At 41.5% G+C, this 120674-nt stretch overlaps 1 protein-coding gene across 2 annotated transcripts; it reads right to left on the bottom strand.

The window, feature by feature from the left end:
• Window positions 1-5793: 5793 nt before the first annotated feature.
• On the bottom strand, window positions 5794-114201 carry FHIP1A (FHF complex subunit HOOK interacting protein 1A). 2 transcript variants are annotated; one of them, XM_084856259.1, is made up of 13 exons: window positions 113780-114201; window positions 76172-76243; window positions 68847-69057; window positions 66312-66938; window positions 55065-55223; window positions 50343-50429; window positions 32134-32301; window positions 26497-26576; window positions 23173-23360; window positions 18772-19821; window positions 14708-14886; window positions 13947-14085; window positions 5794-8208 (listed from the first exon to the last, which is right to left on the bottom strand). In XM_084856259.1, exons 3-13 carry the CDS (start codon window positions 68949-68951, stop codon window positions 7958-7960), a joined length of 3033 nt encoding a protein of 1010 aa, XP_084712385.1. In that variant the 5' UTR covers window positions 68952-69057; window positions 76172-76243; window positions 113780-114201; the 3' UTR covers window positions 5794-7957. The 2 variants fall into 2 exon arrangements, with proteins under 2 accessions (XP_084712385.1, XP_084712386.1); XM_084856260.1 differs by lacking the exon at window positions 113780-114201 and adding an exon at window positions 82453-82569.
• Between the last annotated feature and the right edge of the window lie 6473 nt (window positions 114202-120674).

Genomic DNA, 120674 nt, shown 5'->3' with positions numbered 1-120674 from the left:
GTTATGGCAAACCACCTATGGGCTGAAAGATACGAGCAATCAGAAAGTATCCAACAAATGTAGCATTGTCAAAATTAAGAGAGAAGCCATTACAGATGCTGCCAACTGAAGAAGACTTTAGTTTCTTTTATTTTAAGGAATAACAAATATAAGAAATTAAGCAACATGTTCATTCTATAGAAAACCAAACCATCACTGTAGGCATTTTGTATCATTTCCAACGATATGCGGGTTTCTACATTTTTGCCTAACCTAGCAAACATGTACAGAAGTAGCAGTCTGTGTTTGATAGGTGATGCAGATGCACATCTGGATGTGTATTTCCATCCTGGGCATTATGCTCATGTGAGGCCCTAATAAACTGGCTGGATGCACATTCCCACTGGCTGTAGGTAAGCAGAACTGAATTGGGGTATTTTATAGTGTTTAATGAGTAATTCATAATAGCAGTTACTGCACATCTAACTCCATTGTCTATCGTACATGCCAAACATGACAGTGAATAAGCCAAGCATCCAACCATACTACAGGCTTGTTTGACAAATGTTAATGCTTGAATGATCATTTTGAATACAACTCTACACAGCCAAAGCACCTATTCCTAGTTAAAACAGCTTAAGCTGAATTACTGGGGTTGAAAATTAAAGTTGACGTTACTATCAGCTCCTCTGACAAATTCAACCAGAAAGATTTCTGGGCTGTCAAAATCTGTTCTCAAAGGACAGTAAAAGCAACTAGGTTTAAAAGTGCTAAGGACAAAAAATCAAAAAACCCCACCCCACTTTGGACAAATGCTGCACAAGAAATAAGGAACTGCTCACTATCGAGGCTTTGTGAAAAGAAAGTGCTTGCTTGGGGACAAAGCTTGCTTGGAAGGCTATTTTACAAGTGCCAAGGAGTCCTTGTATAAGAGAAAAGCTGGGGTCCTGGTTTTCAATTGTGTTCCTCACTCCTTTAAAGGTTATTGACCTCATGTGGATCATCTGTGCTTAACTGACTTTAACACCATGGTGAATACAGTGTCAATGCCAAGGGTGCTGGAAGCAACCACTTGTTGCAGTTGCTTAAATCGATTCAATGTGTGGTTGTGAACCTACCGTAAGCATTAGGGATGTGTATGCTATGTCTGGTTGGGTCCAGCAGGAGTAGGCTTTTGTCACGGCTCATCAAATTCTTTGCAATTGCAGGGCAATGCTAATCATTCTTGGAAATATCCTTAATCAGTGATGGGGGGGGTTTCTAGGGGAAAGTTGGCTCAACACTATATTTAACAATGGTAGAACTTATCCTTTTCAAATAAAACATGCAGCTAGCTTACCAGGAAAGGAGACATTAAATACAGGTCTATAACTGGCTAGGTTATTCTTAGTTATAGACCCAGTATTCTATCTCCCCTTTTTAGGAAAGCATTTTGTGCAATAGCTGAATAAATTCCAGTCATGCTTGGATGAAGCATCCTTATGCAACCTTTTTCCAGCAGGTTCAGCCCTGGCTATCTGACTGAGATGGCAGTAATGGATGCATCTGCTTCTGGAATTAACAAAAACTGCTGATTGTGCTGGACCTCTTAGCAGATCTGACGTCATAGATTATTTAATTAACCTTGAACAAATAGCCAGGGGCACTCCAGTAGCTTAAATCTTTTCTCTCTCACTTTATTCAGTAGGTGGCCTGTGGGAAGACTACCTCAGCACCATAGAACTGACCTGTACTGTTCCGGAAGTCTCTTAGTGTCCTTGCCATTTAACATCTATATGAAGCTTTTCGGAGAGCTCTGTGAGAATTTCTGGGGTGTGTCATCAAACTAAACAATACCCAGCTATATGTTTCATTAATTAGGTGCCCACAAGCTGCTGTACTAGGCTGCAATCCTATGCCCGTTTTCCTGGGAGTAACGCCTAGTCTGGACCCAGTGGCTAGAAACTGATAAACAAACTGGCTGAGACCAGGCAAGACGGAGATGATGCTCCAAGGAGAATTTTCTTTCATCCTCTCAACTCCCCCCTCCTCCCCTGCAAACTGTTGGAAAATCTAACCTTATACCAGCAAACAGTACAATGCTCCCTTGCCATAAAGTGCATGGAGAATGTTGTGGAGCCAATTTCACTCAGATTTCTCTACATAACACCACTGGGTTTGGCACAGGTGTGTGGGGAGATGCCACTTTCTTACACAAGCAGCTTTCTGGATCCTACTTTTGGCATCTGTCCTACATAAGCTGCTTTTGGGTTTAGGAAAAGCAGTGTGCTAATGTCTTAAAAGTTCTCAGAATGGATGAATTAATTGAATTTAGATATCATATTTAAGTCTTTTTACGTTAAAAAGTATTGTACACATTATTGTAAGTTTGAAGATGCTATGCAAAGTAATAGCCCAGGGCAGTCTTTTTGATTTAGAAACCACCATTCTACAACTGCATTCAAGATAGTGTACAGATAATTCTCTGTTTAGTACTTAGCTTCTGTTAAAATAGACCTTATGGATATTGTGGGTGGTAGTCTGGCTGTAGCCTAATGCCTACTGAATGCTGTGGTGAAAGCAGATGTGCTTTTAATGGAGGTTAATGGCAAACCAATGATTGATTCCATTTAAAGCCATTTATTCTCAGGGTGATCACACCACGCTGTGGCAATGAGTTCCATAAATTAATTTGGAATATGGGAAGTGGTATTTCCTTGTGTTGACTTATCTCACAGAGTTGTCATGAAGAAGAATGACACAAAAGCTGTAAAGCACAGTATAGCTAGATAGATATATTGAAATTTATGGCACAGCAGAAGCTGGCCCATACTACACCCCACACTAGTCATGTTGCAAATGCAGGATGCACATTACAGACTTAAGATCCTATAGAAAAAAAGAATAAGATGGCTGTGATCCAAGCTTCCTAATACAAGCAGCATAAGGAAGAAATATTGAACTATATATAGAGGGACTCTTTATATACTTCCCGTTGCACAACAGATTGTGCATGGTTATATTACCTTGCAAAAAGGGCTTCCTGGATCCAAAAAACCTGGCTTTCGCATAGGCACTCCACTGACCTCAGCATAAAACTAACTATTTCCACACAAATGAGTTAAGAATTGCCTGCACTCATCAATAAAAGCCCTACTTGGACTGGTACAGTAACATCTCATGTTGATTCCCCAGATAAATTGGAAATAAAGTTAATAAGTAAAATTTGTTTATTTATTACATTTCTATACTGCCAAATAGCCGAATCTCTTTGGGTGGTTCACAGGGTTTTGGCAGCTACTGGTTATCAACGGATTCTGGGCACACAATTTCACCCTGAAAAGGAATTGTGCAAAGCTCACAAAAGTGAGCTCATGGTATGGATCCTAATTCTGCTGAGAAAACGTAATTTCACTTACCAAGGAGTTACTTGCAAAATATCTACTTTCTTTGTCATAATAGCCAAACATCACTTTCTCACCATAGCAGGGGAAAATTCAGCCTTTAGCAAATGACCAGCGTAATAATCAAGGCAGTTTTCCTGGCTTGATGCAGTTTTTAACACCTTATAAGCTTACATTTTCAAACTGTATTCTATAAGAAACAGTATTTTTTCGATGTTTTTAAACAGTCACTTGTCACACAGCCCCAACCAATCAGGCAAGAACCTATTCATTCCATCAGATGCATCAAATGGACTGTGGAGTTCTTGGATATTAGACATGGGCCCATGGAAATATGCTAAGTCACACAAAAAGTAAAGAAACACAGGCCTGAATGCAAAGACCCCACATGCACGTCCTAACTATAGAAGAACTATAAAAGAACCAGCCACTTGACGTCAGTGGATGCACATCAGCCTCCATACATCCAAACCTAGCTGGTTGGTACTCAACCAGTAAAATGCTTTATCTGAGCTGACTTTGTTAGGGAACGTTGTTAGCTATTACTGTGGAAGCAGTATTTCAGGACTAGCTTGCTTTTTAAATGCCTTTTTGGGCTGGTACCCATCACTGAATTATCCCAAATAGCTTACTTATGCAAAGCAATCCAAAGCCACATTAACCAAGATGCAATTTTCACTTTCCCTGAGATGGCATTTATATAGGAATAATTACAACACTACAGCTTGAATTAGTGCTATAATCATGGCTTGGCTAATTACAGCAGAGCACTGCAGCACTTGATTCCAGGGGAGTTTTCGCAGGGTTTGGGTGCTTTTGACATGTGAAATACAAGCCAGAATAGCAAAGTCTTCTTGTATTTTGCACTCACATGGGTAAAGAACAGTCTGCTTGCCGGCATTTTGTGGCTGTCATTTTTACTTTTTAATGAACATAATTCTGTGGTTTTCTGCTGCTAACACTCTAAAAGGCCCAGAAAGGACTTCCTTTTAACTCTCTAATTCATATTGTTAATGATTAAATAGACAGACAGACATGGATGGATGATAGACAGACCTTCCTCTCCGCTCTCAGTGAGACTCTTAACTTTGCAAATGTTAATAGTGGTCTACATAAGAGGCACAACATAACAGCTCTAGTGACTGCAGCCTGGTAAATTGCTTATTAAATCACGCTGCCCTCAAACATGAACTATGGCCACAATTCAAAATAATATAGTAGAATTATCATGTCATAATTGAACTTCACAAATACTAGCCAGATCTTGCTTTCCGCCTTGGAATTTTAATGCTTCTGAAAAAGGCCAGTGTTTCAACCCCTGAGACTGAAACTCTGTTTTCTTGGGAAATGGCCACTGCAAGTGTATGAGCAGTGCAAGCAGCCCTGTGACTTACTTCTTTTAAAAAGATGCAATTAACATACATTTCACTCATGGGAAATGGCCTTACAAGGGAAGCTGCTTTAAGTGCCTTATAGTAGAAAAGGCAAGATATGCATCTGAAGTATACAAATGAATTAAAGGATGCAGAGCTCCTCCGTCTTGAAGTGAATGGGGAAATTCCATACCTGGCTTATCATGAACGAACTTGCTTGCTGGCACACACAGCCCATTTGCTCTTTCCCACTAATGTGAGCACTACACAACCAGCAAAGATTGTTTAGTGTGTTGTCCAAACAGGGGGCTCATGGCTCTCTTGACAAGCCAGAATCACAAGCCAGAGTTTGCCCTTGGTTTACAGTTCCTGGCTTGTCAAGAGAGCCACAAGCCAGGAGTCCCCCTCTGGACAACATGCTAAACAAACCCTTCCTGGTTTGTTTAGCAATCAGACTAGCAGAGAGGAACAAAGCAAGAACAAACAGGCTGTGTGCATAAACAGGCAGTTTGTTCAAAATAAGCCAGGATTCTCCAGAATTCACAGCTTATCTTTCTGCGTGAACACCATCGCTGGCTGGCAGCAACTCTCCAGGGTTTCAAACAGAGGTCTTTCCACGCCTATCTGAGGAACGCAGAGACTGAACCTGGGAGCTTTTGCATTCAAAGCCTGTGCTCTACCACTGAGCTACAGTCCTTCCCTGCTTGATATAGGACTGCCCAAACTGATGCCTGCACTTCACTGATAAGTGGGGAGCTGATCTGTCCTTCTCCAATCAAGGCTAACACAAAAGCTGGATTGAGTCAGTGTTGACACATCCCCTTTAACTGCCTGTGCCTGTTTAGGGATCACACAAAGAACTGCCAGAAGGACTACATAGTAAGAGGACCCCTGTTCTGACACAGTGCTCCAGTCTATTTTTCTGCACTACAGAATGAACACCTAAGCCTTGAAGTAAGCCTAAAAATTGCGAGTTGTTTTTTTGTGGTCACTCCCTGTCAACAAGAAGCAGGTAAAACATAAAGTGACTACATAATCAATAACATGGCTGCTTGGTTGGTTTTTAAAAGTCAGATCTTTTTTTAAAATATAATAACATTTACAGCATAAGAATTCTATTACATAGAACTGATTTCCAGTCATTCACGTACTCTGTGGTTAACACACACCACAGGTACAAAGTCCACATTTTAAAGAAAACCCTCACCTACATTAACTTTCAACAAGAACGGGACAACACAGTGGCTGCTGAGCGCAAGTTTTGAAATCCACTGCAGTTAATGAACACAAATTGTACAATCTGTCAAAGGATCCCTTCCCGTGGAATAGATAACAGGGCTAGAATTATGAGGTAACTGGATTTATTTACTAGCGGTGCAATCCTATGCAAGTTTAGACAGAAAAAAGGCCTACAATTCCCAACATGCCCCAGCCAGCTGTGCACCCTAAAAAAACTGAGCTATTGTATTATGATATCAACAAGCATATAAAACAGGCCCAAGAACTGGATTGTCAAGCCCTTGCCTGGAGAAGATGTCTACAACTCTCAATGCTTGGCTGAACTGAGGGACGGTGGTCCCCTTCCCCTTTGCTTTCTATGGTCTGCAATATTCTAATTCTTTTCACTGCAGAGGAGACCTGACAAAAGAGACCAGCTGGGGCAAACCAGTGAAGTGATGAAGAGGGGAAACAGGAGTTCCACTCTTGCCATAATTGTGCTTCTAAAGGAATGATCCACATTTTGCAGCAGGCATGTGGCAATCCGCCCAAGAGTGGTTTCCAAAAGTCTCATCTGTTCAGATGCCATGTTCTGTCAAGGAAGATACAACCTCTCCATACTACAATTAGTACCTCAATATGGAGTTTATCAACATGAGCAAAACTAACTGCTTCCAAGTTTCCATTGGTTTTAGAGTTGTTTCCCATTCTGACCTATTGTAAAAGAAAATGAAGGCTCTGAAGTACTCAGCCACTGATTATACAAAGCCAACTTCAGCACTGGAGGAACAATTACTCTTACTAGCAACAGCTGAAAAGCAGCTGTAATGCACCAATTCATCATGTTTGGACCTGTTCTAATGAGTCTCATTACTCACAAAAGAAAATGTTCTTAAGAAATTGGATACCAACTGCAACAGGTTCCAGAGTATATATCCCAGGTAACACCCTCCTCTCTACTACTAGTGAGCAATACATTTCTGCCATTCCTCAAAAGTGCAATATTAGGACAAGTCAACATACATCATAAATAAATAGCCAGTGTTTACAAGTACCATGAAGCTTTTCTTAAACCAAAATAACATTTTAACAAAAAAATATAGCTTAGAAAGGCGGGCTATTCTTTTCCATTTGAAAAAAATATTACTTATAAAATAGATGGTAATAACTTCCAAGGAAATTAAAGCATTTAACACTACTAAAACATTTACCTGAATAGTTCTCTTCAGTTTGTCAGTAAACGTATACAAACATGTTCTAGAAAAAAAGTTACAGCTTGCATAGAAACATTTTGTCATGTGCAAATCTTACTAAAATAAGGCTTGGGTGTTTAGATAGCGATCTAGTATTTTCAAAGAATGCTGAGATATGGCAGGGAAAATCTCCCCACAGTCTGCACTCTACGTCCATTTACTCATTTCATCTAAACTTCAAAGGAGCCAACAGCTGAGCGTCAGACTTGTCCACAACATAAGGCAATATGGTATGTATTCAGCGCAGCACCTGCTTTCATCAAGTCACAAGCTTATATATGTTGAATCCATTTGGATTCACAACTCCAGCAATTGGTAAAGCAGAATTTAGGCAAAGGTTTACTAACTCCCCCTTCAGTAGATACCTAAAAAATAATTTACATAAAAGGCGTATTGGATTTGTCACGTTGGGCGCAATCCTATGCATGACAGAAAAAAGTCCTACAACTCCCAAGATTCCCCAGCCATCTTGTAGTTGTTCACACAATTGTGCCTTTTTAACCCAAAGTGTCTACTGCGCAGTTTAAAGATGACAACTGAGGTAAGTAAAACCAAGGGTAAGAACTAGATAAAATAAGCAGTTTCACTAATACATCAAGTTTGTATGTTGCACAGTTGGAAATAAGGCCCAACATAAAGATGTAACAATTTCCCCTGAATCAAGTATTACCAGGAATATAAAGCATTCTTTTCCATTATAAGTAGCTCTGTCTTCAAAACAAAAGTGAAAATGTCTTTAAAAGTCTTAAAATTAATAATAATCCTCAAAATCACCAAATACTTTGTAACACAGAATGGAATGTTCCTGTGCAAGAGCTGCAAGCTCCTTGAGAAACTCTGGGAAGAGGGCAGCTGCAAGAACAGCGTTCCGGATGTGCAGAGGAACACTGGGAAGAGCGGTTCCTTTCTTTGCCTTACTTCCTAAGAAAGGCTGCAGGATGGCTTGGGAAGCTTCTGAAAGGTTCCTGCCTTTCCCCGCAACATTGTTGTGCTGTGCATAGTCTGAAACCCGAAAGAGAAAAATGATCAGTTTTGTGCTGAATTACACATGAACTTCGACAATTATACGAAGGTGAAAAGTACACAGAACTCCTGGGGCTACAATATTCCACTTACGTTGTACAGATTTAGTCTCTCCAGCATGCTATGGCACAGAAGCGGCTAGAATCATGATCAAGAGTCATTTCTACAGCACACTGAAGTGTGCAAAGTGTTTTAAGATTCTCACAACCACCTTAGGAAGGGTAGGTCATGCATATTCTCATTTTACCAACAGAAAACTACGGCTGAAAGTGGTTTAACTTGCCCGAGGCTACCAAGTGAATGCCTGGCTGAACGGTGATCTAAACTGAAGTCTCAGGGGTCTAGCACCTCACACCACTGGCTTTACAACTATAGGCAATGTGAAAGTGTAAACAGTGTTCACGCATGCTAATCCTCCAGTTGAGATACTAGTGCCATATAGCACCACCTTCTCCAACCTGGTGCCCTCCTGATGTTTTGGGCTGCAACTCGCATCAGTTCCAGTCAGCTTGGCCAATGGTCGGGAATGCTGGGAGTTGTAGTTCAAAACATCAGGTGAGCACCAGGCTGGTATAGGTAAAAACCTTTCCAGTCTCCTCTCCAATAGTTATGTCTGCATATACATCTGTTGTTCTACATGCTATTTATCCTAAATTAATTATCATAAATAAAGCTCAACATAAATCTTTCAGGATGTAAGAAGAAATGTGTTCCTAATTTTTTTATAATTTACTTATAAAATACATTTTCCTTACAGCTTTAAGGAAAAGAAAGCATTAATTTTACTGGTAAATTTGAATCTAAGCATCCCATGGTGACCTTATGCACAAATAGTTCAAATAGTCTTGTATCTACCCATTACCACGGGCCATTTCTACCTTATATTCCCTAATTGACATAACGATATGTGTTGATGGACAACTGGCCTCAGGCATTGCAATTTGATTGCTGGCATAGTGAGCCTGTCTGAGAGTCAAAGCTGCAGCTATCCAGGAATTTGTTTATTCTATAAGCATTAGTCAAGAGACCTTAAAAGCTGCTACAACATGGGGGGGGGGGGCAGCATGGAGAAAGTGTCTGTGCAGCCTCTACTTCAGGGTCATCAAAAAGTACTCAATATGGAGAATCTTGGCAAATGATCAAGCCTAAAAAATGTGTGGGGGAGTAGGGAGGAAAGTCTGATGGAGAACTAAAACATATTTTAAAAGGGAAAAAAAACTTCATGAATATTCACTGAATATTAGGAGTCATTTACACAGTATGCATAAGTATTTTGGAGATCGATTAAGCAGGGTAAAGAATATGATAGCAAAGATTTCATGGGAGGCCCTTGGGAGACACATAAAATAGTGCCAGGATCCAAAGAGGCATAAAACTAATTCCATTACCTCAAGGGCCCATTAGGCTTGTTTTCCCTCTAACAGCACTGCTCCACAACCCAGGAAAACTGCTTTTGAAAATGAGGCACGTTTCAAAAGCATGATATGACATGCAAGTCGGCAGTTCAAAGTAATACCCACAGGGCTACCACAAGCCACTGGCATGAACCTGAGCAACTCATTGGATCCCAGCCTTTATATGTCGGCTGCAAACTCAAACTCCATTGGACAATTACCATGCCTCACAACAGGAAGGTTTTCTGGAGTACAGTTTTCTGAATGAGCTTCCCAATTCCTATGAGCTCCAGTAAACATCTTAGTTACTGCATATACCCTTGATAGGCTAATAACCATTAAGAAGCATACAGTGGTTTCGCAGGCTCCCTAATATTAGAAGATGTCAGTATGTCAATTAGGAATGGAGAAATATTAAGATGAACCTCCAGGGCGGGGGGGGGGAAGGTGTCCATTGCTTCTCACAACACTACTGAAAAGCATCAAATAAAATCAAGCAAGGGGTTTACTCTGAAAAATAATAAATAGAGTGACTTCTTCACACATTCCACAGCTAAGCAATTAGTCATAATGGTTACTGTTCTTCTAAGATTCTGCATATTCCCCATCACTTCTGAACATAGCTTCTAATGAAAACTCATATCCACAACAGCTATACACAAACAGTCCTCCGACTGAGTAATTCTAGGAAGATGAGAACAAGGGCTTCTTGGTGTAGGAACTGAATTCTAAAATGAGAATACATACTGACTGCAATTCCAGAAAAGCATGTGCTGTGTTTTTCCAGAAGATTCTTTCTCAGCACGGGCCCTCACACAACATCCAAGTGACCTCTTAGCCCTTTTCCAGAAGATCCAGTAAACAGAGGTATATTGCACTTCCATTTAGCCATGGCTGCTGAAAAACCTACCACTGCATGAATTTGTCTAAAAGCTGTCTACCACTGCATCTTGCAGTGGTAATTACATGTTGTGTGAAACAGTACTTCCATTTGTACTATTACAAACCTTACCTTATAACAAAACCGACATCCATAATGGGGGGGGCGGGGAGATCATCTTTATTCAATTCCTCCACACCTTTCATAAGGTTATGAAGCTGTATTTGTTTTCCTTCTTTGTTATCTTTCTTCTAAACTAAAAATCCAGCTCAGAGCTATCCTTAATGGACCTCTTTAGAGTTCACTTGGGATTTCACCATCCTGAATAATTTGAGATCAGCAGCACAGTGGCACCTTTAAGGGCTGGACTCTGGAGCAGGGGTCTGCCCCCTGCAGCTCAGCTGACTGAGCAGGAGGGCCTCCAAACATACCAAGGACATAGGTTAGCCATGTCTCTGCCTACTGGCTGTGGAGCGCCAAATGTAGCTATGAGAGGGGAAGGGTGGAGGAGTCACATTTCTCTGTCCCCCTTTCAGATAGAAAGAACAAACATCTGCACACACAGATCTGGGACTGCTGTCGCCACCAATCAACCAAGTAGTTGGGTCAAGAGAGGATGGAAGCTTTTACCTCCCTCCTCTTCCTCCCCTCACACTGGCAAATGTCCATAATTCTCTCCTCACACAACTTCTAAACTCATTGCCTCTCCAAGCTTTTTCTGCCCATGTAGGCATTATGAGCTTGACCAGTTGCCGCTTACTCGGTCTTCTGGTGCTGCCATACATAGTCCATAGTCCTCCTCCTCCCTCTCAGCTCCAATGGCTGGAAAAGAGAAAGGTGCACAAATTCTGCACTAGTCCCCCAGACTTCTCCTGCTTTAATTAATTGTTCTACTGTTTGTTGTTCCGCACTTTGCTGCCGGAAGTTCCAAAGGAGCTCCCTTAGTGGCAAGGCTTGCTATGTGAGCATGGGGCATGCATTTGTTTGAGTAGAACAGCCTTCCTCAACCTGGCGACCTCCAGATGTTTTGGGCTATAACTCCAATAATCCCTGCCCAAACTGGCTGGGGCTGATGGGAGTTGCAGTCCAAAACATTTGGAGGTGATGAGTACTCAAATTAGTGAGTACTCATGTACCAAGGCTGTAGTAGTACATGCGGGAAAATGGGGGAAGAAGCGAAAGCTCATTTGTGAGCTTCTGCCGAGGACAGGATGGGGTGTTGCTGCTGCTATTGCTCCCCCTTCCTCCTCAGGGTCAACAGTGCTGCAGCTGCACCATTGCCCCCATATTTTCAATCACCTTGTGGCTCCTTTACTTGGCTCCACAGATAAAAAGAATCACTCCCCCGCCCCTTTTACACTTGAAGCTTGGTTTAGGATGGTGAAACCCTTACAGGCATAGGAATAGGTAAACTCTGCTACTACTAATGCCAAAGCTACTATTTAAGAGGTGCTCGTAACAGTCCATAACCACATGCCACACAGCAGCACGCACAACAGAAATGGAAGCTCTAGCCGAGGAAAGAATCATACATTCCCAGCAACAAAAACAGGCTTCGAAAGTGCTTGGAAAATCAGATATCCCTGCTGCAGCAGCACTGCCTTGATAGGTGACATCCACATTCTAATACAACATATTAATTGTAATAACGGAGTGACAATAATAACGGTGTGACAAGCTCCCTAAAATATGAAGTTTAAAAATCAGTGTTGAGATTTGGCAGAAGAGCTGTTTAAGGTAACTGGCTACTAGTGCACATGGATACGTCCTTTGAGTTTCTTAGTACACAGTTATTGTGCAAAAATCTCCCAAACATTTTTTTTTTTTTAAGTTATGGACATTTAAATCGCTGCCTGAGGATTCTATGCAGGCAACTGTTGAGAGTGAGTCGCAGAACATGAAGCTGCTCATGTGCTTCCTTAAATCACAGCCATTATGTTTTAGGACCCTACTCATGTCTTAGTAGCTGCAGTAAAAGTTGACTCTGGTCAACGCATAAGAACTGGCGGCGATGTATTCAAAAAGCAGCTGCAGTAGGAGAAGCTGTTCCATAGGAAAGGGTCCAACATCTCTTCCCTTCGCCCTGAGGGGATTATGGCTGAGCTTATTTTTAACATAGTCCACTCCACTTGAGAGGACGTATTCATGAGATGTTGGGCGTGCTCCTCACTCGTGACAATGCATGAACTGCAGAGCCTTTTCCTGCTATGAATGTTTCCTAAACGAATGTTTGCAACCACTCTCTCCGTCACATGGTCAGGCTAAAAATAAAGCAAGACAGGCACATATATTCTGCCAGTCCTGAAGAGAAGAAAAAGAGGGTTACTCCTTTAGGAGTTGGAAATTATAGTTAAAAGAAACCATGTCCTTATGGAGACCTTTTATGGAGGAAGGGTCTATCATTTGATCTAAAAGCCGATAAGTCGTAAAACTTATTGGGTCGACTTAAGCAAGTTACTATTTCAACCTACTCTACCTCAGAGGGTTGCTGTAAGGATAACACAGGAACACAGGAAGCTGCTTTATTATACTGAGTCAGACCATGGATCTATCTAGCCCAGTTATTGTCGACACAGACTGGCAGCAATGGCTCTCCAGGATTTCAGGCAGGAGTTTTTCCAGCCCTGCCTGGAGATGGCGAGGATTGAACCTCAGACCTTCTGCATGCAAAGAGGGTGCTCTACCACTGAACCACGGCCCCTCCCTGTATGCTGTCCATAGCTTCTTGGAGGAATAGTAGGATATAAGGGAGGGGAGGAAACATACCTACTGGTACAGCACATACTCTGCATGCAGAAGATCCAAGGTTCAATCCCTGGCACCTTCAGTTAAAAGGATCAGCTAGCAGGTGATGACAAATACCACTTCCTCAGATCCTGAGCTAGAAATCCAAATAATCTGACAATGTATAGGACAGTTTATGTTCCTACAAATGTAATATGATACTTAATTTTACCCTTACAAACAAGAAGGTAAAAAGGTTGTGAGAAAGTTGCTTCACCCTGTTTCTTCAGGACAGCAGCTACAGCCTATAGGGCTTTAGCTGGAGCACACTCTCATCATTGGAGAACTCTGCAAAGAGCCTTGATATGATACCGTATCCCTTCCATAAGATGTCAGAAGATAGCCTAGGCTTCCAAGGGTCCTTCTCATCTGCCTTTCAGGTCCAATGGGGATGAACCCCACACACAGCTAAATGACCAGGTGCCAACTATCCCACAAAATAAAGATTTTCTATCCTTCTGTATCTAAAAAGAAGGGGGCTGGTGGGATTTTTACAATATATTTAATCCCAATAATTTTAAGCCTAGCATATTATTAAATCAATTCAGAGCATGCTTGGGTAGTAGCGTAAACATAGTTTCCTCTTCATTTCTTCAAATCTTGTTAAAACAGGAAATATTAGTAAGACATATTGTTGTATGTTCTTATTACGAACTTGCCTTTGGTCAACGACTCTAGAGGAATATCCAACATGTCCACTCGTAAAAGCAAGTACTGTTGGGCTTGCATGAGAAGACCAGGGAAATCCTTTTCGATGGAAGCAAACTGCTCAATTTTGTTTTTCACAGATGCCAGCACCTGCCAAAACAATAGCAGCATAAATCTTCATATTGTCATTTCCGTTATGTACTGAATTATCTGTGTACTGTGTCTCTTGTGCTCAAAATCGCATTAAGGACTGTTACGGTGCCAAGCTCTGCACAGCAACATTATTAATGTAGCAACTTTAAGGCACCGTTCCGCAGCACCTAAACAAAAAGTTCAAGGCAAAATGTTTGCAAATCTCCTATTTAAAAAGCAGGGACCTATAAAACTGCCACACTCTAATGAGGCTTAATTATAAACAACAGAGACACACGGGGAGATCTTCAGTTTTCTCAGAATAACCCTGGAAATACTGCAGAGTGAGGCCCTAAGGAGTTAATCCTAAAATAGGCAAGGAAAGAAAATGGAAAACACCGAACAAAAGATAAAACAAATTGCATTTGCTTGCATTCATTTTTTATTGCTCTTGCCTCTCTCTTGGGTCTAAATTGAGATTGCAAGCTCCTTGGGACAAAGATGCTTTTTTCTTTTGCTTATGTTACTTTGCAGAGTGCCATGTACACTGATGGCTCTATATTAACAATAAATACAGAGAATGTAAAGAATAATCAACAACATACTATATTTATGTGAACATGACACAATAATGACATACCTGATACAATGACCGCACACTAGGCTGAAATACCATATTGGTATTGAGCAGAAAGGAACGGAGAAGGGGCTGTGGGTAACTGGCCAGATGAGTGATGATACCAATGAGCAACAAATTCACATGCAGGGAGTTTTCCAACATGTTTTCCAGTTTTGATAACACCACACTGATAAACGGTCCTGCAGATTTTAAAAAACAAACACATGATTAATTGTTAAAACAACATTGGACTGGAGAAAGGAAAGGCACAGTAATGTCAGGAGAACAAGCATCGAGCAGCATAGTTTTCAGCCCTATGGTCTTTTTGTGCTCAAGATGGGAGTGGCGAAAAGGGACCGAGGGGCTCTGTGTTTGTGCATCACATGTTAAGCACACCCTGCACTTTATCAAGTTGACTTAGTGCTAATTAGCTGGGGGACATGACTAGCAGGGCAGACTGGAGTCTAGGAAGAGATTCCCCCCCCCCCCGCATCAAATTGACTCAGAAATAAGCTAAGCTCTTCCCCCCCAACCCCCCATTAAATTTCCTGCCTTAAAATCCTAAACTCCTCCCTCCCACCCAGTTACCTACTCATCCCCCTTCTCCCCCACCTATTCCCCACCAAATCTCGCATCCCACCCCACTTATCAGGCTGGAGTGGCAGTGGCACCATGTCTTAAGCAAGCCACTGGAAGAAATCCCCCCACCCCTTCCCTGACACATGCCAGCAGTTGCCTCTGGGAAATATAGTTTCCAAGGGGCTAAATTAAATCAAGTAGCCCTTTGGAAAACTACATTTCCCAGGGGCTACTTTGCCTATCCTGGCATGCTTCGGAGAAGGAAAAGGGGCAGCTCCCCCTAAAGCTTGCCATGGCTTACTACTGCCTCCTGACCTGCTGCCACTCCAACCCAGTCAGTGCAGAGGGAGGGAAGGAAAGTGGAGGGGGCATGAAGGAAATCCTCTTCTGACTCAGATTAAAATTTGAGCTCGAGAAGAATTTGGGGGTAATGGTTGCCTGGGACCTGGGCTTTCAACTTCTTCATAGATAGCAATGTGCTTTTGTCCTGGTTGGTTGGTGCAAATGATTTTGCTACATTGACTTGTTCATATTATCCCAACTAGCACTCATCTATACTTTGCAGGACAAACTGTTACAAGCTCCCTGCTATAGACACAGCAGGGAATTCTGACTCATGTATCTGCTCAGCATAGTGATCCTGTGAGGGACTACACAAATCAAGACGGTGTAGCTCCATACATAGAGGTTTCAATCCCATCTTGAGGACAAAACTGCCACTAACACAGATATTATCCACTGGCACGCCTGTGCCCATGTTTTTGCTCATATTAGGAGGAAGGCAGTGAAAGTCTTGGAGGCATTTACAGTCTCTTCTCCTGAATGTATTGGCCAATGATGTGGTATAGAAGAGCTCGTAATGGCAAGCAGGGCACAGCTGAATATCGTTGCTTCGCTTGCTGTGCTTAGGATGCTGCTTCAGCATAATCTACGGATCAGGTTGCTCAGGCTTCCCACATAGTATGTAAAATCCAGAGTCAATTGAGGCCTGTTAACCTTTGCTCAAAAAAAAAGTGTCGTACAGATGGGGTTATTAAAAACACACCACTGGTTGTTTAACACGGCCAGGTTGCTCTATGCACAGTGCCATGAATTAAGAACCAGTTCAGCCTAATAAGATTGCTTGCACCCTTTTCTAGACTATAGTCAAGTTCTCCCAGGTTATCTTCCAGTTTTTTAAGAAGCTCCCATAAAACAACCTTCCTTATTACCTTCCTTTTCAGACAAATGTGATTGTGGTCTTTATTGCTAATGGGATCCAAGAGCAATAACTGTCTAAGAGACTAAGAAAATAGCATAAGCATGGATATTGAATGTTAAACTATTCTGGAAATGGATACACAGTTGTAGATGGAAAGGGGCTCTTGCTGTACAGACGAGTTGCTTCTGAAGACCTAAACATAATACATATAAATGGCCCTGTCACCACTAAGCTAGCTTCAAGCACCTTGTTAGATGAAGAATCTCAGGTGACAAGTAGAGGTTTACAAGCTTCGCAAGAGGAGTAGCACAGACTAATTAGATCAAAATTAATGATGTTATACAAAACTCACCATGCAGGCACAGACATAAAACTAATTGGGGTCCTATTCATAATAAAAGTTTTATTTGCCACATTACATTCCCATTACTGAAATGCTGATTGTGTCCTTGTTGGTGGATGAATGGGTTGGGGCTTGTATTGCATACATTATTAGAAGAAACGGATGCTATTTCTCTCACAAAGTATCAGTGTCACATACAAAGATCTGTTTATGTCCACATTGCCTTCTGGGAAAAAAAAGTATCTGTTCATTCCCTTGACAAGGAAACTTTGTTTCAGTGCTATAATCATATGGAAAAGGAATAATGAATCCCTACACTGTGATTGTGTTCCAAGCCATAAAACTGGCAACTAGGCAATACTGGTAACCAGATAACTTATTTATTAGCTATATTTCATATGACAATGAATCTCCAAATGCTACAAAAAAGCCAGGATGGGTGGAAAACAGGGAATTAAAGAGCCTCCAGTGTAAAACTTTGTTCAGATTACTGCCAAACCCAGAGTCTTTCAAAAGACTTAACATGCCAACAGAGCCTTAAAGGTAGTAAAAACAAAATCCCAGAAGAAGAACCTTGATGTCCAGTAAGTACAACAAATAATCCCTTCCATACTACTGCTACAACTAAGTGAGAAGGAAGACGCCACTGAATGAGCTGAAGTGCATTAATATTGCAGTCATTTGAAACATCACGTTTTCTTAATTTGGCTATAGCCACAAGATCTGTCTGGGTTTTGGCTTACCAAAGCCATCATCAATTGCTATCGTTCAAAAATCACAAAGGTATTTTAGTAAGAGAAATCCAATTATTGATGAAGCTTAATAAAATAATTTAAGCTAATTATTTTGTGTGCTGGTCAGGCAACCAGTGGAAGGGAAACTGTTTCTAGACCAGATTAATACATCTGATAGCAATATGCTCATTCAACTGTATTACCCAGTTTAAATGATGGATGGAGCTATGTGACACGTTGCCATATTTCGCATGCTCTTCTCCCCCCACCGTATTATCTGGATAATTCCTCTCATGATTATATTTTCTGGATCCTTTTAGGAACAGATAAATGTTGATGTAATATAATTTCAAATGAATGAGTAATACAAAATGGACATTTGCTTCAGATTTGTTTTTTGGTCATATTTGGCATTTCCAACTCATCTACCACCATTATTAAAACTATTGTTTGTTTTCTGGTTTTTCTAAGAGTATGAATCTTCATATCATAGGATACCAGGGAACATTAAGGATAACCTGTGTTCCAAGACACATAAAAGCTACACAAGTAGCTGTAAAAGCTATAAAAGCTACACAAGTAACACAGTCACTATTACCAAGCCAAAATTCAGTGTGTCTTGCTACACAACTGCTCTATAAGCCTATGGGTAAGTATGACACTGGAACCAAACTGAAGGAAACACAACACAGCACTGCTACAGACACTTCATATCTGGGGAGCAGGATGCCTCAATGTGCGCTTAAAATGGGGCAGATGCAAATAATGGCAACAGAGCTGCCATCTAGTGCTCAAAAGTGAGAAGCAAAAGTGGGTAAGATAGGACACTGCAACTTCTATTTTACAGCGAATACACAGGGGTTGGTTGGTTTTTTTGCCTCACTATAAATAAGATCAATTGCCAAATCTCTTTTTTCTAGCAACTGCTATTTCGTAGCACTTGGTCTAATAGTTCTATTACCCCTTTTCTTAAAATATATAGAAGCATCCCCTAGAACGATGTTCCTATTTCAGATTTTCTGTACAGGAAATATAAATCCCAAGCTATTGAAGTGGTCAAGTAAAATCTGAAATCCAAGCCAAGAACACAGCCACAAAAGTAACCATTCCACAAAGTGTTATTCAATGTCAATATAGTAAAGAGGTTCTTTCTTATTCATATGCCTCTTTCCTCTAGCCAGAAATTTATTATTTATTTAAAAGAGTTGGGCTAATTAGAAAATCCCACCTGTAAAGGGGATACTCTGAATCCTTGCAGGATTGCTGGGCCATACATCTTTTGGTCCAAAGGGTGAAGGCATACTTTCTGCTGATGGAGTATCAGCCGAAAAATTTTCAAAGTCCTCTTCCTCTTCCACTGGAGAGATTGCATCAGGAATAAGCAATTTTAGTTCTACGAAACCTGTAGAGTTAGAATCCAATTCTTTAATGATGTTATCACACTGCGAAATAAAATCTTCACTCTCTGGGCTCAGCAACCTCATGTTAGCATTGTGATCCACTTCTGGGCAAGCCAACTCCAGTTCCAAATCATGCTGTGGGGTTGATTCAATAGCAGCCTCATGGATTTCGGCTGTTGTGTGTTGAGTCAAGTTTGAATTTTCCCCGTTGTGCTCCTCTAAATCTGAATCTAATTGTGAACTTTTAAGGGGACCATTGGTAGGGAGAACCTTTGGATTATCTGCATTTTGAGATTGTGACATTAAAGCTTTCTCCTTTAGGCTGTCTGCTTCCTGCACATCCTTTTGGGCACATAACCTGTAAACCATAACATCATCCTGAAAGTCCGATTCCTCTATATAGGACCCTTTGATCAACATGATTGCATTTTTCTTCATTTCCTGAATGTGCTTTGGTGGTCCTGCAGGAGGCTGCGTGTCTACACTCTTTAAATCATCATGCTGGGGAGAGCCCATATCAGATCCAGGAGAAATCCCAGTATCATAGCTATCATCCCACTCCAGATCCAGCTGCATCTTTTCCCCCAGTGAAGTAATCTGAGAGGAACTACAGTTACTAGGGGTTCTGTACTGGAGTCGGAAAATGGGCTGGTCTAAGTTTTTACCATCTTCCTCAGCCAGTGTTTGGATAAAGGTACATGGATCAGGTTTTTCACCATCATATGGAGCAGACCAAACCTGGCAATCTTTCATGCAGTGGAGTATGAGAGTTTGAGCATCCCAAAGGTATTGTAGGTAACTAATATCAACAGTTTTCCCATATTCCACAATACACGTGGATTCTGCAATACCACTGCTTGAGGACTCTTCAAGGGAATCTGAAATGGAGAGGAAGAACAGTCAAAGTTAGGGTCTTCAAGAGTAATACAAACACATATTCAAAGACCATATGAGTATGCTTAATAGCTTGCTTAGGAGGTTATCACAGATGTGTATCACATTCATATATAGTGCCATTCAATAGACGATATATTTGTGTAGATATAGTTGACCACTTGAATTAGGCAAAAGAAGGAAGATTAGTCTCCGTAAGCTAGATATCCCCTATTTGCGAATGTAGATATTGTTTGGTCCGACCAGCTTTATTCTGTTGAGAAATCTGACATTTATTTCCACCTGTTGCTTCTTTTTACTTATTTATACTGGCAAACATTTACATCTTTTTTATTTTTCATATCACTTCCTAAAGAACATTTGCTTTTCTATCAACTAGTCCAAGGATTATCAAGATCCTAGGGGTAACAATTTGCAATGACGTAAAACAAGTGATTTGTGTTGCTGTTGAAAAAAACCCAAAACCCATATCCTGTCTCTGGCCAGGGGGGCAAGGGGGGCCTCTTCCTCCCATTTATTCTGACAACAGTCTCTGATGCAAAGATATATTGGTATCTGTAGCTCCTATAAGCTAGGATATTCCATATGGTGCAGTATAGAGGGAAGAGATCCCTACCAATGCACTGCCCAGGTTTTGCGCTTCTCCACTGGTCCAGAAAGAAGATCAATCTACCAAGCCCTTAAAAAACAAGATCAGTTTACCATAGTTGGCTGAATGAATTCTGTTCCATACTACTACTGAATGAATTCCTACTTCAGTTCCTTTTCCTATTGTAAGTTTAAGAAAATGCGCTTGAAGTTCTTGATCCTACTGAAGTTTAGTGACTCAAGGAGGCTCACCTTTTCTGGCTATCAAATAGACAACGCTGAGCAACAAAATGGCCAACTGACTGAAACGTATGTTTGTTTTATAGAAATAGACAAAACCTAACACAGAAATCTGGGGAAAGCCTGAATTTGGCAAAACTTCATGTGCTTCTCTCTACTACAGAATGTCCTTTATTTTTATGGATGTCTCTGTAGTGTGTTACTGCAATAGTTTACCTTGAACAAGAAAATGAATGAAATGTTTTTCACCATAAAAGGTGAATTTTTTCATTAGTATTGCAGTGCTTTCTCCATCTGACTGAATTGTCAGCCATAAACACAGAAACAATGAGGAGTTAAAGATCATGTCATTGGTCACTAGGAAGGCAATTTCCACAAAATTTCCAATAAATTTGTTCAGCTGACCTATGACCAAGATGTCCTGAGATATTTATGATGCCCTTATAGAAAAATACAAAAGTTTTGGGCAATTGGCTCAAGTTTTATTAGTTTGCATGGATGACATTTCTTTCCATAGGCTGCACTTTTGATGAGTCTGAACTTATTTAGATTTCATTTCCTCTTTATTTGGATTTCATTTCGTACTTATTTTCCCAGGCATCTAGACATTACTTATGGCACAAATGTTGTGGGCTGCCTTTGTGGTGTGCATTCTAGGCAGCGGGGGCAGGGGGAGATATTTTTGTGGATGTCCACTTTTCATATTGAATTGTTTTTAGATTATGTTTTATGGGGTTTGTATTATTGTGCTGATTATGTTTTATATTGATTTTGGTTCTTAATGTTACATTCATTATGGATTTCTGCATCTGTATAAGTCACTTGGAGACTTCTTTTTGCAGTGGGAAGCAAAGTATAAATCTAATAAATAATAAAACCATAATAATACCATCATAACAACTCCTGAGAGGGAGATCAGAGTGAGAGAGAAGCATTTGCCTAAAGGTATCTAGAGAAGTGTATGGCAGAGTATGGATCTGAACTTGGGTTTTCCATATGAAACCCACTGGTGATGCAGTGGGCCACTTGTAACTGCCTCCATCTCTCTTCCTCTACTCTCTCAGTTCAGAAATAAGAGCTTTCACTTTTTCTGCTTGCAAATGGCTCCCATGTTCATACACACCCGTGTCTATTCTTGGAGCAAATCTTTTCAATTACTACCAACTTTCCTGTGGGAAAGATCCCAGAAGAGAGAGGAAGGCAGGCAGGCAAAAATCACCTCAGACCCCTGCTCCAGCAGAATTATCCCCTCCACAGGGCCATGATTACCAACTGCCCTTTGAGACAGATTAATAATATGGTTTTGTAATGGTTTTTACTAATGCACTGTTGTTTTACTTGTAAGCTGCTTGGTAGAATTTTATCCTGATAGGCTGAATAAATACTTGTAATCAGTCACACTACTTGTAAGGAGATCTACATCTAATGAACATTACATAAATTTATGAAAGACCCAAAAGAAATATGGACTAGTTAGCATTCTGTTAATTAGAACAGTCCATAAGGGAAAAAGAGGTACTATCTACCGATAATATGAATTTACTAAATAGAAATCAGTCTCATGACCTTCATATGACTGGGTAACTGTTTTCTTGAACACAGGGAGCCAAGCAGATATATCTAGGCATTAGCAATATGTAAAATAATATACCATTACTATTTCATGTGTAAGCTCCCTGCACAAGCACTATGTACTGGATCAAAATGTGCCTTTCCACTTTTGGAAGGAGTCTTTCTTTTACAAAAGTGCTATTTTGCACCATGCACTAGAGTGAAATTAAATTAAAAGATTATTTTCTGCTTGCATCAGAAATTGCACAAGCCTGTTATATAGTCAGAAGCACTGAAACTTACACATAATCTATTATTGTACTGTGAAAAGTCTTGTACAAGCGAAAACTCTCTGAAAAGTGAACTGTAAGAAGTCTTGTACAAGTCTTGTGCAAACATTTACAGAACTGTGCCCACAGTCATTTTCCTTCTACACCTGGGTCTTTGGATCCAAGTGAATATAAATTCTAGGTTCTATGCAGTACCTAATAGTCCCTTAGCATTCTGCACACATCAAATAGTGGTAACAGTACTTAGCACAGTAATCCAAATGTTGTACAAAAGTAAATTGGTTTTCACGAAACCTCATGAGTTTGATGAAAGACAATACAGGCTGAGGAGAGTCCAAGACCTAGAAATCCTGGACCTGCTCAATGTCATCATCTCTCGGGTCAGTTTCTCATCTCTATAAGAATTATTAGTGGTTTATGTTACAGAGCTGATACTACCGTGGTAAGCAAGTGTTTTCACCTACCTCTGTAGGTGCTTTCATTCTACTTCTAGATAGAATATTAATCTAGCTAAACATTACATATGAGAGAGAGAAATTAAGAAACTTTATCATAATCATAAGCTCCAGACTTTGACTGTACCGTGCCTGAATACACAATGGAGAAGAAAAAGAGGAAAACCTTAACACAAAGCTTGTCCTTTCAGAAAAAAGGTGAAATATTTACCTGCTCCGTGTATGTTCTTTCTCCACAGGATATAATCTTTTTCTTGCCTTCCAAAAGTCAGAGTAATCCCACTAGAGCAGCAGACTGGAGTCAAGGCAAGCAGTCTAGCAGCAGAAACAGAATACCAGTCCCGTTCCCTCACAGCCCATCTTTGGCTGAACATGATGTGATTACAGGGTATCAAGTACCTAGAACAACAGAGCCTTTCATTAACAAATTACAATCACACCTTTAAAAAAGAGAGGAGGGGGGAGAGAGAAAGGTGTTCTCTAGCACAGAAGTGAAAAGAAAGTAGATTGAGATCTGTTGGTAGATTTGCAACTTCTGACTCTCAAGTGTTTAACATCAGCACAACAAAAGGTTTTTCTCCCCTTCTAAATTAGGCTGCTGAGATGGAAGAAAGCTTGGGGGAACTGTGTGTGTGTGTGTGCGCGCACGCACACACGTATGCAAGAGGGGAGTGGTGGAACTGAAAACAAATCCCTGGGTTGACTGTGTGCTCAGAGGTACCCTTGTTCCTTAATTCTAAGAGTATGCCATTGTCACCACCACCACTATTTTGCACCTGGCTCTCGCTGGTGGGCATCAGGTTCTAGTAAAAAACAAAGCCGATCCTATAAGCCGAGAGCATTCCTGTGCTTGCTTCACTTGGTTCCTTAAGATAAAGCACATAGATGAGGTAAATATTCACAATATGGCTGAGTTGTTGAGGACTGACTTGCTGAAGAACTACAGCGTCTGCAGGATATGGAAAATATGGCAGGACAGAACTACAGAAGACTGGGCTTTCTTTGGGAGAGGGTGTAGAAAGGCAATGGGAGTTTCTAGAGATAGTAGCAGTCAGTCAAGTGAACAGATAATTAAAAGGAAGAAGCAGTGGCAAATAGAAACCAGTAGACAATATTGTGATAAAGATACAAAATGTACAAATAAATTAGAACTGAAACCATTACTGCCATCTTTACTGGAAAAACCCAACATTGACAAAAACAAAATGGCTGTGGCATTTTGTGCCAAAGAATGACAGAACATTATCTGAACCTTGCTGAAAACTGAAAAAGCAGAACAGAAAAGCAAAATGTATATTTAGTTTATGCAATTGTATTATAATGTTTTAAATTATATTATTTTATTTGTTTTGGAAATTTGGAGCACTTTCAATCCATATTTTACATATTTATTTTAATTATATTTATACAAGTCAGATCTTTTTTTTAAAAAAAACTTTTTTACCTACAAACAGTGAGACTTTTGGGGTTTAAAATGGTTTTTGTCTAAAGCCTTAGGCATGTTAATTCTGAGCATTTTACACCATCTAACAACTATGCATTTGAGTTGGCTATATTTCCGGTTCTTATTATCTGGTGTCTACAATGTGGTGCCTGTAGGCACCAATGGGTGTTAGAACAGAAAGCTGCAGGTTCAAAAGAGCAATTTTGTGTTTTGGAGTTCAGGCCCCATCTCTGTCTCATACTTATGTTCTTGGGCAAGTTACTTTTCTTTTAGTCTCATCAGTTTGCCTTCTGGGAAACAGGTGTTTTGTGCCTGGCCAGAACCTAGCCCATTAGGCCTCCACAATCACCCCGCCAAAGCCCTGCGTGAGGTCTATCCCCTTCCCTGAAGCCCACCCCATGAGGAAGTTGAGGGACAAAGGAAGGTAGCCCTGTCAGGAGGTATCATCTCAAGGTGCCTGAAGCAACTTAAAGCAGCAGTGCCCAAAGGATTTCCTTGGGTCTTGCCTTTCCTGAGGAGTAGAGCTCCAGGGAAGGGAACAGGTCTTGCCCAGGGCCCACTCTTTCAGGAGCCACCACCTCAAGGCACCTGGAGCACCTTGAGGCAAGGGCTCCTAACAGAGAAGCTCCACCACAGCTCAGATGTTTCCTAAGCAGCAGGGAAGAAGCAAGATCACAAGGAAGAGAGGTTTAAACCTCCTTTCTCCATTACCTCTCCCCATGGCTGCTCAGGAAACAGCGAAGCGGATATATGGAGCTAGCAAAACAGAGCACTCTGTCTCTACATTGCCAGCCTGTACAGAAGCCAATCCGGCTGTTTCCTGAGCAGTTGGGGTGGGGGTGGGGAGATCCCAAGGGGAAATTTAATCACCACAATCTTTTCCCTTCCCCGCTACTCTGAAAGCAAATCAGCAGCAGTGAAGAGAAGTGAATGTGCGCGCACATGTCTCTGAGCAAGAGAACGAACATGTGTGTATGAAAGGATGTGTGTGTGTAGGGGGGGGAGGAGAGAGAGAGAGGTGGTGGCCCTAACCACTTTCAAATCTGTCCCTGCCCACCCATGGCATGCTCTCCCCACCCAAAGGTTAATCAGGAAAGAATGCAGCCCTCCACCTAAAAAAGGTTCCCTCCTGCCTGTCTACAGTAACTAGCAGCAGCTCTCCAGAGTTTCAGGCAAGTTCTTTCCTCTACCCACCAGGATATGCTATCAAACCCGAAACCTTCTGCATGCAAAACATGTGCTCTGCTACTTAAGTTACAGCCCTCCACCTAGATCACCAAATTACATAAAAGACTGAGTGACTGTTCTGAACGCTGCTAATTCAGCTTTGTAAATTACCAGCCTCCCTCATTTAAAAGACAAGTAAAGCTTGTTAATGAATTAAAAAAATAACTGATAGAGATGTATCATAAGAAACAATGCTTAAGACTAATGCTCAACGACACAATGTTCAACTCAGCTATTTTTTTAAGTCACAATGAGGGTAGCCTATACCAGTAACAAAGGTATAACTGGTCAGTAGTTGGAAAATGTATGAGTAAAGAAGTAGAACGTGTTTTAAGCCATAGGCTTGAAAACAGTTTTATCACTATAGTTTAGCTATCACAATGATATATTGGGGGAGGGGGTGGCATTCATCAAACCTTTAAACCATGGAACATGTAGTTGAGAGTCAAGAAATATATTCCTAGCTTCCCTTTCCAACTTTTCAGAAATGACACATTACTCTGTATGCAGAAGAGCCTCTGTTAATTTAGTCTTAATGAATGCAAATTCCTTCACCAAGTCTGCTAAATTGGTGAGAAGCCTACTTTCATCCTAAGAGGCTTGTGATTTTTAAAAACATTCCTCTTTCTTTCTTTTTTCATTTTGCTTTCTTTCATGTCACTAGACATCTAAGATTGACATCAAGTTCCCAGATGTGTGCACATAGTAAAATAGACATGCGTGTGATCTTCACCCGTGGCATTGCACACAGAGAGTTTTTGTTCCCCCTGTTCTGTGTAGAGAAGACATGTATGCAGCAGGCATATGATACTAATCATCAATGAGGAGTTTGCACTGCAGAATCGAGAGAAAGATTTTTTTTACCTTAAAACTAGTTGTAACATCACATCTTCACAATGCAAGCTGATAAGTGTTCTGAACAATGCCAAGGACACCACACAGAGCTGGGAAATGATAAGGACAGTCAGAATCTGTAACTTTCCATCCTTTCCTGAGGTACAAAATCATTTTACATTACAGAGTAGCACACAGCCTGAATTCTGGTATTTTTGAGAGAGATCAGATGCACCTAATTTGGTTAGAATGCCTAAAGTTAAGCATAAAGACAGATATAAATAGATACATGCTGGCATCTATACAGAAATGTTTTTAAAGAGCAAGAGAAAGAAAAAGATTTCCAATTAGTCAAATGCAATTGTTTTAAAAGGGAACTGAAATGTAATTAGCCCCAAACATTCAAATATTTATATAAGAATTATTTTTTTTTCTTATTTAGATAGATTTATTATTCAGCCATATACAAATCAAATTCTATAGAAATGGTATTCTACTACGTGTCTGGGACACACCCATCCAACTGAAGGCATCTGAAGGAAATGGCTCAGTTTCTGACAAATTCAGAGAAACCTCCAGTCTAGTACCATGACATTTTTTACAGTGATTAAATATAGCTCCTTAAAAATGGGATAGGAATAGTGTTTCTATGCCTTTTGAGGGAGAGGCACATTCCACTTCCTGAACATTTCCTGAAGAAACTTAAGACTAGTTCGGTTACACAAATTGAATAGTACCTGCAATTTACAATACAATAGAGATGAAATATTGAGAAGATCTATTGTGAAACCCATTTTGTTTTGCTGAAGGGGGAGTTTGGCTCATGTTGAAATACCTTTGCTACGGACTTAGAGACTACTAATCCACCTAAGAACACAAATGGTGCATTGCTTGTCTGACAATGTAAAGAAGTCAGTGTCACTCTACACATGAAAAGCTTGGAGTAGGGATGTTATTTGCATCCCACCTGCATTCAAAGGTGGTACGTTCACATGGATGGTTTTCATGGCTCAATTTAAATACTCCCACTCAAATCTTGTTGTATTGGGGCTTCCCTAACACAAAAGAGAACAGCTCAAGCTTCCCTACTTGCAACAGTTTCTTTCTAATTAGCTGGTCAAAGAAACATCGACCTCCGATCGCTAAGCACTGTAGTGACAAAGGGGTTCCCTCTTCCTGGCAGTTACAGGATATCCTCAAGATGTTTCCCCCTTCTATTCCCATTCCTGCTTACTAGAACCATAAGTCACTCTTGATTAAAAAGTTACATATTCTACTTGAAGAAGCGAAGGTCAGTTAGCGCTGTGGACAATGCAGCAGTCAAAGCTACATACAAATCCACCCCTCAAAGAAGTGGTGAGAGAGAAAAGCTTGTGGCACTTACAGAAGGCCCACCTTATTGGCTTGGAACACAAGGTGACATTAAATGAAAATTCATCCTGTAAGGCAACCTTCCCCACCTAGTGGGGTGTCCCCTAGATGTTTTGAATTTCAATTCCCTTCAACCCCAGCCAGCATGGCCAGTGGTCAGGAACCCTAGGCATTGCAGTCTACAATATATGGAGGGCCCCAGGTTGGATAATGTGGTGTATGATGTTTATTTTATTTTTACCCCATATTTCTACCAAAAATTGGCACTCAAAGTTAATTAACAGGACACTAGGTGGGATTCTGTGAAGGGAGGTCTTAAGTTTGCTTGTGCATTCTATATTGTAACGGTTCTTGTTCTAGTGCTGCCATCAGTTGAAGTTGTGGAAAATACACTGATCAAAATTATGAACTTATAGAGGAATGGTAAATTGGGGGGGGCATTTATTTTAACAAAGGGCAGGTATGAAATGAGAAAGAGGGAAAGGCGGATTTTAATTTGTTCATGAGACAAAAGGAAAAGTATTTTATACACATGTTCAAGCGGGTAAGAGTGCTTGTACATTTAATCCTAGCAATTATTACAAAATCGTTCCATAATAATAATGCATGGGGATTTTATACTATGCTAACATGCTGGAAGTTGCAGCGCTGGTTTCTATACTTGGCTAAGTTACACAGCAAAGAATTCATTTAGCATCACTGATGCATTCTGGTGGAGCTCCTGAGCTCCTTCACAATACCTGCCCCTCTGTCAATGGAACAAATAATTATGGTTCAGCAGAGACCTCATTGGCAAGCTGCTACTTACTGAAGCTGTTTGGGAGTTTTCGCAGTTAATATCTTTTGGAGCCGGCATCACAGCGGAAAGTATGCATGCCGCATGCACGCCCTACTTGAAAATGTTTATTTGGCCCAAGATGTCAGCCTTAAGACACTAATTTAATGCACAAACTGATCGTCTGGCGCTTCTGCCCATATGGTACTCTGCAGTTGTCATATGCAGGAGTGTCTCCTGCATCCTTTTATAGGAAATAAGTGCCAGCCAAAGAGGGGCTCAGGAGGGCAGCTGACTGAATGCAGACTGAAGCAGGTGTTCTCGTTTCAGCATGTGATTAACCTGCTTGCAAATGGAAACTGCTATTATATTAACTATTTCTGTGACATAATTAACTTGCATCATTCTTTGCAGAAGGGGTCCTTGACAGCCCATTCAAGACCAAAGAAATACTTTAATGCTGTTCAAGTGGATAGCATTATCACTCCTAACATCATATAGGTCAATGTCATTATACCAAAGCAAGACTGTTCATGCTGCAAAGAGGACCACTTCGTTCCATTTCTCTAAACTGAGACACAGTGAAAAGATGAAATCTTGCTTGGGAACATGCTAGTAATATCCTTTTTTGAGGAGGGGGGCGTTACTTGGCAAGTCTGCAGTTAAATTTCAATCTGTCAAAAATATGGTGTCATTAGCATTTTTATAGAACTCCCCTTCTATGCCACTTCTGTTGTTGATTACTTAACACACACATAACAACAACAACACAGTTAAGTGGAAAGAAAAACACTTCAAACTCCAATTCAGTTTTATGCTGCTGCAGGGTTGACTTTACTGCTGACTCGTCGGTTTTATTGTTGTTTACATTAATGGTTTTATTGTTTTAATTGTTTATACAATTAAATTTTATTGTATTTCTATGGCTGTTTTAATGCAGTGAGCCCAACTTGAGAACTCAATTTAGACAAAAGAATAGGATATAAAATTAAAATAAATAAATGAATAAAATAAACACAAATTGAGTATCTGAAAAGCTACACAAATGGGCACTGCCATCACTACAATCAAACACCATAAAAATACTAGTATCAGTTTCCTGATCTATTTGGACAATGTTATGTTTAGACGGCTGAGACTTTGGAATTCTAAACATCTCAACATTTATTAATTGTAAATAAGTTTCTAGTCCTCATGGTTGCAGAATATAGTAACATGATTTGACTGAATGCATTAAACAAGGATGCACTCACAAAGCAAGAGGCAGCCTGCTCCAAAACCAGAATCTTGGACTAAGGAAAGCTGTGACAGGGAAAATTTGAAGTAAACTGTAGAATGTATGTTGTCAAGCTTCAGATGGGAAACAGCTTTCTATATGTGCATAGACAAGGTAAAAATGGACAGGATGGCAGACTCAGACTGGAAGTTCAAATGGTTTCACTGGGTGATCTTAGGTACATTTCTATCTCTGTTATCCTAAGATGCTCACTATAAAATTGGAATTAAGAGTGACCTTTTGGGATTACTGAAGGATCGGGGATGGGGATGCGGGGAGAAGAGCTTATAAATTTATTTAGGGATATACCAGGAAAAAAATGCTGTTTTATAAATAACATTTGTTTTCATTATTAAAGACCTCATTTGTTTCATTATTCATTCATTACCTTCTTTTCACATTTGTTACTCTTCATATTTAGTTCATTAGCATTCATACAAGTCATATTCATAATGTGACACACATTTGTTTTCATGAACAGGACTTTTTTCTTTCTTTCAAAACCCTTCTTTTTTGCCACTTTTTTTGTTTGTGGTAGCAGCAGAAGCAAAAGTTCTCTTGTCACCTGGCAACCACCATTTCATTTCTTGAGATGCCTTGAAAATTGTTTTATTCTGGGGCATTCAAGGGAGGTGGGGTGGGGAATCCCAGATTGCCTCAGAATGATGCAACATCTGGATCATCTGGGGAAATAAAATGGTGGCTTCCATAAGGCAGCCACCTAGAGGACTTTGTCAGCTATCAGACAAGGTAAGCCGCACCACCCCCAAATGAGTAAGGAAGAAATCATGAAAATGGCCTCTATCCATATCTATTCGTTACTGGCGGCATAGTCGCCTTTCATAACAAATGAAAATTGAATCGATCAAGGCCCATCCAATTAAATTTTTCATTTGTTTCAAAAAGAATGCATACCACGAGTATTCATAGACCTAGTGAATGGTCTGGAAACAACTGCTTTCAACTGGTCACTGAAACTAAGATTTTGCGGGGTGGCACTGATTAATGTCTGAATGGAAGACTACTGGGAATCCTACTTCAGCCATTCTGAGTTCTAAAAGAAAGCGTAAGATCGAAGTGTAATTAAGAAATAAACAGAAATTCAAATTCTCCTGACAGAAGAGTGCCGTAGGCCTATGCTGGTACTACTGGAGGTTGTTTATTTGTAAGCAACAAGGTGAGTGCCTAGTTACAGGGCTGGTTCAATGGCAGCCTGAGCATACAGACCTGGTTCAGACAACATGATCGCCACCATGGCTTAATTTACCTGCAGGGACTGTCACATTGTGCCGGGCACCTCCAGGTGGCATTTTTGCATGGTGCTCATGGGTATCCAGCTTGCTGTGGCTTGTCGTGTCAGGAGAACCCAGCTGGAAAGAGTTGTTTGAGGGTTAGACAACCCTCAAATAACCCTAAAAGAAGCCATGAGCTATCTGAGGGTTGTCTAACCCTCAAACAACCCCTGCCACCTGCATTTGTATGACATGACAAGACTGTGGGTTGTCATCTCATGTGAACCAGGTCATAGTGTCCAAGGAGAAAAGGGACCTCTAGATTGTCAGATGTGCACGCAGCTTCTGGGACATTGTTGCAGTCAGTCCAGGATTGCAGATATTTGACAGTCATTAGGGAAGACACTAAAAGAGCCCTAAGACAGCAGATGATAGCAACAGAAAATGTAAGCCACTCGATTTCTTTGAAGGCTACCTGAAATATGTCCAACATGTTCTGCGGGAGCCTTTCAACATTTATAGCAAAATCACTCCCTGTGGGACGAATGGCACTTTGGCCCCTCCACTACCATAACCAGCTCCTTTAGTGGCCATTCCAACTGGTCATTGCAACTGTTGTGTAATGTTATATAAGAGATGATACTTGAATTTCCTTATTTTCCTCTTTCATCTTTTCCTTTAGTACTGAGTCTATTAAATTGTAAGCTTAAAGACAGGGACTTGTGTTTAGACACTAATGGTGCAATTCTATGCCTGTTTAGACAGCCAGCATTGCTGGCTGCGGCATTCTGGGAATTTTAGGCCTCTTTCTGTCTAAACATACATAGGACTGTGCCTTAAACGTTTTATACATTTTAGGCACTTTATGATTGCACCCCAAAAGCATATAAAAAGCAAGCTCACTCAAGAGACATAATAGATACATATTCAAATGAAAAAAAATATGAACACACTTGTCTAAAACAATTCCACATACTAAAAGATGACCAATATTTCTGTTAGTCTCATCTCACCCGAAATGGAGTGTTTATGCGACTTGTGAGGGTGTCCAGGATGTGAACACTCTCATGGCGATGCAGCAGGATGAACCGAAGGAAGATTTTGAGTAAAGCTGGCTCTGAAACACTCCGTAAGAAGAGATCTAAGTATGCAGTTGTAGTCATTACTTCCTCCACAGTCACCTGAAAATGATCACAGACCATATCAATCTTGCTCTGATTATACCGGCTACACAGCCTCCACAGTGATGCTACAATAGGGTGCGTATATAACAAGCACAATTTATTTTTTTAAAGTTCTGGCTAGACCCACTTAAAAACAAACAACTGTGTGCTGGTTTGAGTATTTTGATTAGCTGGGAAGAGAAGGATGCAAATAACTAACCCATTCCCTAAACAATTCCAGTACATGGTTCTGTGTTGAAGCTGCTATTCATTAAACACCAAAGGCCCGCTATTTGGTATTCAGAGAAGGTATCCACAGCAGATAGGGGATTTATAAGTATCCTCCTGCTACATTGTATTTTCCCTTTACCTTTCCTGCCTCTACACTGTCACACATTTCTCAACAATTGGACCAAATTCTCGTGGACACATTTGTCAAGAGTGGGTTAACAGAGTAGGAGCCATAAGGGCCGCTGGGGTAGTCACGTATGCAGAAGCCACCTGGAGGTTGATTGTTTTTAGCTGGTTCTCAGCCTGCAGCTCATGGTCATGATTTGGCCGGCTAATTGGGAAAATGATAACAGCCGTGCTTGGTGGGAAGCGGCAACCTTGTTGAAGGGTGGAGTGGGGTGTCCCAGGCCTGGGTTTGGATTGGGTGCCTAGCATCTGCCTTGGGTTGCTAGGGATGGGCAATAGAGAAGGGGTGGGTGTCTCTTCTTGGCCCTGATGGTACTAGGGTGTGCTGCTGGTTGATGGCTATCCTAGGAGGCCCATACTTTAGAATGTATAGGATGGACTAGCTAGTTTTATTGTTTTGCTCTTGGGAGTGTGCACCTTGGTGTTTGGCGTTTCTGGTTTTGCTTAGAGTCTTGTACCTTGCTTGTAATTTCCTTTACAACCTACCCAATCGCTCCCTATTCCTTCCTCTTTGTTCCATTCCCCTAATAAACGTTTACCCAACTTCTAGTTGGTGTGATGTGTCCTGAATAACTTCAGTGCTAAATACAATGCCTGTTGGCCTGGGAGGGAGCTACTGGGTTAATCTGGGGGAAATTGAGGCCAAGTTTGGCCTGGTCTACCTTGCAGGGTTGTTGCAGTAAATACCGGCAATCCTTCACAACACTGATTCCAGTTCAGGATGAATGTAAGTAAGGAATAAATAAATAAATAAATAAATAAATAAATGACCCATGTAGAATACCGAATTCCTGTGCTATGGAAGGCAAAGTTCCATAAGTACAACTTACCATAAGAAAGCTCGGGCTTTGCTTGCAGAACTCCCTCATTGGATTGTGGGACTATATTGGCCTTGTAGGCCCCTTCCAACCCTACTATTCTATGATTGTGCAACCAGGTTACTAGGTCAAGAGGTAACTACAGCTGTCAACTCTAGCTAGCTGCAGGCCTACCTATAGGAAGTGGCTAACATTGCTGAAAAAGCGTATCGGCAGAACTGGCTTGTAGACAACAAGGGTCCCAAAAGTAAAACAAATGTGTCCAGAGGCAGATGCCACTAGAAAGGAATATATGCACTAGGACTAAATTTCCAATTACACATCAGCCTCACCCAGTGGATATTTGCATTTATAATCAGAAGTAGTGACTTTTACTTTGCTAATGCAGTCTTTTAAAGCACATTTATCAGTAGATGGCTGATATTCTGGAACCAACCTTTGTGACATGCGCCAAGAGTGCAAAGTCAGCATTTTCAAAAAATAGTTACATGTGAGTTTAATAAGCTTGAAAGTACAGATACAAATGCAGATGGTTCTGCCTATATGAGAAGGAGCATTAACCATCTTTTGTTTACTATCCTTCACTAAATAAACAAGAAGAGGTATTTAATTTCTTTTCTTAAGAAAAAGATTTCAAGCTGTCACTTAAAAGCTAAGAGAATTTGGAAAGTACTCCAATAGGTGGCATTTGCATAAAATGCTGTAAATTATTTTTAAAATCTCTTGAGTCTTTCCATGCAGCACATTAGCTGCATATGAGAGAATATCTCATCACTTTTTTTATTAAGCATTTTAAAAATTGTAATCAAAAGCATACATCTTTCTTGGCTAGTAACATAATATTCTTCAACTAAATGAAATGGCGTCTTAATACTTTATACTTCTGTTCATATCTACATATCAAATGACAGCTAAGTACAACCCTACAGCATTCATACATTGCAAAAATGCCATATAAAGCCCTGCGGCATTCTTAGGAGTCAGCTACCACAACTGCAACATGATTTTTTAAAATTCATTTATTTACAACATATATATACCAATCCAAATCTCAGATTCCAGAGTGGTGAACAATAAAAGATAAAAAGATAAAAGAATAAAACATATTAAAATTATTATTTAAAAAAACAGAATACCAATAAAAACCGTGGCTGGTTAGTCAAGGAAGGCCTTCTGAAATAAAGATGTTTTCAGGAGGTGCTGAAAACAACACAGTGTTGGCACCTGCCTGACCTCCCGATGCATGGAGTTCCATAGAAAGGGGGGCACCACACTGAAGGCTCTTCTCCAGATGGACTTAGGAGAATTGGGCCATAGGGCCATGTGGAACCAGCAAGAACGTGCCATCTGACGACCTCAGTGACTGGGCTGTTTGATAAGGGAGAACGCGCTCTCTCAGCTAACCTGGTCCCAAGTTGTTTAGGACTTCATACACTAGTACCACAACCTTAAACCTGGCCTGGTAGCAAATAGGCAGCCAGTGCAGTTCCCTCAGCAAAGGAGTGGCATGCTGAAAAGGAGCAACTCCTGACAACAACCAAGCTGTTGCATTCTGCACTAGCTCCAGTCTCCGGAACAGGCTTAACAGCAGCCCCACATAGAGGGCATTGCAGTAATCCAGTCTTGAGGTTACCAGCACTTGTACCACTGTGGTCAAGCTATCCCTGTCCAGGAGAAGCTGTAGCTGGCGAACCAGCTGAAGCTGGTAAAAGGCACTCTGAGCTGCCAAGACCACTTGGGTCTCCAGCGACACCTATGGGTCTAGGAAACTGATAGCTGAGAAACAGTTTCATGTTCTTAAGTGGCTGAATTCTTTCAGTGGTTCAATGTGATTGATCAGTTACATGAATGGGAGAATTCTTTTTCTGTTACTGAGCAGTTTAGATCACATAGCAGGACTGGAAGACAGATTTTTGCTATGGGGGAGGCATTTTGGATATTCACTCTCAAATTGCTGGCCTCTGGAGGCCTGAATGAATGGACTGATTTGTCAGTGTTTCTGTAAACCTTCCTTGATGAGTACTGCGCCTTTAAATTATGAACAGCATTTTTGTATATATACTGTTGCATTCACGTCCTGATTTACAACTGCTGTAGCGGCATCTGGCGACTGGTCTTGGGAGTATCTACACATCGGGAAGTGTGAGCTGGAAAAATCAGGTGAAAATGAACTGTAATTCTTGATATGGTTATGTTAAAATTTGGGAAAACATTTCACATTATACTTGTGATTATTTTTCCTTTTCAGAGGGATTACTCACTCATAACCCACAAATTTAGTGGGCTATTTTGCCCTTACCGACCGGTAAACCACTGAAAGAATTTAGCCACTCAGGAAAGTTTTTGTAAATTGTCATTAATGTCTACAGGAGTATCTGAGGAAGACTTTTTATTGTCAAAACGGAATTACACCGGAGGTCTGTAGACTGGTAGATATAACTGATGTAGCTGTCTTTATAAAACTGATTGTCAGATATGACTTCCAGATATAACTGATATAGCCATCTTTATAAAACTGACTTGTCAGATATCAGTGATATAGTCGTTTTTGTAAGGTCAACTGCTAGATATAACTGATATTGTTGTTCTTGAAAAATTGACTCTACAAGTTATATGTTTGTTTCGAAAAACTAATTAGCATAATTGTACCATTAAGTATTATAAATTTTGTAAAATACATTTAGCTGGTCTAATACAGTGTTGCCAGATTCTTACACTTAGAGTGTTCATTTTGAATGTGTTACTGGGGTCCTTTTCTTTTCTGTTCTGTATCAGCATACTCATGGCACTTGACTCCAAATCCCCAGTGGCTTCATATAGATGTCGAACAACACTGGGGACAAGATGGTACCTTGCGGAACTCCATAGCTCAATTGCCAAGAAGCCGACAAGTGCTCACCCAATGTTACTCTCTGAGATCAGCCCCTCAGGTAAGACCAGAACCACTGTAACACAGTGCCGCCAATGCCCAGCCCACGGAATCAATCCAGGAGGATACCATGGTTGATTGTATCAAAAGCTGATGAAAGATCAAGAAGAATTAACAGGGTTGCACTCCCTCTCTCCCGATGAAGGGTGACCAAGGCTGATTCGGTCCCGTAACCAGATCAAAACTCAGACCAGAATGATTCTAGATAATCAGTATCCACCAAGAGTGCTTGCAGTTGCACTGCCATCCTCTCAACTACCTTCCCTAAGAAAGGGGTATTTGTGACTGAGCGGTAGTTGTCAAATACCACTGGGTCCAGAGTGGACTTCCTTGGGAGTGGTCACACTACTGCCTCCTTAAGGACAGCAGGAACCACTTCACGGAATGATGCATTTACCACTCCCTGGACGTACCCAGTCATACCCCTTCAGTTTCTTTTATTAGCCAGGAGGGACAAGGATCAAGAAGGCACACCGTCAGTCGCATTGCTGCAAGCACCTTGTCCACATCATCAGGCCGCAGCAACTGAGACCGATCCCACAAAATCAGGCAGATGGTGGCGCCAGACACCTCAACTGGAACTACACTAACAGCATCAGTTTCTCTGTGGAGACAAGCAATTTTGTCCTCAAAGTGTGATGCAAAAAGATAACAGCGGGTCTTTGAGGGGACCAGAGCTCCATCTGCTGGGAAGGGTTTTAACAGCCTACGGACCACCTGAAAGAGGTCCACTGGATGGCTACTTGAGGATGCAATAGAGGCATCAAAATAAGCCTTCTTTGCTGCCTGCATCACCATGCAATAGGCATGATTATGTGCTCTAGAGTATGCTCAGCTGTCTTCACTTTGAGTCTTATGTCATTTGTGCTCTAGCCAACATCCTGCCTGTTTCAATGACCACAGCTGCCCAGAATACCAAGGAGAAGAGCAGGCTCTAGAAAGTTAGAGAGGACACTCAGGTGTAATCAAGTGGATGGCCCTCCGCACTTCACTGTTCCACAGAGAGACTAGGGTCTCGGCTGGCTCACCAGCTGTCTCAACTGGAAAATGCCTAAGAGCACTCAGAAATCCATTGGATTCCATCAGTCTCCTGAGGTGGACCATTCAAATGGGTCCCCCACCCCTGCAGGAGGGAAGTAATGCCGTGAGCTCAAATCTCACCAGGAAAATGTCTGACCATAACAATTATTATTGTTCATAACAATGGGGTTACTTTGACCCCCAACCCCAATTTTCAGACCTATCTCACAGTTTGGAGCAAAGAGCAAATCAAGGGTATGTCCTGCTTCATGTGTTGGGCCAATGAAAAACTGAGACAGTCCCATGGTTGTCATTTTCACTGTAAGTACTATTTTCTTCCTCTTGTCTCAAGCTCAAAATAAAGAACAAATAAAGTCACATCTAACTAGGAAAAAACCCAATGTTTGAAAACATTGTATGGTGAAAAAACCCTACTCTTCCTCAGAATTACAAACCACATACATTCATCCTGTAGAGTTGCTGTTATTGGCTTCTCACTTTAAACCATTACAGTAAAAAAAAGATTAAAAAGAGAGGAAAAAACGTATCATGTATTCTGTACCCGGCACATACGAAATGTGCAGTCTCCAGCAATACATTATTTATGAGGCTTGAGGACTTGGTTCCTGAACAAACAAACTTACAGTCTAACCTTGATTCTGACAATAGTGTTTACATGTTTTTAAAAGGGGGAAGGGAGAACTGAGCATCCCCTGGGCTTTGGCTGCCTAACACCTGTCCAGTTTGAAAAGTTTTTTCAAACCTTATTTAAATGTTCACACATATACACAACAGATCTTAGCTCATTTAACCAGCTGGAGTTAACCACCTAAACCAGGGGTAGGAAACTTGTGGCTCTCCAGATCTTCTGGCCTGCAAATCCCATTAGCCCTAGACAGCATAGCCAATGAAGAGAGATGATGGGAGTTTATTTATTTCACTTCTATACTGCCCAACAGCTGAAGCTCTCTGGGCAGTTCATAAAGAATAAAATCACAAAGTGCAGATTAAAAACAGTATAAAATATAAAAGCTTGGAACTACAATATAAAAATACAACCAGAATAAGTTGTAGGGCAAAATATCTAGAGGGCCACAAGTTGCCCATCCCCATCCTAAACCAAATTATTTTAAAAAAAGTTAAGACAGCAATCCTGTGCCCCCTAGACAGCATCTGGAGGACATGGGATTCTTCGGTTTCCTGGTTCCGAGCTCAGAGAGTGGGCTCTGAGCTTAGCACCAGGAAGCAGCGCTCCCCATCCCCTCCCCCATCCCATTGCAGTCAGCACGGACAGAGATGCACCGGTTGCTGCTACCAGCTCGTAAATGTGAGTTTGTAGGGGGAAAGGGGGCGGGGAGGTGAGGAGACTAGGGATGTGGGAATACAAGGTATCCCCAGCTGTCCCAGCTTCCTTCCCTCCCTCTCCCCAAAGCCTCCACTAGATGGGCAAAATTGCCCATCTAGCTAAAATGGAGAGTGGGAGGCACCTCCCACTATGTACTGGGTACTCATAAGCCTCCAAGTTTGGAGGCTTATGAGTAGCCAGGAAGCATCCAATAGGATTGTGCCCTAAATCTTTCAGAATCAGATTTTGTTGGCATGTTTAACGTTGCCAGATCCAATGCTCCAAGTCTCTGAACAACACTGCACCTCTCTCCATGTTTACTTACTTGTCCTCTTGCCCACCCTTCTTTCCCTACCTGTTTTGCTCCACTGAAAGCCTAGGAGGAGAGCAGCTGAAAGGACCTAAATGCAGCAGATACAGAGGCAACAGCTTTGCTGGTGTGACTCAGAATATTTAAAGGTCTAGGCACCAACTCCAGGCAACCCACCCACTGGAAAGGTTCTGTACACACAAAAGGGGGTTTCCCTACAAGCATCATGAGAAGCTGCTTCAAAAAAATTAAGTAATAATGATATATTAATAACCTATAAGAAAACGAGGGACTGTGCAATATAACCACTGAAACTTGGAAGAGGGTGTCAACAGCAACTTTGATACGATGCAGGCAAACAGCTGTTCAGAACTGAATGTTGACAACCACACCAGGTGTACCCAAGCCCCTGTATGTACATAAAAGAGATTGCTGTATCCGGGAGTTTCCTCCCACTTAGACATTATCTTACAAAAGGTATGATATTATGCAAGAAGAATTTTTTATAGCCCAAAAGAGGTCACTTTGTAAGTGTACCTGCTGGTTTTATATAAACTTTTTAAAAGTACAACTGTAAGGCATTTTCCTTCCAAATTTACAACAGTGGCTGAGAATCACAAAAAATGTTTTTAAAGCCAAAGAAATACATCGTGCAAATATAGGCCAGGCTCTCATCCTCACTGCAGACACAGCAAGGGACTAATGGAAGAGTACAATAGGAATAACAGAAAGGAATAGTGGAATAACGTAAAATGCTGCAGCAGGTGCAGAGGGAGAGAGGGCTGGACTCGCCCTGTTTCTATCACTCCAAGGCCATGTCAGCAGCAAAACAACACTCCTAGGTAACAACTTCAGCAGTAACAGAGCTTTGGCTGGCAGAATGACATCAGGAATTCCCTTTGGGGGAGTGCTTCATGGAGATGGTGTGCTTGTGAGGGGGGAAAAAGTAACTGATCCTTGCACACACCGTTTTACATGAATAAATAATTGAATACAGAGGAGACATCTTTCCCTCAGTCCTCAGTGAATGAGGGACCTATGGGAGAAAACATCCTCAAAGGGATGCCAGCTGTACTCTTACCTGGAGACCTTGCCATGTTTTTCATGCTCTGGTAACCCTGAGGATTTATTATTGTAATGTATGTTGCAGGAGGGCTGCCTTTGAAGACTAGAAGATGCAGCTGATCTAGAAAGCTGTTGTTTACCTTTTGGCGAGTGCATAATTTAGAGAGCATATAAAAACCAATGTGGACCAAGTGACCCGCTACCACTGAGTTTCCAAGCATGATTCAAGATGATGGTCTTGAACATTAAAGCCATATACCATCTTAAGCCCAGCATATCTTAGGATGTTCCTTTTGAAGAACTTGCTTTAAGATCTTCTGAGGATGACCTGATCCAGTACCATATCCATGGAAGGAGCAATCTTTAGCTGCACATATTAGGCTTTTCTCTGTGGTAGTGCCATAACTGTGAAATAATCTTTGCTGCCCAGTTTTTGATAACAAGTTAAACCCTTTTTATTCTATTGGGTTTATCACCTTTTGTTTTCAACTTGTACAGGACTTTGTGTTTCCCACCTCCTAGCTGAGCAGAGCAGAGGAAGCTGCTCCAGCTGGTCTAGGGGCTATACAAGCAAGCTCCCGGAGAGCGAGCAATCAGAGCAAGTGAACAGGAGTTTGGCAGGGGAGTTGCAGTGGAAGAGGAGACAAAGGCAAAGTGGTGAATGGGCTTGAGTAAGCCCAGGGGACTGTCCTTTCCATTCTGAGTTGCTGTGTGCTCACCATGTGCTCCTGAGAGCTCCAATTGAATTGAAGGGGTGTGGCCCGAGTACTTCCAGCAGCTGTGTCGGTGGGGAGTTTCAGTCTGTTTCCCGCCTCCTAGCTGAGCAGAGCAGAGCAGAGGAAGCTGCTCCAGCTGGTCTAGGGGCTATACAAGCAAGCAAGCAAACTCCCAGAGAGCGAGTGATCAGAGCAAGAAAACAGGGAGAGCAAACAGGAGTTTAGCAGAGGAGGTCAAGGGGGAGGTCCCTAACAAATTTTGTTTTCCATTTTTTTTCTTGTAACACACATTTCCATACTAGTGGGACTCTGTTGTTAACCTCCAGTCAATAGAGGACAAAGCACAGGCTATCCCCGTACCATAAGAAAGCTAGAAAAATAAAGGGAAAACAGACTATGGAAGGAAAAGACTCTCCAGTGGTGATGACCTCCAAGGTGTGTGCAATGGTTGTTTTCTTGCCTGAGATCAACATGGCCTACACCTGCAACAAGTGCAAGCTGATCATGCTGTTGGAAGAAAAGGTAAGAGGACTGGAGCGGCAAGTGTCAACCCTCCAGGGAATAAGAGAAGATGAAGAGTTCTTAGACAGAAGAATGGAACTACAGCTGCAAGTACAGAAGCTAGAAGAGCAACAGCAAGCTGAGGCAGAAAAGGAAAATGCTGAGGAGAGGAAAAATGCAGTAGAGGATACTCCTTGGAAAAGGCTGACAGGAGCAGAAGAACTAGAAGCCACTCTGCACCAACAAAGTACATTTTCAGGTACTTGAGGATGAGTCTGGAGGACAGCCTGCAGAGGAAGAATTACAAGGGGCACCACATGACCGCGAACTAGAGGCTGAAGGTTAGTCAAGCAAAGGCAATGAAACCAACAACAACAACAAGAGAAGAGTAGCAGTAGTGGGAGACTCCTTGCTGTGTGGGATTGAAACCCAAGTATGTCGCCAAGACCCATGGACTCGCCAGGTATGCTGTCTCCCAGGAGGGCAGATTAGAGACGTGACTGAAGGGTTGCCTACACTCAAAAAGCCCAGTCACTGACTGGTATCCCTTTCTTCTCATCCATGTGGGAACAAATGATACTGCCAAGCGGAGCTATGAAGACATCACATCAGACTTTGAAGCTTTGGGAAGGAAACTCAAGAACTTTGGGGCCCAGATAGTTTTCGCATCCATCCTTCCAGTAGTTAGAAGAAGGACAGAAAGGGAAAGAAAAATATTCCGGGTAAATGACTGGCTATGAAGGTGGTGCAAACGAGAGAGATTTGGATTCTGGGACCACGGGCTATACTTCCTGGAAGATGGACTGTTGGCAAGGGACAGGTTGTACCTCACAAGGGCTGGGAAGAATGTGTTTGGCCACAGCATGAAGAATTTCATCAGGAGGACCTTAAACTGAATCCTATGGGGGAGGGAGATGTAAAGTTGGGGGTAACAATGGACGAAGGCTCATGCACCGCAACGGACACAACAACAGCTCCAATAGCACCCAATAACACTCTTCAAAAACATGTAGGAAGAAAGCCAGACTATAAAGCACGTGGTCTTCGCTGTCTATATACTAATGCCCAGAGTATGGGAAACAAACAGAACAAACTTGAACTCTTAATACGAGAGGGAAATTATGACTTGATAGGTATAACTGAGACTTGGTGGGATGACTCTCATGACTGGAATACAGCAATTGAAGGATATAACTTGTTCAGAAAGAACAGAAAGGGAGGTGGAGTTGCACTATATGTTAAAAATAGATATCTTTGCACAGAAATACAGGAGGATGAGCTTGGTAGCCCCATTAAGAGCATCTGGGTTAAAATAAATGGAGCAAGGAATAAAAGGAACCTGGTGGTCAGAGTCTACTACTGGCCACCCAATCAAGGAGAAGATGAGGATGAAACTTTTGAAAAGCAAATTGCCAATGTTTCAGGGAAGCAAGATGCAGTAGTAATGGGGGACTTCAATTTCCCCGATATTTGTTGGGAGACAAATTCTGCAAAACATGGCCCCTCCAAGAAATTCCTGATGTGTGTTGCTGATAACTTCCTCCAACAGAAAGTGGAGGAAGGAACTAGAGGATCAGCTATCCTTGACTTGATCATAACCAACAGAGATGACTTCATGAATAAAGTAGCAGTTACGGGAACTCTGGGGGAAAGTGATCATGTTATACTTGAGTTCTTGGTTCTAAAAGAAGCAAAAGCCAAGTGTAACCAAATGCATACTTGGATTTTAGGAAAGCCAGTTTTAATAAATTCAGAACAATGATAAGTAAGGTTCCATGGCAAGCATCTCTAGGGAGAACAGGAGTCCAAGATGGGTGGGAGTTTTAAAAAAATGAAATTCTAAAGGCACAATTACAAATGATTCCAACAAGAAAAAAAGGCGGAAGGCAACAGAAGAAGCCGATGTAGCTTCACAAAAAGCTTAGAGATGACCTGAAAACAAAAAAGGACACGTATAGGAAGTTGAAGGAAGGCCAAGCTACAAAGGAGGAGTACAGGCAGGTAGCACAGAACTGCAGGGATGACATCAGGAAGGCTAAAGATGAGAATGAGCTGAGGTGAGCGAGGGATGCTAAAAGCAACAAAAAGGCTTTCTTCAGATACGTGCACAGTAAAAGACAGAGGAAAGAAATGGTGGTTCAACTATTAAATAAGGATGGCAAAATGATAACAGATGACAAAGAAAAGGCAGAGGTGCTCAATTCCTACTTTGGCTCAGTCTTCTCCCAAAAGAGGGTCTATGACCCCCCTGGCAAAGGTGAAGTACAGGCTGAAGGGGCAGGATTGCAGCTTGCGGTTGATAGGCATATGGTCAAGGAACACCTAATTACTTTTAATGAGTTCAAATCTCCAGGGCCAGATGAACTGCATCCTAGAGTCATAAAGGAACTGGCAGAAGAGCTCTCTGAACCACTGCCTATTATCTTTGAGAAATCATGGAGGACGGGTGAAGTGCCAGATGACCGGAGGAGGGCTAATGTTGTCCCTGTCTTCAAAAAGGGTAAAAAGGAGGAACCTGGGAACTACAGACCAGTCAGTCTGACATCAGTCCCTGGGAAAATTGTGGAGCAGATTATAAAGCAATCCATCTGGAAGCACCTTGAAAACAATGCCGTGATTACTCGAAGCCAACATGGATTTGTCAAGAACAAATCCTGCCAGACTAATCTGATCTCATTTTTTTTTAACAGGTAACCTCCTTGTGAACTGTGGGAATGCTGTGGACATAATATACCTTGACTTCAGCAAAGCATGATATCCTGATGAGCAAACTAGCTCAAAGTGGGCTAGATGAAACAACGATCCGGTGGATCCACAGTTGGCTACAGAAGCGGACTCAAAGAGTGCTTATCAATGGGACCTTCTCAAACTGGGGAGAGGTAACGAGCTGGGTACCGCAAGGCTCAGTCCTGGGCCCAGTGCTCTTCAACATTTTTATTAATGACTTGGAGGTGGTGGTGCAGGGAATGCTTATCAGATTTGCAGATAACACAAAACTGGGTGGGATAGCTAATACCCTGGAAGACAGAAATAAAATTCAAAGTGATCTTGATAGAATGGAGCACTGGGCCATTTCCCAGCCAAGACTTAGCAATAAGTAGCGTAAAATAATTATCAAAAACATTCATCTTGAAATATGCTGTACCTGAATAGCTGGTTTTCTGTATATTATGAACCCCCTTAAACCAAAGGCAGCATTCTGAATATTGTCTTTCTATATAACCAACAATCTCATGCAAATTTATTTCTAACAGCTATTCCAAGGAAGAACACATATGAGAGATCTACTTAGGTGTCAAGGTTACCGTGCTCTGCATATTGTGGTAGAAATTGCCATAAATGAGGAAATTAAACAAATATATGTGGAAAGCAAATGTGAAATCCAGTAATATTTTTATAGACCATTAGTAGTAGTAGATATGCATACATAAGATCCTTAAACTCATGAGTGCAGCTGTATTAGTCATTTAAAATTACTCAATACAGCATTTATGTTATACCATCAAGTCTTATGGGAAAACATACTACAAACATCCTCCTAGATTGTCTCAGAAGGTGTATGAGAACTTATGACTACAGTAATTACAATAAACAAAACTAGGAGTGCATTTTGGAGAAGGAATTTCAAAAGAGGCTCCATACTTCTTTACAGGCAAAATGAATACCAGAAAGAAGTTTGCAATAACTATGATATAACAGATGTACAACACAGTACCCCATTATCTGAACTTCAGTTTTCTTTAATCAGTGCATTGCAATGTACAAAGCACCCCTATTCAAATTAGTATACTATTAATATTATGTTCTTTCATTTTAGTTAGCAAGCTGGGGGCATGTTAGAAAGAGAAAATGTGGGTGAAGTCTGCGAGGTGTATGTGTGCCCTATTTTATCCACCCTTTTAAAATCAGGTGAGTAAGAGAGATAGCTACAGAACATCATCCTCCGACTTGGAGGAGGAGGTGCAGGGAATGCTGATCAAATTTGCAGATGACACAAAATTGGGCGAGATAGCTAATACTTTGGAAGACAGAAACAAAATTCAAAGTGATCTTGATAGAATGGAGCACTGGGCAGAAAACAACAGAATGACATTTAATAGGGATAAATGCCAAGTTCTACACCTAGGAAAAAGAAACCAAATGCACAGTTACAAGACGGGGGATACGTGGCTCAACCACACTACAAGAGAGAAGGATCTTGGAATTGTTGTAGCTCACAAGCTGAACATGAGCCAACAATGTGATGTGGCTGCAAAAAAGGCAAATGCTATTTGGGGCTGCATTAATAGAAGCATAGCTTCCAAATCCCAGGAAGTACTAGTTCCCCTCTACTCAGCACTGGTTAGGCCTCATCTGGAGTACTGTGTCCAGTTCTGGGCACCGCACTTTAAGAAGGATGCAGACAAGCTAGAGAGGGTTCATAGGAGGGCAACGAAGATGATCAGGGGGCTGGAAACAAAACCCTATGAAGAGAGACTGAAAGAACTGGGCATGTTTAGCCTTGAGAAGAGAAGACTGAGGGGAGATAGGATAGTGCTCTTCAAGTACTTGAAAGGTTGTCACAGAGAGGAAGGCCAGCATCTCTTCTCGATCATCCCAGAATGCAGGACACGGAATAATGGGCTCAAGTTACAGGAAGCCAGATTCCGGCTGAACATCAGGAAAAACCTCCTGACTGTTAGAGCAAATGCAATATGAAACAGTTCTTTCAGAAGAGTGAAAAGGTCTTTCTTATCTAAGTCAGCCAAGAGCTGTGTATCCTGAATACAAAGGTCATCATGCCAGTTTCACCTGTTCGATATTTCATGAATGTACAAAAAAGCAAAAAGGAAGAACCCACTTTCACATTTTAGTAAGCAAGTTTCATCTGTTTGACCGTTTTGGTTTCAGACATGCTTTTAGCTTTTCCTCATATCCACTAGATGGCATACTCTAACCTTCTCTATCCAACGTCTTCTTTAAAGATACAACAAATGGCAGTACTAAAAACTAACATGTGATCAACATACATTTGGATAGCAAGGAAAAGATTAATCTGAAGCCACCACCACTTTTATTAAATCCAGTAAATAACAAAGCAAATTGAAGAAGTTATTATTTATTTGGCTCTTTATGAGGACAGCTATGATTTATTTTATATATTTTACCAGATTTGGGGCAGGGGAGAGAGCTCAAATGTTCTATTACTTTATATTATAAAATCTTTATTTTAAATTCTGATTTGATTTCCCATTCTTCTTTCTATCTATTTTTGAGCTCTCCTTCCAGCACTGTTAACATGAAGGTATCAATTTAATGGTGTGAAAGCTTATGCCACAATGTATTTATTCGTCTTTAATGTGCAGCAGGAACAACAACAGTTGTTGAATGGCACTGGGTTATTTAGAATCAGCAGTGTATTTGGTAGAACTTTATCACTGAAGAGGTTATATCATCATCTGACCAGTTTTAAACCAATTCCTCGGATGTGTCCCCTAACTCAACCACAATGTTAAGACAGTAAGAGCACAATCTCATACACCTCTACTCAGAAGCAAGCTCTATTCAATTCAATGAGGTTTATCCCCAGACCAGATTCGTAAACCAGGTATACGAAAGCAGCCTAAGGGAGCAATCCTGTGGGGCCACAGGGTAGTTCCAGTTTCCAGACCTGAAGTCAGAGAAGCGGAACCTGCACTCCGGCCCTCCTTTCCGCCCCCGCCCCTCACAGCTGGTGAAGAAAGAACTGCACTGGCTGCTTTCCAAAGTCAGGAACTCGACCTTGGAGGATTATTAATCAGTGGCCAGGGAAGGAAGGAGACAGGAGAGATCAGGATAGGAGCTATTGTGAGCCCTCTCCACCCTCCTTCCCCTCCAAAAGAACCCAGCTAGACAGGCAAAGAAGCCAATCTAGTGAAAATGCAAAGCAGGAGGACAGGAAGAGGAAGATCATCTCTACTGTACCCCCCACACTGCACTGGGTGATCTGAATTCAGATGCTTACGATCATCATTGAGGGCGGAAACAATAGGATTTCAGCCTAAGTCATTTACACTGCAATCCTACATCTGTCTATTTAGAAGTAAGCCCCGTTGAGTTCAATGAGACTTATTCCCAGGTAAATGTGTACAGGACTGCAGCCTTAAAATTTATGTATGTTTAAAACAAATATAAAAGGAAAAGGTGTCCCCAGCCAGTCGTGTCCGACTCTAGGGGGTGGTGCTCATCTCCATTTCTAAGCTGAAGAGCCAGCGCTGTCCGAAGACACTTCCATGGTCATGTGGCCGGCATGACTGAACACCGAGGTGCACGGGACGCTGTTACCTTTCCCGCCGAAGCGGTACCTATTTATCTACTTTCAATATCTTGCTTTCGAACTGCTAGGTTGGCAGGAGCTGGGACTGAAGACAGGAGCTCACTCCGTCACGCAGCACTCGGGTCTCGAACTGCTGTCCTGCCGACCTTCCGGTCTGCAATTCAGCATCTTAACCACTAAGCCACCCCGGTCCCTTAAAACAAATATACATAAGTGCAAAGCTGCCCTCAAATTTGTTAATGAAGGGTGGTATAGAAATATTTTAAATAAGATAAATTAAAATAAAAGAACATTTAGGGTGGCTGATAATCACTGGAAGCGGCAGTAGCTCCAGGCCAGACTCTCCAAACCTGGTGCTCTCCAGATGTGTGTGTGTACAGTTCCCATCATCCCCAGCCAGCACAGTGACTTGGCGGGTTCCAGGGCTCTGAGTATACCGTCATCTGCAAGATTTTCTGTAGATCTAAATATACTCAGGAAAGGAAAGGGAAACAGAAACGTCTAGCAAGTGTATTACCAGATAACAAGTTTTATTTGCTGAATGCATTATAGTCTGGGGATCTGGCTACTCTTTGGCCACCTCACTCGACATTTGTCTTAGCAAGAATGAAATGATCACAAATTTCATGATAAACTGGCCTTTTTGACAATGGAGTTTATTTTACTCCTTTCTTCACATACCCAAATTTCACAGAGGAGAAGCACCAATATACTTGTACCATCTTGGCATACAAAAGGGAAAGGGGTCAAAGTGCTGTCACACATTTGGAAATCTTTCTTCTCTTTAGTAGGTGCAGAAGCTTAAACCAGCACTTGTAATATTTAATTTCTATTTCTGATGATAATGCAGTTAACCTCATTTTGAGGCTTACGTGTAGATGCCAATTATGTTTTGGATTGCACTCACTAAAATTCACTAAGAATTTTTCGTGTTTTTGGCACCCAGAAGACAAGGTTTGTGTTTCTTTACAAATATGTACATCACATAAAAATACATAAATACCCATTAACTTCTATTTCTATTGTTGTTGTTTTTGCGCATGGTGAAGGCACAAGACACAAAGGCAAGTAGTTGGGGAAAAAAGAGCTCAAGAGTCTTAACAGGTAAAGACGACAGGACATGCTGAGAAATCCAAGGGAAGGAGGACACTTTTTGGCAATATTAATAATTCTATTAATTACCTACATGGCAGGTTGTACTGAAACCTTTCAAATGCTAATGAGACTGTCACAGTGATCTCTCATTTAAATAGCTGAAATGCTCCTGCTACAGCAATACAAGAACGCATGGTTGAAATACTAGTTCATGCTTGAGGTGTGTGCCACGCACAAGATTAAGTTCTAGTTCATTAAAGCATAACCTGATGAGTTTAGAGACTGCAGCTGAAGTACATCACATTCATTTAGGGAAGATGTTCAAAACAGTCTAACAACAGTGTCTCATAGGTTTATGTTACAGAGAAGGGAGCAAAGAGGATAATCAACTATCAGAGCTGTATACTTTGGCTATACTTTTGCTACCAAAACAGTTTAAAGTCAGATAGATTCACACATGCTGAAATGTAATTCACTTCAGCTATTAAAATGATGTGTTGTATTTATTTGAATAACCTGAATTTTGCAAACCATGTACAAAAACTCCAGTAGGGAAATAAAGGGGGGAAATTAGTCGTGATACAGGTCTTGCAATTCAGTTCCTTTGGAGACAGGGGAAGGTGAGACTAACCCAGTAATGAGTAAAACTACCTGCTGGCCTATCTGATAAGTCATGGAACTAACACAGAGAAGATTCTCCATACAAATTTGAACACCCAACTAACATTGCAGATCCAGTCCCCAAAAGGCATCTGAAGTAGAAGTGGGCATTTATACTTACATTAATGCAACAGAAAAACACCAGGGCTATAAGCGGAATTACAGACCTATGTTGTTCTGTGTATCAGTGCACAATGTACAGAAGTGGTTCTCAGAATACAGCCTGGGTTCTATTACTCAAAGTTCTTGCACAATGAAAATATCCTACCATAATACAGGGATACCTGGAGTGTAGCCCATCATACATTATAGTCATATAGCAAAATCACGAAAAGTCAGCATGGGACATATTATTTTTTGCCAAGCAAGAGCCTAATTTCAAACAAACAGTCCATAATTGATTATTCATGTGGCTAATGGTGAAAACGCGACCCAGGATTGGCTCAAGACATTTTGTTGCCTGAGGCAAAGGACAAAAGGGCACTCCACCCCAAATTCCACGTACAGAAGCCAAATGGACTAGCAATTGGATCTTACTTCAGCACTAGTGATGAGACCGGGCAGCTGGCTAGTTAGGGGTGCATGGCAGCCTGCGTGCACAAACAGCTCTGTCCTCCAACACTTCGTTGTACCTGCCCATTCCCCAGCACCTACTGCCGGAAGTGCCTGCCTCACTCTGTCTAATGATAGGGCCAGTCCTTACTCTACCCTACTGAAGGAAGGTCGTATTCTGCTCTTATCACTGCCAAACACACAGGTGGTTCAAGTAAAGAAAGTATGTCCAAATTGTTAAGCTTAGATTAGTCCACCCGCATCCTACATATAATATTCTTAGGCCACTGAATATTGCTATTCATTTTTATCAAACAAAACACAAAAATCACTGACCTTATGGAGAGCTGGGGCCATAACAGGCACCAGAAACCCATTATAAATGTAGTTCACAAGTTGGCTGTGAATCAAAGGATGTGCCACCTGAGAGAGAGAGAGAGAGAGAGAGAGAGAGCGAGAGAGAGAGAGCATCTCGTGTATCATACATACATTGCGAACTTCACACATTTTGCAGAGTATATAAAATAATTAAAAATAATTTAACCTTTGATAAGGCCCTCTGACCATCTTTAAACAAATGATGAGATGAAAAGCATTCCACTCACTATGGCTTTAATTCTATGCACACGTATTTGGGCGCAAGTCCCAATAAACTCAGATGGGCTTACTTCTGAGTAAACATATATAGGACTGAGCTGTGTAAATGAGGAAAATATAAGCAAAGATCAGAAGGTTTCTCATATGTCATTCAATCTAGTAGCGCAAGATGATAAATTAGTAACTGGTAAATTAGCTTGCCGAGGTCATTTTAAAGCAGAAGTAGGCAACCTGGCACCATCCAAATGTTTTGGAATACAAGTCCCAAAAGCCCCCGACACCATGACCATGGTCAGGGATTACGGCAGTTGTGGTCCGAAACATCTGGAGCGCAACAGGTTGCTTGCCTGTTTTAGAGCAACCAAGCTATCATTTATCATTTACCAAATTACAGAAAAGCAACAGAAAATTATTATTTTGTTATTACCACCTTGTGGTGAGAGACAACATAGAAATGGATCATGCAAAGCATCCAATGACTCCCTGGCAACTGTATGTTCTCAAAAACATTCTTGCTGGTGAGGGAGAACTAGACCATTCATTATTAGTGATTTCAAAAATGCACGTACGTACTCACACACACACCGTTGTCATAAGCAGAAAATGTTTGTCTAAATCTAGACCACTGAACAACTACAGAGGGCCTCATTTTCATCTTTTACAGGTGTGAAGTTTGTCATTACCTACAGCAAAAGCTACTTTATATTAGCAAGTAAATTAGTTGGGGGAGTTAATGAAGCAGCAAAACAGAACAGAGCCTGGCTGTCATGATACAGCAAGATACAGCTATTTTCAGACTGTATCTTGCTTCAGGCTGGGCGCACAGGTGCCTAGCAAACCAATGAAGGGCACAGTCTTAGGAAAGGTCAGAATGGGGCAAGAACTGGTTTCATCTTTATATCCCACACCAGAAATTAGTGTAAAAATTAATTTGCAAATGCAACAGACTCGATAAAAAACAAAGGACATTTAAATATACAAATACAAAATCATTGTTGGTTCTTGTAGCTAGAATGCTTATTCTTTAACTATAGTTAAGGAAATGTGAGTGGGCTGCAAGGTAATACCCTCCCTTCCCAGAGCACCTCTTCTTGAGAATTTTCCTCATTATCCCCAACTATGGGTAAAAATTGTGTTGGCACTAACCTTAATGAGGTTCACTTTAACCAGGATTGGAAAACAATGACCTGGTCTGCAAGTTCTTTAACCCAGGAATTGCAGGGATGAGCAGAGCACGTTAGCCATGCGCTTGTCATTTCCACTTTTAATTAACAATCCAGGAACGCGCCCCGTTCCTGGGTTGTTTCACGATAGGTGAACCCAGAAACTCTGGCTTGTTTATGGGTTAAATGACCCAGTATTAACCCAATAACAAACCATGGGCAATTGTTGGGTTAAGGTTCGGTTGTTTAGCCATTAACAACCCAGAGTTTCCATGTTCGCACATCAGGAAACAATCCAGGAGCAAGGCATTCCTCAGTTCTTAATCAGAAGCTGAAATGGCAAACACACAGGGGTAGTGATGGCCACCAACCCGGATGGCTTTAAAAAGGGGTTAGACAAATTCAGGGGATAAGGCTATCAATAGCTACTTGCCATGATGTCTATATATTAACTTCAGTATTGGAGGCAGTATGCCTGTGTATACCAATCGCTAGGGAGCAAGAGTGGGAGGGTGCTATTGCTACTGTGGGTTTCCCATTGGCAAATGGTAGGCTGCTGTAGGAACAGAAAGCTGAACTAGGTAGGCCTTTGGTCTCAACTAACACAACTCTTATGTTCTTAGAGTAGATGCAGATATAGGGAAGTATCCAATGTTAGACCCATTGAAACAAATGGGTCTTTAAGTTAGTTATGACTAATTTAAATCCCATTCATTTCATTGGTCTACTCTAAGTAGGACTAACACAGGATGCTACCCATAAAATTTATGTAACATAGCCTTTTAAAAGGTCTAACTACAGATAAATCCCTTTTGTAACATAAATGAAAAACAGGAGAATTCTTTAACTGCTCATGCAAACTCTTCCTCTGAGGTCTCTAGCTCGGCACCTATGGACACCACAGTGCCCATGGACAGCCATTAGGGGGCCTCTAAGTCCCCTTGCCCTCTCACTTCAAAAAAATGTTACACTTTATTTTAATTTCTGTTTAAATTAACAGAGGCCAGGCAGATTGAAAACTAAGTACTGGCCTCCAGCACCATATGTATTACCCCATAATGCCTCCGGTCCCCACTTCAGTAGAAAATAAAAAATGGAGGGCAGCTATAGGCTGGTGCTTCGCTTTGAAGCACGTCCAGCTGTCCAGAAAAAAAGGGGAAAGGAGAAAAATGTAAAGTAGGGGTCCTGGAGGGAGGGGAAGAAGAGAGGAGAGGAGAGGAGAGGGAAATGTGTGTGTGCACGTGTAGTCTTTGCCTTTGTAACTGCTAGGAGGAGGGACATTTCTGTATTGCAAAAATAGCTTTCATTGAAACAAATAGGACCTATTTTTGCAATACAAAATGCAGGTGCAGAGGCCCTGATCCAGATCAGGACCATAGGAGGGGGCAAAGCTTTAAAGTTCCCCACCCCTCACAGTCGAATTCCGATCCAGATCAAGGCTTCTGAGCAGGAGGTTCACACTGCAAAAAGAGGTCATGCTGAAACAAAGGGGACCTCTTTTTGCAATGCAAAATGCAAGTGTGGAGGGCTTAATCCAGATCAAGAACATAGCGGGGGGCAAAAGGTTACAGCCCCTCTACAGTTCTGATCCAAATCGGGACTGTACACTTGCAATTTCTGAGAGAGAATGTATGAGAATGAGTGGAGTGGGGGAGCTCATTCTGAGAGGGGGAGTCAAAGGGCTGGTTCACATGATTACTGCAGCCCACCATTGCGTGTTTAAACCATGGCAGGGGTTGTTTGAGGATTACACAACCCTCAAATAACCCTATAACAGAGCATGGGTTATTTGAGGGTTGTTTAACCCTCACACAACCCCTTCTGTTTCCGTTTGAAATCTGTTTAGATGTGGAGTGGTATACAAATGTTGTAAATAAATAAATGACAAGCCATGGCTTGAATAGAAAATTTGGCACCTGAGGGCACCACAACTTGGGTGGTCCTGGGTGGTCTTTTGGAGCATAAAACTGTAGTTTTGTGACTGGGGGAGCAGAACAGCTAAAACATGCCACCACCACAGCAGCAGCAGCAGCAGCATTTCAGCAAATAAACCTTTCTAAAAAAAGAAGCTGAGAGCACAACTAGATGTGGGCAGTGGTTGTTTAATTGCAGTGTGTGTGAGAGTGAGAGTGTGTAAGAGAGAGAACAAACTCACTGGGATTATGGTACTGGGGGAGCTGGGTTAACTCATCCTGTTTCTTGATGAACCCCCCTCCCCATGCCATGCCCTTTACAGCAGCCATTTTATGAAGGTGCCCAAAACACTTTCTCAAAATTCAAAATGTGACTACGGGCCCAAAAACTGGGGGGGGGGGCTGCTGTAGTGTGGCTAGGGGAGCCCTAGCTTCATTAATTCCAGCGGGCTGAGCTGAGGGAGATGAGAGGGACAGCAGAGCCATGCGACTAGCGCTGCTAAAGACCTCCATCATGAAGGCTCCTCCTCCTCAACTATTACCAACAGCAGCCATTCCAGCCAGCTGTACTCAGGGAGCCAAGCCGCAGAGCAGTCCCATTCTACCAGCCCTGCTGAAATAATTAATTCCCGCCCCCCTGCTTCCCTCCCCATTCCTTTTTCCTTGAGTGTCATGTCTTTTTTAACTGATTATATGGAAGCCACTCTGGGAGCCTTTTTTGGCTGAGGAGCGACATTAAAATACTACAACTCGATGATGATGATGATGATGAGCAATCCTACATGAATCAGAAAAAACTACAGATCCTATAGGGTCTTGCTGCAATAAGAATTCTGAGTGCAGCATCAAAGAGATATAAAATCTGGTTTTATCATTAGACCAGATAACAACAAGGAATCAAAAGAGAGAAAATCCAGTTAAGGAATAATAAATAACAAAGAACATGAGAAGACCAAACAGAATTTAATGTGCCTTCCTGAAATATACTGATCAACTCAACCACAATAAAAATGGTTCACAGCTATTGGGGTATATGTGTGTATATTTATTTTACTGTTATGAGGATCATAAAGCAGTATGGTAATTAACTCAGAGAAGCACAGTATTTCCCTGAAAAATAAACCTTTGATTTTAGAAATCAATAAAGGTTGCTCAGCCAACCATCTAGGAAGTGGATAATGTTCATAAGAATAAACTTGCATCTCATTTATTATCTAAATCCCAGTTACGTCAATTCTTGCTTATATGCACAGCAATTGCAATATCATTAATATAGACTTAATAATTAATTGTCTGAGCTCTATTTCTAAATAACCACAAAAAAACTGTCAACATATATTTTAAAATACTGCTTTGATAAGCAGGATCACTTTTTAGTCCAGTACCTGTATTACTGCATTGCAGAACTCGAGGGAATTCATAAACTGGACAAGAGCTGGAGACAGAAGCCAGTCATCTTTCAACAGACAATGCCATTCTTCTCCTTTGTCTTCCAGCTTTGTAGGCAAAGATGAATATAGGCCACTTAAACCTGTTGCTAGCACCTGAAGAACAAAAAAAAGGGGGGGGGATGGAGAAGAGAGAATGCAACTTTTAAACTCGTGTGTGATAACCATTTCCTTAAGATGTCAGAACGGGAAGGTTCATTCAGTTTCAATTTGGGATAGGAGTGGGGAATACTGGTAAATGATTTCCTTTCAATAGCTGCCATTTTTCTGAACATCATTCCAATCTCTGCTAATGGCAGGTTTTACACATCCACGTGGACATTATTTCCAACCAAATGACTGCAGAGTAAGCTGCTGATCTTTTTTTATCCCAATTAAAATACTTTGAATATATATATAACCAATAGCCTGCAACTTATTTTAAAAGAGCTGTGTAAACTGAGAACTGTTTGGGGTTTTCAAAGCCACGGAATTGGGCAGCTACATACTTTTTGCAGCAAAATTGCACATATAGACCCAGTTCGCATGTAACTGGGTCCGTGCAGGAACTGAATAAGCTAGCACACTGCCTGTCGCACACTCCTCCCAACAACCCACGATCAACCTGGTTGAAGGTTGTTGAGCATGACATGTGAACGTGAACCACTGGGTTGGTTAGGGGCGATACAACCCAGTGGCTAACCCAACAACAAACAATGGATTAGCTCCTAAACAACTCAGCACTCTGGGTTCACACATCATGCTCAACAACCTACAACCCTGCTAATCTTAGGCTGTTGATTAAAAGTGTAAGTTGTTGATGTGCTGCAGCAATGCACCCACTCTCTCCTGCTCGTGCATGGCAAATTGTAGGTTAATTCATCCATGATTTGCCGTTATGTGTGAACTGGGTCATGCAGTGTTATTAGCAGCACTAAACATGCAAGTATGAAAGGGAAGAAAAAGGCAAGGTTCCTCCTGTGCAAGCACCAGGTTATTACTAACCCCTAGAGGGACGCCGCTTGCGCTGGTGTTTTCATGGCAGACTACAGCGGGGCGGTTTGCCATTGCCTTCCCCAGTCGTGACTACCTTTCCCCCAGCAAGTTGGGTACTCATTTTACCAACCTCAGAAGGATAGAAAGCTGAGTCAACCTGAGCTGGCTACCCAAGACCCAGCTTCCGCTGGGATCGAACTCAGGTCGTAGGGAGAGTTTCGGTTGCAATACTGCCGCCTACCACTCTGCACCACACGCGGCTCAATGAAAGGGAAACATGCCTCCAAATCATCAAGGACATTTGGAGAACACACGCAATTGTGAGACAATAATGGTTTCCTGCAGTACATCCACTGGATATCTGAGAGATTGGACATGACTCATACTTTTCAGTGTTTAGTTTTGGAAACACATAAAGGAATCACATTTGATGCTTGAAGTATACATCAGCTCTTAGATGTGCATATGGTAGGATGAACAGGCCTAGATTTTTATTTTTTGGTTAATTACACACACACTAGCTGTTGGATTTTCCCCCTGTGATTTGTAATTTTTCATCTGTTTCTGTTTCTAAACAAAGGCCATAGGCATCATGATCAGGTTTGGACAACACACCACGGGCTGTCACAGGTTATTTAACAATGAGCCGCAGCACCTGTGGATACCACAGTGCATATCAACTGCCGCTTGGGGGTTGCTGTGTTGTCAAACCCAGCAAACATGGGTTATGCGAGCGTTAAATAACCCTCGCATAACCCTAGAAGGAACTACTCTAAAACAGACCATAACCCATGCTCACTAGGTTTGTACGATACAACCACCCACGAACAGGGACTGCATATTCAAAATGACAGCCACACCATGGATTAAATAACCCACTGTGGACTGTCATGTCATGTGAACAGCCCCACTGAAAAGAATGCCCAATATTTACATGCAGCTCACATAATGGCTTCTGGTACTGGCTTCCCACTCTGCCTGTCAGGATTGACCCAAGCAGTGCTACAGGCCCTATAGTTTTAAGTCAGAATCTAATTCAGTAGAGGACCAGGATGATCCAATCAGATCCAATTCAGTCATAAAAAACCCGGAGCCTGAGAGAGTTTAGCTCAGCTTCGTTTCTTATCTGATGTCAGGTTGAGGGGGAGGGCGGGCTAGTTGAGCTTGCTCAGGCTTTGTAATGTCAGAATGACGGGCGCTTCACTCTGGCTGGCTTTCGCAGGGAGGGAATTACTCTCTAGCCAGCTGTAAAGTCTGACCTTGAAAGACATGCCTACAGCTAAGAAAGTTGATAGCCTCTCTGTGGGAACCAGACAGGCTGGGGAAGATTCAGTGAAGGAGGAAGGGGCTTCCAGCTTGTTTCTTGGAATGGAAGTGTCTATAGAGAGCAAAGTAAAAACATCTTCTTTAACGTAATGCTGACTTTCCAGCAAGGATCTCCTGTCAGTTAGATTCGTCAAGAAGGAGGGCTCTTGCAGCCTCTACCCTTGCACTGAAGCAAATGTCAAGGCTACAGAGTTTTGCTAGGAACATTCTAGTCTTTACTGCCCCAAATCCTTGCTGTTTGGACTTACTACTGTCTGAGCCGCTCAAAGCACTTTTCACCCAGACTCTACATCCAATCTGTACCTTTGACTGTTTGAACCTTGAGAACCTGCCATAGGATATAATGCTGGAAATAAACTTGAACCTTGGACCAACACAAACAAGACTTCCTAAAAGAGACTAGGTAAAACTTTATAGGTTTAAGCTGTCTGTCTAAATGCAAATAATCTAGACAGGAACCATAAAACGTATTATTTTTTAAACATTACAGTTATTGATGTGAACTGGTAGAGTGACATTTTTAGATTTCTTCCAACAATCAATGGAGAGACCTCAAGAATAAATGGTATCAGTCATGCAACTTTAGTTTTACAAGAGCCAGTTAAAGGTATCCTACTTGTAAGTCATTTCGAGTACTTAAGACGATTAAGTTTGATTTTCCAGAGGACCCAAAATGAAACATTGTTTTGATTGATGGACAAAATAGACTGCCGGTCTTATGTTTCCCTGCTTTTGCTGGAGTATGTTCTTTACTGGCTTGTTCTATCACCTCAGCTACAATTAACAGAACTGTGGGAGGAAAGAAGTTATAGCCTGTCAGAGTGAGGCTTTAGAAAAATTAACTATAACAATATTCCTGGATGGTTGGTACATTTTAGTCATGTAGACTAAGAAAACTAATAAATACTCCAACACTTTTATTCCTGAAGGTGGCTAATCTAGCAGCTTCCATTTGTTAACAGGTGGTACTCCTGGCAGTTGTCAATTTCCTTCCCCCACTCCTCCATTTATCTTTAAACTATTTCAAATGAAGACTGAGCAACAGAAGAATGTACATGGAAGATAATTCTTCTGCCGCCCTGACTCCCCCCGCCCAAGCATGCTCCACTGTTGCTCTTCCTCATGCATTTCTAGTTGTTCCAAAAGATAGGGTGCTACCCTGTCATAATGCCTGTGTAACAATTCGAAGTTGGTACTCCTACTCTTCCAGTCCTCTATTTTCTGCCATATACCTGCTCTACATGACTCATCTCTCAGAGATTTAAGACAGTGTGACCATACACTGTGTGTACTATCATGTACTTACTGTAGACATGCTCAAGGGACATTTGCCTGGGAAGAGCAGACCCCTTGTTATATCACAAATGGCTTGCTGTATGGCTCTTGAAGAAGCATACACGTCCAAAGCCTGCTCATACAAAGTTGCTTTATACGGAGTCAGATCATTGGCCCATCTAGCCCAGTACTGTCTAACCCTCACAGCAACCCAACAGGTTCTCAAGGACTTTCCCAGCCCATCTACCTAATAACCCTTTTGACTGGAGATGCCAGGGATAGAACCTGGAACCTTCCACACACAAAGCATATGCCCTAAACTATGCTATGGGTGAACCCAAAGTCCAAAGCCCTATGAAGAACAGAGAGTGAGACATGGTTTTTCTGTACTAGGATCTATAGCTTTCTACAGTGTAATGACCATACCACATGAAACCTCACAGATCCAACCAAATAAAGGCCCTTAACTAAGGGCAGGCGGCCGTTCGACCTTTTCATTATGGGAGGCGATTTCCAAGGACCAAATCTCTATACCTTAGCTGTAACATCTAGCATAGCTAGATTTGCTTTCTACAATGTTTGTTTTTTTTCAAGCACAAGTTCATTCTGTCCCATTTCTTCATTAATCTAAAGCAGGAAAATGTAAGTCTGCACAAAAATGTGTATGCATTGTCATACACATTTCTGAGAGTGTGAACATTTGCACACATTTTTGTATGCTGTTTTCCCTAATATATGTGTTTTTGTACTCCATTTCCCCTAGTGTACGCATTTTTGTGTGCATTTTTATCAGAGAACATTTGCAGAAGGACAAAAGTCGAAGGATAATTTTATTTAGGTTCATATATTAGTTTGGGAAGTTCAAATTAGATTGTTGTTGTTGTTCAGTCGTTCAGTCATGTCCGACTCTTCGTGACCCCATGGACCATAGCACGCCAGGCCTTCCTGTCCTGCGCTCTCTCCCGGAGTGTGCTCAAGTTCATATTCATTGCATCGGTGATGCTATCTAGCCATCTCATCCTCTGCCGTCCCCTTCTCCTTTTGCCTTCAGTCTTTTCCAGCATCAGGGTCTTTTCCAGAGAGTTTTCTCTTCGCATTAGGTGGCCAAAATATTTCAGCTTCAGCTCTAGTATCTGTCCTTCCAATGAGCACTCAGGGTTGATCTCCTTTAGGATGGACTGATTTGACCTCCTTGCAGTCCAGGGGACTCGTAAGAGTCTTCTCCAGTACCACAGTTCGAAAGCATCAATTCTTCGGCGCTCAGCCTTCCTTATAGTCCAGCTCTCACAGCCATACATTACTACTGGGAAAACCATAGCTTTGATTAGACGGACCTTTGTCGGCAAGGTGATGTCTCTGCTTCTTACTATGCTGTCTAGGTTGGCCATAGCTTTCCTCCCAAGGAGCAAGCGTCTTTTAATTTCATGGCTACAGTCACCGTCTGCGGTGATCTTGGAGCCCAAGAAAGTAAAATCTGTCACTGCTTCCATTTCTTCCCCTTCTATATGCCAGGAAGTGATGGGGCCAGATGCCATGATCTTCGTTTTGTTAATGTTGAGTTTCAAACCAGCTTTTGCACTCTCCTCTTTCACCCTCAACAAGAGACTCTTGAGATCCTCTTCGCTTTCTGCCATTAGGGTGGTATCGTCTGCATATCGGAGGTTGTTGATAATTCTCCCAGCAATCTTAATTCCGACCTCTGATTCATCCAACCCGGCATTTCTCATGATGTACAATGCATATAAGTTAAATAAGCAGGGTGACAATATGCAGCCTTATCGTACTCCTTTCCCAATTTTGAACCACTCGGTTGTTCCATGTCTGGTTCTTACTGTTGCTTCTTGACCCTCATACAGGTTTCTCAGGAGATAGGTAAGGTGGTCTGGTACTCCCATCACTTTAAGAATTTGCCACAGTTTGTTGTGATCCACACAATCAATGGCTTTAGCGTAGTCAATGAAGCAGAAATAGACATTTTTCTGGAATTCTCTTGCTTTCTCCATGATGCAGCGAATGTTGGCGATTTGATCACTAGTTCCTCTGCCTCTTCGAAACCCAGCTTGTACTGCCGGTAGTTCTCGGTTCGCATACTGCTGAAGCCTAGCTTGTAGGATTTTGAGCATCACCTTGCTGGCATGTGAAATGAGCGCAATTGTGCGGTAGTTTGAACACTCTTTGGCATTGCCCTTCTTTGGAATTGGAATGTAAACTGACCTTTTCCAGTCTTGCAGCCATTGTTGAGTGTTCCAAATTTGTTGGCATATTGAGAGCAGCACTTTAACAGCATCATCTTTTAGGATTTTAAATAGCTCAGCTGGAAGACTGTCATCTCCGCTGGCTTTGTTGTTAGTAATGCTTCCTAAGGCCCACTTGACTTCACTTTCTAGGATGTCCGGCTCAAGTTCAGTGACCGCACCATCATGGCTATCAGGGACATTCAGATCTTTTCTGGATAGTTCTTCTGTGTATTCTTGCCACCTCTTCTTAATCTCATCTGCTTCTGTTAGTTCCCTGCCTTCTTCGTCCTTTATCATGCCCGTCTTTGCACAAAACGTTCCCTTGAGATCTCCGATTTTCTTGAAGAGATCTCTAGTCTTTCCCATTCTGTTGTTTTCCTCAATTTCTTTGCATTGTTCATTTAAGAAGGCCTTCTTGTCTCTCCTTGCTATTCTCTGGAGCTCTGCATTCAGTTGGATATATCTTCCCCTGTCTCCCTTGCTTTTTGCTTCCCTTCTTTCCTCAGCTACTTGTAAAGCCTCATCAGACAGCCACTTGGCTTTCTTGCATTTCTTTTTCTTGGGGATGGATTTCGTTGCTGCCTCCTGAACAATGTTACGGACCTCCGTCCATAGTTCCTCAGGCACTCTGTCTATCAGGTCTAATCCCTGAAATCTATTCCTCACTTCCACTGTGTATTCATAAGGGATATGATTTAGGTCATACCTGAATGGTTTAGTGGTTTTCCCTACATTCTTCAATTTAAGCTGAAATTTTGCAAGAAGCAGCTCATGATCTGAGCCACAGTCAGTTCCAGGTCTTGTTTTGACTGACTGTATAGAGCTTCTCCATCTTTGGCTGCAAAGGACATAATCAATCTGATTTCGATATTGACCATCTGGTGATGTCCATCTGTAGAGTCATCTCTTGTGCTGTTAGAAAAGAGTGTTTGCTATGATCAGCGTGTTCTCTTGGCAAAACTGTATTAGCTTTTGTCCTGCTTCATTTTGTACACCAAGGCCATGCTTGCCTGTTATCCCGGTGATTTCTTGACTTCCTACTTTAGCATTCCAATCCCCTAGGATGAAGAGGACATCTTTTTGTGGTGTTAGTTCTACAAGGTGTTGTAGGTCTTCATAGAACCCATCAACCTCAGCTTCTTCGGCCTCAGTGGTTGGGGCATAGACTTGAATTACTGTGATGTTGAATGGTTTGCCTTGGATTCGTACTGAGATCATTCTATCGTTTTTAAGATTGTACCCCAGTACTGCTTTTCCCACCCTTTTGTTGACTATGAGTGCTACTCCATTTCTTCTAAGGGATTCTTGCCCACAATAGTAGATATGATGGTCACCTGAATTAAATTCGCTCATGCCTGTCCATTTTAGTTCGCTGATTCCCAAGATGTCAATGTTCAATCTTGCCATCTCATGTTTGACCACCTCCAACTTACCTTGATTCATTGATCTGACATTCCAGGTTCCTAAACAAAATTGTTCTTTACAGCATCGGATTTTCTTTTCAAATTAGATTAGTTTGTATTAAAATGCTAATCAAACAAATTTCATGCCCATCCCTACTTACTAAATGAATCCTCACAACTGGTAGCTGCTCCTGGAGACAGTCATTTCTGGTACAGAAAGTCTTCACAAAGTCATGGAGCATTATAGCCAGGGCATGGAGCACTGCCAGGTAGAACAAAACTCCCACAGAAGTAACATTTACAGTACAAGCATATGCATGTCTACGTCCATGGACTTCACTGGGACTTATTCCCAGGTAAGTGTTTCTAGAATTGCAGTCTAAGTGTATCTCAGTCTTTAGGCAACATGTAGTCTACATATCATGGTTAGGTAACTTGGTTTTAATAAAAAAAAGGTGTTATTGACTTTAAACTGTTAATCTACCTCATTTTTGTGGAGAAAGCCTTCAAATTCTGAAACTGGAATGTGTGACCTAAACAAATAACACTAGAAAAGAACAACATAACAATACTGGGGTCTGCTAAGAAATCCATAGCTTTAAGAATACTAACTTGTCTTTTCAACTAGGTGTGTTTGGGAGAAGGGCACACATTTTGGTACAAGCTAAATGTTGAGCGTTTGCTTCTGCACTCTAACTAGTGTTATTTTAATTATAGGGGAGGGATTTGGATTTGCAGTATAATATCTTCTCTAGTTTCAATTTAATTGAATTAAGTTGATTCATTTCAATCAGAATTGAGATTATTTTATTGCATCCATAGGGAAACGATAGTAAGAAACCCTTTAATCTTTCTGTTTTTGCTTGAGTGAATGCTAGATGCCAACCAGATCCCTGAGGCATCATGGTGAATTTTCACAAAGGCAGAACAAAGCTCCTAAAACTGAAAGGATCACACTCACAAGACCCACATATTATGGGTATTTAAAAACTTAGCCCTCAGGAGTGGACTAGGATACTTTATTGTAGGCTGGGGCTAGCTACCTTCATTGCTGGCCTGACTTCAACACACTACTAAGACAATCATTCTAATTAGGAATGTGTTTTGTCATTTGTGGCCCCCTACTGTTTGAAGGTTAATATAGTTGGCTTCAATCTTCAGAGTAAAAAATATTTCTAAAAATTAATTGGCAAATGTAGTTATGGAAGTTACAGCATAGATCTAATAAGGGTATCTACCTCAGGAACCTTAAAAAAAGAGAGAGTCCTCTTCAGATGTATCCATTTAAATGAAGTCAACAAGAATTTCTCTTGTGCTGGAAACTAATTACTTAATATTTGCAGAGCACAATGGCAATTTTGAAACTTAAAAAAAAGATTAGAAATAAGAAAGTGGTTTCACAGTCTATTATTAGAAAACCTTTACATGCCATGATCCCTGTTGTCCACTCTCCACCTTTTTCATCTCAGGAGGCTATGAAAAATGATGTCAAAAGGGACGTTGGCTACTACTGCATCTATTGTTAGGATAAAACGTTCCTAACTATATAGGTATTTTGAACCTACTCAATTTCACTGTTTGGGGAGAATACTATAACATTGGGATGGGGAAGAAGAAAGGAACACATTTTTAGAGATTTGGGCCTATGTGCTTAACCATTGAGTTAAGCCTCAGAAATTTGAGACCGTTGGGGGAACAAATACCCCAAATGGCTTGTCCGGTTTTGAATTCCTACTGGAACAGGAACTGACATAAGAGGTTCAAAACTGTGGCACCCTCAAAATACTAAACTCTAATATATAGCACAATTCATGCCTAGGACCTATAAACTTTGTTACAGAAGATGGTCCCTGCATCCCAGGAAGAACATTATAGCAGACCAACATGGCCACATCTATTGGCCAAGCTGCCAGAAATAACTCTGGTCTAACTGCCAGTTGCCCTGCAGAAGTGAGGGAAAAGACACACTAGACTTTGTCACCAACCAGACCATCAGGTAGAACAAGCACCATCAGGTAGTTGCACCAATTCTATAAGAGCAAGAACACCTGCAAAAGGAGCTCATCCTGCTCCCAACAGGATACAGAGATACGGCTTTTTGGCTTACCACTTCATTCTGCCATTGTCAAATCAATCTCACTCCTCTACCTTTCCCCCCAATCCACTGTCCTTCTGCGTCTTCTCTTATTACTTTGTAAGCCTAAGCCTGTGTAACTTTCCCCCCCTTTTTTCTTTTTTTTGACAGCCATGAGCTGCTTTGGGAGACAGAAATTGCCTAAAAAGCAGGATAAGCATATAACAAAATAAATAAATGAGGCAGCAAGTCAGGGGATAGCAGGAATGAATTCATGCAAAGTCCAGTAGTAGCAATGGAGAGATTATGTGAAGCTAAAATGGTCTGAGAAATAAACATTGTTTTAAAATTAGTCTCTGATTACTTTTAAGGATAAAAAGGGAAGCAGCTGTTTACCTCTAGGAATCATCATGCTTACTAGCCTCACGGTTAGATTACTGCTATGCTCTATGTGGGGCTGCCCTTGTGCATGGTACAGAAGCTGCAGCTCGTGCAGAATGCAGCAGCTAGGGTGCTCACTGGGACACCTAGCTATGCTCACATTACACCTCTGATAAAAGAACTGCATTGGCTGCCTATTAGCTACCAAGCCACGTACAAGGTTATGTTGTTGTCATATAAAGCCCTAAACAACTTGGGACCAGGATACGTAGCGGACCACCTTCCCTTATACATACCCAGGTGGCCTTTAAGACCATCAGAGGACACCTTGCTGGTCATTCCAAAACGAACAGAATGTCACCATGAAGTACCCTGACAGTGGGCCTTCTCTGTAGCGGCACCCAGCCTCTGGAAAACCCTCCCTCATGCAGTTCGGGAGGCAGAAAATGTGACATCTTTTAAACGCCTCCTAAAAAAAGGGTTGTTCACACAGGCTTTCCCTGGCTGTAAGTAAATTAATCATGCCACTCCATTTTAGTGCACCTTGAATTGTTATTACTACAGTTGGAAGTGTCTCCAATGTTGAGTTTTTAATGTTGTGTTTTAATGTTGTGGTTTTAATATTGTATTTAAATGTATTTTAATATTTATTCTAAACCGCTGAGGGATTTTATTATATTCAGTGGTATACAAGTGTCACAAATAATAAATAAACCAACCAACCATCCATCCATCACTGATCTCAGGGGAGCTTAGGCAAATTTGGCAAAATGCCTGTCACTGTGTTGGGTGGGGGAAGCAGAAGAACAACAACTAGTTAACTTCTGTAAACCACCCAGAGAGCTTCAGCTATGGGGCAGTTTAGAAAAATAAATAATAATAATAACAACAACAACAACAAACAACTAGTATTTGGCTGCTGTGAATTCAAGATGACTTATAGTACTAAGTAACGTTAAGATAATTAGACCCGAATAGCCACCTACATATTGTATTTTGATATTATCTCCACTAAACAGCATGCACTTAGTCCATAATTTATTCATTTTGCACTACAATTAGTTTTCTGTTATTTGGATAAATCTGTACCATCTTTATATATTAATAACATTTAATTAAAATAAATAAAATTAGCTTTCTGTTGAGAAAGCAAATTGTAGTAAAGCAATGACCACAATTTGGTACTGGTTTATCATTTTTTTAAGGGTTGCATATTTTTTTCTTTTAAAAAGCATCTGTGCTTCAAGAACTAGCTGGGTGTTTAAAGGAATACAACTCTTTTCACAGATACAGTGGGATGGACCTCCTGAAATGGGTTCAGAGATTTCACCCACTGACATCATTTGCAATTTCTAAATAGCAATAATAAAATTACAATGCATCCAGTAAACTCAACTCTGCTTTGATCAAAACTTTGCTGGGGAAGAGATCAAGATAGGATGGATAGACAGACAGACAGACAGACAATTTTTTTTTCTTCAAAGGGCAGGGTGAGAAGTTAGAAGAAACTTACCGGACAAAAGTAAGTGTTTTCTACTATGTGATTAGCAACCACATTGTTTTCTGCAGACAGTGACATTATGAAGAGCAGCGCATCACGAGCCTGTTGGCCGACAGTCCCTTCTCGATGGATGAAAGGAATCAAGAGAGAAAAAATTAGGAAGTTTGCAGCTCCTTGGTCCTCACTGGTATGGAAAAAGAGTTCCAAAATGGATGGATCTTTGGCTAAGATTGAGCACAACTGGTTGAGAAGACCCACCAGCTCTACTTCCACAGCTGGTGTAGTGGTTCCTGAACAAGAACTCAACAACATCATCAAAGGTTTCAGGATGGGTTTGTGATGCAGAAGGGGCTGGTGGGACTGAGTGCCAAGCATCTCATACATCTTCAGCTGTTCAATTTTCATCTCATCTGTGAATTCCCGCCTGAGACTCCAAAGAAAGAGCTTCTCCATGATATTTTCTGTGACCACAAACTCCAGGATAGGTCCCATTGCAGCATCTTTTGCTTGTTCTTCAATTAAAAGGAAGAGCATATGCTCTACATAATTCTGCACAGTGCTGGCCTCATCCGGAGGAATTACACCATATTTTGCCTGAATATTTTTCAAAGGGTCATGCTTCTCTAAGATTTTCACAACCTATGGCAAAGTGAAACGACTTCTAATAAATCTGAGCACACCAGTTTCAAATATTTTTTAATTCAATCTAATCAATGTTAACACTGTTTTTCACAAAACTCAAGCCTTAATTGTTGCCAGATTGAGTCCATGTTTTAACTCCTACTGTAAAGACATCTGTAGAACAAATAGCTTCATTGCAGGAAAGTGCATCTCAAATGGTTCTCAGCATGGAATGCAGGGACAGATAATTTAATCAAGTAGCAAATCAGTTGTGAATTAATTAGATGAATTTGCTTACGAATGACTTATTTGCAAGACAAGGCATGAGCATTAACACACTGGGGTTAATGCAGTATTGGTTGTTTCCATGCACCGGTCATGCAACCGGGATTACCCTAATTACCCATGCTGCATCGCACGTCGCTGTGTCACCTGAAACTGGTGCACAGCATGGACGTAGTGCATTTTCACCCATCCTACAACCCATACTGCAAGCTGTGGGTTGTGTGTGTGTGTGTGGGAGGGGGGAATGCACTATGCCCACACTGTGTACTGGGTTCAAACAACACAGCAACCGATGACACAGTTCAGGTAATTAGAGAAATCCTGGTCACATGACAGGCACAGGCAGGGGAAACAACTGACGCTGCATTGCTTCCCCCACTGATCATCCAAACCCAGACAATGAATACTATATATGATTCTGTCCAATGGTCTACATCCATTCCCACACAGTTTAACCAAAGGTTCATCATTTATTTAATAAATTTAATATATTTGTTTTCGGCCATGACCAGCCTGACATATTTTACTGCTCAGTGTGGCGCAGACAAGGTGCATGGTACCCAAGGCCAATGCAGTTATTCTGGCACCTGAAGTAGAAAATTCCACAAGTATCTCTCCCCATCCTGGGAAGTAAAAATAGTAAGTCAGGAACTATCAATTTACCGCCTTTTCATAACACCAAAAATCTACTCCCTGAGATGGCTGCCTCACTATGCCTAGCGGTAGGCCCACCACTATCAACCCTGAAGGGTTCTCATAATTGCCTTATACTACAGCTTTGCAAGAACTACCAATGGTTACAATCCTTTAAAATTAACTAGGTTAAGTACAGGAAGGATGGTTTGTTTCGGCCTCTGAGCTGCAAATGCCAAATTCAGAAAACTGACGATGTCTCCGTAACTCAACTCCTGGGGAAGCAGGTTAGATGGAGTCAGGATTCAGTATAAGGCTGCATACTTTACTTGTATAAGGTACTAAGATTCTAGGGTCAGTCGACCATCTACATTGGAAGGATCTAAGGTGGCAGGTAGAGGTAGAAGACCACTTGCTTGTAGATCTGTGCCAGTCGGTGTCAAGAGAATACTGGATTCAAAACAGAATTATCTGTTTAATTATCCGACCCTGAAAAAGGCCTTAATATTTATTGTATGTATGTATGTATGTATGTATGTATTAGATTTCTATACTGCCCCATAGCCAAAGCTCGCTGGGCGGCATGCCAACACAAGTGCTGCTTTGATGGGATTTACGCAGCCTAACCATGTGCAGGAGTGCAGGCAATGCCAAGATAATTGAGCTGTTTCTTTAACTCCCATGGAGCCTCAAAACATGACAATTATATTCCAAGTTTTATTCATTTGCAATGGAACCTAGATCTCCTTGTTCTGTCCCTAGCCTATCCAACAGAGTTATGTCCCTTTATTGCAAACACAATGTGCTATTAACTAAATAATGGAAAAGCAAGATTCTACAGTTTTCCAAACGACGAACATAAAATTTACTTTAGTGTCAGCCAATAAAGGAATAGCTTATATTTTGGCAATACAATGTCCCAATATTTTTTCCCCTGAGCGAATTCCTGCTAATGCAACCAACTTTAAAAATCAATACAAGAAGAACAGCTTTCCTGAGCTCCATTACCTGTGTCCAGTGGGTTTTAAAAACTATCATGCAGGTTTCTGGGTCAACTCCTTCTAGGCTCACAGCCTGATGATTTTTCCTACCACTTGTACCTGTGGACATCATAAACACTTCCAAAGGACAATTCTACTAGGCCATATTAAATTTCCTTTGTAGTCTGTGTAGCAAATCACTGCATTACAAGTGTCACGTCAGGGTAGCCATCTTTGATCTGCAAAGAAATCAGATTTCAAACAAATAAGCATATGGGATGTAATAGGAACAGAAAACAAAAAAAAAACCATCATCGATTTCTAAAATGTACTAGGAACACTGACGTTATAAACATGGCACGGGGTCTACTGAAATACAAGAGTGAAGGCTCTCACTTTCTTTGGATTATAAATGGTTTTACTAGATTAATCCCCATCTCTGACCAGTATTCATTGATTGATTCTGTGCTCTCCTTGCAGCACACTATAACTGGGGGAACATTATACGAAAAGTTATCATTCCATGTTAGGTGAATAGTAAGGTAAAGTGTGAATATCGTAGAGGTGGATTCTTGGCTTTAGAAAGGCCACTGTGGGAGCTACTGATCGGAAGAACATAAAAAGTGAATAAATGCTAAATTTGGTATATGTGAAAATACTTCATACCTTTTCTTAGGTTACTAAGCAATACTAACAATGGAAGCTAAATACACCTGCAAAGTTGAGGGCTTTTTAAACAAGACTTTCTGGCACAAACAGCTATTGACTTGAAAACACTTGACTTTTCTTGTTAATAAAAGCAAACCGTGTGAAACTGCAGTAAGTTAAAGAACTCAGGGTGTAAGCAAGCATCATGGTTTGTACCAACGGTAAAGTGCCATTATAAAAACAAAAAGAAATTCCTATATGTCGTTGAAGTATAATTTTGTTCAGATAAATGTGACAGCTCACACAAATAACATAGTGTGTAAGATCCATGGGTAACATAAGCAGCTGTCCACTCACACAAGTATCTTTCCCCTCCCCTCCCCACTGCCATCTCCTTCTACTTATGCAACCTGCCTGCACCAAATTTTGGATGATTCCTCCCTCCCACTACAGCCCATGCTAGTCAAGGGTGTCCTCCAGCCCTCTAGAGATATTTTGGGGGGTCACAGGGAAGGAGGGACTGGCAGAGATCCTTGTGTAAGTACAATGGGTGTGATCCAACACACGTTTTAGTTCAGTGTTTTAGTTTTTATATTATAAAACTTGAACATCTCTTTATATATAATCAAAGCACAAAACATACCTCCAACATACAGTAACATTTCAAACATAAACATTTGGAATATGCCATGAAACTATAGTTCTCTCAAGCATCAAGGATTTAGCATCTTAAACACTGACTCATTTTTATTACTTAATCAGATTTAAATATGTTTGTACATGTATTTGGCTGCAAGCAGATCAGCTTTAGGTTTTACTTAGCCTTACCAAATCTGGAAATTTCTACAAAAAGGCGAGTGCAGGAAGAATATAGGACTTGTAAAAGGATATCATGGTTTATGCTGTAAGATTCAGTTAAAAATTCTTATACACAGACATAATAAACCCAGATACAATATAGAGTCAAATTGGCATGATACAAAATGCCACACGGTGTCCTGCAAACTCAGTGCCAGCCCACAACAGTTGTGAGTATGCACATACACAAGTGCATGTCATGGTACAGACTCTGTTTTTACTGCCATAGATGAACCCAGTTATTCTCTTAACAGAGAAGATAGGCAATGTTTTTGTTTTTATTTATGCATTCATGCTTTCTGTTGCTATCTGGCACAGTGTTCCCGGATTTAGGGAACTTCAGAGGAATTTAATGAAAATGGTTAAAAAATGTGTTTTGCTATGTGCTACATATTACCAACCTTGCTCCACACGTAGTCCTCGGTAAACCACCTCGGAAGTAGTCCATCTTAATTACTGTGCTGTTTGACAAGTACAGCAATTAGGACAGAATTTGCTGATTTAACAAGTGTACTTGACATTATGAAAAACAAACTTAAAAGACCTTTGCAGCTACAGGGGAAGTAAATATGAACTGCCTCATCATCCTAATAATCCCAAGAAATAACGTTTTAAAGCAAAACTACCCAACCAATCTGTGGTCACAGACAACATTGCAACAGATTCTACATGTCTCTAATACCCTAGCTGAATTGTTATCTCAAGTCATAACTGCATCACACAAAAGAGGGAAGGGGTTCACATTTTTCCTAGATAGATTATTCTTTTGTTGAACTCCTCCATCAGTGAGGATGTGTTTCCAAATGTTTAACACAAACATGCTCCTCTATAACAGATTGAAAAAACATCCTTATCCTATACTTGACAGAAAGTAGAAAAATCCAAGATTCTTTTAAATATTTGACAACTGTTAGCATAGTTTGTTTCTTTGCCCTTTGCCCTTCATGGATAACTGGGGAATGACCGCGTGGATCCAGGAAGTGATTAATGCCTCTTTGAGGGAGGGGATGGTCCCAGCCACCTTGAAGGAAGCAGTCATGAAGACATTTCTTTAAAAAATCATCCATGGACCCTGAACATTTTAAGAATTAATTGGCCACAATTAATTGTAATCCCCACAAGGTACTTGAGTGGGTGGTGACTGAACAACACCAGGGGCTCTTGGGTGATTATCTGAACCCATCCCTACCTGGTTTCAGGCCTAGTTTTTGTAAGTACACTGCCTTTGTTGCCCTGATAAATGCTGGGAGAAGGATGGGGGAGTGCGACCCTGCTAATTCCACTGGACCTCTCAGCAGCTTTCAATACCATCAACCATGGTATCCTTCTGGATAGGCTCTCACGGTTGGGAATTAGAAGCAGGATGTTTAGGTGGTTTTGCTACTACTACCTTTCAGTGCCAGGAGGTGTCATCTGGACATTTGGTCTGATGTGCCATTAATATGTTGATGACTCTTAGCTATCTCTCTTTTTCATCAGATTCAGGAGAGGCAGTGGAAGTACTGAATCAGTGCCGGAAATCAGTAACTGATTGAATGAGAGTTGGATGAGGGTCAATAAACACACTCAATTCCGATAAGATGGAAGTTCTGTGAATAGATGGTCAGGAAGGTGGTGTTCAGTCTGTTTTGGATAAGGTTGCAACCCCCCTAAACAAGAGGTGAGCAACATGTGACCCACAGGCCACATGTGGCCCTGCTCCCCCCCAGTTGTTCTCCAAAATCAGCAAAAGGAAAATACTGTAGTTTTATGTTGCTATGGAGCCACTATGAAAACAAACTAAACTAAAACTAAAATTGTTTTTAGTAAACCTCTGTAGTGGTTTGCTGCCAAATTTCAGAAGCAAACCACTGATTTTTTCCTTTTTTGCTGCCGCCGCCACCACAACAACCAACAAGGGGGCTGGGACAGGGGAGAGAATTAGCCCCTGGATCACCTGAAGCTGCCCTGCCCTAAATGATCTGGTTCACCATGTAGGAGTACTCCTAGATGCATCTTTGTTACCACTGGAAGCCCAGGTAGCCTCTGTGGTGAGGAATGCCTTTCATCAGCTTAGGCTGATGCACCATTTGCAGGCTCTTCTGGACAAAGATAGGTCTGGCCACAGTTATCCATGTTCTGGTAGCACCTAGAATTGATTACTATAATGCACTGTATGTGGGACTGCCCTTCAAAGCTGTCTGGGTACTGCAATTAGTATCCAATTCAAAACATCGCTGCCAGGCTGTCTTCAGGGGATGAACTAGAGCTCCTAGAGACAAACCACATCAAGGAGCATCCTATGCCAGAAGAACAGGAAGCAGACCAGGAGGAGCCTGGTTCCTCAGTGGAAATGGCTGTGGGTCAATCCCCACAACAGTAGGGGAGCTCCACCTCTGAGATGGTGGCTAAGCAACCACCTAGCCCCAGCATCTCAAGAGGCAGGCCAGAACAACCACTGTGAGAAGAAGTGTCTGGTTGGAGGGGAAGGGTCCTCATGGGCTTCCCTCATGAGGTGGTCATCTTGCAGAAGCCTCAGGTGTGCTGAAGCTGAAACCTGGGTGGGACTTTAGAAGCTCTAGCTTATAATCCTCTGTCCTGGGTAGAGAAGGCCACTGGAACAAAATCTTTACACCAGCTCTATTCCCTGACCACCTTGTCTCTGATTTCCTAGCCCTCCCTCTGCAAGACCCTGGATTGCCTTGTGACTGTGATCAGACTCTTCCTTGCCTAGTACTGTACTCTTGCTTGAACCTTGCTGGCCTTGAACTTGGAATGCCTATTGACTTTGCATTTGTACTTGTCCTTGCCTGGTACTGTGCTCTTTGTGTGAACCTGGCTGGCTTAGACCCCAGACTGCTTCTGACTCTATGTTAGGACCTTCTACATCTTTGGCTCACTCATAAGCAGGACACAGGTTATTGACTGGGGCCAAGCAGTGGGACCATACTTGGTCAATATTGAAAGAATAACACTGGTTTCCATTGTGTTTTCAAGCACAATTCAAAATACTGGTGCTTGTCTTTAGCCTTATATGGCTTAGGATCCAGGCACCTGAATATCATATCAACCTGCCTACGTACTAAGGTAATCTTTGGTGGCTCTTCACCAGGTGCCACTGCCATCTGAAGTAAGGCAACCAGAAACAGAGCCTTCTCAGTGGTGCCCAAGACACTCATAACTCCAAATATGCCCACTGACCTAAACAGGTTGGGGACTATTACCCTATACCAGGGATGGACAGAAAGTAGATCTCCAGGTGTTTTGGACTTCAACTCCAAGTATTTCTAACCATTGGCCATGCTGGCATGGGCTTTTGGGAGCTGAAATCCCAAACATCTGGAGATCTGCCCAACACTGCCCTACACAATTTGTGCCCTCACATGTTCAGGCTGAACACCTGAACAGACCTGAACACCAAATTCATGCTAAGTGTCACCAAGATACTTCTTTGTCCAACAGTAATCAAGGGCAAGAAAAGATTTGTCCACAAGATAATTTTTGTTAAGCAGCCCTAAGGCCATACAACAGTGAGGGCATTCTGGAAAATATGATAGAACCCAAAGAGCATCAAATCTGCTAAGTTGCCAGTGTTTGCAGCACAATTGTTACAGCCCTCCGAAGAAGGCCTAACAAAATAGCAAGAGGCTAAAACACTTCAGCCTTTTCATCAATAAAATTTTTTATAGCATCCTGAGACTATTCTCTTCTTTTGTGTTGATCTTGGATGTTTATCCGCCTTTCACCTTGGAGTATTTTTGCTGAGTGTATGAGAAACAAAACCACGTATTTTTAAAAGTCGTCTGGAAGTAAAGGGCAAGACCTAGGAACAAAGGACTTTAAGAGTTTCTAGGCTATACTGATTTACTGTGGTAATACATCTGCACGGTAAGTTCCAATATTGTTTTTAAAAAGACTACTCCTTTTATTGCTTTCCCTTTTTAGGTCACCATTTTGACAAGGGATGTTAGAACATTATTATAAACACTATCGTTTTACTACTTTGTACACAAGTCACTCTGGATCTTTCAAAATACCCGACGTTTACAATGCTCAGTACTAAAAACAAAACAAAACCACATAGCACTACCAGAAAAAAACTGTACTATATTCCAAGATAAAGCCACTTTAGTCAATACTCTGGCATCTCCCGCCAACCAGAATTATTAGAATTGTTTTTTAAAGCCTTTTTGAGGTTACCTTGAGGAAAATACAGACAAGGTTCTCTTAGCAGCATTCTCCTATAAAATAATCTATGACAGGAACGTTCACCAAGACTAATAGTTCACAGTGCTGTATTATGAGCTAAGTTTTGAAACAATGACTACACAACACAGTGGGGAAAATAAACCCTCTGATGATTGATTTATACTATACAGAATACATTCTCACAAGAGGTAAGTGTAGCAAGAAATATTTGGAGAAGGAAATGAGGCAAGTAACTTAACAAGGAGTAATCTGGAGAGTGCCAGAATATTTTCTTCTCAGGAAGTGTTCTATTAAGTGGAAGCATTTCAACAAGTGAATTCAGTTTGTGTTTTGTTTCTTACAGGAGTGCAGAGGGTTGTTTTATCTAGAATCAGAGCTGGAACAAAATAAAGACACAGACCTTCTACCCAGTTATCTTGGCTCCCATCACAATGTCACTTCCAGTCTTCTGCTACAAACTGAAGCAGGTAGCAAACAAAAAACTCAACAACCTCAGGCCACTCTCACTTCAGAGTATTTTCACTTGCAGGAATAGGGGCATGAAGTTGCCTTCTCTGCACCATTCCTACAATACGTCAGTACAAGAACATTTTCTGGAATGGCCCCTTCACATCCAACTAAGATGTTTAGTGTGTACAGATGAAGAAAATCAATCTATGAATGGATTAGGTTACCCATTATCACCATGTAAATGGACATTTAATCTCCTAGCATGGGAGTTCTTTTCTAATTGACCAATACTGTACCTAGAAGATTAAGGACTGCCTTTGTTTGATTAAAAAAAGACTGCTTTTGTGTGATAAAAGGTTCTATAGGCCAAAACTGCAATACTATTATAAGAGGTGGAAAACATTTAGGAAGGAACTTGCATATTCTACACGTCTGCACAGGCGCAGCACAAAATTTGGTATTTGATACAGAATTAAACAGTCTGCAAATCTTAGTTTTATGCTTTTTTAAAAGCATATTTCTAGCCCTTATGGCAGCAAAGGTAGGCTTTAAAGAACATAGACTAGTCCTGGTAAGTCTCTCGCGCCACTGAAACCTATCAGGAGATTTCCATTAACAGGGCTTTCCTTAGTATTGAATATAAAATGTCAATTTTCATGACCCTATCACACTTTCAAAAATTCTTTCTGCATCTCTGAGAGCTAGATACATTTTCCCTTAAAGGGAAAGCACAGGTTCTTAAATGGTCTAATAAAAGCCTTGTTGCTATATGAGTTGTGAGATGGCACATACCCTGAGAAAGATGGTGGCAAGACTGTGTGTACCAGTCCTTAGCAGCAGATTATATCCCTCACTATCTCTTTGTTTCTCACGCCACCTTCCTACCCCATCTTACTCGTTAGCAGGAATAATTTCAAAAGCTGCAAATTTAAACTGCTACACAAAGTGATTTGATGTGACAAGATTGCAGTCAGACTTAACAGTCTGTGGAGTTCACCTGAGAAATCTGTGCTTTCCCTATTTAATGCAGAGTACATTTCTGAGTTGCCAACTCTTATAAAGCAGCACAAGATATTTCACATTTTTCTTCAAGTGAATCAGTACACTGAAATATTTTAAAATATGTATGTAGCTTACACAGTAGTAAATAAAACTCTTGAGGTATACCCTCTGACCCAGAACCAGAAAAGAGGAGGAAAAGTATATTACCTTTCAAAACACTGTTTCTTTGGGAACTGAACTCATGAATGTTGTATGTTTGATCTGGGCAGCAGTTGTTTCCTATGAACAAAGAAATATTAGCAATAAAATATTGTAGCAGCTGAATAGCATGTCAATTAATAAGGCTGCAGAGACCTGAAACAGATCTAAGAACGGCACACCACAGAACAACAACTAGGCTCCAGCTACATACAAACAACTATTCGTAATAGGAAAGACATTCCCCTTACTGCTGCCATGGAATAAGGTTTGATCCAGCACTGCTAACTGCAAATGTAAGGGAAAGGGAGAAATAGGAGCAGTTTGCTGCACCAGACTGCCTTAACACTGAGAAGTGGCAGTGGAAGCAGGAGGTGTCTCAGCACCATGCAAGTGCACAGTTGCTGATTTAATAGCTATCCTTGCTGATATGAGAAACCCATGCTGAGGAACACTGTCACACCAGCAAATGTGCACTTATTGACATGCCACCTGCCTTCGCCACTCTTGAAATGAAATGGGTGAGAAATTTCCCCCCACCCTTGATTGCCACGTAGCATCTGCTGGCAGTTCCACCCAGAAAACTGCCTAACCACCTAAAGCTAATAGGAAGAGGGGAAACCTTGCTGAAAGGAGGAAAAAAAGGCTATTAGCTCAATAATTTCACTTTTGAGGGGAAACTTTGCAGCTTTTAATAAGGCTACATGAAAGCACATATAATTTGACACTTATCCTCACCCATACAAAAAAATAATAATAATAATGTTTTAAAATCCTAACAGTTCTAATTTAAAATTTGACCTCAGGTCTGAGCCCTGGGGGGAGATGAAAGTATGTTACTCTTTATGGGCAACTACTGACTATCCAGAAGTCTGGACTGGGCAAATTCTGGCTGTCAAGATTTTTTTGGCCTACAATTCCCATGATCCTTCACCATTGGCTATGCTTGCTAGGGCTGATGGGAGTTGCAGGCCAAAACACCTGGAGGGCCCCAAGTTGCCCACCCCTGATTTATGGGCACTGCCAAACAGGCATAATGCCCACAACTGTCATAAAAACAAATGCACACAATTACTATAGCATGCTAGTCATGCTTCTGGGGGCTCGTTGTGGATTTATATTATGCAGCTTGAGGCACTACCAAAACTCAAGACAATAGCAGGGTGCATGCACACACATGCACATACATACACACTTAACATGTGTATCAAGACACAATACCACCTCCAGTTCTCTGACAATGTTCTTTCAATACACAGCAATAAGTATTTCTATTCTGCCCTTATTGTCCCAGAACAAAAAATTAAAATCATAGAAAGACATGTCTAATCTGGCAGGATCTAGTGAAGATGTTCAGCACTGAATGTCTTTGCTGAAACTGCTAAGCACAGATGATTTAAGCAGATGACTGAACTCAACTGATTAAATCTTTTCCATTTTCTGCTTCTGAATCACAAATACCACCACTCAACCTGAACGTGACAAAATTATTCTCACCAATACAGGCAAAATAAAAATGGATTATGTTGTTGTTGTTGATTCGTTCAGTCGCTTCTGACTCTTCGTGACTTCATGGACCAGCCCACGCCAGAGCTTCCTGTCGGCCATCGCCACCCCCAGCTCCCCCAAGGTCAAGTCCATCACCTCCAGAATATCATCCATCCATCTTGCCCTTGGTCGGCTCCTCTTCCTTTTGCCTTTTACTTTCCCTAGCATCAGCATCTTCTCCAGGGTATCCTGTCTTCTCATTATGTGGCCAAAGTACTTCAGTTTTGCCTTTAATATAATTCCCTCAAGTGAGCAGTCTGGCTTTATTTCCTGGAGTATGGACTGGTTTGATCTTCTTGCAGTCCAAGGCACTCTCAGAATTTTCCTCCAGCACCACAGTTCAAAAGCATCTATCTTCCTTCGCTCAGCCTTCCTTATGGCCCAGCTCTCTCAGCCATAGGTTACTATGGGGGACACGCTGTATGCATATGGACATCAAGATAAACCATAGTGACGGGAACAAGCCAAAATGAGCGTTGGACTAACATCCTGTGGCCTGGCTGCGAGGAGGAGTTTGGGAACATTCACTTCCATTTTAGAAGCAGTGTGTCTTTTTGTCTGCAACTGTGGTTAATCTTAACTATGGTTTGTTTGAAACAAGCCAATTTCAAACCATGGGTTATAAAACCAACTTGTTTAAAACAAGCCATGGTCAAGATTAACCAGTTTGGGGTTCTGACACAATCCTAAATTGTGGTTAATCAAAAACAGAAGTGAAAACATCCAATCTCTTCCTCACAGGCACATGGAGAAGAGGAAAGGGAGGGAGCACTTGAGGCCACAGCTCGCTGCAGCTCATTCCCATCATAATAAACCATGGTTTATTGTGACATCCAAGTTCTGTCATTAAGAAAAAGCAGCAACCAAAAATCCTTTCCAAGTAAGTCAGTCATTTGGATATTCATTATAGAAATCAAGATTACAATTCTGCAGATTCAGTTACAAGAGATCATGCGTTTTACTAAAAAAAGCCAAGTTTGTTTTTGGGGGGAGAGGGGGATTCAGCAATTGGATCTACTACACCTGCTTTAAGGTGAGTTTGTTCATTTTGCCCATCAAACGTCTTTCCCAAACAGATTCAAGAATAAGGCAGGAGGAGGCTCACAGAGTTCTTAAGGAAATAGCAACCCCTAGGAGGATGAAACTAGTAACTGCATGAGTTTTTAGAAAGAAATATGGATACAAAAATACAGTGCCACAGGGGAAAAGCCACATATCCATATCAAAGTTAATGAAAACATAACTAAAACTGAAATAAGACATTTGCAAAAATATTCTCTTTCCCATCATTTCTCTCAAGACTGCAAGAATCAAAGTCTCCTATCAATCACATCTCCCAGATACACATTTAATGTTTTCACCGTAAGACATATGGTTAATTCATACTGAGAACATGAGGATCCTCTGCTGGAACCTGTGAAGCAGCCCTTAAAAAACCTGATGAATGACATAATTGATTACTAAAGTAGTTTGTGGTTGTAGATTTCACCCCCTTGTTTTTAGCCCCTTTACATGCTGTATTTATCTCTGTTTTTATTATTTGTTGTGTTGCTAATTTTAAAGGTATTGCTTTATTATTGTAAGCAACTCTGGACATTATTTTCATGGTAGAATACCAAATAAAAATAAATAAACAGAGCACAGGTTTCCAAGGTGTCACCTATCACTTTTCTGTTTCTGGTATCTGTAAGCTAGCTATATCTTAGAAGATGCTGACATGGTCAACATCTGCATGTTCTCCTACTTCCTTATAACATAGATATTGAAGTTATAGTTATTATAGAACAGGGCCCCTTTTTACAATGTCACCGCACCTGCAACAACCTACTACCTAAACTATTCCTGCAATACTTCCACAGAAGAATTTCCTTTTAATGCCACAACTGAAAGTTCATGCCTACCATAACATACAAAAAGTATTTTTTAATTTATTTATAGTCCTTAACTAGCTACTCAGTTCCAACAGGAACCTACATCAGAAGAGAGAGCAACCACATAATGGAACAAGATACTCCAAGAAACTTTCTACAATATCCCCCCACGTGCATCTAGTTATTGCCTACCACTACATATTGGATGGGCAAAAGATACTGAGGGGTGGGCAGTGGAGGTGGGGGAGAATTAAAGACTGGATCAGAAAAGCATATGGGAAACTTGGATACATCTCTACTGGTAATAACTTCCTCCATCCCCAGGGATGGAGTCAATTCTAGAACAGAAATATGACCTCCATCTATAAGTGAAAGTGATTAGGTAGATGAGGCTTATCAATAGCCATTTTTCTGCACAACTGTGGCAACCAGGAAAGGAAGCTTTATAAATAAGAGAACAGTTGGCATTTTTTCCTTTCAGTCAATAAATGTGCCACAAATGACTAAACACAGGTCTGTGGGGACAGACAGGTAGTAAAACAGTTTGTGGGCTTGGCTACCAAAATCAGTAAAAAAAAAAATAAAAATCAGTTTGCTTCATTTTAGTATTAGCATGAGAGTTGAGAAGGAAGCCTTCAGCACCATGCCTACAATACCACGATCTAAAATACCTTTTTATACTACACTTGGTTCCGAGAGATGTCTTTGTGACTTCTATGGAACCATATATGAATATTGGAAACACCATCCTTCTTCCCCTTCTCCATGTGTGTCATTAGGTAACAATCCTAAGGATCACTCATTTCTAGATCACTCATTTTGTAGAGGTTTTATAATAAGAAGAGAATTTGACATTCTGTGGGGCAGCAGGGCAGGGTGGGGGGGCAGGCGAAGTTACACCATACCCTGACTTTCTTATTGCCCCCAACTCCCATCAAATATCTTACAAAAATCTGAGAAAATTATTATTGTCACGGGATGGAAATGAATAGGAGGCACACACAAAAGGTTCTCCTGAATGCAGGCCAATTTCTGTCTAAACAGTGGCTATCAAGCAAATTCAGTTCACTAGGACAAAACCCATCATTGTACTAGCACTGAAAATGAATCGCTCCAGGCTGAATTCCCCATACTCACTAATAAATTTCCTGAGCCTAGAGATCCACATAGTCAGAATGACTAATATGTGCATTAAGCAAATGTATTGCCATAGTAACAGAGACACTACACAGCTATCTACCTGCCACAGGCTGCTAAATTATTTAGCATGCCAATACTACAGTGACACTGTGTAAATGATCGCATTCATTAACAGAAGCCCCGGCACTGAAAAACTGTAAACACGACATCTAGATTGATTGCTATTTATTAAAAGAAAAAAACGCAAATTGCACTGATGTTAAAGCAAAAGGCACAGAAACGGGAAGTGAAAAATATGATATGCGTTACTATATTACCTGTACAAACAATGGGCAGTGTCCAATTGTGTTCTTGCATGTGTGGCCAGTACCACTGGTCCTGGTGTGCATGTGATCAGCCCGGAAACACGCATTTCTGGAAGGAGCACAACCTGCCCCTCCCAGAAACGAGCATTTCCACTTGTTTCAGGGCTTGCTTCTGGAAGGGCTTGCTTCTGGAAGGGCTTGCATCACGGACACCAGTGGTAGGGGTGACACGTGCACCAGGGCCGGTGGGGCTGGCCATGTACACACCAGCAGGGCTGGCCACATGCACAAGAGCACAATTGGATACTGCCCGAAGTTATGTTAAGTATTAAAACTTGTCATCCTTCCTCACTTAGCCAGTGGAGTTCTGAAAAATTATAGGAAATCATCATTCTGACTAGCATATATCAGATGCAGGACTAGCAGTGCGGACAATTGAAAACATAATCTTTCCCTTTAATAGCACACGGAGATAACTGAGTGCCAACAAGATTGGTGAAAACTGAACCACTGATAGACAAGAAGGAAGGGAACTTTGAGGTATGCAGAAATACAAAACATTAAAGAAAAGGGTAGGCCAAAACCCCACAAAAACAGCTTAATGAGTACTCAGTGACATTGAGCCATGGAATGTTGAATGTCAACTGGAAGATAGAAACGGGAAACTAGGAGTGGGAATATTAATTGGCCTGCTTGAGCCCCTCATAGCAGGGGTGGGCAACCTGTGGTCCTCCAGATGTTGGAGGACTCCAAGTCCTATCAGCCCAAGCCAGCATTGCCAGTGGTCCAGAATGATGAGACTGTAGTCCAATAACATCTAGAAGGCCACAGCTTTCCCACTCCAAGCTTATAGAATCCTGAACAAAAGACAAGACTAGTTAGCTGGCTGGAACCCTGAACAGGAACAGCCCTTTTAGGGGGTTAGAATACACTGCAACATTTTCCTGCAGATTAACACCAGTATGTTATAAACTTTATCCCTATACTCCAATGCTATACACCAGTGCTCCAGCCCATACATAATTCAGCTCAGGTTTGCAGGTCTGAAGAGGGGGTAAGAGTAGATTATACAGAGCAATCATTGGGACAAGCCACGACGATTCTGAAAGACAATTGCAGCTTTTTAGCTTACGAAAAAGGCAAGTACATACATGATAGATGTATATACATGGGATGGAAAAAGTGGACAGGTAGAAAAACATCTTCCTAGCTCTTAATACTAGAACCCAGGGTTATTCAGGGAAGCTGAACAGAGGAAAATTCAGGACAGATAAAAGTACTTCTTCATGCAGTGCACAGTAAAACTATGCAATTCACTACTGCAAGATGCAGTGATGGCCACCAACTTGGACAGCTTTAAAAGGGGACTAGAAAAATTCATTGATAAGGCTATCAATGGCTATTAGTCACGATGGCTATATATTACCTCCAGTATCAGAAGCAGTATGCCTCTGTATACCAGTTGCTGGGGAAACAATAGCAGAAGTACGCTACTGTATTTATGTCCTGTTGTGAGCTTCCCATAGGCATCTCATAGTTCTATCTGGGGAAGAGAGACAGAGAGAATGAATGAGTAGTGAGATGTTCTTAGAGCTCTCTCAACATCCAGCAAAGGGCCATGAACATTTCAAAACCCATTTTTAACTGAGCAAGAAACCAAGCGTATATACAATTATATTTTAATACATTTCCAAAATAGCGTTATAACTGTTTAGCCACAAATATAGTGTGAGCATCTATTTTATCTACTTAACAGTGCAAGTCTACTCAGAAGTAAGCCCTTTAAAGCTCGATGAGAATTAGTCCTAGGTAAGTGTGTCCAGGACTGCACCCTAAGTTGGTTAAAAACCAAGGCCACTGTGATGCAATGGGCAAACTGTCATGTACAGACATGGGACAGGGAACAGACATATACTAAAAGATAAAAATGCCATTCTTAGGATGTTTTATATATTGTATTAGCACTTTTTAAAATATATTCCCCTTCATTTTCCATTTTGAGATTAACAGCACTGATTTATTCTAAAACAAGCTGGAAAAGTTCTTCCTGAAGCAAAGGGGATGGGGGCAACTTTCGTTTCCTTTCTCTGGGAAGAAGCAGAGTACTTTTCCTACTTCTTTAATTATTCTTCAACCCAGCCCTGGGGTATGTTTTTTCATTCCACTTTCTATTTCAATGAGTCTCTCATAGGGCCTCTCATATGAAAATCTGTTCAAGCAAATAAGCAAACTAAATTCAATATGCAATATTGGTAACATGCCAGTCTGAACACTGTTCAAGTGAATGGCTAAATCTTAGCACACAAGAGTAGTTCACTCACGCAGGAACAAACCAACAAAGAATCTCCTGTAGTGTTCTCCAAAGCTGAACATTGTTAATTTACACATAAGGAATCCTCAGCAGCAACATGCATTATTGAAGTGCTTCCTAGAGTCTGCAGAGCCAGACATTCAAATACCTTAGAAAAAAAAACCAAAAAAAAAAAAAAACACCAGAAACTATTTGCTTCCTTGTTTTGGATTTTTAAAGGAGTGCCTTGCAGTCTGAACAGGTCAGACTGCATCTCAAGCAGACTGGATCTAGATCACTATATACTGCACTATTATTCTAGCAAAAATGGCAAACTTTATCAGCAACTGTGGACTTTACTACAATTACCCATCATTATATTTAGATTATATAGCACTGGAATGAAAGAACTAGATGGTGGGCAGAGAGGGGAGAGAGGCTACATTATCTTCTAAGAGAAGGTGTTTCCAGCAGTCTTCAGTATCAAATCTGCTAATGTTACTTTTGTGGGCAGTAAACTACTTACCATAAGGATATCACACAGTGCAGAGATGTTCATGTTATTGCTGCTTTGCTGGCAGGGTTTTGTATTTTCAAAAGACAGAGCATCCACTGCTTCTCTGTTAGAGGCTGAAGCACTGAGATCTTTTGCACAAAATTAATCTTAAATATGAAAAGTATGGCTTTATCATGGCATCTATGACAAACATATTTTTCTTCCTTTCTAAAGGGTTTTTCATATTCTAGTTCTATGGAATATAGAGGAACGGTTCTATGAAATTTGAAAGCCTTCCAGACCAAAGACTGAACACACCACGTTGTGAACCCTGGTTGGTCCTAATAAAAATGTATTATTTTATAGGATCTGTTTTAAGCTTTCATACAAAATCTATCACCACACCTCATCTGGAATACTGGTTGCTCTTCTATAGTTCGCTTTTGTTCAGTTCAATCATGTTAATTAATTATTCCTATAGCATTTTTAACATGCAAAATGTTTTACAAGCTTTACCTTGTTTGTCTCACTGATTTATTTTTACAGACAAGGAACTGAGATTGATAGCTACTTGCACAAAGTGCCCAGTGAATTATTTCTCCATGTTCCATCACTCTGTTGATAATATGTCAGTCCTCATTGAGACTTCCGTGGATCAACAATGTTGTTGGCAACTAAATATAAACTTTTAGTTTCAATGAACCAGTCTTCCTCTCCCCAAACCCAAATCTTCTGCAAGTCCTTTCTTAGACTACCTGAGCTTCAACCACTCTGTGCACCCCCAATTAACTCTCCCCCCTCTCCCTGGAGAAGGGCTATAGCTCAGTTATTACGTCACATACTCTGTGTGCATAAGATCTCATGACTGGCATCTCAAGTTAAATAGATCAGATTAAATAGCAAGGCTGGGAAAGACCTCTACTTATGACGGAGAAACTCTGGAGAACCTCTGCTAAGAGAAAACAGTATCTTATGTGGTCTGATTAAGTATAAAGTCATTTCATATGCCCTTATTACTTTTTTTTTTAATCAATCCCCACCTTTCACTTAAACTTTGTCCAGTTTGCCTTACTGGTTAAGAGTGTGCATATGTGTGTACCTTGCATTCTTATAAATATCATCATGCAGAGTCCAGGTTCCAAACTCAGGACTCTCTAATGCAGATTAGATCTTGTATATTATACATACCCATAAAGAATGAGAACATTCATGTCTCAGCTCTTAACTAGCCATCCTGACTGAAAGTACAAAAGTTAAAGTGCTAATATATACAATAAGTCATCTAGGACGAACTTCTCAATTGTAGCCCTTCTGGTCAGAGACAATATCAGTTCTCTGCGCTCCACAGTATACAAGTCTAAATCAATGTTAAACAGTAGCAGAAAAAAATTACAAGCCTGACTTACAAAAGAGATGTGTTTTTCTAAACCAGACTAAGCATCATTCCCAAACTTGCTTTCTGTAACATCTTGCCTGATAAAATGATGTGGAAATCTCAAAAGCTTTCCCACAATTTTGTGCATTTTTGTGCAATATTCTAAATAGTAAATATTTCTTTCTTTCATCTGTCCCAAGTGTAAACTGAAACCTACATGACATTTAGTAGAACCTAATTAAAGTCTGCCACATTTCTTCTATTCCATCTTAAGAGTCTGAACATGTAGACATCATGATGTCAATATCAAGTCAACCTTTTTCTTCAATCCACCCCCTCTCACACTTTTTGTAACATCTAGCCTGAAGAGATCTGGTGATCTCAACATTTTCTGGGTTCGTCCTAATGAAGGTATTGCCTAACAGTGGATCTTTGAATTTTTCTTTTGGAGCAGGACTGAGTTTTATAGGTAAATAAAAAAATACCTTATTTAGCAGTTCAGGGCAGGATACTACAACTGGAGGGAGAGACATGGCTACCACCTGAAGAAAGGACTTTACTTTGAAGGTTATCTTCCCTCCAATCCAATAAGGTGACATCACCTTATTTGGTTTCTATTGGCGTTTTTAACCTTGTGCACAATGAAAATTAACATCCAGCTTTACAAATATAAAAACCATTATGTTTCTCTTTACTTTTGCTTTCTGCCTACCAAGGAACCTGTGTGTTTCAACTAAGGTTGGAGGCAAATCTGAGTAACTACTGGATTTCATATTTAGAAAAATATTCTGAATACCATAAATATTACATATTTGTTCATCTCAATAGTCTGAACTAATAGTTTCAAATGCAACCTGAAATCTAAATAACACCTAGTAGAGCCTAATTCCTTTAACTTTTCTTCCATTCCATCTTAAGACTCTGAACACACAGACATCATGAGGTCAACATCAAGTCAACCTTTTTTTCACTCCACTTCCCCCCTCACACTTTTTGTAAGATCTAGCCTGAAGAGATCTGGAGATGGCAAAATCTTGCACAGAGTTTTTGTGCATATTTGGTCAGTCCTAATAAAGGTATTGCCTGATAGAGGATTTGGGCATTTTGTATGGGCCAGCACAGCTTACTTTGTTTTATCAGATTTACAAGGACATTTTTGTTTGGTTTACCTTAGTTTTACTAAAACCTTTCTTGTTTAAGCATATTGTACCTTTCTGGCAGTATAAACATATTGATGCTCATAGCCAAAGTTTCCATCGCAATTATTTTAAGCAGTTACTGCTTAATTACGTTAATCAGAAGGAGCAGGAGTAGACAAAATACCAAGTAGTGTAGGAGCTCATCAGGGGTTACTTTGTGGACCTAGTATGAGAGGGAACTTACCAACAGCCTAGAGGCCCTAGCCCTTTTCATTCATTCACTCTCTCCTCTCCCCAGTTAGAAAACCAACATCTGTCCACCCATATACCACTTTCGTTTGTACCTGGAATCTCATGTATAGCTCAAAGCAGCATTCAGCTGGGTTCAGGTTGCTTTCTAAATGTCAAAAAGACAGCAGAAAGACCTGTTGCATAATAATATAGTAGCCAGTGAGTACGAACATGACTGCATTAGCTTTCAGGTCATATATTAAAGGAGCAATCCTATGCGTGTATAGACAGAAAAAGGTTTTGACAGCTCCCAACATTCCCCAGCTAGCACTTGTAGGACTTTTTTCTATCTTTTTTCTTTGAGTTTTTTTTAGTATACATGCATACATTTGTATATATCCACAGCAATGAATAAATACATACGAAATGCATATATATAAAAATACAACTTACTAGCAATTATACATAGGCTTTAACAAAAGCAGAACAGATATCCAAATAGTATCCCTTTGAAGGTGGTATCTATATGCCAGCCATTCAAAAGTTGAAAGCTATAAGGTAGGTCATTTTTCTATCTAAACATGCATAGGACTGTGCCCTAAAACTGCTGAACAATTCCACATCACAGTGTACCACATAAACAAAAACACAGTACTGACTTCAATCAAGAATTCTAGCTTAACAGGACAAAGCAAATAAATATCTGACTCTCTAAATTATGGCCATCGTAAGACTTTACTGCAAAATTCCTTTATATAATGAAAGATTACTAAATCTTGTAGTTTTTTCTCATTGCTATGTACAGAATAATCTGTTCTAGTTCATAGCTTTTACAGCACGTCTGCAAATATTCCCATAAGCCTTTGACAATTTAATCTAGTGTGCAGATGGTTTAAATCTCACCAATCTAACTGCTTTTCTTTTGGAAAACAAAATATGTTGTTCTGTGCCAGAAGCATAACAGAAGCACATACTGAACTATCCAGTGCATAATTTTAACAGCCCTGTTCCATAGCCAATTTTTTTTTGGTCATCTATATCATTTAACTGCAAGCTCTGAGACACTGCTTGAAAATGCAGGCAGTAGCGTCCACATTGCAACGATTCCTCTCCAAGGCTCAGTGAAGGCCTGAAATGTCAGCCCAAGAAGAATGCAAAGATTATATTCTTAAAAGTAATATCTAGCAGTTCTATTTATTTAGTTAATGAACCTATATACACCCTTCAATAAGTATTTCTACAGCATTAAAACAATACATACTAATACAGCAATAAAACAGCAGCATAAAAATCCACTCATCATGTTAAAAGGCCAGGGACTCTAAAAAGATCTTTGCCTGGCATCAAAAAGATATGGACATAGGAGCCAGGCGAGCTGCTCTGGGAAAAAAATTCCAGACGTGGGGAGCCACAACTGAGAAGGCTCTCTTAGCAACCCTATGAGGTAGACAAACATACCTCATAGGTTTGCTAAGGGAATAATGCAATGATTCTATGTGACCCTTAGCTCCTTGGATTAGTATACACATATGAGAAATAATCTTTTAACGATTTTGTAAACTGGTCCTGAGTTTGTAAGCTGGTTGGGCATCACCTATGAACCTCAAAGCCATGGACTCTTTAAATGGCCTTTGAATGTATGGATTATGTTTCATATGGGGAACCATTAACAGCAACTCCCTCAAAAAGGATTGGCTGAGGCAGCAGTAATCAAGCTATAGTAACCTCTCCTATGTGTCATTCTCCTTCCAATTCCTTACACACCATCCAAACCGTTTTCTGCTTAGCCTATATTTTTTACCTAGGTCTATGTGTTGGCTCTCTTGTGCTACGCCATACCCAAGTCGCAAAATCAGGGAAAGAGAGTAAGCCAGGAAAACACCGAGAGAAAGAAAATGTATGAAATATTTAGCCTCTAAAAGTGTACTGACCTGCATATTTTCTTCACTTTACAATATTTCCCTATAGAAAATAGTAACACACCCATTAATTTGGAGAACAACAAAATGCTGGTCAAGGGTCAGCAGCAAAGAAGTTGCTTACTGCTCAGGATGTAAGTGGATTATGACAGTTTCATTTTTTAAATCAGGTTCCAGAGTGATAAAGGTATTTATTAAGTATTTCAGGAACTCCTATAGCACTTTTCTGCACAGAATAAAACAGGATACTAGTAGGGAGATAGGAATACTGCTTCAAAATAGAAACACCCCATGGGACATGTTCCCTAAATACATACGATCTATAATATCTACCTGCTTCTACTTGCATATATTGTTTCAGCATCTTACAACAGCAGAATTGAAAACAGGGGCACAGGCAGCCTGCACAGAATGCTGGACTAGATGAACCTTTGGTATGATCCAGCATGGGTCTTCTTATGTTCACTCCCACCATCAAAAGTGCTTGCCTTTGGTTTCAGCTAACAATTCCACTGTACTGTATACCATTAAAATGCAAAGAGTGTTCTCTTGTTAATTTTTCACTTCAATAAACTGCAGCTCTTCTTTGAGAATGTATTTAGCTGAAGCTCTTAGAACAGCCTCTCTTTAGTTATATCAGTTCTCATCTTTCATCTCCCAGAAATATATCTTTCATTTGCAACTCAATTTATAAAAGAACTTGACCTCAGAAAACACAGCAGAAAGAAAAGCATTTCTGGTCTATATATTGTCCTACCTGATCCAGTGCCTGAATGGACCACTCATTAATTTTAAGGTTTTAAAATAAATTGCACTAAGTATTTACAGAGAACTAAATATCTGCATATGAATTGCTTAACTCCAGATCTGTAGTTCCCAATGGAAGAGAGATTTATTGTAATATAATAATGCAAATAGAGCTTTATAGATGTCAGAAACATTAGGTTCAAATGGACACACAATCCACTCTTCTGACCATTTTCAAGGAAAAAACAGATAGTGTGTAGCAGTCGTCGTCGTAGAAGAAGAAGAAGAAGAAGAAGATGATGATGATTTTAGTACTGGGGTCAATGCAACTTGAATGACCCCAAATGATAATTATTGCATAAACTGGGATTAAGCAGAGGGGAATAATGCACAAATTCTCTGCAAATCAAACCTACCAACAGGGTGGAAAAGAATCAATGATTTTTTAAAATAAAAAATGGAATTTTAAAATTTTGAAATATTAAAAAATCATAAATAAAATACTATATTTCTCACACTTAAAAATAACATTGTAACAATTAAATCTCATCATAAATATGCTAAACCTACACTTACAGTACCATAAAAATAAAGTTACTTACCAATCAAACAGGGATATTCATTTCAGTTTTTCGTCGCATGAAAATGGATCTGTCCAGCCTAACTACCAGCTCCTGCTTCTTGAAAGTTCTGGGCTTTCAGTTTTCTCCGACTAAAGTCACATGTACAAAGACACAGGCTAGGTAGGATTCTTGTTGTTCTGTGCATACACACACACACACACACACACACACACCTGAACAATGTTAACAGTAAGAAATAATATAACAATACATTCTGGTTGTATTGTTACATTGTGCTTTTAATGCTTTAATATTTTATATTGTTTTATCCTGCATTTTTTGGTTTTCATTTTTGTGAAATGCCCAGAGAGCTTCAGCTATTGAGCGGTATAGAAATGGAATAAATGGAATGAATGAATGAATGAATGAATGAATGAATATGAAATCCCAGGACCCAATTAAAAACCTTATCATATGCTGCCAAATGCCTGAGAACAGAGGAAGGTCTTAACCTGGCACCGAAAAGATAACAATGTTGGTGCTAGGCGGGCTTCACTGGAGAGATCATTCCACAATCGGAGGGCCACCAGTGAGAAGGCCCTCTCCCTTCTTGTCACCTTCCAAGCCTACCTCAGTGGAGGCACCCAGAAGAGGGTCTTAGATGACGAGCGAAATATGTGTGTAGGTTCTTGCCAGGAGAGGTGCTTCGTCAGTTATTGCAGCCCCAAGCCAGGTAAATAATACTCTGTTTAGTTGGAAATTAAAATGCTTTAGTGGTCAGATCTGCACCATTGTTCAGGAAATACATGAAAACGTTTCAGTGGGAAACTCGATTTAAATCATTCATTTAAATCGACCTTTTTTCTTGCTGACCTTGACTTAAATCAATTCCCCCTGCCTACCAACGTGGGAGTGAGGCACCCTCAGCTCTATTTTTCCAATTCATGAATCACACACAGAAGGCATTCCATAATATTTTCACTAATTTTTATCAACATATTTTGAATAAAACTGAAAAGTTAACACAGCTATATCTTTTTAAGGATAGACAATGTCTGAGAAACATGTCTGATCATCTGCTATTGGGCTTTTTTAAAACTCTGTTATGCTGAAATTCTACCAGACGCACTTGTAAGCAGACGAAAAGGTGAATTAAATGCCTCACTTGCTAATTGCTCTAGAAAATAATGCTGCTATGGCATAATATTTTCTTATGCCAACAGCCTTAAATGGAAATTCAACTAGGTAAAAAAACAAAACACAGCACCACCCAACTTCATGCCAAGATCACATGAACAGCAAGAACTGGATTTGCTTTGCACAATGGGTCACAAGCACTTTCTCAACCTTGCTTACAATACATCTGTTCTATTTTGTCTGTGCCAATCCATACATATAAATTATAAATCAGAAGAGAAAGCAACTTAATTTTTTTAGCAGAAGGATGACCAGAAGCCATATTCACAGTCCATGTGGTGTAGCATGGCATGGCATTTCTAAGCAGGAACTGAAGTACTGACAAACTCATGCGGCCAGTTCAATCTTTAAACAGACAGGATGTGTACCTGCAATTGTTGTGGCAGCATAAGAAGGATGGAAGGGAAGGACAGGATAGTTTATCTTCTCCTTTCTTACAAGGAAGTCAGGGCACACATCACCGGGGGGGGGGGGGGTTATCTCACAGCAACCCTGTAAAATACATAAGGCTGACAAACAGAAACTTGCCCAAGGCTACATGCTGAGTTTCATGGCTGTGTGCGGTTTTGAACATGAATTTTCCATGCTCAAACCAAATATTCCACCCATTGCACTACATTGCAGGGAACGTGCTTTAGTTTGCAAGCTGCTTGTTCACTAGGGAAGCAATTACTACTTGTCAGAGACAAGCAGCAAAACTGCACAAGAGAACTGTCACACAGTTGCCAGCTGAACAGAGCAAACAAAGGTTTACCAACATATCTGCTTGCATCTTCAAATCCATACTGATTCATGCTTCTAGCTTCCCAGATTGGAAGGAAACTGTAGGGACAGTAAGCAAGTATCTGTCAATGCTAGTCAACATCAGGTCCTCAAATGCCACAGCATGCCTTTGGAGTCCCTACAATACTCCTCCTTGAAAGCCAGTTGCAAAATCAAAATTCTTTGTCCGTACTGGCAACATACAAAAACTGTCAAACTATTTTGATTTTTCGGTCCCCATTCAGCAAGACTGGATCTGTGAGTCCAACAGCCACTAGGAAACACGGGTCTTCACTTCTTAAGCAAGCATCTTCAGCTAACAGCCCATACAAAAACATTAGGCAGTATCCAATACTGCTGCTCTGCTTACGTCACTGACATAGCACAAGGGTAAGCATCCTTTAGCGCAAAACCAGTAGCGTATGCTGGCGTGATGGGTTATCTGGGGAAATGCATTGAAACGCACATACTATTGAAACACACTTACTCTTGTTCAGTCGTTCAGTCGTGTCCGACTCTTCGTGACCCCATGGACCATAGCACGCCAGGCCTTCCTGTCCTCCGCTCTCTCCCGGAGTGTGCTCAAGTTCATATTCATTGCATCGGTGATGCTATCTAGCCATCTCATCCTCTGTCGTCCCCTTCTCCTTTTGCCTTCAGTCTTTCCCAGCATCAGGGTCTTTTCCAGAGAGTTTTCTCTTCGCATTAGGTGGCCAAAATATTTCAGCTTCAGCTCTAGTATCTGTCCTTCCAATGAGCACTCAGGGTTGATCTCCTTTAGGATGGACTGATTTGACCTCCTTGCAGTCCAGGGGACTCGTAAGAGTCTTCTCCAGCACCACAGTTCGAAAGCATCAATTCTTCGGCGCTCAGCCTTCCTTATAGTCCAGCTCTCACAGCCATACATTACTACTGGGAAAACCATAGCTTTGATTAGACGGACCTTTGTCAGCAAGGTGATGTCTCTGCTTCTTACTATGCTGTCTAGGTTTGCCATAGCTTTCCTCCCAAGGAGCAAGCGTCTTTTAATTTCATGGCTACAGTCACCGCCTGCGGTGATCTTGGAGCCCTAGAAAGTAAAATCTGTCACTGCTTCCATTTCTTCCCCTTCTATATGCCAGGAAGTGATGGGGCCAGATGCCATGATCTTCGTTTTTTTAATGTTGTTTCAAACCAGCTTTTGCACTCTCCTCTTTCACCCTCAACAAGAGGCTCTTGAGATCCTCTTCGCTTATCTACTTGCAATTTCTTGCTTACGAATTGCTAGGTTGGCAGAAGCTGGGACTGAAGACGGGAGCTCACTCCATCACGCAGCACTCGGGTCTCGAACTGCTGACTTGCCAACCTTCCAGTCTGCAGTTCAGAGTCTTAACCACTAAGCCACCACGGCCCCTTTTACCTTTCACCCTCAACAAGAGGCTCTTGAGATCCTCTTCGCTTTCTGCCATTAGGGTGGTATCGTCTGCATATCGGAGGTTGTTGATAATTCTCCCGGCAATCTTAATTCCGATCTGTGATTCATCCAACCTGGCGTTTCTCATGATGTACTCTGCATATAAGTGAAATAAGCAGGGTGACAATATGCAGCCTTGTCGTACTCCTTTCCCAATTTTGAACCATTCGGTTGTTCCATGTCTGGTTCTTACTGCTGCTTCTTGACCCTCGTACAGGTTTCTCAGGAGACAGGTAAGGTGGTCTGGTACTCCCATCTCTTTAAGAATTTGCCACAGTTTGTTGTGACCCACACAATCAAAGGCTTTAGCGTAGTCAATGAAGCAGAAATAGACGTTTTTCTGGAATTCTCTTGCTTTCTCCATGATCCAGCGAATGTTGGTGATTTGATCTCTAGTTCCTCTGCCTCTTCGAAACCCAGCTTGTACTGCCAGAAGTTCTCGGTTCGCATACTGCTGAAGCCTGGCTTGTAGGATTTTGAGCATCACCTTGCTGGCATGTGAAATGAGCGCAATTGTGCAGTAGTTTGAACACGCTTTGGCATTGCCCTTCTTTGGAATTGGAATGTAAACTGACCTTTTCCAGTCTTGCGGCCATTGTTGAGTGTTCCAGATTTGTTGGCATATTGAGTGCAGCATTTTAACAGCATCATCTTTTAGGATTTTAAATAGCTCAGCTGGAAGACTGTCATCTCCGCTAGCTTTGTTGTTACTAATGCTTCCTAAGGCCCACTTGACTTCACTCTCGAGGATGTCCGGCTCAAGTTCAGTGACCGCACTATCATGGCTATCAGGGACATTAAGATCTTTCCTGTAAAGTTCTTCTGTGTACTCTTGCCACCTCTTCTTAATCTCAGCGGCTTCTGTTAGGTCCCTGCCTTCTTTGTCCTTTATCATGCCCGTCTTTGCACAAAACGTTCCCTTGAGATCTCCGATTTTCTTGAAGAGATCTCTAGTCTTTCCCATTCTGTTGCTTTCCTCGATTTCTTTACATTGTTCATTTAAGAAGGCCTTCTTGTCTCTCCTTGCTATTCTCTGGAACTCTGCATTCAGTTGGATATATCTTCCCCTTTCTCCCTTGCTTTTCGCTTCCCTTCTTTCCTCAGCTACTTGTAAAGCCTCATCAGACAGCCACTTGGCTTTCTTGCATTTCTTTTTCTTGGGGATGGATTGAGTTGCTGCCTCCTGAACAATGTTACGGACCTCTGTCCATAGTTCCTCAGGCACTCTGTCTATCAGGTCTAATCCCTGAAATCTATTCCTCACCTCCACTGTATATTCATAAGGGATAGGATTTAGGTCATACCTGAATGGTTTAGTGGTTTTCCCTACGTTCTTCAATTTAAGCTGAAATTTTGCAACAAGAAGCTCATGATCTGAGCCACAGTCAGCTCCAGGTCTTGTTTTGACTGACTGTATAGAGCTTCTCCATCTTTGACTGCAAAGGACATAATCAATCTGATTTCGATATTGACCATCTGGTGATGTCCATGTGTAGAGTCGTCTCTTGTGCTGTTGGAAAAGAGTGTTTGCTATGATCAGCATGTTCTCTTGGCAGAACTCTATTAGCTTTTGTCCTGCTTCATTTTGTACACCCAGGCCATGCCTGCCTGTTATCCCGGTGATTTCTTGATTTCCTACTTTAGCATTCCAATCCCCTAGGATGAAAAGGACATCTTTTTGTGGTGTTAGTTCTACAAGGTGTTGAACCCATCAACCTCAGCTTCATAGAACCGATCAACCTCAGCTTCTTCGGCCTCAGTGGTTGGGGCATAGACTTGAATTACTATGATGTTGAATGGTTTGCTTTGGATTCGTACTGAGATCATTCTATCATTTTTAAGATTGTACCCCAGTACTGCTTTTTCCACCCTTTTCTTGACTATGAGTGCTACTCCATTTCTTCTAAGGGATTCTTGCCCACTGTAGTAGATATGATGGTCACCTGAATTAAATTCGCCCATGCCTGTCCATTTGAGTTCGCTGATTCCCAAGATGTCAATGTTCAATCTTCCCCTCTCATGTTTGACCACCTCCAGCTTACCTTGATTCATTGATCTGACATTCCAGGTTCCTAAACAATATTGTTCTTTACAGCATCGGATTTTCTTTTCACCACCAGACACATCCACAGCTGAGTGTCCTTTAGGCTTTGGCCCAGCCACTTCACTCTTTCTGGCGCTACTTGGAAATACCCTCTGCTCTTCCCCAGTAGTATATTGGACACCTTCTGACCTGAGGGGCTCATCTTCCAGCGTCATTTCTTTTAGCCTTGTGATACGTTCCATGGGGTTTTCTTGGCAAGAATACTGGAGTGGGTTGCCATTTCCTTCTCCAGTGGACCACATTTTGTCAGAACTCTCTGCCATGACCTGTCCGTCTTGGGTGGCCCTGCTTATGGCTTCACTGAGTTACGCACGCCCCTTCGCCACAACAAGGCAGTGATCCATGAAAGGGATATATTCTATTACTCCAACCTAAATAGATAAGATTGGCTGTCCCACCAATGCAACCACACAACACATTACATTATACTGGTATGTGCAAATGAAAATGTTCAGGAGCACAGTGTCAGGAACCCATATAGTAATTTGGCTTCCTTTAGAACACATATGCTAAGCTTGAGCAAGAAGCATTTTAAGAGTTCCAGTATAGTAAATACCAGCTCTCACTATAGCCCAGTTCAGGCATTTGCCTGAACATGTGGAGGCTTAAAGTAGGTAAAGGATCGGAGCCATGAATGCTAGCCCCACCCCCTACATCTCCAGGCTCTGACCCCCTCCAGCAAAGTCTGAATGGGAGCTCTACTCACATTCATTTGAATGTGAGTAGAACTCTCTGATGCATCCTGCCTTCAGGATTCCAGATCATGCAGAGAGTTCTACTTGCATTCAAGCAAATGCAAGTAGGGCTCCGGTTCAGACCTTGCTGATTCAACACAGCAAGGTCTGAACTGAGGGGGCAGGGCCAGCACCCCTGGATACACAGGGGAGAGGCCAGCATGCACAGTCCCAACCCTCTACCCACTTTACATCCTCATGCATTCAGGTGAATGCCTGAACAGGCTTGGTGACAGCACATTAAGAGTAAATATCCACCACATGAAATTGGCATAATAAAAGGATTCATGGTAGAAAAGGAATGTGAAAATCAGTCCTTAGTCTATACTGAATGGACGTAAGGGAGATGAGGGCTTTGATCTTCCTCACAGGCCAAAAAAGTAAGTCAACTGTTGCCATTTCAAACCAATTAAATTATGTTGTTTATATCATGAGGAAGAATGCATAATTGCTTGGCAGCATAAAATTAAAACAGAAACAACATAATACAAAAGGCATATATGTGTACATTTGTTAGAGGGGCTACTCACACCTCACAGTAGCAGGTGTATCATACAAACTGTGACCCATCAAGTGGAACACAGTCCACCAGCCATGAGTGGCCGCCCACTAGGGGATGGATTTGGGCTGGTAGATCGCTGCTATGCAGACCTGTAGGATATTGCAGTGTTTCTTGAAAACGTAAACAAGGAGGGAAGGTGGAAAGAGTCGTACTGCCAAATCTGGCAAACTATTTCCAACAGCTTCTGAACAGGCATGTATCCAATACTAATCCCAATCAGTTTCTGTTTACACCTTCATTTGATCGGATGACTGGCATAATCTAAGCCACAGTTCATGAGTAAACACCACAGAATGCTTTATGTGCCTTTGGATTTTGTGAGATTGTTAATGAAAACTGGAGTGAGTTCCTTACTTATGCCTCTTTTTTGACAGTTTTTATTTATTTAATTTATATCCCGCCCTTCCTCACAAAGAGCCCAGGGCAGCTAACAATCCTATATAAGCAGCTTATATAGACATCGTACACCACATAAACATTAAAATCATGACTCAAAAATCACAACTATATAATAAAATATAATAAAACCATCAACGCAATCAATCAAAAAACAAATACAGCACTCGCCTATATCCCCAAAGCCTGCACAAATAAATATATCTTTTAACTGGTGCCTAAATGACAACAGCATTATGCTCAAGTTCTTCTTTAAGAAAATTTTAAATTAGCTAATCAGCTATAACAAAGTCACTTCCAATTCCTTCTAATGCAATTGGCTATTGCATAAAACTGTGGGCTGCTTTACATGTAATAAATTGCTCAAGGAAGCTTTTGGTAACACAGTTTTCTCCTACAGATACATACCATGTATACACAGCCAATTATGGCTGGTACTATCCCATCTCTAATATTAATTCCAGTAAGTCAGAGCAGCCTAGTTCTGTTTCCCTACCATCCATTCTTTAAAATAGCAATGTCTTGTATTTTAAGGTGTTGTTTGCAAAACTAAAAGCTAACACTTCATCATAATATCACATAATCATTTTAATTTAATATATCAGAAACCCAAGGTTAAAGTTTAAAAGTACTCTACTATGACCCTTTGAAAAGCAAAGGCTTCTGACTTTATGCCAAATGACTTAGCAATTGCAACTGGCTCAGGAGACAACAGGGAGGTGAGAAAGGGCAACTTGAAACTGAATCCATGTCAAAAGTCAAGTATGTACTTATTCCTTCTTGGCTGCACAGCCATCTGTACAGCTTATTTTGGGGGCCCAGTGTCAGAGTAAGCAGGTTCTTCGTGCACTCTACAGGCTGTGTTTGATAACCTTTTTGAAAAAAAGAACACTTTAGTTGACCTTCTTTGGTGATGCAACTTAGCTTGAATATAATTACAAATTAATAGTAAGTTTAGCATATACTGTATGTAAAAAAGCAGCTCAGTTGTTACAACTAGAGCCATTAATCTGGTTGGAGATGATGGGAGCTGTAGTCCAACATCTGGAGTCACAACTCAGTCCAACACCTGGAGGGCACCAGTTTGGGGAAGGATGTTGTTGTTGTTCAGTCGTGTCCGACTCTTCGTGAACACATGGACCATAGCACGCCAGGCCTTCCTGGCCTCCGCTCTTTCCCGGAGTGTGCTCAAGTCCATATTCATTGCATCAGTGATGCTATCTAGCCATCTCATCCTCTGCCGTCCCCTTCTCCTTTTGCCTTCAGTCTTTCCCGGCATCAGGGTCTTTTCCAGACAGTTTTCCCTTCGCATTAGGTGGCCAAAATATTTCAGCTTCAGTATCTGTCCTTCCAATGAGCACTCAGGGTTGATTTCCTTTAGGATGGACTGATTTGACCTCCTTGCAGTCCAGGGGACTCGTAAGAGTCTTCTCCAGCACCACAGTTCGAAAGCATCAATTCTTCGGCGCCCAGCCTTCCTTATAGTCCAGCTCTCACAGCCATATATTACTACTGGGAAAACCATAGCTTTGATTATGCGAATCTTTGTCGGCAAGGTGATGTCTCTGCTTCTTACTATGCTGTCTAGGTTTGCCATAGCTTTCCTCCCAAGGAGCAAGTGTCTTTTAATTTCATGGCTACACTCACCGTCTGTGGTGATCTTGGAGCCCAAGAAAGTAAAATCTGTCACTGCTTCCATTTCTTCCCCTTCGATATGCCAGGAAGTGATGGGGCCAGATGCCATGATCTCCATTTTTTTAATGTTGAGTTTCAAACCAGCTTTTGCACTCTCCTCTTTCACCCTCAACAAGAGGCTCTTGAGAGCCTCTTCGCTTTCTGCCATTAGGGTGGTATCGTCTGCGTATCTGAGGTTCTTGATAATTCTCCCAGCAATCTTAATTCCGGCCTGTGATTCATCCAGCCTGGCGTTTCTCATGATGTACTCTGCATATAAGTGAAATAAGCAGGGTGACAATATGCAGCCTTGTCGTACTCCTTTCCCAATTTTGAACCAATCGGTCCGGTTCTTACTGTTGCTTCTTGACCCTCATACAGGTTTCTCAGGAGACAGGTAAGGTGGTCTGGTACTCCCATCTCTTTAAGAATTTGCCACAGTTTGTTGTGACCCACACAATCAAAGGCTTTAGCGTAGTCAATGAAGCAGAAATAGACGTTTTTCTGGAATTCTCTTGCTTTCTCCATGATCCAGCGAATGTTGGCGATTTGATCTCTAGTTCCTCTGCCTCTTCGAAACCCAGCTTGTACTGCCAGAAGTTCTCGGTTCGCATACTGCTGAAGCCTGGCTTGTGGGATTCTGAGCATCACCTTGCTGGCATGTGAAATGAGTGCAATTGTGCAGTAGTTTGAACACTCTTTGGCATTGCCCTTCTTTGGAATTGGAATGTAAACTGACCTTTTCCAGTCTTGCGGCCATTGTTGAGTGTTCCAGATTTGTTGGCATATTGAGTGCAGCACTTTAACAGCATCATCTTTTAGGATTTTAAATAGCTCAGCTGGAAGACTGTCATCTCCGCTAGCTTTGTTGTTAATAATGCTTCCTAAGGCCCACTTGACTTCACTCTCGAGGATGTCCGGCTCAAGTTCAGTGACCGCACTATCATGGCTATCAGGGACATTAAGATCTTTCCTGTAAAGTTCTTCTGTGTACTCTTGCCACCTCTTCTTAATCTCAGCGGCTTCTGTTAGGTCCCTGCCTTCTTTGTCCTTTATCATGCCCGTCTTTGCACAAAACGTTCCCTTGAGATCTCCGATTTTCTTGAAGAGATCTCTAGTCTTTCCCATTCTGTTGCTTTCCTCGATTTCTTTACATTGTTCATTTAAGAAGGCCTTCTTGTCTCTCCTTACTATTCTCTGGAACTCTGCATTCAGTTGGATATATCTTCCCCTTTCTCCCTTGCTTTTCGCTTCCCTTCTTTCTTCAGCTACTTGTAAAGCCACTTTGCTTTCTTGCATTTCTTTTTCTTGGGGATGGATTGAGTTGCTGACTCCTGAACAATGTTGCGGACCTCCGTCCATAGTTCCTCAGGCACTCTGTCTATCAGGTCTAATCCCTGAAATCTATTCCTCACCTCCACTGTATATTCATAAGGGATAGGATTTAGGTCATACCTGAATGGTTTAGTGGTTTTCCCTACGTTCTTCAATTTAAGCTGAAATTTTGCAACAAGAAGCTCATGATCTGAGCCACAGTCAGCTCCAGGTCTTGTTTTTTCTGACTGTATAGAGCTTCTCCATCTTTGGCTGCAAAGGACATAATCAATCTGATTTCGATATTGACCATCTGGTGATGTCCATGTGTAGAGTCGCCTCTTGTGCTGTTGGAAAAGAGTGTTTGCTATGATCAGCATGTTCTCTTGGCGAAACTCTATTAGCCTTTGTCCTGCTTCATTTTGTACACCAAGGCCATGCTTGCCTGTTATCCCGGTGATTTCTTGACTTCCTACTTTAGCATTCCAATCCCCTAGGATGAAGAGGACATCTTTTTGTGGTGTTAGTTCTACAAGGTGTTGTAGGTCTTCATAGAACCCATCAACCTCAGCTTCTTCGGCCTCAGTGGTTGGGGCATAGACTTGAATTACTGTGACCTTGAATGGTTTGCTTTGGATTCGTACTGAGATCATTCTATCATTTTTAAGATTGTACCCCAGAACTGCTTTTCCCACCCTTTTGTTCACTATGAGTGCTACTCCATTTCTTCTAAGGGATTCTTGCCCACAGTAGTAGATATGATGGTCACCTGAATTAAATTCACCCATGCCTGTCCATTTTAGTTCACTGATTCCCAAGATGTCAATGTTCAATCTTCCCCTCTCATGTTTGACCACCTCCAGCTTACCTTGATTCATTGATCTGACATTCCAGGTTCCTAAACAATATTGTTCTTTACAGCATCGGATTTTCTTTTCACCACCAGACACATCCACAGCTGAGTGTCCTTTCGGCTTTGGCCTAGCCGCTACACTCTTTCTGGCGCTACTTGGAAATACCCTCTGCTCTTCCCCAGTAGTATATTGGACACCTTCCGACCTGAGGGGCTCATCTTCCGGCGTCATATCTTTTAGCCTTGTGATACGTTCCATGGGGTTTTCTTGGCAAGAATACCGGAGTGGGTTGCCATTTTCTTCTCCAGTGGACCACATTTTGTCATAATTCTTTCCCATGACCTGTCCGTCTTGGGTGGCCCTGCACGGCATAGTTTATGGCTTCCCTGAGTTATGCAAACCCCTTCTCCACAACAAGGCAGTGATCCATGAAGGGGGGGAAGGATGCGGTAGAGGCTAAGCCAGTATTTATATTGAAATGGTAAATGATAAGTTACCAAAGTAATGAAACCCACAGCATGTTTCCTCCTTATTGTGGAGTGATTCCATAATGCTCCGATCAGAAATTAAAATATTATTTAAGATGTGTAACCTTGGCTCATCCCACAACCTCACTATGGCAACAGACATTTTTTCATGTAAAATATGGCAGAAATGCCATACAGGGCTACTTTTTGAGTTTCTTGCATGGTAAATTACATTTAGAACAGAGTTACTGTGCACAAGTATAAAAACGAAGAATAGGTGCCTAATAGTTCTAAGGTTGGTAGAAAAATTATTTAAAAAATTACTAAAAGGTGGGCTAAAGACATTGAAATAGACCATCCTAACTCTTATTGAGAAACACAGTTGTTTTCAGACAGGATTATTTACTCAGATTTAACTGAAGCGCTTCTAACATAGTACATATATTAAGGGAGCAATCCTATGGCTGCTAGACAGTGGCTAGACGGCCATAGGATATGCTGTTTTCCGGGATCCGACCTTGGAGATCGCAATCCAAGGTTGGTTCCCAGAAAACTGACTTCCCCCCACTTCCACGCTGCCTCGGAGGCAGCGCAGAACAGCCCCATCCTCCACGCTTGCAAGAGGAGTGCGGAGCAGCCGGAAAGGGACGTGGCTGGGGGCGGGAGAGCGTAACTGCCTGTAGGACACATCCTATGAACGACACATCCTATGTGTCATGCAGTAGCCTCCTTCCCCGCTCCATCCTCCCGCAGCTAGACAGCCGCAATCGGGTGTCAAGCCGAAAAAGTAGGGCAGGAGAAGCACGGAGGGAACGATCACCTCCGTGCTTCTCCTGCCCTGCTTTGGATAGGTGGTCGTCTCCAAGTTCGGAGGCGGCCGCCTATCTAGATAGGATTGCTCCCTAAATCTCTTTTGCCAGTTTCTGCAGAGGTACACATTACTATTAACAAAGCACCTAAAATTGCGAGGCATTTACAAAACAGGCTATGCCCACAGCTTTATTTACAGTCTAAAAGGCAACATAGAAGTGTTTCCTCAACAGTGAGCTACACAAAACACTATGCCATATTTTACAAACAGGGCTGGTTCACAAGATGACATTTAACAATGTTATGTATGGCTGTTAGGGGAAACGTTTGCACATGTATGAATCTCCAATTTCAAATTTCAAGTGCCATAGCATGGAGACAAAAAGTTGTCAGTCCTGGGTTTAAACAAATTATCACCTACATTCTACTCTTAAGTGTGGTCCTTCAAACTAGTCCACGCTGTCAGAGACTTTTTACATACCTCCTTGCTACTTCCTTGAGTATTCCTTGCTTCCTTCCTTGAATAGTCCACAAACTGCCTCACCCCAGCTGATTTAAGTGTGCTATTTTCCATAGGGTTGATATTTAGGGAACTTGCATGGCAAATTACCTTAAGGACTAGATGTCCAATGCAACTTACCTTTGTTATATAAGGCATACTTCTAGCAATATGACCACACTCTCCAAATTACTGCTACTATTCCACACTCATGTGTGCCAATTTATATAATGACTTTGCTCACACATAACACTAACCTATGGTTTATTTAATTCATGATTTATTGACCATGGGTTGACAATCAAGCAAACCACAGTTTGTTTTCTCTATCTCTGGGTTGTCTGTTTCCATCTCCTTTGATGGTTCCTTCCCTGTATCCAAATGCCTTTGTGGCACTGTCATGTAGAGGAGCCTTCCCTGTATCCAAATGCCTTTGTGGCACTGTCATGTAGAGGAGCTAGGTGTGTGTGTTTTTTACCACTCTTGCAAGCAGCCTCTGTAGCCTGGCAAAACAAACAGAAACAACCCATAATTCTGGGTTCACACGTAACCACCACCAATGATTTAGACAACCCAGAGTATACAACCAAACAAACCATGGGTTTTCTTTCTGGTTGTTCAGGGGTAGTATCCAATGGTGTTATTCCACAAACTCAAATAGCGCTAGTAGAGCTCCACCAAATTTTTCCATTGTGCAAGTCATTATGCATTTTACTTGCACAACAGGTTGCACAATGAGTTACACAATAATGTGCAAGCAGTTGCACTACTGGTTGCACAAGCATAATGCACAAATGGTTATGCAACAGGTTGCACAAGCATAATGCACAACTTTTGTGCAAAAGTAACTTTAGTTGGATTTTCCTGTTGCACTTAGTTCGAAACCTAGTTTCCACTAGCACAATGTCATTTGCACTAGTGGAATGACACAGCTGGACATTGCCCCATGTTAACAAACCATGGCTTGTTAGTGCAGCTGGGTTCACACAACACAACCCAGTATTCAACAACTCATACCATGGGTTAGTGCTATGCGTGAACACAGCCAATGGGCCAGTTCGTATGACATGACAGCCCACCATGAGTCTGTGGCACATGTGGGGTGCGTATGGCTGCCATTTTGCATATCCAACCCCCACTATGGGGTCGTTGTGTTGTGTGAATGCAGCGAGCATGAGTTATGTGAGGTCATGTGGTGGCAACCTGGATATGGAATAGCCTCACCAGAGATGCATGCCTGGCACCTTCTTTATACTCTTTCTTATTAAATTTTACTCATAAAATGTTTTACAATCATTCAATGGCTATGTTTGGCCATCGGTTTATTTTAGAATAATTCATTTATTATGTCCTAATATTCGGTTAAGACACGTCTCGCAGGACTTGTGTAAGCCCTGAAAAGGGGTGGACAGATTAAAACTAAGGAAGTCTTGTATATATTTAATTACTTTTGATCATTTGCCATTATAGTTTTCATTTGATACAAAGAAGTCAACAATTTCACCCACTGAAAACTTAGGGACAGCTGAATTTTACCACTTTACTAACAGTGACTCACCAAACTATTCCCAAGATGTACGAAAAATAAGGACCAGATTTTTTACTATTGTCTTCATCTAACATGCAAAGAATGCTTATGATTATTATAAAACATACAATTATCTATCATTCTAGGAGTACCCACTATTGTTACAAAAGGATTTTGTAATTTTTTTGGAGGAAACTCCTCTATATTTATCTGTCAAGTCACCTCCATGAATATACTAGAAGTATAGTTTGTGCTGACAGTTAACACGCTACCAATTCAAATTATAGGGGTGTGTTTAAAGTTCCTTGCCTCTATTTATGCTATGAACTAAAATAATAGTTGGTGAAAAGCATGACTCATAATATTGCTAGCTGGAAATGCTGCATGTCTTCATCTTCATTAAGTGAATCAGCAGTTGTCCAGCCCTTTCTGGTTCGGCGATATGTATAATTGGCTATTCATGTGGTACACTTATCTAGGATTCCAGCTGTAACACTGACACTCAGCTAACAAATCTCTAACATTCACATTTAATAAACATTGCATATGAACTTTTGTTGTGGTCTTCACAGACTTTTCCATATTTGTAAGCTTGACAGGAGGATGTATGAAAATAGCATAGATCACCATTCTCAAATTGTCCCCACACATAGCAGGTTGGCAGCGCAATGCCAACACCTTTCATCGGAATAACACATATTGCACACAGTATTGAGACTGGCTTATTTAGCTTTGTGTTCGATTGTGGACAAAACAGAAACCTATGAATTTCATGAGTCAAGTCCCTCTCTCTCTCTCTCTCTCTCTCTCTCTCTCTCTCTCTCACACACACACACACACACACACGTATCATCAGCTCTGTTTCATTAAGTACATCCACTAAAATATATATATTTCCTGTATTACACTCAGGCCCCTGTTAAGATGCAAACCACCCTTAACATTTAGTAACCAAATATCATTAACACTTGATAGCTGTGTATAATGAGAGGTTGTTTAGATTCAGTAGCTACATGTTAGCAGTATTCCCATTAGGTCTAAACCAATTACAAGGGATCTAAGGGAGTACAGAGGTTGAACAACCTTATCCCCTCAAGTTTATTCTTCATAACAAGGCAGAAATCAGGCTGCCCCTGTGCCCTACTTGCCCTGTGGGGCAATAAGTGTTCAGTGTTCAAGACATTTTCATCTAGCACTTGTCAAAGGCATTCAATGTAAAGGATTTCAGATGGGTGGAAGAAGATTGTCAAATACATAGCTAATATCAATATCACTATCCTTAGCTCCATTCTTTAAATGTATTCAGCTTAAATCCTTTCTACATTCAGTTATTATCATTTTTATTCAATTGCTGTTTAAGAGATAACAGTACAGTTCTATCTTCCAGTCACGCCAGCTGGACAAGGATAAGGATTGCAACTAAACCCTTCACACAGGCATAATTCCAAGTTATTGTATTACATTTTCAATATTACGCCATCGTAACATTACATCAGTGCGATAGCATAAAGGATAAAAGGAACAGAGTTGGAGATGTGTTGGAGAACCAGCAGAAGAATGACTTGCTTAGTTGGAATTCTGCCCTCCCACAGGATTCAGCCCTATCTCATCCATGAACATAAAGTCAGGCTAGCAAAGTAACAGGCATAAGTAACTACGCACGCAAAGGCATAAACAGGGAGACTAGAAACTGTCCATCCAACCCGTTCCGTCCCTCCAGCCACATCAGATAAGAACAGACTAATTCACAGCGCAATCCTATACTTGTCTCAAGATGTGTAAGTCCTATTGAATTCAATGGGAATTACTTCCAGGTAAGTGAGTATGAGACTGCAGCCTGAAAATGAATGATTAATCCTTCCTGCTCTACCTGCCGTCCTCCCTAAAATCCACACATACCAGTTAGGTTTTGGGAGAAAAAAGGTCTCATTCACAGAAAGGGGGCTGTTTCTCCAAAGACTTGTCACTGGGGGGAGAGGGGAGGCCACAGGCTGTATCTGTAGATCAGGTTTCCCATGCCCGCTCTTCACTGACTGGCAGCAACTCTCCAGGTTTTCAAATGGGATATTTGCCAGCCCTTTTGGGAGATGGCAGGGACTGAACCTTGGACCTTCTGCATGTGAAGCATGTGCTCTACCACTGAGCTTCAGCCCTTCCATATATTGTCTCCTTTTTTTAACTTCTGTTTTGCTTTTGAAGTTGCTGCTGGGGGTGCACAGGATCCCAACTAGTTACACTACTGTGTAAACACCCCAAAGCAGTACCATCTTAGCTGGATCATCAGCTTGCCCTGCAGGGCTGCAATTCTATGTTTAATTTGGAGTACACTCCCCTGAAGTCAGTAGGACTTGCTGGGGATCAAGAAATCAGAAAGACAGAGAGATCCTCATAGCATTATTTATTTATTTATTGCATTTATACCCCGCCTTTCTCCCTCTCGCAAGGAACTCAAGGCGGCTTACATTATCCTCCTCCTCACCATTGTATCCTCACAACAACAACCCTGTGAGGTCGGTTGGGCTGAGAGTCTGTGACTGGCCCAAAGTCACCCAGTGAGCTTCCATGGCCAAGTGGAGACTAGAACCCAGATCTCCCGGCTCCCAGTCCGTCACTCTCACCACTACACTACACTGGCTCTCATTAGTGATATTATTTGCAAATCAGTAGCATATCACATTTAGGAATGATCTGACTTTATACTGCCAATAATTTTGTTTTTTTTAAGTAACATTGCAAACTATTAACCTATATTCCACTGGATGTTTTTTTTTATGTGGCCTGCAAGAAATCCTATTAATCTTGTTGGAGAAATTTCCTCAAATGATTTCCCAAAGTGCTTTGAAACTAGAAGAACTTTGCACTGACTAAAGACAAACCAGTTATAACATGGTATATTTAATGAGATATTCGCCCACAACCCTGCAAATTTATTTAAGGAGAGTAAACACCAGTTGAGCGAGAAAAAGAAACACCAGCTGCCTCTTGCTTAAGCGCACACAAGATTCCTCCTCTCATCAAGGGTTTAAAGCTCTCCCACAAAAGTCCCTTTTGCGTACAAGAACACTGTCTGCTAACCTTTCAGTTATATATTTGTAGCTCTGGCTCTGTCTTCAAAAAGTACAAATACTTCATGGCTTGATTTTTAATCCTCTACTCTGCAGTCAGGCCTGGCTGAAGCCATCTGGTGCCCTAAGAAGAACATAACGAAGGCAAAAGGGGATAATTTGCCCCAACAACATGTCTCACTACCATAAGTGGATTTAGTAATAAGAAATCAAAATCATTTCAAGCTCAACTCCATGCTCCAAATCTAAGGAACAGGCTTTCTTCCTTTTCATGTTAAGCCAGGACCCTCTTAGATGTCCTATTTCAGAACTACCACAGAATATTCCCTGAACATACCTTCCCATTTCATTTGAACATACCTTCAGTCCCTGTCAATATTTCTGGATCCCCCACAATATATGCATATCCCTCTCCCTTCTCCTCCAGAAAGAACAGTGCTGTTGTTGCCTCTAAACCCCATGAGACAACAGCCCTATTCAGACATTCTCTTAGTGGTTAACTTTAACATATAAGGAGAGGAACACAACAATGGAAAGGGTGGGACTGGAACTGCCCATTGCCCTCTAATTGTGGAGGGTAACTTTATGAAGGGAGCCTCCTATATCCATGGAGGGTTTCCATATAACTGAGAACGCTGGAAAATGAACAGGACAACGGTGTGGCCGGGGCTAGAGCACTCCTTCTCCTCACACGTTAAAGTCAACCACTTAGAGAATGCCTGAACAGGGCTACTGACTTCAGCTCACAGGTAACTAGTGGGAACCCAGCCCCTGATGTTTGCAGTACAAAACCTTTAAGTTCAGGTGCTATTTTAAACAAGTGGCCTGGCAGTAGCCTAAAGGCCTCCTTAACAGTATAATCAGATGGCCCATGTATCAGGACCAAAAAATCTCCACATTTATCCCATTTTCACTATTCCTTTACTAGCAGTGCCTCAGTATACTTCAAGAAGCTTAAAGTTAGACAGGTAATAAAGGAAACACATCGTTTTAAAAAGCAGCCACCAATGTCTCTTACTATGCAATCCGATACACATCTACTCAGAAGTAAGTCCCATTAAGTTCAATGGGGCTTATTCCCAGCTAAGTGGATACAGGATTGCAACCTTAAACACAGTGCGTGCTCCCACTTTGCTAAGCAGAAGAGAACTGGGGCGGGGGAAGCTTTTCTTTCAATATCTGTTTCTTTGTGAAGGTTGAGTACCAGTGTATGTTGTTGTTAATATCTGTTTACAGATATAAAGTTTGCTATGGAAGAAGTAGCAAGCACGCAAACTTTCAAGCAGCATTAGTCTCCCACAAAGCAAAGCAATTTGCCCTTCTCCCAAACACAGCAGAGGAGTTAGTTAAGACAGAAAGACAATATAGCAGGGTGGATAAAAATTGATGCTTTAAAAAAATCACCAAAGATGGATTTTACCACATTTACATTGGATTTTTTTCAGTCCAGTAACTATCAGATCTTGTTTTGACCTACCAGTCACAGGTGTTTCATTTTTGTTTGCTACTGTTTTTTGTTTGTTTTGTGAGGGCAAGTCTGGGCCAAGAGTGAAGCAGAAAGGAGCAACACTGTTAAGAAAAAGAGAAGACAAAATTGTCCCGTATGCATCTTCCTGTATTCTCATACTAAGGCTGCAATCCTGTATCCACTTACCTGGCAGTAAGTCCCACTGAACTCAATGGAACGTTTTTCTCATGAGACATGTATAGGATTAGCCTCAAACTGTCATGGGTGCCAGTCATAAGAGAGACCCTACATGGGAATATTTTAAAGATATTCCCTCTATAGATAAAAAGGAAAGCATGTAAAATATATACACTGATACAAAGAGATGCAAAGCCTGCTTGTAAGAATGAAACAGTGTAAATAGCCTATTTAGTTGTTAATTTACAGATAGTCAGATTTGCACCATTGTTCAGGAAATATATAAAAATATATATGAAGAAGTTTCAATGGGAAATTTGATTTAAATCAGTGGTTTAAACTTTACCTTTTTCTTGCTGATTTAAATCAATCCAGCCTGGTTTAATGCTCCTCCATAAAAAAAAAAAAAAATCCCAGTACATAGAAAGGTATGCGCTGGCCTTCTCCCCAACATGCTGATTTTCTATAGGTAGAATTCTTTCCCCACCCCCATGCAGCAGCATTTTATTATGGAAATCCCACTTGCAGCCTAAAGAGGTATAGTTGAAACACAGGTTTATCTCCTCATCTGCTGCATGTGAGAATTAAGCTTCAGATTTTTGTCTCCTTCAGTGGCTACAATCCCATGGCCAAACTATTTCTTTCTGTTCCCACCTGAGCAGGTGGGAATATGTTCAGTAGCTAACCACAGTAGCCATCAGTGATCATTCAAGCAATCACTAAATATCAAGTTGCACTTGAAATGAAGAGCTTTCCTAAATAATTTTTAATGTTGCAATCCTTTTCTATGCATGTTTAGACAATCCTATGCATGTTTAGACAGAAAAAAGGTCCTACAACTCCCAGCATTCCCCAGCCAGCCAAGGGAGTTGTACGACTTTTTTCTATCTGAACATGCATAGGATTGCGCCTTAAGAGTTATAATTAATATCAGCTGCTGAATATTGACTGAAGAGCACAGACAAAACTTAACAACAGTTTACGCATCAAGTTGAAATCTATTAGCTGAAACCAGAAGTTGGTTCTACTCCTATGGCTAAAGGTAAACCAACTTCTAAATTGCTTGTTAGCCTAGCAACTTGAACATCAAGAGGCATGGCAAGGAGAAGACACCATAAAAAGGTAAGTTTTTACCATGATGCTTGGCAAAAAAACAACCCACAAGAATATTTTTAGAGCATGTTCTTGCATCCTGGTCATTCCAGAGGGAATGCGCCACCACAGAGAAGGCCTGTTGCGATGTTACTCACAGACGTGACTCTGGAAGTTGTGGCATGAACAACAAGGCCTCCCCTGAAGATTGTAGTAGTCTAACCAGTCGATATAGAGACAATCTTTCAGGTAACCTGGTCCTAAGTTGCTTAGGGCATTATATGTCAATACCTGGCTTTATATGTCAATACCCTGAACCTACCTCAGTAGCAAACTGTCAGCCAGTGCAGATTTCTGCAATAACACAAGAATTCCCGACATAACTTCAATCTAGATCACTATAACGCATTCAGAGGCTCAATTATCATTATTTGAAAACGAGGTGGCAGAAAAAAAGGCAGTTTTAAAAGCTGATTATTGATTTTATCAGTGTAGTAGCCAACATGACTACTTTATGTCCATTCATATACTTATTAATAAAATACACTAACTTTTAAGATCAAATGTACAAATATTAAGCTGTTGTAAATGTTTTGTAATTTAGACAAGAAAAAGCATCTAAACACATTCACATGTCAATTAGGAGTAAACAGCTTCACTATGGATGCTATCATTACTGGTTTCCTTTACTGAACCATGCACAACTTGATACCCAGGAAGTCAAATTGTGCATGGTTGAATCATAGAATAGTAGAGTTGGAAGGGGCCTATAAGACCATCGAGTCGAACCCCCTGCTCAATGCAGGAATCTTCATCAAAGCATCCCTGACAGATGGCTGTCTAGCTTCATCTTAAATGCCTCCAGTGTGAGAGAACCCACTAATTGGTTCCATTCTCTTATTGCTGTAACAGTCAGGAGGTTTTTCCTGATGTTCAGCCGGAATCTGGCTTCCTGTAACTTGAGCCCACTATTCCGTCTCCTGCAGTCTGGGATGATTGAGAAGAGATCCTGGCCTTCCTCTCTGTGACAACCTTTCAAGTACTTGAAGAGCGCCATCCTATCTCCCCTCAGTCTTCTCTTCTCAAGGCTAAACATGCCCAGTTCTTTCAGTCTCTGCTCATAGGGCTTTGTTTCCAATCCCCTGATCATCTTCGTTGCCCTCCTCTGAACCCTCTCCAGTTTGTCTGAATCCTTCTTAAAGTGCTGTGCCCAGGACTGGACACAGTACTCCAGATGAGGCCTAACCAGTGCTGAGTAGAGGGGAACTAGTACTTCACAGGATTTGGAAGCTATACTTCTGTTAATGCAGCCCAAGTTAGCATTTGCCTTTTTTGCTGCCACATCACATTGTTCATATTCAGCTTGTGGTCTACAACAATTCCAAGATCCTGCTCACCTGTAGCACTGTTGAGCCAAGTATCCCCCATCTTGTAACCGTGCATTTGGTTTCTTTTTCTTAGGTGTAGAACCTTGCATTTATCCCTATTAAATTTCATTCTGATGTTTTGATAGAAATAATGAGTTTCTAGTAATGATAGAAACTCAACCACCCAGGTATTGTGGCCTGCCAGGTGCTTCCTAAGTCCTGTTTTTGTAGTGCTAAAAAGGCAGCAAACACAGCAATTTTATCAGGTGCCTGATGGACCATCCTGCATGGCTTCTTTTAGGTCAAAGTCACTTACTGTGCAGGCCTACCGGATTTCTTTTGTCAGACCAGGCTACAGGTGATGACATTTTTTTGGTAGACAATTCTTTCCTAGTAAAGGAAAGCAATTATGCAAGCCTATTTTCATCAAGGAATTAAAAAAGCATCTTGTGGTGTTAGAAATGCATGCATTGAAACAACATTCCCATGCTTTCTCAACCCCAATGTATGTGCCTTTTTTAAGTAATGTGAGCTAAGTGTTAATTATATAATTATTATTCCCCTTATCTCCAATCTCCACTTGTACAATGTAACCAAGGGAAGAAATTATTAACACCCTATTAAGAGAAATCTACTATAGCATCATGCAGCCCAATCATGCACATGTTCATTCATAAATAAGCCCCAATGTGATCAACCAAACTTAGGGTGTAATCCTATGCATGTTTCGATAGAAAAAAAGTCCTGTAACTCCCAGTATTCTCCAGTCAGCCGTGTTCCCCAGAAACGAGAAATATCAAAGTTCCATGCTCAAATACCAGAAAATTAATTTGGACTGCAGGGCTCTGATCAAGAATTCCCTAGTATATATTTAAGGTTTACATTTGTTATGGTTTACCTTTGTTGCAGTGTACCTGTTTCATGGTCAATTGGTCACACTGTTTATACTTCCCCCTCTATTACCATATACCTGCCAATTGACGACAACACTTCGCACAACTGATGAAACAATACAGGAAGTTATAAAAGCCTGCATTCATTTTTAACAATCGGTCAGCATAGTTTGAGATACACAGGTAATATAAATTATATCCAAAGTCACAGAGAACTTAGCTATAATTTATATTTGTCTCAAATAAGAATAACCGTTATGTAAAAGGACAATTCTGTGCAGTTATATATTCAGAAAATATGCATCTGATATGAAGTTTCAAGAACCTATATTGTTGCCAACAGTGGGTTTTGTTTTGTTTTTGGTAATGTACAAATGCAATAAATGAAATAAAGATTAAAAACAATGTAAGTATCATTTCCAAAGAGTTTTGCTCTGATAAGGGCAGGCATCTGTATAGTAAGAGCAAACTCTTTTTCCCCTTTAACCAAAAAGAAAAAGGCGATTAAGCTGGATTTCCTAGTGACCTACATAATTTTCTCAGCTTGCCAGTTACTATTAGTGCAGGCCACCTAATTTCGGTGCAGGGGGGGAGTGGTACCCGCCTAAGCCGTGGGGGAGGGGTGCGCAATAGGACGGTCGCTGTAATCGATCTGAAAACAGAACAGTAATTCTGAGGAGCGATGTCAATGAGCTTTACTTCGCATGTTGCTGCCTCCATAGCTAAGGAAACAGCTGCCTTGTTCGCCCCTCCCACAGCATCATCAGCCATTCCCAAACGGGAGCGGATTAAGTTTGTTACCTTGGCAGAGAGACCGGTTTTGTTTGGGCAGAGTTACACACATGGGGGGGGGGGGGAGGAAAGGCACGGCAAGGCAGGCGCTGCTTTGAGTCATCTAATGGCCTTACAAACCCAGGCAGGGAGCACCCAGCCCTTCTTCCTTTGACGTTTGCAAATTGCAGCGCTTTGCGTTCACGCCTTTGCAGCCCGGGCACGCTAACAATTAACAAGGGGGGAGAGGGAAGGAAGGCACATTAGGCCGAGGCAAGATTCCAAGCGTTCCTACTTAAGCAACAAGTGTGTTTGCAGAAATACTTTTAGGCACGGGTGGGGAGAGAGCGGACCGAGGAGGGTCCGATCTAACTACCGTCTCGCGCCTCCTTGCGCGCCGAGGGCTGGGGAGGAGGGGTGCTGTTTGATTCCCCTCGAAAGCTTGGCAACTACCGTGACCTCCTGTTTGGAACAGCCCCACACTGAAGCCTCTGGGAGGAGCAAGAAACGCAAGCGAGCCCAACACCCGACTCCGCTCCTAGGCCCCAGAGTGGTGATCCGAGGTCAGAAAAGCGTCACCTCCCTGGGTGGCAACCGCCTTCCCAGTATGGCCACCCGCTTCCAGTCGGACCGTCCGCGCGCGCACTCGTCTCTCCCGGTTCCCCGACAGCCCCGTCCAGCGCAAAGAAGCACACGGCTCTTCCCTCGCCTGGAAAAGAAAATGCCTCCCCTAGGAACACGTGGGCGCGAGGAGCAGCAGCAGCAGCTGCAAGATTAGCCACAAAGGACTTAAAGAAAGCGAATACCTGGCGGCCTAAAGCGGCTCCGCTGCCCCGCCGAGAGGTACCGTCGGTGGTGATGGTGCCGCCGCCGCCCGCCCTCGGTCGCCGGATACTTCCGCCGGGGTACTAATCCTCGAGCGTCCGGAGAGTAGAAAGTTTCCTTCTCGACGCGCGAAAGGCGGCGAGGCGGCAACAGCCCGCAGCGGGCCGCCGTGTTGCCTCAGCCCCGCGCAATCCTCTCGGCGCCGCCTTGCTGCCTTTGGGGAGAAGAGAAAGAGGCGGGGGAAGCGCTGCTAGCAACAGCAGCAGCAGCAGCAGGTAAATCCCTCCCAGCGCCGGAGGAGCAGGAGCAGCAGCCGGCTCTGAGCAATGATCCTCCGAGCGCTCGAGGGCAGGGAGGGGAGGCGGAGGAGAGGCAGGTCCGCCGAGTTCTTCCTTTCCTTCTCGGCTCACGGACTCTCCAGAAAGAGTTAAGACAACTTGGCGGGCGCGTGGCACAGAGGGGGAGAACGGCGTGGGGAGTTTGTGTAACAACGACGCGGCCCGCGCGGGAGCCGAGTCTGCCGCCTCACAGTTCGAGACGTGAAGCCAGAGCAGCGGAGTGCGTCTCCTGGACGCTGCAAACCGTCCTGTGTTCCCTTGCTTGGGACGAAAAGCCCTTCGGACTAAGTGGGACTTACTTCCTAGTAAACATGGCTCGGCTGTGGCTCGATTTCCCCCGATGTAAACTACCCTACCCAGGCTCCGAGGAGTCTTATCTGCCTGATCTTTTTAGGGTGGAACTCGCTTAACTCCCATAAATCCTGCGCAATTCCCCAGGCCCCAAGCAATGGCTTCTACTACCACTAGTAAGCCTGAGGTGGAGAGTTGTCGCTTTAGCACGCTCACGCAGTGGTTCTCGTTTGTCTTTCGTCCCCCAAATCCCAAGGGTTCAAGGAGAACTACCTAATCAGTAGACCGAATTAGAAATCCCTTCTCTCCGACGAGCGGTATTGTATCTCATCGGAATTGCAAAGACCGGCTTAACTTCAGTTTAAAAGCCAGCTGAAAAAGATCGTCTGAGGAAAGTCCTGGGAATCAGTCTTTGAAATGAGTATAATACTTTAATATAATAATTGAATAAGAAATTATATAGGATATGGTTCCGCCCAGTTTAGGAACATTGAAGCCTCACTTAAATCAGTGAGACTTTAAAGTGCCTAATTTCGGCTGGGTTATACTTGGAGCGTTCACAGCAGTTTATGTACATTCCTTGCTTACAATAACCCTGTAAGGTAGATTAATATTTATATTTTAGGTGCCCTCTTGTCTAATAACCACTTAGGGAACAATTCTATGTATGTTTAGATGGGAGAAAGGGTCCTACAGTTCCCCACTGTAGCATGGCTGGCTGGAGAATGCTGGGAGTTGTAGGACCTTTTTTCTGTCTAAGCATGCATAGGATTGCTCCCTTAATAAGTTGACTTGAACAGTTTGTACAAAGCAGCCACAGAGAGAACACCTTTCTTTGTAGGGTGACCATAGAATAAACACTGGAATTCAAAACAGGGCAGCATCAACACAGGAAATCTATGACACAAGATGATTAGGCAAAGAAAATGTGCAAGTTAAACATGCTATATTAGCATACTTAATGGGTGTTAAATCCAGTAGGTATTTTTTCATGACTATACTTTGTAGGGTGTGATAAAAATTCAGATTTAACATCCAGACAGAAATAGTGTAATAGAATGAAAGGATGGTGCTAGAAGGAGGGGGAAGGGAAGGAGAAAAAGGGATCAGGTGCAAGTATAGCACAGTTCCAAGAAGTTTGACACCTGCAAACAGCACTGAATGATCTTGCAGCCCCTGTACGTGGAGCCTAACATTGGTTATACATGCTTTCTGGACTTAAGTCTGTGGCTTCTGGACTTAAGTCTGCCTGGAAGCCACATCTTGACCTGAAACCTTGTTCCCAGTCCCAGATATGTAGGGAAAGCTCTGATTATTTGTTCTGCACATGCTTAAAGGCTCTCTTTAATACTTCACATGTGCCAAAGCTGAGCCCCAGCAGTTGACACAATGCAAACGCAAATTAGGCATGTATTAAGCCTTTACCATGTGAATGTATTTATAATTTTAAGTAACCCATTGCTGTTCAACCTGAACACATTATTTTTGCTCAGTGTAATTTGCTGCTTCCCAGGAGTAATTTTGTTCCACTTCAATTCCAAGATGAATGAGAACAAAATCACTACCATAATAGACAAGCAAGAACAATGGAGGTTTCTTTGAAGCTGTCCTTATTTGCCAGTCAGACTGGAAGCTTTTATCAGTGGCCAGGACAGAGCAAGTATCAAAGGAAACCATACTATTCACTGAGAAACAGGTGACCTGCACATTTTCACATTTTAATGTTTAACTAGGAGGGCTACTAACTGGTTTTCCTTTGCTACCTGAGGAAATGGTCTACTCCTGCCTTCTTACTCACCTGTCCCTACCACTTCCACCACCTTTGTCTTTATCATCCACATATATTATCTCTTTCCTTCTCCTGATAGCCAGGGAAGACTTTCAGATATGTTGTTTATTATGGGAAATCCAGAAGTCAACCATGGGGGTTATTTTATACTGTCCCCAACTGACATGTTCAGCTGGTTTCCATAATTTCCTTAAAAATTATGCCAACCCCCCCTCTAGCTATCATCCATCGTCTCCCCCAGTAGGGCTTTAATAAGCAATTAATCCATTTCTTTCTGCACTTGAGGCATTTCAGGGTGCTTCAATTCCTAATAGAAAAGCTGGTTGCCAGAGGATGAGTGCAACTTAATGTTTATCAGGGGTAAGCATAGCAGGCTTAAATATATAGGAACATTAATGTGGTAAAATGGAAAAATAGGTTTATTCTTAGGAAATCAAATCCATTTGGAATTCAAATATACAAGAAAATCAGCAGCATGTTTACGCAGAGGTAAGTCCCATTATGTCCACTGGGGCTTACTGCTGGGTAAGTTTGCATAGCACTGCAGTAAAGGTATTTTTAGAGAGCAATCCTATGCCCCCTAGACAATGTCTGGGGGACACAGAATTGTTTGGTTTTCTGGCTTTGAGCTCAGAGACAGAGGGCTGACCTCAGAGGCAGGAAACCACACTCCCGCACCCTACCCCTTAGAGCCGGTGTGGAGAAAACCATGCTGGCTACTTTTCCAACACCCAGAAAACAGAGTGTGAAGACAGGGAAATGGGGGCATTCCCTGGGGAGGAGACTGGGGCAGCAGCCATACAACAAATCCTGTGGCCGCCCCAGGCTCCTTCCCCCACCTTCATACAGCCTCAGCTAGATGTCTAGCTTAAATGCGGAATGGGAGGCACAACGCACCTCCCACTCTGCATAGGATACTCGTAAGCCTCTGAGTTCAGAGCCTTAGGAGTACCAAGGTGGATCACATAGGACTGCGCCCTTAACTTTGGTTTAAAGCAACCTTTCTTTACCCCATGATAGTGTGAAAGAGCCAAGGCACTATTTGCATAAGTGAAAGATTATAAGGGTTAAAAATTGTTCTTCGAAAGCCAGCATAAGAGACAGCTTCTGTTGTCAGTATTGCCCCAAGCATGTTATTTAAAACAAAAGGGCATAAACATTTGTTTATTTAATTTATATCCCGCCTTTCCATTAAAAATAGTGTTCAAGGCAGCTGACAATAAAATACAGACAAAATGTTACATAATTGAATATAACCACATTGAAATACATTGGATAAAAGAAATAAGCAGCACTCACCAGTTAAAAACCTAGCTCAGCAAACAAGACAGCTTTGCAGCCAAAAGCCTGCCTGAATAAAACTGCCTACCGGCAGAAGGGCAATAAAGATGGACATAGCCTTGCCTCCCTTGGCAGGGAGTTCCAGAACCTGGGAGCAGCCATGGAGAAGGCCTCCTCTCACATTCACGCCAAATCCCAAATGTGGTAGGACAGAGAGACCTGGTTTACATGCAATGTTTAGCCAATTAATTGACCGGGCCACACCTGGGCAAGCGTGCTGCTTCCACTTTGCATCCATTTTCAATGTCTGATGCAACATGTAAACCCTGGATTGTTGAGAGGCAAACAACCCAGAATTTTAACCCAACAACAAGCCATGGGTTCAGACTTTTGAGTTATTTGTCCCTCAACATCCCAGAGTTCCTGGTTCACATGTTTCATCAAACAACCCAGTTCCTGGGTTTTGATGAAAGCAGATACAAAGCACAAGTGGTGGGTGGAAGGCAGTGTGTTCATTTGCTGCTGAGTGACTATGTGTTTTTTTTAACCCATAGCTCATTGTTACATGCAAAACACCATAGAGGCCTCTCCAGAGGATCTTAAAACCTGAGCAGGGAGAACCTTTTAAGGGAAAATGCAGTCTTTCAAATAGCCTTGTCCCAAGTTATGTAGGGCTTATAGGTCATAATCAGCCTTTTGAATTGTGCCCCAAATCAGACCAGTAGCCAGTAAAGCTGTTGTAACAAGACATTTATATGTTCCCTTTAACTGCCTCCAGCCAATAGTCTGGCCACAGCATTCTGGACCAGCTGAAGTTTCCAAACACTTTTCAAAGGCAGCCCCACATAGAGTGTGTTAACAGTAATGCAAGTGGGATGTAACTAAGGCATGTGTCACCATGGCCAGATCCGACGTCTACAGGAATGGGCATAGTTGGCACACTAGCCTTAGCTGTGCAATGCAGTCCTGGGCATCCAATTTCATGGATGAATCCAGGAGTACACCCAAGCTGTGAACCTGTCTTCATGGGGAGTATAACCCCATAGAAAAAAGTTTGAGCCCTTATTCCCCAATGTGTCGCTAAACTGACCAGGAACACTTCTGTCTTGCTGGATTAAACTTCAGTTTGCCCTTAGCTAGTCCTTTACTGACATCAGATACCGATTCAGAACTTGAGCAGCATCCTTGGATTTAGATGGAAAGGTGAGAGAGAGAGTTGGCCATCATCAGCATACTGGTGGCATTGAACACCAACACTCCATGCAGTCTTTCCCAGCAGTTTCATCTATACGTTAAAGAACATAGGGTCACCTTGGCCAATGGCCACAGCATCAAACAGGAGTCCCCCAGCAACACCTTGTGAAATCACCCCTGTCACTGTAAAACAGTGCCTCCAAGTCCCAACCCAGCTAGGTTGTCCAGAAGGATACCATGGTTAATTACTTCATGGTTAGGAAGCTCCAGCTGCATCTGAATTTCCTGAGCTAGAGACACTTGAGTGATTAAAGTCTATCAGCACTGGGCAAAAGAGTATCCACCCCCTGGTTTTATTGTGTGCTCCTTAGTTTTAATTTTTGTGAGCCGCCCAGAGAGCTTCAGCTCTTGGGCTGTACAGAAATTAATTAAATAAATAAATAAAGCCTGTGAGAAGCCAAACAGCCAGCTAATAGAATTTCTACTTCCATGCTAATATATGGCAATTTGAATTAAGCACTCTTGTGTTGTGCAATTAGAAAGAACTGGGAAGGATATAGTAATGAGTTCACAAAGTTCACACCTCATGGGGTAGACTGACAGAATTTAGAAAACTCCTGTAGAGTATTTACTTTACAGGACACTCAAAAGTTGATGGGGAATTAACTAGGCGGGAAGAAGGTGGAGCAGGAAACATTAGATTCCTGTTATCATGGCAACAAGTCCAGAAGAGAAGAAGCAGGAGGAAAACAGACAAGGGTGCCATAAAAGACATGTCTACTCAGAAGTAAGTATCACTGGGTTCAATGGGGTTTACTCCTAGGTAAGTATTGCAGCTGCAATTCATACATAGGTATTCTTGTTTGGTTGGTTTTCCTAAGCTGTTTGAGATTGATCTGAATCAACATCATCTTGCTGGCTGGGGATTTGCACTCCAACACATCTGGAGGATACCAGTTTGGGAAAGCCTGATCTAGAAAGAAGAGGATATTATATCACAAATTGTTCTTTTAACGTTTCTGTCAAAGACCCTCCTCTCATTCTAGGTTTCTCAGGATTCAGTTCTTGAGCTCCTTACCTTTATTCTTACACACTTCTTGGCAATCCTATTTCTCTTTCTAGCTTGCAATATCACGATTCTGCTGATGCTGTCCGTATCTTGGTTTCCTCCTCTTCTCCATCTGTTCTTACCAATATGTCTAACTGTCTTACAGCTATATCTGACTGCATGTTGGATTATTATATCTCAAACTGAATATGTGGAAGACTAAATTTATTGTGTTTTCTCCCAAAACCTTTAGTTTTGCCTTCTGCTGCTTGAGTTGACAATATCACTCTCCAGTCTTCTCAGCAACTTAAGAGTTTGGATGTTACCTTTGATCCATCTCTTTGGCTCATATTTCTGCTTTAGCTAAAGTTCGTTGGTTCTTTCTATAGAACATTCAAAAAATGTGTCCAAAAATGTGGGGAGCTGCAGATGGGAGGAGGGGAAGGAAACTCCTGATGTGCAAACAGAGGTCCACTTGTGTAATGTTGAAGTTGACCCTGGCCCCATCTACATGGGGGATTTATTCTGATGCCTCTGTGCCTCACAGACAGTCATGGCACATGACGTTTCCCCCCTCTCTACAGCAACCACGGGTTTTCATGCCGTAAAAGCTGCATTTTTGCAAAGTCATTTTGTGACAGATTTTCCCGTTGCACTGGCTTCAGTGCAGTTTGGGAGTGTGTGTGACCTCAACTAGTGATACTGGCTCTGGTGATGATGGGGGAAACAGCACTGAAAGGAGGAAGGGAAAGCTATGTTATCTGCGCCTAGTCAGAGGAGCAGAGCTTCACATAAGGTTAATGACTTTAAAAGGTGCACTTTGTTAGCACAGAGCAGAGAGAGGAGTGGAGAAGCCTATTGTTTTAAATCTGCACTTATCCAGAGGAGTGCACCTTCGCATAAGATGAATGACTTTAAAAGATGCTTTGTTTTTC

This window comes from Heloderma suspectum, chromosome 5 (assembly GCF_057233095.1).
Source record: "Heloderma suspectum isolate Gila_16-S chromosome 5, 16-S_ref, whole genome shotgun sequence".
In the NCBI taxonomy this organism is placed as follows: Eukaryota; Metazoa; Chordata; class Lepidosauria; order Squamata; family Helodermatidae; genus Heloderma; species Heloderma suspectum.
This window is presented reverse-complemented; position numbering and strand designations above follow the sequence as displayed.

Bases quoted from the DNA above. Each gene is read 5' to 3' on its own strand.
- FHIP1A (XM_084856259.1), bottom strand. From the start codon at position 68,951: ATGATGTCCACAGGTACAAGTGGTAGGAAAAATCATCAGGCTGTGAGC. The intron at 50,430-55,064 runs GTACTGGACTAA...TCTCTCTCTCAG, and splicing joins TCTGCAATGCAGTAATACAG to GTGGCACATCCTTTGATTCA. The intron at 8,209-13,946 runs GCAAGTTCGTAA...TTCGGGTTTCAG, and splicing joins TCTAGAGTCGTTGACCAAAG to ACTATGCACAGCACAACAAT.